The sequence below is a fragment of the Chelon labrosus genome, assembly GCF_963514085.1.
Source record: "Chelon labrosus genome assembly, chromosome: 4".
Taxonomy (NCBI): Eukaryota; Metazoa; Chordata; class Actinopteri; order Mugiliformes; family Mugilidae; genus Chelon; species Chelon labrosus.
Window position 1 is genome coordinate 14,817,825 of NC_140340.1, and position 134,748 is coordinate 14,952,572.

General features: G+C 40.5%; 3 protein-coding genes across 6 annotated transcripts; 2 read left to right on the plus strand and 1 right to left on the minus strand.

Annotated features, from left to right (window-relative positions):
- Nucleotides 1-18,546: 18,546 nt before the first annotated feature.
- Nucleotides 18,547-24,330, minus strand: LOC311486644 (inhibin beta B chain). The gene is made up of 2 exons (XM_084542569.1): nucleotides 23,762-24,330; nucleotides 18,547-22,828 (listed from the first exon to the last, which is right to left on the minus strand). Exons 1-2 carry the CDS (start codon nucleotides 24,129-24,131, stop codon nucleotides 22,047-22,049), a joined length of 1,152 nt encoding a protein of 383 aa, XP_084398695.1. The 5' UTR covers nucleotides 24,132-24,330; the 3' UTR covers nucleotides 18,547-22,046.
- Nucleotides 24,331-26,243: 1,913 nt separating this feature from the next.
- On the plus strand, nucleotides 26,244-77,040 carry r3hdm2 (R3H domain containing 2). Of its 4 annotated transcripts, none has more exons than XM_084543357.1 (27): nucleotides 26,244-26,606; nucleotides 26,974-27,026; nucleotides 48,617-48,779; nucleotides 49,180-49,345; nucleotides 49,473-49,693; nucleotides 51,208-51,249; nucleotides 52,049-52,135; nucleotides 52,281-52,404; nucleotides 53,031-53,109; nucleotides 53,805-53,864; nucleotides 54,444-54,584; nucleotides 55,458-55,566; nucleotides 56,632-56,727; nucleotides 57,173-57,222; nucleotides 60,975-61,210; nucleotides 62,111-62,292; nucleotides 62,672-62,770; nucleotides 64,499-64,792; nucleotides 67,289-67,424; nucleotides 68,775-68,932; nucleotides 69,697-69,836; nucleotides 70,112-70,212; nucleotides 72,400-72,569; nucleotides 72,685-72,829; nucleotides 73,802-73,896; nucleotides 74,561-74,645; nucleotides 75,186-77,040. In XM_084543357.1, the coding sequence occupies exons 5-27, from the start codon at nucleotides 49,535-49,537 to the stop codon at nucleotides 75,587-75,589; spliced, it is 3,192 nt and encodes a 1,063-aa protein (XP_084399483.1). In that variant the 5' UTR covers nucleotides 26,244-26,606; nucleotides 26,974-27,026; nucleotides 48,617-48,779; nucleotides 49,180-49,345; nucleotides 49,473-49,534; the 3' UTR covers nucleotides 75,590-77,040. The 4 variants fall into 4 exon arrangements, with proteins under 4 accessions (XP_084399483.1, XP_084399485.1, XP_084399484.1 ...); XM_084543359.1 differs by having other exon boundaries at nucleotides 62,153-62,292; XM_084543358.1 differs by having other exon boundaries at nucleotides 26,245-26,606; nucleotides 57,191-57,222.
- An 8,619-nt stretch (nucleotides 77,041-85,659) lies between these two features.
- Nucleotides 85,660-93,988, plus strand: LOC311487327 (SH3 and cysteine-rich domain-containing protein 3-like; the record flags this gene model as incomplete). Its single annotated transcript, XM_084543569.1, has 12 exons — nucleotides 85,660-85,676; nucleotides 86,082-86,160; nucleotides 88,462-88,618; nucleotides 88,706-88,803; nucleotides 88,899-88,980; nucleotides 90,352-90,449; nucleotides 91,325-91,391; nucleotides 91,567-91,616; nucleotides 91,719-91,822; nucleotides 91,930-91,981; nucleotides 92,474-92,611; nucleotides 93,736-93,988. 12 exons carry the CDS (start codon nucleotides 85,660-85,662, stop codon nucleotides 93,832-93,834), a joined length of 1,041 nt encoding a protein of 346 aa, XP_084399695.1. The 3' UTR covers nucleotides 93,835-93,988.
- Nucleotides 93,989-134,748: the final 40,760 nt, after the last annotated feature.

The following is a 134,748-nucleotide window of genomic DNA, read 5'->3' on the forward strand; positions in this document are numbered from 1 at the left end:
GTTTGTGTTTACTTTATTAGTGTAACTTCATAGCAGCTCCTCGGACAGCGTGTGTGGCTGGCTACGTGTGGGGATGCTGCAGATTGCTGCGTCTTGCCAGGAAAACCCACCACAAAACCCGGACTGGACTTCAGTCAACAGCCTGGGAACAACGATTTTACTTAAGAGTTGAGGCTTCCCACAGCATTTTTCTTTCTAATTTGACAAAGTGATCAACTTAATTCACCTAAACCCTTCGGCCTTGTCAGATCCTGGATTCATTTAGAATCAGCTGGTATCTGGTCATCTCATTTTTGTTTGGATACTTTCATCAGTAAAGTACAATATCAGTCAAGCAGGTGGTACTTTGTCTAATGTAAAGAGGCCTGTGCCAAAGTCTTTGACATATACACCGATCAGTCATAACATTATGACCACCTTCCTAATGTTGTGTAGGTCTCCCTTGTGCCTCCAAGACAGTTGTGACTCATCAGAGAATGGACATGGGCCTTCTGAGGGTGTCCTGTGGTGTCTGGATACAGAATGTTGTTAGTGGGGGCCTTTGGGTCCTATGAGTTGAGGGTAGGGGCCTCTGTGGATCATCCCACAGATACTTGATCAGTTTAAGATCTAGTGAATTTGGAGGCCAGGTCAACACCTTGTTCTTGTTTTGTTTTTTTAGTTGTTCCTAAACTGTTTTCGTGTGTGTGTCTGTGTCGGGCTGCATCCTGCTGGGGATGGCTGCTGCCATCAAGGATTGTCATTTCTATGGGGTGGGGGTGCCTGGTCTGGTCTAGGTGGGTGGTACATGTCTAAGTAACATCCACATGAATGCCAGGTCCAAAAGTTTCCCAGCAGAACATTGAATTGTCACAAGATGTCATGCCCTTCTCCTGTCAGTGACATAATACACACAGGTAGATGTCCACAGTATTTTATTTCTAAAATGAAATGGTATACATAAAAAAATGATCAAGTCAGCGATACACACAAAAATAAAAAACTTCACGTAAAATACATTTTACTAAAAATCTGAAACATTTCACATTTTCCTTTTATTTCTACTTCTATTTCAAGGAAGGACAATTCTGTACCACTGACAATTCTTGGATTGATTTTACATCAGTCATATCAGATGCACAAATGTTCCTTTATCTGATCTGGTGGTGATTTATTGTAAAGGAGGCCTAGACTATAGTTATTTCTCCGTCATCATCTAATGGTGGATAAAAGGTTTTTCTTAATGAGAATCTTAAGAAGGCACCTGGCATTTAACTGTGGAAGATGGAGTGTGGGAGGTCAATAGGTTCCCCCACTGTCAATATCTTGTCTCCAAACTGCTGTAATGAGTAAATCCAGTCATACTTCATTATTCTTCCAGCATACAATTTGATATACACCCTGCTAAGATTCATATTTTGCCATGTTGGTGCTTTCACGTACCCAAGACTGGAGTTCTTGTCCTTCCTGACCTCTTGACCTCCTGACCATTCTCTGAAGCTGATGATGAGTTTTTGAACATCAGCGATCAATAACAGCCAGTCACTGTGAAATGGTTTCCTTTATGCCGTTTGCTGTTATACCTGCAGCCATGACGGAAGCTCAAAGCCAAATGCCAGACACTTAATCGGCTAACATATCTATGATCATTAAGTCTCTGATGAAAATGATGTGACATTTAAGCTCATGCCAAATTAAGGCAGCACTCTTTGAGCTGGTATTTCATAGTGTTGTCTGGTGGTGTGAGAAGCAGTAGCTGTTTCAGGTGGTTTTAAAGAAACTAGAAGGCTTCAGTTTTATGACGTCTGTGTTATTCATCAACTTCCTTTTATAGAGATGCATGTGAAAATCTCAACAATGTGTCTTTAGAGGTTATTATTATTATTTAGAGGTTAGTGTCATCACACTAGATTAGGAAATGTTTTATTTGGGTGAGCGGCTAAAGGCTTATATTTCCTATTCATACTTATGTGGATCAAGATATGGAGCAACACCTTACACATTGCAGCATTTTATGTTTCCTTTTCTAAAGGCTATTATTATTGTTTTTCATATACAGTGAAACAAACTGATATATATATATATATATATATATATATATATATATATGAAACAGTCAAGTATGCCTAGAGTTTAGCTTTTGTTTTTACGTTAAAATAAATTACATTCACACATTCAATGGTTATTATTAATATTGCTGTGTGCAATGCTCACATTTTCTGTTCTTCAATGTATTGCTCAAACTTCTTGAGATGATACTACTAGCACTAACACCTACAACCTGACCAGGGAGACCGGGCCTTGATGCCACGGATTTTAAATATCATTTGTGCAGTTTATCATCAGATTATCATTTAACAGAGCTACGTTGTTATATTAGATCTATTTGATTATATAAATACCTTTATTCTCTCTTTCTGTCTGCACTGGCTATGAGGTGCAGTTGGAGATAGATAGATAGATAGATAGATAGATAGATAGATAGATAGATAGATTGTGTAATACCTACGCTTTGGCATTTACCATTTTTCCGTGCAGTGCTCATTTAATTACTTAACTTTAATCACTGAGATCTCTTACTGAGGCCCAACCACCGTCTACCATGAGGTACACATTCATATATCCAACACTCTTGACTCTTTTAGATTTGCTCTTTGCATTAACACACCTTTTCTGGACCTTTTCCTGTCTCTCTTTTTTCACATCATTCAGGCACAGTTATTCAGTTACTTTACTATTTAAAACCAGACTTTATATAAACAGTAAATTTTCAGTGTATTCTGTATAATTAACACTGTTTCTCATATATTTATGTCTCTTCTTTTCATAGTATGGCTTTTGCACCAAACAACAATACAAATGCCTTGTATGTGTAAGCATGCATGGCAATAAATCTCACTCTGATGCTGATTCTGACAATTACTCTGTTTATTGTATTCTTATTTAATTAAATCTCCTACTTTTCTGGCCTATTGGTATGTCACTGTTTATGTGCATGGACAGGACAAATTTCTCCAATGTGTGACATGCTTATATAATGTCATACTGATTTTGACATTCACCACCACCAGCTGGGTAAACATGATGAAAAAGTGAGTTTTAGTCATCATGTTTCAGATGAAGCGATCGTGATTCATCGCGTCATGGCTGGAGGGATTTGTTTCTGCGTACATTGGAAAACAGCTACATTCACGAAGCAGTGCAAAGCAGCAATGAAAGCTGAGTCAAAGTGTGAACAGTTGGTGACCTGAGCCGGGTCCAGTGCCCATTGAGAGCATACGGCCAGTGGTTAAATGAGATTTTGTCAATGAGAGTCGTGGGCTTTAGTCTCAATATATCTCCTGCTGTAGCTGCCAAGCAGGGAATTCTTGGCTGTAAAATCTGCCCGCAGATGCCGGAGCCATATGCTTCATCTGAGCGCGGGGAGAATACAGCACCAGCTTCACTTGAGATTATCAATGAGCGGGATTAAAGGTGAAACATTCAGTCAGCACAAGTGCATGGTCTTACTGGTCTCATTGCATCATGCTGTGAAATCTGATGCTGGAGTATTTCCAGCTCATATCATAATAGCCTGTATATGAGTGCTCAGATTAAATTAAAAAGGGATCATTTTCACTTAATACTTCTTAAATAGTATTGCACTGACAGTTATTTTGACCAGATGGTTAAAGCTGTTCTCTGACAGATGGATGACTCCACTTTTTAAAGCTACATTCATTATTTTTTGGCCACTTGAGGGCAGCAGAACAACTAAAAATAGATATTTGACACACGGTTTAACCAGGTCATTAAATTGGTACTTGTTGCTGCACACTTTACATTTATTACTAATAATGACATCTCCGCTATATTTGGATAGTCACAAAGTTTGTATAACAGTGGCATAGTCCAAAGAGCACTAATACTTTAATGACCCTTTAATCTTTAACAGGTAGTTAATCTTTGTAGCAATGAGCATTTATGATATGACTCAATTATTTATCAGAATTTGGAGTTCATCATGGGTGGTGTTTCAACCACTACAGAGAAAACAGTAGCTCTGCAAACAATTAGAGCAAGACATTATGTGACGTCAATATCTGGTGGAGGCTTGATGGGGGTATCGGCAGATATTTTGTGGTAAACAAAAAAACTGATGTGTACAACTGTGTCACTGTTGCTCTTTTGTCTATCGTCACATGAAGCTTAAACAATCTGATGGGCCTGGCAGATCCTCAACAGACATAATGATTGAATATGAATTAATTACTTCAGACTGGAATTCCCCTACTAAAATGGTATGGCCTGGCTTCCATCAGTGACACATCATGCTATAAAAAGAGTGATGCGGTAAAGCGTGATGAAATGTGATTACAGGAGCAGAGAAGCTCAGATTACCAATCGCAACAAAGAATGCATGAAAAAATTTAATGAATGGTGCAAATTACACCATGGGTCTCCACGGAGTTGAACTGCGTGGCAGAGGTTAAAAAACAACTTTCACATATATATAATAAAGTGATCCATTGTTATCTATAATATTAGCAAACTGTGCTTGCAAAATCATAGTACTAGGTTTGAAATAAGTACAAATCCGGCTCACCTTTACTCTCACTGAAGCATTAAGAGGAAAGGTGAATGGGACAGAAATAAAAGTTACAGATGTCTACCTCCAAAGCTCATCGAGGGCTTACAGCACTAGATGGATTAGAGGCGAGGTAATGTTGTGGTTAAGTCAAAGCAAAAGCTTCCAGCCATTCAGTACAAGTGACCACGAGGACTCAAAGCTGCAAATAAGAGGCTGCTTCACTCCTCATTGCTCTGTCTTTAGTCAGTGGAAAACATTTGGTGCAGATTTACACTGTTGAAATGCACTTTTATACATTAATATGACACAGCAAGATAGCTCCACAGTTATGAAGCAAGGATATGCACATGTCACGACGTGTAAACAAACGAGCAAACACTAATAAAAACATTATTTACTGATGGTTAAAGAAAGTGCTTTATGGGTGTAGGAGCATCCACACTTCCAGTGTTTGAGGCCACTGCGGGATACAGAGGAACGTGCAGGTTGGTCAAGTGAGGGGGAGAGAAAGCATCTGCCACTAAGATTCAGGGCAGCTGGACACCGTTCCCGCGTGCAGCAAAATCCACCAAATCTTTTACAGGATTTGTTTTTCCATTACAGATGGTCCTTTGCACATGTTTTCTTTCCATTGGCCCAGGGTCCCTGGCTGATAGTGCTGCAGCTCTGCAGGCACTGCATATAAGGGTGCGCACTGCCTGCGACAGCTCTCTGCACACTGGAGAGAAGATGTTGAAGATGAAAGCCTGCAGGACAATAAATGGAGGGGCAGCTCTTCATGAGGGCTCTGTACCTTTAGTCACTGCAGGGTTCAAGAGGTAAGCGCTCTACAGAGGTCTTATTTTAGTCTATCGATAGATAGGTTTTATTTGTCACATGCACAGTTATACATAGTACAATGCACAGTGAAATGTACTGTTGTACCTGCAGCCAGTAGTAAAAAAATATATAAGTACTACAGTAAACAGTAGTTACTACAGTAAACAGTAGTTACTACAGTAAACAGTAGTTGCACACAACTACTACATCGAAGGATGTAATACTGCATTTACAAGTTTTGCAATGCATGCATGCAAATAAAAGTAAATCTGCGAGTTTTGCAGCACGTATGTGTCCTGCATATACCACTGTATGCTATCACATTCACTTGTGTAGTATTTCTGCCATGCATTTGTTCACATGAATTGCGAATTTTGTAACGATGTCCGCAATTTCTTCAACTGAAAATTATTTGTAGATATTAATAGAACACGTGCAGATGTGTGTGCAGATATTTTCCACGTCAGATACATTTAATACATTTTTTAGAGATGATTTAATATGCATTAAAGACATTTAATAAAATAATCCTGGAAATACGTTACCTGTAGTGTTACAGACACGTTTATTATTTCAGTTTTGATTTAATGTCAACCCATGTGCTGAATACCTCCAAATTAGAAAACATAATCACTACAGTAGCATAGTAGAAATTGACAAATTATGAATTTGTCTGACAAGCAATTAATGTTTGAGAAAGAATGTTTATGCATGCATCTGATGTGCAGAATGGACTGAAATACTACAACTTCAAGTTAGCACTGTTACTTCATGTTGAGTAGTTAGATACTGTTGTTAAATTATCGTGTAGATTAGACGCAAAGTTAGAGAAAAGTATTGTTTCCCGTAAATTTACCCAAATTACAGATTATTACAGTTATTATTATCAATGGCCATGAAGATGTTTCATTATTAATTAGAAAATGACTTTACACTGCAATGAAATAGATCTCTTCTATCATTGTTTAACAGTGCAATATTTTATTTACTACACGTGGAGCTGCACCCGTAATGAGTGGCAAACATAACTCAGTTTGACAGTGAGTAGTGTGGGAGGCAGGTGTACTATCTGCTGGCCGGTCACTGTAATCCACAGCACTGTTTTGAATGGATTATTCACACCGGCCTGTAAGACAATTTAAACAGGAGATGGGCTGAGTAAGGACATTTTACTATGTGTTTTTTATTTATTTATTTACAATTCTTTAATTCTTATTATTATTTTAATTTGGTATTTGCATTGCAAATGTAATTAGTGTTGCAAATAAGACAAAAAAAATAGGAAATTGAGTATATACATGCTATAACATCACGGTGTGAATTTGAATGCATTGTGTAATTGACTGCCTTTTCTCTGTGTGTGATGTGTGTTTCCTTGTTGAGGGAATTGTGTGAACAGTGTGTTTAAAAAAAATGCATTTGTCAATAAAACATGACTACATGCAGTTATAAGTGACAGCATTTTGCATTGCACGTCAACTGACAAAAATCTGAGGCTTGTGATGCGGACTAGAGAACAGGTAGTTGTAAATCTTTGAGTGCAGTAAGTATATGTAATAACACTTAATCTGACTGTCAAGTTATTATGAAAGTCAGAAAAGTAAAATGCATCTTTGCTTCTTTAAGTATACAATAAGCACTTAAAAAAAGAGAGAAAGAAACCTGAGTCACAGTCACCAGAGGGCAGCATTATACAGGCTGAAAACAACACCAACTGAAACACCATGGAAACAGTGCAGCTCTGTACACAGTATTCAATGTTAGAAAGCCATAAACTGGCAGAAGGTTATGTTATTAGTTAGAGTAAGATACACAGTTTTTATAATCTCGTTTCCAGTAGTTTTTCTGTGTCTTAAGTGGCACATTTAAATATTAAATGTCTTATTCGCCTACAGCTGGACGACTCCGGTGACAAGAAGAACTTTGAAGTTACAACATACAATTTTTGTGTAATGATTTAAAAATAAAACATCCATTAACCACACATAGCCCCTTTTTCTAACACAGAGCAGTCAAATCTCATGTGTACATATGTTATTTTTCTGGTTTCATAAGTGTCGTGTGTCTGTTACAGACCTGCAGCTCTAATCAGGCGGACAGATCTTCATCTTTGTTTTATAAGACAGGAGAAGAGAGAAGTTGGCTCTTATTGTTGTGTGCTGGGTATGTATGCAATCACACACGTACAGCGTCTACAGTCAGAACTCTTAATATGAGGAGCTGCATTATGCATTTCCAAAAAGTTTAATTCATAAAAAAAGAAAATGTTTTAAATCAAAGTTTAAAATGGTTGACCTGATTTATTGTTTGTTATTAATACAATAAAGAGAGTCGTTTTTTTTTTTTTTATCTTATCCAGAATACTCTCTAAACTAAATCTGTAAGCTGTCACAATAAAAACATTACAAGCTGGCATCCAAAAACCCGGCTGGATGGCTTCTGTTTAGTCGTCTTTGACAGAATTAGGTCCACACAGGAAAGTGTGCGGTAAGACCTGTGTGAGGGTTAAGGTGGAACAACGAGGACTGTGACATTAATTCCCTGAGCTGTGCTGATGAAAGCTCCTGTTGGATCATGGACTATTTAAATCCAGCAGCCCCTGTCCTCATTGAAACACTTCCTTACAGCCCACCTGTTTTTGAAGACACCAGGATTCAAAGTCACTCATCCAGGTTTCTTAATCCTAGCTAAAGATCTCAAGGTCATAGAATATTTGAATGTCATCTTATAATATTCAGTATTTTTATTTTTTCTTCTGATTATGGTTTCACAGATTATTTTAGGCAACTGTGTAAATAACCTTAATTTGGCTCCCTCAGTTGGATGTATAAAAAAATTGTAACAGACACCTTCCACAGCCTCTCCCAAGCACAGATTGAGTCTAGAGACATATGACATAAAGATAAAGGGCCCGAACAGAGTTTGCACTAATTTCCTGGATTGTCCCATTTTTCAAATTTTCAGTTCTGGTAAATTACCAGTGTGGTTTATTGCCCTTCCAGCAAATACAGTATGTCCTTCAGATTCAGTGTGTAGGATTTAGGGGGATATTATGATATTAAGTCACACTCATTCTGTCAACATCTATAGCAATCAGTTCATAACATTATTATTCAATGAAATATTCATTTAGGGCAGATCAGTGGTGGTTAGCACTGATACCTCACAGCAAGAAGGTTCCGGGTTCGAATCCATGGGCCGACTGGGCCTTTCTGTTCATGTTCTCCCTGTGTCTGCGTGGGTTCTCTCTGGATACTCCAGCTTCCTCCCACCGTCCAAAGACATGCTGGTTAGGTTAATTGGTGATTCTAAATTTGCTGTAGGTGTGCATGTGAGTGTTAGCCCTGTGATAGACTGGCGACCTGTCCAGGGTGCACCCAGCCTCTTGCCCGATGACAGCTGGGATAGACTCCAGCCTCCCCGCGACCCCTCACAGGACAAGCGGTTACAGGAAATGAATGAATGAATGAATGAATATTCCTTCAGATATTAGCATGAACTTTTTTGAGCAGTGGAGGGGCATTCGGTTGGTTGCAATCTGCAGCTTCACCACTAGATGTCACTACATCTGACAGAGTTGTCCTCTAAAGCAACAAAAGCATGCCTTTTCCAACTAGCTCATCTGCTTGTTGTTGTTTTTTTGCCTGTCTTTATCCTATCTTTATCATATTAGAGGCACAGAGGATTCACTGAAATACTTAAAGAAGAAAGAAGAAAATACTTTGCAGTAACAGATTTGCTGTGTTTACAAGTTGAAAACAACAAAATAAGTCAAAGAACTGCATTTGTTTGCTCTTAGTATGCTCATGGCACAGTGTTTTCTAATTGGTACATCATATGAAGATATCAGGTGTACCCTGTTGCTCGCACACCTTATTTGTGCAGTGTCGTCATTAAGTTGTCGCTCCAGTTGGTTCCCATATATTGATCAGATAGAATAAATCTTTTCATTTTGCGCTAACAATTGAACACATGGGCACTTGCATGTAAAAGGTATTGCTAGTTGTGCTAAACCCTTTCTGGCATACAACTTGTGCTTCTTTTTTGTTACTGAAAAATCTCTAAGAAAATTTACCCTCAATCTACCTTTTACCAAACAACAAACAATGCAGAATCTCGCTGGTGAACAAAGTAGAGAATCAGGCAGCTAAACAGCCACAACCATCCGTCAGCAGTTGGTGGAGACAAACGCAGAGTAAGAGTGAATGCTGGACCTACATTTGCCCACAAACCAGAGAGGTGAAAATGCGACAATGTCGTATTAACTTCTGGTATTTGCTGCCACCAAGTGGCCCCAAAAGAGAAGGTTTAAGTAACACATATATAGGCTACAGTGACTTCTGTGTTGTAAAACTAAAGCATAAATGTGGTTATTTTGGCTTACAGTTTGTAGATGCCACCCAGCATCATGTTGCGGGATGTCCTGGATATCCCAGAAGGACCTTACAAGAGTTTAATCATGCGCAGCAGTACCCTTAGCTAACCCAACTGGGTGGAAAGCTAGAAAGAAATCGTGGAGGCCACAAACTGTTTGCTCAAGCTATCTGAAATTGGAAGGGGTTGGAGAGGTGTGGGATCTGGGATGAATTTCTATGGACATGAATGTTGTGGTGATCCTTGTTTCTGTCATGCAAGTTGAAGCAGCTGCAACCAACTTAATCAAGTACAAGCACTGGCTGGTTGATTCCCAGTACACTTATCTGAGTTCTGCAGAGACAGCTCATTCCAACCAACTTTGACACATCATAAAGAGCATATTGGCATGAGATTGGCAACGTTCAGCAGCAATCAGACTAGATTTGGACTTGGTCCTGGGAACCAGAAGAAGACCTGTATACCCGGTATGCTCCAGGCAGACTCTTCAGCCACCGCTGGACCAAGCCAATTTGATATCAGGGCTGTTGCGCAAATCCAGTAGGCTATGGGTTTTTAAAACAAGTCTTTATGTGTCTCTTGTTTTGGCTGCTGCAATACCCTCAAACCAAATCAGGAAACTGCTGATGGATGAAGTCTCTGGAGCCATGGTCCAAGGATTCATCTACTTCTATCTTCAGTCCAGTTTACATCAACAAGACAAGTTGGTGCTTCAGAGAATCTTCAAGCAAGGTATGTACGTCAGTCAACAATTTGGAGTTGACCGTGTCACCAAAATTAACTTCTGATGCATGCACTTTACATGCACGTAGTGTACGTAAATACTCTGTGGTCAGTATACCCAAGATTCATAGCTACTTTGACTAGAGAAACACAGGACGCAAAAAAGGACAATGTCTTTTTTGCTCTAGATTACATTATTGCTTACTGTATTGTGTTGTTTCTCGTTTACAAGTTGGAAACAACGATAAGTCAAAGCACTGCACAAGTTGTGCACTTCGTATTCTCACAGCAGTGTTTTCTCCTTGGTACATCAAATGAACCATCAGGCACACCCTGTTGCTCGGACACTTTCTTCATGCAGTGTCCATGTAAAATTGTGTCTCCAGTTGTCTCCCATAGATAGATCTGCGAACTGAGCTGTAAATCGATTGAGACGTTAACACATATCTGATGTTGTTTCAAATTTAGATGATGCCAAAGACGGTGAAGGACTGCCGCTTGAATCTGGGTGTTCTTTTGGAATCAGAAGTGGAAGCTGCCAAGTGAGTACTGTAAGCTACAAGTGGCACAGACTTGTGTCAGGTTTACAGGTATAAATATTGCATTGATATCCTTGTTAGGCTTTTAAATGTGGATGTTATGATGTGTTTAGACAAGAGATACAGGCGCCAACTCTGACTTGCCTCAGGCTAAGGGGTTAGAAGGGATTCCCATATGTTTTTCAGACAGGGAGAGAACTTTGAAAGCTTGACTGGGAGCTTTCTGACAAGGACAAAGTTATGTTTTAGTGAGTTACTGTATAGTTATAAGTTTGTAACCTTTTCAAGCTCCAAGAATTGATCACTTTGAGCAGATCCCATGTCACACCAGCTTATTTGACACTGAAGCTGCTTCAAACATTTAAAAATGTGTCTCTATAGGCTCCGGACAGTAAGCGTCCCTGCAACATTTTTAAAGTGCCACTCAGAGCTTTCAAAACCGCCCTTTCCGCCTTTGATCCACCAAATGTTTCTTCTCTCATAGTGCAACTGTGATTTTAGCTACAAGCAGAGGCTTGGAAGTCAGATGCTACAAACTAATCACTAGTGATACAAAGTCAACATGTTTGAATAGAGCGTCCCATTTTGGCATGCCCAGACGCATTACTCTTACAAAGACATGCCCATTTCATTCTCAAATGCCAAGCTAAATGTACATGCAACCTAATCATCTTGAAGTAAGCTTGCACATGTTCTACTGTAGTATAACCAACACAAAAGATGCACCACAAACACATGGTTGGAGTAGTTCAAGGATATGTCTGCTAGTGCATTGACTGTAAATCAGTTGTTGGCATAAGAGTCTTTCCTCATTCCTCATTCCTCTCATTTTGATGCCTCGTGGCAAGTATTATAATCCAGCCTCAGTGCTTATTCTGATCAGTAAACATCAGCAACAAATTCTTGCTCAACAATGAGCTGGAATGCCTATATTTCATAGGTACGTTTCATGGGTACTGATTGACAACACTGTTTGACACATGCCTAAAGTCCTCAGATCTCATGAGGCCCACACCTCATCACTAATCATACACACTTCCAGAGCTGTATCTTTAATCTTCACCTTCATTTTCAGAGACCCATAGACACAAACAATAAATCTAGTGCCACCTGCTGACCAAACTGCAAATATAATTATAACAGCCGATGGTATTCATTATTTCCAGCCGTGTTTTTGGTGACAATCTCAGAACTGCAAGAAGTGGCACTGATTGGGTATTCATGATACCTCAGACAAATGTTCGTCTAGACATGATGTACTGATTACCCCCACCATTTAAAAGATGATGACGCAGACACATAAGCCTTTTACATCTGATTCTTGTGCAAGGTGGACACTCCATGACTGTGTTTATGGCCCCTGATCTCAAATATTGGTTTTGATCTGGAGTCAAGTTGGCAACCTTGGAATTTGAAGTTCTTGGGGGTAAAAGTGACAGAGTAAACAGCATGAACGCGCTAAAGTAGGAGTGGTTTTAATTGGATTTTTTCTCTGTAGCAAATCTGAATTAGTGAACCTCAAGCTTATTACCTGAACAACGCCACCATGTGGCAAAACTGAACAGACTGATGCACAATTTGGTAAACAGTGGCAGCGCACCAACAGATGCACTGCCAACGGCTTGGCAGGCCCTATATAGCTGATTTGCACGTTTCTAGAGATAAAGATGATGATGAAAAATATTATTAATAATAATAATAATAATAATAATAGTTCTGATATTTTACGATAATTTCAAAATTCAACACCAGTTTATCTTAAATATTTTGCAGAAAGATATATTAATAAAGGGTCTCTGAGAAAAAATATCTTAGATTTAAGATATTGATATAATAATTTAGCAGTTTAATCATATGCATGATCATAACCTGAGCCATTTTGGAGCACATTTACATGGCTTTTAGTCAAGAGGAGCAAATAATTATTTGCCAGCAGTCAGTGTTATTGATGACGGCTGAAATCAAATGACCTCTTTTACAGTGGTCACCAAGTCCAGAACAAATCTTCTACTGAGTTCACATTAAGGATGCAGGACATTGTTCCGTAACAGGGCACTTCTGATGTAACACAGAGATATAACAGGTAACTGGGTCCCTCCTAATGGGATCATCCTGTGGATTTAAAAGTTATTTGAAGTGCTGCTTTCATCAGTGCAAGTATACAGACAACATCTCAGATCTAGGCCATTCGGAATGGCCACAGATTATCACTAAGGTTGAACTTAGTGTTCATAATCTTACATTTTTGCATGACATAACACATGACACTTATTAGTTGTTGCATGTTTTCTATCATAACAATACTTCATACCAAAAGAACATCTTTGTAACCACTGGCCGATTTAAGTAAAGTTTAAATATTGTCCTCGAATCAGTATATAGTGAATATTGATGCATGAAATATGCGAAATGAAACTGACACAGAAATATCTCAATGAAATGTGTTTGGGTGAAGTGCATGATTGTGCGAGTTCACACAGCTGATAAGCCTACATTTTAGATTGTTAAATTAAATAATAGTTCTGTCCCCTGTTTAGGGATTTGACATACAGTCAAACAGACATACAGTTTGTCACAGATTCATTTCATTTTGGAGTTCTTACTGTGCATAGCTGTTTGTGCACTAATCTATACACTCAACATAACACTGTTGTTCACTGTTTACCTGAAGCCTGCCGGGGGAAAGGAGAGAGTGTGAGAACGATCCCTTCCCGTGTTGTCCTGTCATGACACTGCGGGGGACGAGCCTGACTGACGTCTTAACTCTACCCCAGGGGATTTGCAGGATTGCGAACGGAGTGAAGGATTAGGGTTTTAGTGGCACACAGCAAACAGTGGGTCAGTGTGTCAGTGTATCAGTGAGTCAGTAGGCTTTTATTTTTCCCAGAGCAGGTCGTCTATCTGCTTTCCATGAGCGCGTCCAGCGCTGTCACTTCCTGGTGACCAAGAGTTCTCACCTTCTCTCATGAACAGTCCCCATGCCCTAAAACCATTACACGTGCATCCAGACACTCAGCCTTTAGCCATGTTCTTCACCCAGCATCATCAGCAGGGCTCTTTACTCATATGTTTATCTGTCACGCCACTATATGATTAGTTATTGACCTTTTGCCGAGCAGATTCTATGAAATTCCCCACATCTCAGTCACTACTGGGATGCTGAATAAATTTAAAGATCACAAACTTTCTAAATTTATATATCCAGGGTGTGCTGCAACAAGGCACAGACTGAGCTACAAGAAATACAACATGTAAAACACCTGTATTGGGCCAGACCGATTGTTTTGGCTTTGTTTGACCAAGTTCTCAGGCATCCACTGATGAAACATCCGTAGTCACACAAAAAGCAATGGAGGTAAATGGAAATTTGTTCATTTTTTGTTTAAAACATCAATGTCCATCAATGTTGTAACTCTCCGGATACAATGTCCTGATTACCCTAGCATTCTAGGCATCACAACGGAGAGTTTATTGCTGCATTTTGCTTCAACTAGAAGATATTTCAAAATGAGAGCAGTTGCTACATCTTTAGAAGAAAGCAGCTACTATCAAAGCTGTCCATTATACATTAGAAAGTCTACAAGTTGTAGTGCCTCAATCCAAATCCTTTACACATCTTCTTGTATGGAAACAGTGACAGAAAACTCAGGGAAATACAACCCAAACTATCTGGAGCGCCATATGTCTCAATATTATTCGTATATGCAAACACCGCAATGTACGCGTATGATAGAATTTGCAAACGCAAAGTCAAAATTCGTGACTTGTAAATTTAATTTGCAAGTGCAAAATCAAAATTCGTGACTTGTAAATTGGTATTTGCACAAAGGTGTAATGATTTATTCAAATGTTTGGAAACTTGCAAATTAATTCATACCAATTTGTACAAATATATCACTTCTCACATTTGCGTCTGTCTTGAAATTTCATTTGCGACTCTTACTTTCCGTGTGTGAAGTGTTGAATCTGCGTTTGCAGATCATCCAACGCGCACATTCATCCCCGCTTCTGCTTGCGTAATTTTGAGACATTCCTTTCGCATTTTTCCAATCCGATCCGTACGCGAAGGTCTTAACCCATGCAAGAGTCCACCCCCCACCCACCCAAAAAAAGTAGGTGGCGGTGTTGATCCTGCTTTACCGATGTACATTCGTTCCCCACTCTATGGAGTGCTGATGGCTGCTCATGCACTCCGGTGAGACAGACAACATAGACGTGGTGAGTGAAATGCATCAGTTTTATGTTTACGATAACGTTTGTTTTTTGAGACAATGCGTTGGTATGGCATACAAATACAATTTCTGTCTAGAGTCTAGCCTGAATGTTCACAAGGGGCGCTAACGTTTAGCTATGTAGCTAACGATTAGCGTTAGCCTAAAATGCAGCTCAGGAAAGGATGGACTGCACTGTTTTGCTGTTAAACTTGCTTATTCATTTTGACTAAATGATATAGACGAACCTAATAAGCAGAGGTGGAAAGAGTACTAAAAATTTGTACTCAAGTACAAGTACCATTACATTGCTTAAATTATACTCAATTCCAAGTAAAAGTACTGGTCTTAAAAAAATACTTAAGTAAAAGTAAAAAGTACTCTTCTCAAAAACTACTCAGAGTATTAATTACTTTTCAACCAGATGTTTTATTACATCGATAGCAGGCAGAATTTTTTTTTGTAAACAAAATCAAATATTTCTTTTGTTAAAAGATAGATAAAACAAAATCAAACCTTTTGTTATTCCTCACACATGTCACACGTGGTCACATGTAACCAATCAAAGTCAAAATAAAGTCAGTCCAGAGAGTGACTTCAAAAGCATCTTGTACTCAAATCACATCTGTAAACACAACAAAGTCAGCATCTGTCCCTCCACTCTGGCTCTTACTTTCTCCCTTTTCGCTCAGATGTCAATGCACAGAACAGTTTAAACTCTCTTTTTCTCCATTTTGGCTTTTTTCCCTCCAAATCTTCATTCAATTAAGCGCTCTCTGGCTGTGTACTGCCGCAGCTGCGGAGTTGTCCTTTCCTTACGTCATCACGTTAATCAATTGGCGCGGTCGCGGATTGGGGGCGTAGGTAGCGACTTTTAATTCTAAAAGTAGCAGAGTAGATTACATGCTGCACATTGTACTCAAGTATGAGTAAAATTACACACTTTAAAAAAATACTCAGAAAAGTATAAGTACCCAAAAAATCTACTTAATTACAGTAACGTGAGTATTTGTAATTCGTTACTTCCACCCCTGCTAATAAGTAGATGTAGGGGAAACACTTGAGATCTGACACCAGAATATTGTCATAAGGATCAGTTTTAATAGAATTACAGTAGCCATATTACCTAACGATACAAAAATGTTAATTTCCAATCATCATCATGCTTTGTGCGTGTATGTTTCAGCTGCTGTAAGGTGTAACTGCCTAACATCTGGGGCCACAGACCAGGAAATCGACTCGGTCATCAAAAGATGGTTACGTCTCTCTCCAGGTAGAGATGGTGGCAGACTGAAGAGGATGAAGAGAAAGTATGGACAGCACCATATCTTAAACTCATGCTGACAGTGGGGAGAATCCAATTTATCCAGTTTATGGACATGTGTAGAATCATAAATGTACAGTTTTTAAATTTGTTAAATGTGCAGGTGTGTGTACTGTGTTGACATGACTAAAAAAATAAATAAACATTTGCTTATTCAAGATTCAAGATTTCTTTATTGTCAATTTCTCAATACGTTCACAACATACAGAAAAATCTAAAAAACGTTTCTCTCTCTTTCTCACATAATAATAAAAGAAAACCTAAATAGACGAAAGTGAATTAAGTTGGCAGTGAAACAGTTACTAAGTAAACAGTTATAATACAGTTATAATTCTGTACTTGTTGATTTTTTTAATATATATTTATATAAATAATCTGGATCAAATATGGCACATAAATTAGGTGGCTGAGTTAAGGTTGAATTAAGGCTGACATCAGGAACCACTTCTGAAAATAGTTTGGCCCACCATAGGGCCAGATTAGGGCCAGCTCTGGTTGCAGTTTGGCTGAGTTGTGGGCCTTATGTGGCACACATGTTGGATGCCAGATGTGGGCCACATAGGGGCCGAAATTCATTCATGCATGTGGGCCAAGTGCAAGTGGGCTCTGTGGCCCATCACTGTGCCAGACCAGTTTTGCTATGGGGGAATGACCGATAGCATAGGTCTTGCATGAGAATCAGTGGAAATTGGTGAAAACAAATCAGATCATTGTAATATTGAAATAAATGAAGTTTTCTGTCCCTGCTAGCTTAAAACAGAGTCTCATGCCAAATCCAGAGATACATAGCTTTCAGAAAAATATTGTTAGTGACACGCCCCTTTTTAGTTAGTTAGTTAGTGCATACTGTAAGCTAAGTCGACTAGCCTGCTAGCAAGCTGCAAATGATAATTTTGGTGAAGCCAAATGCAACATAACGACACAAATATTGCCTGCAGGCCAAGGTAATTCACCATCCATAAAATAGTGATTTGTCCCAATTCAAAACACATTGTCAAATCTGGGATCTAGGTCCGAATGGCCTGCAGGGAGAAGCTCCTCCTCATTCCTTCTGTGTTTGTCTTCAATCTCGCACCGCCTTCTGGACTTAAATTCATGGTTGTTAAGACTCATAATACACTGCATGTAGTAAAGACTATTAAGAATTTAATTTAACATTATGATCCCGCAGTGAAGTTGACCTTTAATCTTTTGGATATAAAACATTGCGTTTTATCCAATCAGACATTGGTGTAATTTGTTTTGTCATAATTATCATATGAATTCTTGGCCAAAAACATATTTGCTGTGGTCGCAAGGACCTTGGCCTTTGACCCTTGAACACCTAGTGTTTCTGAGATATCGTGGTCATAAGAATGGAGCCGACTGATGTAGAACCAAACTAACTTTTTGTCGATTTCCTGGTCTGTGGCCCAAGATGTTAGGCGGTTACGCCTTACAGCAGCTGAAACATACACGCACAAAGCACAAATGATTGGAAATTAACATTTTTGTATCATTAGGTAATATGGCTACTGTAATTCTATTAAAACTGATCCTTATTCTGGTGTCAGATCTCAAGCGTTTCCCCTACATCTACTTCTTAGGTTCCTCTATATCATTTAGTCAAAACGAATAAGCAAGTTTAACAGCAAAACAGTGCAGTCCATCCTTTCCTGAGCCGCATTTTAGGCTAACGCTAAATGTTAGCACCTCTTGTTAACATTCAGGCTAGACTCTAGACAGAAATTGTCTTTGTATGCCAACTGCCAAAAACAGTGAATGAGCAATCAGCATTTCATAGAGTGGGGAACAAATGTACAATTTACAAGTCACGAATTTTGATTTTGCGCTTACAAATTAAATTTACAAGTCACGAATTTTGACTTTGCGTTTGCAAATTCTATCATACGCGTAGATTGAGATTGCATATACGAATAATATTGACACATATCGCGCTCCATAGAGGATTAGCTACATACTGTAGATTCTTGAGTGAATCTACAGTATGTGCCAGCTGCAGGGCTACAAAACACCTCTTCTCATCTTTAGCGTTTAACGATGAGAGTAAGTCTTTCTTTCCCTAAGGGAAATTCCACTGCGACACTGGTTATAGTCCATTTCAGATGGTGTAACATTGCCACAATGTTTGGTTTTTAAAGAAAGTTTGGCAAGAGAACACAAGCCGAGGATTTTTGGCAAATGATCTGTTTTTTTTTGACATTTTTGAAACAGACATTTTTGTATAAATACATTCAAATATCTCTAGAATTCTCTTAAAACACACAACTGAAAATACCATAAGTCTTTACAGCTCAGTTTATAACCATGGTGCACCATAAATAATCTGAGGTGGTTACCTACGTTTTCCTTTTGGTTCTGTGCTCTTTTACGGCCTGTAATCCTTCTAAAATGGGTCGCAGCATAGGTATTGTATTGTTTCTTGGTATAATTGGAGATCTTCCTCTACATTATTGTCTCAGCAGTAGCCTGCAATTCTGTCTCATATGCAAACGCATAATGTGAAAATGATAACATGCCAAGGGAATGTGACAACTGTTTACATATCAAACACAGACAGTCCATAAAGCCACTTCCAGTGTTTGTACGAGCAAACATACCCTTTGCCTTACAGACAGTATCAATGTGATTACTGGGCAGATCAGTCTCGATGAATTCAGGACCTGATGATTGTGGGGTTTTTTAAGTTCTGTTAAAGTAGTGGCGGCCAATTACAGTCTTCCAGACACATGTCTTCAGACAGAAAGTTCAAGTTGAATATGTTGACCAATGTTGTTTCTGTTCTACGGTGCTCTGTGTTGTCAGTGTGGCTTAAGACAGAGGAGAGAGACAATGATTTAAACATTAAAATAAAAAGCAATGTAACAACGTGGTTATTTTTTAAAATGTTTATTTATTTATTAAAAATATACTTTAACTGTAATCATGTCATTGCAGCACATTATGACACGTACATGCTACTACAAGTGATTCATTTTTCATAAAATATAGAATGATACAAAAATAATAATAATAATAATCATTTTTGAATTGAAACATAATTTCATATCCTGGTTCCATTTCCACCAGTAATAATAATGTACAAAGATTCCTGCATCATCCGTTTGCTCTGCAGTTTCATACATATTTAAACACAACTAGAGCTTAAGAAAATAAGCTGATTGACATTTGCTTTTGGTATGCCTACTTACATTTTAGGTAGTGCCCACCTGAGTTATAAGTACAGTAATAGACCCGTCAAGCAAAATTTGCTCTAAAAAATACAGTAGGGTGATAAAGTGCTTAGTAAGTTATGTTAAAATGGCACCTCAATGTCACATTGAGTCCTGAGACAGGAAGTGCTTACGAGAGAGATAAAAACGCTCAATAAACTCCACCATTAAAAACTGTGTCACTCTAATGAATTAGTGCAGATTTCAGAGGCAGCAGAGAGAGGTGAAAACAATTTGCGGGCAATTGGAAGGTGACGTCTTGCTTATTTGGGCAAAATGCCTTATTGTACTGCATGGAAATGCTTCCTGTATATCCTGGCAGTACAATCTAAGTCCTTAAGAGATGCAGCTTACCAACACAGCGAGGACAAACACTGACCTTTACACTGCTTAGGGTAAATATAGGCAAGTTGTAGACAAGGCCTGGGTTTCTAATCTATACTAAAGATTTTGGTGCTAGCAGTGCAATATGTCATAATAATTATACAATAAATTCCTGTACTGTATAGTATTTAGTAACGTAAAATGACAAAGGCGAGTGCTGACAGATGTCAGTCTTTGGCCACAGTTTTCACGTTTCCCAGCCATGAGTCGATGCTCAGTTTCTGTTTTGCATTGTGGAAACTGTTCCACCAACATCACACTTTAAATTAGGTGACATTAATATGACTGCTGGACTTTATAAATATACTTCATTTGGTATTTTTTTCCAGTATGGACATCTTGCTTTACAATCATATACAAACCAAATATAAATCATATAATAATAAACCAGAGCTAGTTGGAGCAAAGGAACATGAACAGATAACAGGTACAGCTGTGGCTGGAAAGCGTCTAATTTTAAATCACCTCTGAAAACTTTAGACTTTGAGAGCTATAAATGCCAACGTGCAACCGCACATGCTCATTGACCCAACATCCTGACAGACCTTCACATTACCTGACACTGAAGCAATAGCTAAATGTTTGCTCACACTGCTGCGAAATGACCTTGGGTTCATATTCTGTCAGAGCCACAGTTACCCAACAGATTAGTCGACTTGTGTAAATAGTACAGTGCGGATGCTGATTGAACATATTTCAACTGCACGCACCATTGGCTGGTCTTGGGGCAGATTATACCAGCTCAAACCCTTTCATTCAGCATGTACTTTCACTGTATTAAAAAAGATACGCACAATATGACAAATGTTTGTTAAATGTAAGGAAAACGTTAAATCACAGGTCCACATAAAAAACCATTAATGTAAAAAAAAGTAGTAAACTATAACTAAAGGGCAAGTATAAACACTTTATTTAGACACCTCTTTGTGAGAACCACTTGAAACTCACTCTTCAAGTTGCACTTGTTTTCACAAGTTCAAGAAGAAGGCACACTCTGAATCAAAAGCTCTTTCATTGTTTTAAAATGGCAGCATCGACCAAGAAAAATATAAAAGTTCTGTAAAGTTAAGTGGTTAGATTCTGTACATTGTATGTGGACACTGTGACCATAACGTGACACATACTGGAAACGTAGCTCTGCTCACAATCTCCTGAGCTCCCTAAGACATTTTACTGCGTCTTTGAACTGAATCTCAGCAGCAGCAGCAGCAGCAGCAGCAGCAGCAGCGTTGTGTGTGTGTGGGGAGGGGCCCTTCCTATTACAAAAGTGAAAATTAATTTACGGTACAATGAAAAGGTTTAAGCGTTTCTTAATATATATATATATATTAAACCCTGGCCTGTTCTACATGTCACCCTTGTAAAAATTTTGAATTAGAAATTGCAACTTTCTCATCTGGGTTGAGTCTTAAGGTTGCTTTCCATCCTCTCTTCCAGGTATGCCTCTGATACATGGATGAAGAAATGCGTCTGCATTCAGACTAAGTATATACACTCAAATCTAGGCACTGAAATGTATTACAGTCTTTGAAACTGAAAGGTGGACTTTTATCAACAACACATTACTTACTAGAAGATTTTATAATTAAATATATATATTTTTAATTCTCTATTCTCTCTGTGCCTGTAGTAATTTTCCTGAATCTGTTCATAATTTTGAAACAACAAGTGTTTCACTTCGTATTTTTCTGTAAAATACAAAACAAACCAACATTTGGTATCTGTATTGCCAAAGATGTATCTCTTTACGATGGACATTTCTCATTTTGTAGCTTGTAGTCTTGTGTAGAAGTGCTGCTTATCCAAAACTAGACATGCCTCCACTGTGCATGTTTGTGTTTCTTTAAGTCTGTCTGTCTACAAGACGCATAAAACTAAACAGATAACTACACCCTGTCCATACTCTGTCCTTTATGTACATCCGCAGGATTCTACAATCATGTCGGGGACGTCTGTTTTGACAATGCTGTGCTGAGAGTTGAAGTAGACCATGGAGAGCGGTCGGCGCTCAGTGGGAACGCAGCATGAAGCCGTTGCCGTGTTAATGCCGTTGACTTTGAGCTGGCTGAAGACGGTGGCATGGAACGAGGATGCTATGCCTGGGGAGCCAGCCAGATGTGGGGAGCACTGACCCATGCAGTAATTCATGTGGTAGCCTTCAGGTGCAATGATCCACTCATCCCACTGGATATCCTTGAACTTGATGTAGAAGTCTCTCTTGCAGCACACGGTAACTTCTTCCCCACAACGCAGCGAGCGCTTCCTGCGTAATTGTTTGGACTGGTCATCGCGGAGACGCACCTGGGCTACAAGGAAGGGCTGGTGGGAGGCGTCGGCAGAACTGTCCAAGGAGCAGAGGTTCTTCCCGTCTTCTTCACAGCTGACCTCCAGCCGTAGCCGACGCTGGCCCCCGTCTAAAAAGGACTGCAGGGTGTGAGTGATGGGGAAAGTGTGCCAGTTACTCTCCTGAACCTCCAGCATCTTTTCCATCACCAGGGTGCGATTAGAACCTGAGAAACCATCATCTGCAGACAGGAAGACCCGGGCGAGGAGACGGGAGTCCCGGTGAGGGTCCTCAGTGGACCGGGCATAGATCCACAGAGAGGACTGGAGAACGTGGATACTTTGGTCATGTTCCTTTAGAAACTGGAAGGTGAGGCTAAGGCTTGCCTTGTCACTGCTTTCTGTCTCATCTATGAAACAATAATAGTTTAAAGACAAAAGAATGGTTATTAGTTTGAGCATTTAAAAGATCACATTTATTACTCAGCGAAGGTGTGATCAGTTTAAACCAAGTCAATGTCCTAATACCTGTTTTAAACATTCCACCTTATCACTGTGATTGACTTTTACTAGAAACTTACAACACCCCCTGGAGACAGTATAGTACATAGACAAAAGTTTTGGCAAACTAAATATTTTGTTAGAAAATAAGTAAATACAAGCACTGTTACGTTTTATTGTGTGAACTTAAACGAGCAGAATTGAGGCATGTGTAAGAGGTTTGGGAACCCTACAAAGTCAGAACTTAAAATCCCCACTTTCAGACATCATAGGCTGCAAATACTTTTTGTAGCCGTGAAAGTAGTCTTTCATGCATAGCACATGTGACAACTACTTACAAATGTTCAGAGAGGCTCAGCTCAGAGACTCTGAGAGCTACTCCAAAAGATGCAGCCTCTTTTCAGTTTAGTTTGCTGACATTTACAGAGATAATTTGCTGATGTTTAGTGAAACCTATTCTTACAGTATCTGTGCAGCCTGCTGCTGGCTGCCACACAACCCTAAATCAAAATATTTTACCCCCACACTTTAAAAGGGATGGTTGGCCAACATATACAAATGGTCCAGGGGTGTACCTACTTCTTCTCACTTTAAAAATCAATGAATTATGTTAGCTGTCCAGAGTAATCCAAACTTTTGTACATGACCGATGTTGATATGTAATGCTACTTTTTGTTGCCACATCGTATGTATCGTTACAATAACACTGTTAATAAGTCGCAGGTAAACCCTGACTTAACGTGCCCATTTTACGCACAAGCGCACACAGATGCGCTCATGTAGCGTAGTGTTCGCGTCACTGAAATCAGCTGTACAATGTAAAATATAAATACCAAACTTACTTATATCTGCAAAGCTCACTATTTCATAGCCTTGATCTTTAGTTGGTATTTTGTTTTCTAGTTCAAGGGTGCCATCCTGCCTGACGCGCCCCGAGTGCAGTTTGCGCAGCGCAGTGAGAAGCGCTGCCCGGGGCACCGTTTGCGTGATGTTTGGTCTTTCTTTCAGGTGGAGTTTTTCCAAAAGTTGTTGCTTGGCGTACTCTATCATCAGCCTTTCCTCTGCGCCTTTCTCCATCGCCGGCAAGCCACAAGACGCGCAGGTCGGGGAGCCGTTGACCCAGAGACCCTTGAGCAGCAAGGGTGCCAAAAAGAGAAACGCTGAGAATGATAAAGACGACGTCATCTTTGACTCTGAAGAAAATTGGTGCATTTGTGCACTTGGGGTGCGTAAAGAACCAATAAAAATCTTCAAATCCTTTCGCTTGTGAGTTGTTGTGCGGAAAGCACAAGTTTCCAAAATGTTGTCAAAGGTCCTCGCTGGCAGCTGGGCACCGTGAAGGCAGGAGGTGAGAAAGCGGACTGGTGTTTCAGTCTCCTGATGGTGAAGATATCTGGGGTAATCCACCAAAACTGGTGACACGTTGGAGGGATGCACCAATGAGCGCATCGGTGCACCGGGGAAATTACTGGCAAAGCATCTGTCTGTCCTCTCTCACAACGCAGACACTCACACAACACACACATAACACGCACTCACACGCAGGCTATTGACTCACGGTCACTGTGGAATCCATAAAACTTTTGAACGCGAAACACCCGGTGCATGATCTCATCGCTGCTTTATATCAATAAATGTAAAGTGATTGCTTTTGATGGTAGGCAAAGTTGACACAGTCCGATAACGTTAATCACAACAGGTGATTTCTGGTGCCACGTTGCTGGGGCAGCTGAGCGGGATGGCTACGCAACCTGCCATCACTCTTGCAGATCAAAGTTGAAACTCCTTGCCTTTTAACCCAGATACGGAATACGACTAACTGCCACCAAACAATGGAGCTGCGGCTCAAAATGTGCGAGTGCGCTCGGGGCTGTGAGACTGGGAACTCAACGTGGTATTTGAAACACGTTCTGTCATGTCTTTTTCTGCAAAGTGGCATTATCATGCTGTAAAACGATCCCTGCTGTGACTGTGTGTGTGCGAGAGGGAGAGAGAGGGAGAGAATGATATCAGTTCAGTCTTTGCCTGCTCACGTGTTATCTGTTTGGATTATCACGGCATTTTATTCCTAAAATAAAATCCATAATGGATCAAGTCGCAGCAAATAACGAGCTAGACAACATACTGTCATAGTGTAAAAAGGCAAACCACTGTAATAAATCTCTTCTGCAGAGTGGATTTGCAAACTAAGCCGATATTCTAGCCTGAACTATTGGATGGGGAGTCAAACAGGAAACAGGGATGACTGTTTGACACCCCAACTAATATTTTAGGCTAGAATATTGGCTTAGTTTGCAAAAGTCATTCATGGAAGCAGGATTTCCAGACTAAAGAACTCTTTATTTCCCACTGCCAGACTCCTAAACAGCTGACAGGAGTTTAAAATCATGGGCTACTGCATGACTTCACACTCACAGCTGACTGTTGCACATACAGCCCATGCTGTTTCTATTTCTATTGTATTTTCACATGCTGCTTTTTGAAATTTCCTTTGTTTATATTGATTTATATATGGCATGCTTTATATTGTATCTGTGGCATTCATTGTGGACGGCAAGGGGACATTTTCATTGTACAAGGACACAGGTTTCCTTACTGTGCATATGACAATAAACACTTTGAATCTTGAAATGATTTCAATCTGTACACAATTCATCATTATGCAATGCCCTAAAGTAGGACAGGGAATGAATGTGTGCTCCTCAACGCTGACATTAAAAAAAGCTATGTGGATACTCAAATCGAGTTTTTTTTTCATCTACCTGCCTCCTGTTCCTTTCTTTTGTTTGTTTTATTGCCTTATGGGTTTATGGATTGGAGATTGATCGTCCTCGCCATGGCATGGGAGTACTTGCCTGCCGACATGTGGGAAGTTTGGGGAACTACAACTACCTACTTACCTTCACCTGATAACCTGCCACCTGTGAAAAATGTGTTCAAATAAAAAGTGAATGAATTCATTTATTTCACTCCGCAGCTTTTTCTGAATGTGGATTGTTTCCTAAGGAAAATGAAGAAGCCAGAACTCATTCAGTGAGAGACGATGTCAAAATAATAATGTATATTTTGATATTTTTATTTTTATTAGATTGGTTAGGGGCTTATTTGCGGGAGATACTGTGTAGATAAACGAGATGGCGGAGTGGTTCAACAGCGCAACAACAAACAATAATTTGATCAACTTTGATTTTCAACCAAATTAGACAGCTGTCAAAATTGGCAGCAAAATAATGGCATCTTGGTGACACGTGTTCACAGACAAAACTGATTTTTTATTTTTTTTATTTTCGCGTCGCTTTTTCGTTTTGTGGCCGATGACAAAAATTAGATAAAGCATAAACAAGTTTACTGGATCCTGAACGTCTCTCCCTGCGACTGTGAAGTACGCCGCTGACGTAAACTGTCGGTGAGGGGAAAAAAAAAAAAGTGACGCTGACACACACACACACACACACAGCCGAGAAGGGGGAATAGCGTTTTGTTTCTTTTCTTTAATTTGTGTCCTTTTATTCTTTGGCGTTTTGTTGTTGTTTAGCTCTGCTCCTCTCGCGGATCCGACTGCCTCGCTCTTCAGCGCTCGCTGCCTACCGTTAACGTCCATGCCGCTCTCCCCTCACGCGGCGCTATTTTGACAGTCGGGGTCGTAGTGAACCAACTCAAGCTAGCAGCTCCATTATATTAGCACTGGTAAGTCATTCGGAAAGCTAGCAACCCTTACCAGCTAGCACCTCGTATTTTGAGACCCGACAGCTCTGGCACGGGTCAATAACAATGTTTGTCTTACTGTAAACACGCGATACTCTGTTTTCCAACTGGTTTTAGTATAAACACTAGGTTTTGTGAACGCTGGCTTGCTAGCGTACATTGAAAAGAAAAGGCTAGCTAGTAGGCTAACATTAGCTCGGTGGCTAGGTGCTTGTAGGTGGCTAATTATACTCACCGGAGGAAGCAAGCTAATACCGCGAGCTAGCTATTGTTAGCGTTTGGGCAAGCTAATATTTTCAGTCAACTGCACAGCAACGACTCTCACCACACTGCCATATGTTCTCTACAGACACAACTTGAAGGATTCTGCACACGGACCCAGAACACACAACCAGCAAAACGGTAAGCTGAGCCGCAAAGATGACTTGAGGTAACTTAGAATCGATGATCCCCATATCTTTAGTCCGATCGTAGCGTTAAGCACCATCTTTAAAAGTCCGCCTTCTCTATACCAGACACGAGATGGCCATGTTTAACATTTTATCGTCTAATCTAATCGTAGCTAAGATGTGTTACTGAAACTCTGTGTGCTCGTGACTGTAGTGTTTGCGAATTAAGTGATTAATTATTTGGATCCTTTGTAGTTGTTCAGTGCAGCCATGCTTAAAGCATACATTGAATGGTGACGACAAGGTGTTATTTATGGCATTACACTGCGATGTGTGTTTATTCAGTGGCTATGGCAAGATATGTGTCTATGCCTTTGCGTGTGGCATATAGCAAACAAGGTTCTCTGTGTATATCCAAGGATTATGAGTCTCATTCTTGAGTTGGCTGATTTTAAATTTGTTCTACAAACAGGTATATTGTATTGCTTACCTGTAGTCATCACACTATAGCATGCATGCTTATATTGTGCTAAATGCATCCCTAAACTTGCTTTGCCACATTCCTGAGTTAATATCCATCTTGTAGGGCCATGGCTCATTGACATACTTCTTGAGTCAGAAACGAGTTTGACACTGATGTGTGTTCCAGTCCATAGCTGGTAAAAACTCATTGTTGTGGAGGCTTAAATTAAGCTATGGGGTTTGTCAAATAATCATTGCTCTCTGTCTCTCCACTTCAGCTCTGCTTTTTGACACTCGAGCGAAAAATAGACTGTTGTGACGAGCAAGTTGAGATCGCAGCACAGTCTTGTCAAATCTGTGATTCAAACATCTGCTCTGGGAAAACGGCATGTGTGACAGAAAACAAAAACTTTCATGTCAGTTGGCGTCGGCCAGTCACGTGATGTTGAGAATTGACAAGCGCCAGGCGGTAACTGGCAGCATATTCATATTTGATGCTGAGATTTTCACGAAAGCATCACAGTCTCTCTCTCTGTTAGCCGAGTGAGATCACCTACAGCTTAAGGAGGTACACTTGCAGAGTAATTTTACTTCTATCTTCATTGAATTGCGGCTCTACTGCCACTTGCTTTTTTTTTGCATTGGGCAGTGTCTTTCCTAAAAAGTCGCCGAGTCCATTAAGCTGGCCTAAGGGGAGTATCATTGAGAAAAGACTTATCCATAGTAAGATCTGGTGGAGATGAGTCATTGAATCAACAGTCTACTGTTGCTAAGGCCACCAGTAAGAAAGATGGCGTATCCTTCCTCCCTGTCAACGTATTCCCTCCTTATATTCTGAAGCTTGTGGATCATTATGCATCTTAACTCATCCTGCATAAAGCATAAATAAAATGTTGTGGAGATTTATTACAGTGAGAATCTCTCATTTTTGATACACAAGACAAGAAGTGCTGAAGATATTTTGTAAGCACGTTTATTTTGGTCTGTAGGATGCATGTCTGTTAATAATCTTTTTTCATACAGCGGTAGAATAATGTATTTTGTGTGTTGTGGGGATCCCCTCCTTGCTTCTTGTATTCACATACTGTAATCAAATATTTATACAAGCCAAGATAACTAGTGTAAAACTGTTTTCACTATTGTATTTTTTTGGGCGGGTGTAATCAAAACAGGCAACGGTTAGTCCCTATGATGTGATCTCTGTTTGTTTGTCAGCCAGTTATCCATATCTGCTTCTGTCTCTGAATCTCTGTTTGCAGCAGCATAAGTAGAAGAGTGGCTTTTTCTAGAGAGATTTGAAGAGCTATTTATAGATCTCTGCCAGAGCACCAAGCGTGGTGCTGTTGCTGCTGCTTCTGCTCCTATCTGTCTCTTCTCTTAACTGCTCTGGCTTCTCTCGCTCCATCTTTATATTTCCCTCCTTCTTTCCGGTTCTTTTTGTTTTCACAGCTCCTTTTTCTCACGCCGTCTTCCCCCCTTCAGTGTTTGGCAATCTTATTTTTCCATATCCACCCTTCATTGCTTGCTTTGATGTAAATTATTGATCAGTACAGAGGGGAGGTGACTGGTTGCATGGCCTCAGCTTGGGTATATCGGTCTGACTCATATCACTGTCGTTGCTGCAAAGCTGGACGGTTTATGCATGATAGGGAATGAAAATGAAAAGTTCATCACATGTTGAAATGCACAATTCAAACAGATTGAAAAAGTGCCTTACAAACACTTTTAGGATGAGTATCTAATGGATGCACTAAGTCAGTGAGAACCAGTTGATGTCCGTATTAAGTTACTTTTAGAAAAGACCTGTTTCAGCCTGTTTGTGTGTTTGCAGCATTGGTATAGTATTCAGTGTTTCCCTAATGGGGGTCATTTAGCTACACTGACTAGCCAGTTCCCTAGGTAAATTAGTGAAAACGAATGCATCCCAATATAACAGCCCTGTGCTAAATTTTAGCATCACAAAGGTTTTGGTATACTGCAGAGTTGCTATATGTTCTGGCCACAAGCAGATGGTAGAGCAGGACCCAGGAAGAAATGTGTGTTCCTGGGAGAATTTGTGTTGTTACTGACGCTATATAAATAAGATTGAATTGAATTATATTGGAGCATTTTGAGTGTATATGCTGCATGTAGAAACTGCAGTAGGTTGTTAGGTGATTGTGTGCACAAATGGTCTATCTGCGTAATCTTTGGCTTCTGCTTGGTGCTCGGCTCCTGCCCTCTCTCCTTCCCTCGTTCTAAGCGCTTCTCTTACTGTGCTGTGAAAGAAGCTACCTGGCGTCTCAAGTGCGGAGGAAGCAGGTCGACTGTTTTGAGGCATTAGGTGGCATTAGTGCATGCCATCCCCTTTATCCCAGTCATGTGGTCAACCTGAGACGAACCTTATTCCAAGGCCATGCTTAGATTGCAGAGTCTTTGTTGGTTTCTAGTCTTAACGAATGTCATGAAGGTGATAACCAGTGAGCTGCCTGGGTGCTCCAAACACAACTCTGTTCCAAAGCAAAAGGAGGGCATTGCCTTGCTTATTCGCAAGAGTCAAATCTACACCATTAAACTTAAGAGGCAAACTCCACTGTGGGTTTTTGTTCACTGTTTTCTGCCTGAGATTGTAGTCCTTTAGATCAGTGGGGTCCCATTAGAAATAAACACTTGAAGATTGGCATGCTGGACTGTCTAGTATTTGTATTAAGGCTTCAGCACGTGAAAATTACAGTGGTACTTCTGTTTAACAGTAAACGTAAAAACTATTTTCTGATGTGCATTTTTATGCATCTACTAGCACTCATATCGTAGATATAATGGATTTAATGCAATAAGTAAACACAAGACAATAAAAGTGAATGAAACTGAGTTGTTAGAGTGGGAATGGGATAAATCCAACATCCTCAAGAACTGATTCTGCAACCAGCATGTTCCACTGCTGTTGTTTGATGTTAACTTCCAAAACCATGAGAATAGGCTCAACTTTAGATCTACTGTTCCACCTGCTACAAGATTGCAGACATGCAATTACCTTGAAATGGCCTACCTGTTTTGATGCAGGTTGCACAAAGTAGACTTAACACATGTGCATAGATGTAACCCTAATCATCGCCACTGATCTGGTTACCGAGAGTTTTGGTTTGTTGGTTATCTGGGTTACAGTTACAACAATATTCACAATTAATGATAGTCTAGCCTGGCTGCTGCTGCTTGAATGTAATTCAGAACTGGAACATCGCCTAATTTGACCACACATTTATCTGTTTTCCCAAGGAAGCTTGCAAGAACTTTACTATCTACGAGACGTCTGTTTTGCTGATGTGTGCACTGATGCTGAACTTTTGACTGCCTCTTCTCCACTGCATCTTTCAGCTGCCGTTTACAGTTAGGAGGCTGCAGGGAGAGGATGCAAATGTGTTTTCTTGTGGGATTAAGGTTTTTCCTTGCTAATGAGGCGGTTTCATTATTTTCCCTCCGCTATCTTCCCCCTGTAATCTATCTTATTTTGGCCGTTGCAGCAGTGCTCTGTTTCACCAGCAGTGTCAGTACTTTTATGTTTATTATGAGATATGTCAGATTGTGACTTATATTAGATATTTCCATTAAATGGAGAGTGAAGAGTGGTGACTAGTGTCTGCCTGTACTGCACATCCTTCTTATCTGAATGCTCTGACCTTTTTGGAGAACACTGCTAAAACGGAAACTGTAGCTTTTGAAAAATACATCACATCTACTGCAAACTCTCATTGTAGAGTCCTGCTCTTGTATAAGGTGACATACTAGCTGCAGCAAGCAGCCTTTTAAACAGCTGGGCATCTTGCGCGCCCTAGTTTGGCTGTCATTGCAATTATATTGTTTCACAGAGGCAGAGAGCAAACAAGATATGTAAGAGAGAGAGGGGGAGAGAATCTACACGAAAGGGAGGGTTGGAGGAGAAGGGAGCGGTGCAAACTGTGCGCATGATAGCATAAGAGTGGTAGAGAGAGAGAGGGAGAGGGAGCCAGCTAGCAAGCAAGGTTTTCTTTTTCACTGATGTGCTTGTGCTTCATTCAGAAAAAGAAAGTGGGCAGTCAAAAGTATGACAGTACTTGCAGACAGGAGGGAAACAGAGCAAGCGTGAAGACTAAGAAAGTAGAATGAACTGAGGAGAGTTACAGACCTAACTACTCCTGAAACTAAAATGGAATTCATTCATTTGTACTATTTAGCGAGGTAAAACTAATGTCCGCGTTGTTTAAATTGAGAGCTGCTTCTGCTGCTGATTCTCCTGCGATAATGTGCTTTTATCTGTGAGACACCTGATCCGATTTGGCTGGAGATCCAGAGTGCTGAATTCTAAATACAGTAAGGATGGACTGTTTGTATCTGTGTGTCTGTGTGTGTCTTTGTGGGCGGGTGTTAATAATTCATAGATGAAATGTAGCTTCTTTAACTGTATCTGCACTTTAACATAACACCGCTGCTGTCGTTATAATTGCCTCTCATCACGGGACATTTAATTATTGCTCTTTGTAAAGTTCCTGAAGTAATTTCCTATATTATGCCTCGGTAACAGTGCAAATTCATACTTATTTAAGCATAACTCTTTTTGTCAGGATGCCATAACTGGAAAGACAATCCTGATTGGATTTGCATAGACGGATTTTAAACATTACAGGTTGTAAGATGTTATCATACGTGCGGTCTTTCATGTTGTTTGTACCGAGTGGTCATATTATGTTAATATATGTATAGGCACACACAAAAGGTGTTTCGTGAGGTAGATGCTGAGGTAATGAGGAATTCCCTAGCACTGTCTCCGTGTGGCATGAGGGAGGGAGGGAGGAGGGTGGAGGTGGCCTTGTGAGGTGGAGAGTCACTGAGAAGTAGGCGTTGCTCTGCAATACTGAGGAGGGAGGGAGATTTTGCAAGGAAAAAAGGACAACATGCATAAGGCATGGTGAGCGTCCTGTATTCAGAGATCCTGAAGTGTACCAACATGGACACTCTTGATAGCTGAATGTGCATTAATGAGTTTTTTTTTTTAAATTTCAAAAAATATTTGTTGGTTCTTTTGATCTCAAAATGCAATTTATATTTGTACCTGCATATGTCAGTGTTTTCCCCCTTTGTTTGTGGAACACCGTGTGCGTGAACAGAGAGAATGGGGAGGAGGTGTGAGAGAGAGAGAGAGGCAGCACAAGCGTGAGAGAAAGCACAACAGCAGAGCCCTCTTGAATAAAAAATCTGTCGCTATAAATAGCTAGCCATCCTCACGGCCTGAGCGCTGTTTCAGGTTTAGAAGACCTGGCTTTTGCCTCTCGTCACTGTTCTGATGGTTATAGCCTTGCAACAATTTAGGCTCACAATCCTCCTCATCACTTCCTCTTTTTTTTTTTTGTTCACTTGGCCCTGATCTGTCTTGTGCTGGATATGGCCTGTTTATATAATGTCTGCCTCTTTGTGTACGTGTGTGCATCTCTTTCAGCATTGTAATAAATCGGCATGCATCGGTGTCCCATGTGACACACCCTAATTCAACTTGCTTGATGTTCATAAAATGGCAATGATGCCACGATGCTACCGTCTTGTCAGTTAGAATTTAAAGACGGACGACCACCACAACAACCCCAAATTAGATAGAAGCTGGCCATTTGGTGTCATGTTGCCAGAGCTAATGCTGTTTTCATTCAGTGGTGTGTTTGTCAACATGTTAACTCCTTTCTTGAGCAAGGCAACATGGGGACAACGAGAGTGACTTAGGCCAGGTGCTTTACTTTGACTGACATGATTAAGTTCATCCCCTCGCATTAGGAAAGTGCCCGTGCATCCTGCAAGACCAGTGCTTTTTTCTTAGTGACTTAGGAGTTCTGCTCCCCAGGTAGTTGATGCTCCTATAGCCTCACTCCTGAATACTAATTGCCAATGCGTGGGAAAAAGACTGAGTATGGACTAGAGGAAAGGAGAAAAGAAATCAATAGCAAAACCCCAGAGAAACTGCTGCTGTAAATGCCTTTAAGTCAGTAAGTTCACATTCTTATATGGAGCTTTTTCAAAATAAAAATAAAAATCCTGGACACATATAAATGCCTAATAAGAAAAAAACTCATTAACACCCCATTGTAGATACATTTTGTTTGTTTTGGTTGCATAGTCTTATAGCTCCGAATCTCTCTTTCTAAACTTTTTTTCTGCCTTGTTTATTGTCCAGTTTTTGTGGTGTTAATACAGGTTTTGTAATATTAGTATGATGGCAAAAGTGGCTGGATAATCGTAGGGTGCAACTATCTATTAAACTCTTCCATTTTCTTAACGATAAATGGGATAAAAGCAACATACCCCATTGTAAAGTGTCTACAGAGACGGTCTGAGGTGTAACTGAGAGAAATTTAAAGGAAAAAATGTCAGTAATAGGCCTCCAAAGCAAATAGATTTCCTTTTCAGACATGCTGTGTTTAAACAAAACACATTTAGAAGTGGTTGTTTCTGACATAATTAGATGGTTATGATGATAGCGAATTAAGGGGCAGAGAGGCAAGAAAAACTGGAAGTAGGTGGGAACAGATTAACTGCTATCCTTAGACAGGCAAACATATTGGGAGTGGTTGGCTTTTACAGGTAAACAGATGGCATTGCACAGTGCTACACTGACTTACCACCGCTGTCAGGTCAGCTACGTGATCTGGCGACTGACTGTACTGTGCAGTTCTCTAGTTAACACTACCTTCTAATCTGTGTTGGGCCGGTTGTGTGCCATACTCTCTCTCCCTTTCTCTCTCTCTAGTAGAGAGCACAGTATCTATGAATTTGACAAAGCCAAAACATTACAAATAGAAGAGTCAAGACCTCATCAATTTAAAATGCACAGTGTAAGCGTTTTTATGAAAGACACGTGGAATTTGTTTAGCATCCTCAAGAAGAGGTTGTTGTATGGGCAGTGTTATTCCAAACATGTCAAGTAGAAGGATGCTGATTAAATTTGGATCAGTACAACTGTATTCAGATATAATAAATTAGCCCTGTTTAGCTGAACTTGCATGTCTGTTGAAGGTGCTACGCAGGACGCATGTCATTTTGTGTCTACAGCTCGTCCAGCCAACAGCAGGCCTGTCATCATCCCCCTATTTTTCTATTTTAGCGCAGTGTTGTCATTGTTGGAACTGTGCAGTTGTCCAATGTCTGTTGTAATGGTAATGCATGAAGAACAGAGGCCATGTTTTAGGCTTCTGTGCTGACTTGCTAGCATGCTAGCTGTTGTTTTTGTTTTTAGTGGTCTCATATTGGTGTGTGATGGAGAGTTCGGAGTAGGTGTCTTGTTTTTCAAACCCAGACTTGTGTGGTTGTGGCCTCTAAGATTTGATATTCAGCTGGCCAAATAGGGGAATGAAGTAAGGGATAGAAACACTAAAGAGGATGCTTCGGGGGTACACAGCTGAATGTTGGTTGGCTGGATGGATGTCTGAATAACTGGAAATGTTGGCTTTCTGCTGGCTATTCTGGAGTGCATAAGCCACTTTGAAAGAGACCACATTTTGCGCTGGCTCCACATAGACAGGCTGGCAGGTTGACTGGCTGGTTGCCTGACTTCTTGGTTAGACTGGCTGTCTGGCAGCGCCCAAGCTACCATCAGTGTTGTGGAATGGCAGCCCAGAAAGCCAGCTGTCGTTATGTATGGTTGTGGCAACTGGAGGTGTTTGTGTAGGCCATAGAGGACATTGGTCACCATCTGGAAACATCCCGTTGTTGGTTACTGCATTACTTAACATGTGCAGACTATAGTTTGGTGTTCTGACCCCGAAATAGCACTGTGTTAAAAAATAACATGAGGGGCTCCTTGGTATGGATGTGTTGCTACAGACACCACTGAAAAGATGACATACAATCTAGGTCCAGTCTGGATTGTTGAGCTCACACGGTGGTTTTTAACGCTGCGGTCTGTTGTTGGTCAATGACATGCGCCCTAGATGGATCACAGCATTATAAACCACAATAAAGATAATAGTTTTTGGATGACATTGGCTTGTTTTTCTCCAAATGTTAAGCCAAATGCATCTTCTTTCTATAACCTTTGGTATTCTATCCAGACATCTCGGGCACACTGCTATTCTTAAGTTTATAGAGCTAGAGTAGGGAGTTGTAGTTTTACTTGAATTTAAGTTTTCTATATTTAACTTTTACCAGTAAGGCACACATGAAAGCCGTGGTGCTCTGGTTGCTTTACATAATTGAAAGCACTTCTTGTTTCACAGAACAAATTTTAGTTATTTGATTTCTAAGGCTTATTTTTATTGCAACTTACAAGCAGAGCTCTGACTGTGTAAAGTTCACACTTTGAGCAGCTAATGATTAGAGGAGTGCTAGATTTGATAACATTTAACATCTACAGAGAAGCCGTTGTTAAAAAGTCATGTTATGCCACCCCCATTTTTCTTGATGGTAGGCTTTCATTTAAGTGGTGAAAAGTGTAAAAAGAGTGTTCAGTGAAACCCTTTGTTGTGTATAACCACCTATGTGTCCACTGATCTAGTGCTCTAAATGTGTTGCTTAAGTGCTTATCAGTTGTCATTAATGTCTTTTTTGTTGTCCTATGTAGTGTTTTCCCAATAGGTGATCTATCAAATCATCTGTATTCAGTTGTGGTTACTGATTGGGTAACTATACCCTGGTGTGGCTAATCATTTTGCCAACAGAGCTTTGAAATGTACTTTCTACTATAACAGCGCTTTTATGAGTTTCGCATATCAGACTTTGTGTATTTATCTAGTTTGATCAGGCCAGGAAATTATGATAGGCTTAAACTATTCAAATATTTTCAATGTGTTATTTATTGTTTTGTAAACATTGTTTTGTTTTGTTGCAACTGTAGAAAGACAAGACCAACATATTTGAAATGATCTGTGATGACAGAAGATTCTTGTTTGTGTGAACAGGAAGCGTACAGGAGACAAGCTGGATTTATAGTCTGTCCAAACTGTGAGTTAGATCGTTGTTGAGGAGAAATACGCACACCTTTCCAAAATCCACTCTCCAAGTTTATACTAACATGATTATGACTAACTGTGATTGGTCAGAGTTGGGGAGTTGCAAGGCAACTGTAGTCTTCATTCTAGATCATTTATATTTGTTTCATAACTGTTAGTTGCACATCTCATGTGGATAATCCAGTGAACAGTATCAGTGTCATTCAGTGTGTCAAGACTGTAATAACTATTAACACATTTCATTCTGCATGATCAGGCAGCACGTTTAAGAACTAGCTCTGAAAGTTCATAATCTTGCCCTGAATGTAGAAGGGTTACAATAGAAAATGCTGCTGGTACACTCGGTGCTCAAATCGGATAGAACATAAAAAGACAAGACCAACATATTTGAAATAGTCAGAGGAAAAAATACATCCAGAAAGAGGCAATGACATTTGGTGGGAATCCTTAAAAGCTAAAATGCAGTGGGCTGAGAAAGTGAGTTGTATTTCCTATCTTACCTGCATCCAAATCATTGGCATACAAAGTGTGACTTGTGGGAAGCCTCACAACAGGGTGATAAAATATCCAGAACTAGAGGCTATTAACTGAAGACTACCAGCTAAATTGAGAGGGTGGAAACGTTGTACATCTAGAGACTGAGGGCTGAGGAGGGATAGTGACAGTAAATCTGTATATTAGCTGAAGCTCGATTTCTACTAGAGCAGTCTCTGGTGATCCAACCCTCAGGGGTGGACTCCCTCCCAACCTATCTGGGTAAGGCATTTCAGGAAAGACCACTGACCCAGCTGACTACACCTGTTCTGCTTTTAAGCCAGCTCTTTCCAGCTTAATATATCAAACTTTGACACTGGTCACTGGACTGGACGTTCCTTATTTGGATTCATACATAACAACCCCTGTGAAATGTGTGTTATTGGGCTGCCATGTTACTGTGCTGTTCATACAGACACAAAAGTCACAATTTTAGCTCTCCAAATACGGCATGTGTCTCTTTGGTACAGTGAATTGAAATGGAGCTGAAACAACAAGTAACAAGCTGTAATTGGTTCTGTGCACGTCATGTTTTGGAGTATACCCACAAGTCACACTTAAAAGTGCAGATCAGGCACTACAAAGTGTCTGTCTCTGTGTGTGGATCAGAAACGGTGCTCTTGATTTATTGCTTCTCTTCATAGATATGCATTATCTGTGCCTTTGTGGCTTGACATTAACCTTTTGAGGGACTTGTTCTTTGGATGAGTAAATTTACCTTTCACTTGTGTCTGTCAAAAGGACAGAATGCGTTCACATTTTTCCATTGATGTTTAAAAAGTGCAGTCGTTGATTAAAACAAATAAATCGGTTAATGTGACTTCTTTCTGAGCAATACTCATACTTTTTATTTATTTAACTGGATAGCAGAGTTATTAGTGGCAAATATCATGAAGACACATTTTCTTTCTGTTCATGGCTTGTCTGGTACAGTGCAGTCATTTCTCTATGACTTGCCTTGGGAAAGTAGACGAGCCTTAATGTCGAGCACTTGGCATAACTAACTTCTTTCTGAACATTATCTCTGTTACGTGAACCATGCTTAATTCATAATGCTTATGTTTATTCCACTCCATACAGACCTTCTTGCAGAGGCTGTGTGTCAGTATGTGTGTGTCATGTGATGGCAAACAAAATATGGTTGAGGACGTCTCAGTGTTTCTGGGAGTATTTTCTGTTGGCATGCCATTTTCAGTTGTGTGGCAGTGGTGAAGTAGGAGTCTATCATTATTAACTTTCAATTAAGCTTTAAGGTTAACCTCAAATATTAAGATGAGCATCATGTGGTTCCCCACCCCACATTTGTTAGCTTTGGCCTGAAAATTATTTGCGTTAAGTAAAGGTGAGCCAGTACTTAATGAGGATAGTTTAAAAAAATAAATAAATAAATAAATATCTAAATAAATATTCTAAATATCTTTTAGATTCAAATTGATCTTCATTTGAAGGATCAGATATGTGTTCATAAAATATTTCCTCTCTCTACAAATCTCGCCGAGGTCTCGTGAGACTGGTTGCGCATGATTTGTCTTGTGAGCCCGTGTAACAAGATTAGTCCACATCTGAGAGAGATCCAAAATACGACTGAAGCTACAACTCTGAGAGCACCGTCAGACTTGTTAGCTGATGTGTGGCAGCATTTTGGATTTGAAAAGTATGATGACAGAAGATGAGGTAAAACAATACTAGAGGTAAATATCATCGAAATACCACAAATCTCCGAAAACGATGACATTAGTTTTGTAAAAATCTCTTTTATAACTAAAATCTATCTAAATGAAGCAATATTGAATTGAACTACATTAATATCTTGTGAATTGAAATTGAATCCATTCAGAAAATCGGTAGTGATGGTGAGTCCTACTCTTATGCATGATGACTTCACACTGTGCATATGTACATCTGTGACAAAAAGACAGCTTATGTCTGGGTCCTGGGTCCAACTTAGTTATTCTTGAGGTCTGTTCTTTTGTCTGTGAGCTAAATCTGTTAAGTTGAGGGTTCACCTCCACCAGACCTGATAGTTAGTCACTGTTCTCTCATCAGGACAGAGTGGAACAGAAACTGTCTGCAGTCAGACAGTGTGTGAGGGAAGTCATCGCCAATCTGCACATTGAAATAACTGTGTGTGTGTGTGTGTGTGTGTGTGTGTGCGCGCATGTGAGAATGATTCACATTCGGATCACTTTGTAAGCCCCATTAAGTCTATGTGTTTCTGTGTACATCTGCAAGCCTTGTTTGGTCATGCGTGTTTGTTGTGTCTGTGTAATTGAGCAGTGTTGTTCGGGCTATAAGTAAGCCATGATGCTCCTGTGTGTCTGTATGTTGTTTTTATCTGCCTTTATGCAGAACCCAGTGATAAATACACTGTGCCTTGTAATTGGGGAAAGGAGGGGGGTCGTGAAAGAGAAAAGGAGAGAAAAATATGGGGGTGTTGAGGGATATGGCTGCTTTTCTCTTGGTGACAGAGCCTGTTGCCATGGAGCTGGTCCTCCCATTGGTGGAAGTCTGGTCCAATCGCTTAACAGTGCAGATTGTTTCATCATTGAGAAGTTTTTCCTCTCTTCCTGTCTCACTAGCTACCCCTTGCTTCTCCATCTTTCTCTCCTCTTTTTTCCTCCCCTTTCTCTCTTCTACCGTCTCCTGCTGCTTCCTGCTTCTCACACTAAAAGGAGCTGATAAATTACGTAAGGTTTATAATGAGTGCGGGAGCTGCCACCCAGTTTCATTTTGACACAGTTATTCATTTTACATCAGCTTAAGTGTGGCTTGCCGAATCTTTCACAAATCTCCTTATGGTACTCGAAGAGACAAGCTAACCTCACAGTCTAATTTATGCAATATTTATTTTTTGCAGAGTTGAACAATGGCCTTATGTTTTTTTTTCTTGTGCTCCAGAAGGCTTAAAAATGTGAGATGCATACCCTTTGGACAGGCAGATGCTTATTATCAGCTTAAAATTAATTATTGCTTTGGTAAAATATTAGTTTTTGTCTGAATCTCCTGCAGTGTAGACCTTTTCTTTGATGCTCTCGGCTAGGCCATTCACAAAGTTTTGGAACTGCCTTAGCTATTTTGTCATACTCAATAAAACATAATACTTGCGTGTTACCGAGTATTTTATTTGAACATTGTCTCATCTCAGCAGCTGCCTTCCAATATTTACAAAGCGGTATCCTTTGTGCAACCGTGTTTCCAAAATAGTTGAGCCACTTTGAAATATAAATAAAAACAGAATGCTTGAATTTGCAAATCATTTACAATTACTGAAAATAATGCAACACATCAAATCTTGACAACTTGGCTGTTTAATTTTTAATTTTTTAAATATGCTCATTTTGACAACACAGGGAGCAAAAGGCTGGATAAGTTGTTTAATACTAAAAAAAGTCTTGGAACATCTCCACTAGTTTGGTTAATTGGCAACTTGTCAATAATGTGATTGGGTTTAAAAAGAGAATCTCAGAGAGTCTTTCAGAAGTCAAAACGACTGGGCACATTGCTCAACAGTTTAAGAATAACATTTCTCAACATAAGATTGCACCAAATTTCGGGGTTTCATCATCTGCAGCACATAATATCATTAAAAGTTTCATAGAATCTCTGTATTTAAGAGTCACAGCTAAAAAGAGTTCTCAAATCTTTGGGCCCACAGTTTTGCAATCAGCCTATGGAACGACTCTCAAAAAAGTTTAAAACAACAAACAACATAAACAAGATACAGAAATGCCACTGCCTTCTCTGCTTAGCCGACATTTCAACAGTCATCATCTGTGATGTGGTGTTGGTGAAACCATGGCTAACCATACAGGCCACATCTTTTTAGGAAAGGCTTTACTTTTTTCAGACAATGCCAAACCACATTCTGCACTTATTACAGGAGCATGGCTCCATAGTAGAACTCACTTTCCCGTAATGCAGCCCCATCACCCCTTTAAATAGAATGGAAATGGAAAGGAAGCCGTGAACAGCTAATATCTATATCAAGCAAGTATGGGCAAGTGTTTTCAAAACAAAAAAGGTGAAATGTTTGTAAGACTGTGCCAAAAATAATACTGTTATTTTCAGTTAATGGCCTGTTGTTGTTGTTGTTGTTGTTTTTTAAATCATGCCATTTGTTTGTGGCATACTGCCACTGAAATTTAAACTTGTTCTCACCATTGGGTGTGTTGTTAACATGATTATATATGTTGAATGTCACTTGCTAGTCTAAGTATTCTGCCACGGTGCAGTTTAAAAGGTGATATTACTGAATGTGCTTTATTGGCGGTACAAACTATCGTCATCTCAACAGCCCCATCCTAAACCTAACATTGCCCTCTGATGTTTTGCCGTTAGCTACAGCAAAATACTCTTGAGTTAAAGTTCTCTATTAAATCTGTATAATTGCTGACAACAACACATAATCCATATTTTGGTGCAGACCCAGTATTTATTTCCACAGAGAAGTTTTTTTTTTCCTTGTCTTGAACATCATCAACAGTTTTTTTTTTGGGTTTTTTTGGGCTGTGACTCATTTTCCGTTTCAGTTGTTGCTTAGAAGCATTTTCTTTTACTGTGGTTGTTCGCACATCAGATTTGTTTCTCCCTCTACTTGTCTGTACACAGTTTGTCACATGTTTAAATGTGATCATTGGTTGATGCAGCTTAAATATAAAAGAGGAGTCATTGCTTGGATGCCCTGGCTCTTCCTGATGCAAATAGGATACCCTGTGCCGAGCAAACTCCAAATGGTTAATAGCTTTCTTAATTTTATTAGTGTATTGCTGACCCCTACCATTCATCTCCTATTTCTTTATAATGGAGAATGAGAATGCACATGTTTGTTCTCCCCCAACCCCATTTAAAATAGAAAATGCATAGTTTTAAAGTTAAGATATTAGTCGCAAAAATATCTCTGGACCTGATCTATAAAATCTTATTAAATATTAATGAACAAGATTTTCTGATACACTGTAAAAATAATTTATAATTTCTTTTTGCTAATAATCTTAATTATTTAGCATTTTTCTCATAAATAAAACTCTAGTTTACTTGCTCAAACTTTTTTCTCCGTCACCCACATTCCTGCACCTTTATCAATAATGCTTCCGAGATCAGGATCCCTCATCTCTCCACTGCCATTTACTCATTATGCAAACGAGAGACTGTCGTCTATTTATCCAACATATTCTTGTTCCACTCACATCACCCACTTTCTCCATGTATTTACATTTTTTTCTGATTTATTCTTTCCATATACTTTCCGCATGTTCCTCCAAACACAGCATAGAACTATACAGAGGTTATAACTAGTGAGAGCAGCAGAGATGGAGAGAGAAAGCCATAGAAAGGTAGGTAGGTAGGTAACCAGGGAGGGGGGGGGAGGGGAGGGAAGCAGGGAGAGAATGAGTCATAGCTCGTCCCACAGGACTGAGTGGGCTGGCTGAGTGGAGGAGGATGGCGTCAGCAGTAGGCCTGACAATTTAAGAAGACACATTAAAAGAGGAAGAAAAAAGAGAGCTAACATTTTAGTAGTGGGTGGATGAAGGGAGAGAGAGGGAGAGAGAGATATTGATGGGAGGTGTTGACGTGGAGGGGGTGGAAGGCAGGAAGGGGTATCCTCATAACGCAGAGACAAACCAGAGAGGGGGTGGTTGGAGAAGGACAGAAAGAGGCATACATGGAAGAAGAGGAACCCTGTCTTCCGCTGCATTTGACCATTTATGTTCCCGTCATCAGTGTTATGTGCTTCAAGGATGTTTTTTTCCCCTCTTTGTTGCTGTTGTTACTTTTCACGTCTCTCTCTTTGTAAGCCATATAATCACCTTAATCACCTTAATCACTTGTACATACCTCATGCCAGAGAACGGTATAACGCAGAGTTGGTCAGCGGTGGTTATATGCATACCTTAAGCGAAGCACAGGCTCCGTTTTAGATTAAAAGAGCCTGGACTGTTCCTCTACAGTCCCTTGTGCTCTGTGAGCCCCCTCGTCCCCTCCCTGTGTGAAATTGTGCAACCAACGCAAAGGGGAATCCTCTCTGACACAGACGAGCACTGGTACGCACACACTGCAAGTGCCGCTGATATATAATATGTGCAGGCAGGCACTGAGCTTGCACAAACTCTGCCATTACTACACACACATCAGACTCCACTCCGTGAAGACATAACCTTGCTTCCTTTTGTGAAATGGGTTCTCTCTGACGTCAAATGGGCGAGGTGCGCAGTTGAATACAGAGGAGCTGAATTGGGTCGAGCTGCCTCTGTGTGTCTCTCCCAGTGTTGTCTGTGGGTTTGTACGTGCTTGCTCACTCCTGTTTGCAGCGCTCTGCGCTTCCATTCACCTTCATCTTTCATTCAACCTCTGCAGAGGAAATAGAGAGGAATGTTTGCGACATATGCTTCTTCATTGTGAAATCTGAAAGAATGGCAGTGAATTAAATAATTCATAGGAACTCTTAACCCTTCCCTCACACAATTTTATGACTATAAAGTGCTTTTTCTCTGTTCACTTGAACTCAGGCATTAATGAATATTAAACTGGCTAAGACAACCAGATGGTCACTATAGATTCATCCGTCTATTTCTACCGTGTCTATATATTTTTTTTAACCTGTTGAAACAGATCAATTACCGTCTATTTAAAATGTTAAGAGGCCATGGGAAATTAGATTCACTAATTAATTGATTTTGTGGAAAGGATGACGTTTTGATGTTTGAGAATTTTAGAGTTAAATTCTTTAACCTTTAAATTCTAGCTCCCTGTCTGATGATATCCGTTAATCAGTCAGACATTAGATGACTGATAAGTTAATCAGCCAGTATGATTTCTCTTATAAGACAATATCTTCTTACCAGCTGTAAAATTCCTCTCATTTCTCTGGCTTGCCCCGCTGCTAACTATTGCTGAGACCCTGACCCAGCTTGGCCCAGGGCAGCTAAATTTGACAGTGAGCTCATACCTGCACGAAATATTTAGTCTCGCTGCTTCACTGTCTGAAGTGTCTGCCTTAACACAAACACACACTCACACACACTGTGTTGACCAGGCAGATAGCTCTTTCTCTGTGTCTTTCACTCACTGGCCCCTCTCACTCACTCACGCAGGGCTCCCTTCCATTCGCAGTTTTTGATGTGGTAACCTGACCCAGTGGGCAGGACAGTGTATGACTTGAGTGTCTCAGCTGGTCGCCTGTCATCAGGAGGAGTCCATTTAAGTACGCAAGGCTGGAAATGTGGACAATGTGGGTCGGAGCGCCCTGCACTGGATTAAGACAGAGACGATTTATGATCTGAGATGTGTGTTGGGTGGTCAATAGCAGTGTTGGGAACGTTACTTTAAAAAAGTAATTAGTTATAGTTACTCACTACTTGTTCCAAAAAGTAACTGAGTTAGTAACTGAATTACTCTATAATAAAAGTAACTCATTACCAGGGAAAGTAACTATTTGACTTACTGTTAAAAAAAAAAAAAAAGTTGCTATATGTCAAAGAGTTTGGATTTTTTTTGAGCAGTTTTCACAAGTCAGTTGAAATGAGTAGAACAGACAGGTGTTTGTACATAACTTTCGATATTTATATATTTATATATATATTTTGTAATATTTATATTTCGATAGGGTTTAGACGGCGAGCTATCATCTGTGGTGGAGGTATCGGTGTTTTTGGCCACTAGCTTTGTAGATGCGTGTGTCATTGTGAGATGCTTCATTAAATTAGAGTTGCTTACGACGGATGTCGACAAAATCTTCGCTCCTGGACATAATGTACACATTACATGCACGTTCTTGCCTTTGACCACAATGAATTTTTTTATTTATTGAAGTAGTGCTTATATCTCCACCTTGAAAATGCCAACTTTTCATCGGATTGCTCCTGACTCGCCATCTCTCTTGCTTCATCGAATCTCTGTTTAGCTGTTGTGTGTGTGTGGCGCGTGTGCTGGCATGTGTGTAAAAACACTGGCTCTGATTGGCTACCATGAAACATGACTCTGCCTTAGCCAATCATAATCGCTAACCTCGTTATTAACCCACCTCCTCACTAGCGGTGAGCCAGGGGTGCGTTTGGATTACACAGTTTATTCAATCAATGCATAGTAACGCACCGCATTTAACGTCCAGTAACGTTAACGGCGTTGTAACGACGGGAAAAGTAATTAGTGAGATTACCCCGTTACTGAAAAAATAACGTCGTTACCTAACGCCGTTCTTTTAAACGGCGTTATTCCAAACACTGGTCGATAGCAATAAATTCATAAGAACATGTGCATCATTAATGTCTTAATGTTAAGATTCACTAAATGGAACTTAAAAATGGAAATTGTTCAGCTAGTTGGAATACTTCAGATAATTGAGACTGACATGGACAGGATGGAGGACTGTGCAGTATTTTGAAAGTTAATAATGATGTTAGTGAATTTTTTTGAGAATGTAGTATTATATAACAAGATGTAATTAATTTTTGCTGCAACAAAAATAAACATTACTTCTGAAATGCAGCTATTACTATATAGGACTGAATTAATGTCTCATAGTGAGACCAGACTGAATAATTACACAGACACAACACAAGAGGTTGAATTTAGACCTTCATCAGTAACGCGGTTTTGCTAGAAGTTAAGAGAAACGTCAGTAAATCTGTCTTAACATCTGAATTGGTCAATACTCGCGACTTAAATGCGTCTTTATTATTATCTTTTAAACACTAGTTTTGAGGACAACTTGATGTGGATAAATCTTTATCTATGATGTAACTGGCCCAAGTCCTGTGTGAATCAGCTACCCTGCTGCATATACGCAGCCACATGTGATGATGCAAACAGTTGCCAGAGAAATGTCAGCTTCTGGCCCACCAACACACTGACTGAACTGGGACACAACAAGCAGGGAGTGGTGCTGCATCTGGTATTGTAGTTGTTGAGTCTGCAGTTTACAACCCATATTGTGACTCTCTGTATTTGCATTCTCAAGCCTGTAATACCGCTATCTAAGGATAAGCATGTTTATTTAATAGTATTAGTTACAATTGTTGACCTTCTGAAAGAGGCACTAACAGTTTAGTTATCAGTTATCAACGGCATTTTTCCAACAACATAAATAAGCTTTGCAAGGGGTTGTTGCAGTGGGTACACCTTGTGATTCAAATACATACTCTCCGAAGTCTATTTAAGTCTAAGTACTTGAACAGACAGAACTGAAATTCAAGAGCATGAGCTCCTTATCATTTTGTTAGAGCGTCAGTCTGCCAGCCTGGGTACAAGACAGTAGTGTTAACCTTGAAGGAGCAGGCAGTTCTACAGGTGAACTGACTGACCATTGTTTGGAGCTCACAATGAACACAGTTGAACAGAGACCTGGGTAGTTCCGCTGTGTGACGGTGACAATAAGGTTTATTGCACGAGAATCTATTAGCATCTGCTTCAGTCGGGTCGTGTTTGAAACGCAACAGAGAAGGGTGCAAATTCATTACGTTGATGCAGACATAATTATTATGTTCGGGATAATGTATTGGTAAATAAATGTAGTTTTTGTGACAGACCTGGAGAGGACTGTTGCATTCTACTTTTATTTGTCCCTCTCTTGTTCATGTGGTATTTGTTTGAGAGACTTTTAATGTGTTTAACTCAAAACATCTCCCTGGAGAGAGTGTCAAAATATATGTACAGTTATCCCCATTTTTAAAACGATTTCATGTACCCCTCTCCCAACCCTTCCTTATGATACCTTCAGATCTGCCATTCTGAATGACTGTGAACACATTTAATCATCCGACATGATCAAAGATGGCTTCCAAAAACCTTTTTATTATAGTTTTAATGTGTCGTTGGTATAGTAACCGATCCAAGGCAGTAAGAATCAGTTTTTGAACAAGTACTACTTGATACCGCATGATCACCTGGGTAATCAAGAACCCGCATTGTTGTAGCTGTCGCAGTCCAAGATTGCCTGAATTTAGAAGAAACTGGAACACCAACAAAAGCATATCCCGGTCTCTCATCTTTTTCTTTTCGCGCTGCCTTGTCCTCTCTGCTTCTGTCCCTCTATCTCCCAGTCTGTGCACACTGCAAGCCATGTATTTATTTTTAATATCATTCTTCTCCCTTCCCTCCTCGCTGGTACTCGCTCAACACGAATGGCAGCAGTTGAGAATGACGTTACCATCTCCTTGGCAACCCCGTGGGCTGGTGTGTGTTGAGGGAAGCTGGGGTGGGGGGTGTTGCTGAGAGAGCTCAGGGAACATACGAGAGCGATGGGTGGAGGAGGAGAGAATATGTGAAGCTGGTTTAATCAGAAGTACCGTTTTACTTGCTCTGATTCACAATTTTCCTTGAAGCACCTTCCTACCATTAAGCCAGGACACAAGATCTGAGACTGACGCTGAAAATGAATGAGTATCTGTCTTTCTAATCCGAACCCATTCACTCTTTTGTGCAAGAATACACCATATGTGTCTGAGCAAGCAAATGGAGGAGATTAAACGAGTGAAGTCTAGATTACAGTGTTGTATTCTTTTTTTTTTTTTTTTTTACTCCACCGTAGAGTTGTGTAAGCAGGATGCGGCTGGGGCATGTGGGTGTCCTGGTCAATGATGCAGTCTGATGCTGCTGCCGATGACGCCTTTGCTGTTGGATTGCCTGGGTCTTTCCCACACTGGGAATCCCTGCCTCGTTTGTTCACTCATCTCATCTATTCTACAGCACAGCACAGTGGTGCAGGCAGGGACATGCATGAATGGCACTCATCCACCCTGCATGCATACATGCTGGCAATCAACCCTCTGATGTCTGAATGCATGCAACCAAGATTTGATACGGTTTTATCTTTAATTCTGCAAATTGACTTATGACGATGTGATGGAGAAAATATAGGCTGGTAGGACAGATGGATTGTTATTCACTGGTGACTATGTGCCTGTGTACTTGTAAGACACCAGAATTCACCCCAAAGCAGTTTGTTGTCACGTTACAAAAATAGGTTTATTGATGTAAATGAAGGGGAAGTAAATAGTGGTGAAATCATAGTAGTTGCTGTTGTTATTTATTTTTAGTGATTATGACCGGCACAAATATCAGCTTCTACGTGTATTGATCCGAAGTTAATGAGTTGACACAGAGCCGGTGTAATGATGACTATGATCCCATTCTTGTCCTGCACTGCAATCTTAAATGTACAGTGAGCTGCTATTTTGATGCTTTGCTTCATTAGTTTAAAGATTCTAAGAAGGAGTGAGATAAAAAAAAAAAAGTAGGCGTATCTGTCAATACCAAAAATCTTCAGTTACACATCAGTGCAGTGCTCCTAGCCGTAAGAGGTAATTTACAATAGTTGGCACTACACAGGACTTTCAGTTGCAAAGGCAATACATTTCGGTGCATTTGTGCACCCTTTTAACATTTCCCATTCATAAAGAGGGGATCCCACGCAATCAAAACTTGAATTTTAATCACCAACATGTCAAGTAATGAGCATTTCAGCAATTTAGGGAAGATTAAACCAGATTTTAGGGGCTCATTTCTAAGTCTATGTGCCAGGAGGCTCTGAGCTTTCAGCTGCTTGGTCCCTCTCCCTGCTAGAAGTAGCAGCAGTGGCAGCTGCAGCAGCAGCAGCAGCAGTGATGAGTCACTCAGTGTGTGAAACATGACGTCATTCGTGTCTTCCTCTTCTGCTCTGGGTATCCAGGACTCCTGACTGTAGGACAGACAATGCTGCTGCACTAAGTCGGAGGGAGAGAAGAGAGAGAGCGAGGCCCCAGAGGACCGCTGAGGTGGTGGTTGGCCTGTTGGTGTGCCCCTCCCCCTTGTCTGGCTGGCTAACCGCTGCCTCTTCAGTTCACCTGATTGCTGTAAATATTATATTTATATTTATATTATATATATATATATATATATATATATATTTTTTTTTATTTATTTATTTTTTTTAACAAGTGTGCATGTCATTTTAGTAAAAAATTGTCTTTTGGAGTTTTCTATGATATATAATACAAGCGATATGACTACCTCTTTTGTTCTGACAATTAAATAACTATCATAACTGGTTTTAAATTGATGTTAATAATCTGAATGTGTACTTGATCTGTTAACCTGGGTGTTTTGTTTTCTTCTAAGAGTGAGGTAACCCATACATATAGTAGACAGATGATGAGTTTACTATATATGTTGCAAAGAACAATAGTTTAAACTTGATAATGTTTTCTGTTTTCATACAGTTTTGTCACTTTTTCCTTTTTTGTTTCTTCACAGCCCCCTCCCTCCCAAACCCCAAGGCTTGCTATGGACTGCGCTTCGCCCCCTGCCGCAGCCCAGCCCAGTACACTACCTGCTTAGTGGGTTCTCCTAATTTTTCTGTGCGTGGTTCCTATCCAGAATCACTGTACAGAGTCCAGCACAGATCTGGTATCACCTACAGGTAGGTGGTGTGGAAGTGCAATCTCACACATAAACTATTTGTATATTTAACTATTTTTGTCCTGAGTATTTATTCATGTTTGCCTAAAGTTTCCCTCTCTCATTTCTTGCCTCTTTTTTTTCTTCAGCCGCTCCTGGGCCTCCACCCAACCCCCTCCCCACTCCCACCCTCTCCCCCTCCCCTAAGAAGATGTCAGTAAGCCTGACAACAGACATCCAGCAGGAGGGAGAGAGTGGGCCACTTATCGAGCCCTGCAGTCGAGGCAAGGCCTCCCCTCAACCACAGGGCACCAAGGAAGGGACAGGAGAGGCCCTGGAGCCTGATGATAGCTCCCCGCAGGATGCACAGGTAGGTGGAAGCAACAATATCACTAGTAATTACAACGTCAGATACAATGGATTTGTTGAATAATTGAGGCCGAAACTTAGCATGTATTATTATACTTTGCAATAAACTGGTTGCTGCAATAATTCACATTGTATTGTCGATGCATAATAATGTCTGCCAGGTTTAGATTTTTATGGCAGATATCAATAACCAGTAATTATGCATTTCTGTGACCAATATGGTAATTGATACTGAAAGATAGGGAGGGTTCACGAGTAAGAAACTTTATATCTTGCTTGTTCGACAGGTGTTTCAGGAATTGTTCTGTACCGTCTCCCTAACTGGAAAATATTTCATAGTATTTAAAGAAGACGAGCGTTGTTGTCTTAAAGTCAAGTAAGATATTACCATATCTCTGTGTGATGAACCACACCCTTATACAAACAGGCAACATCACAGAGATCAGAGACAAGGAGAGGACAATCACCTCTTTCAACCAGGTTTTGAGTGGCCTTATCAATAACATGCTACGTATCATCATATTTATCAGAACAACAACTTACCGATAATCTTTCAGCGACAGACATATGTTTGCCTCCTGCTTTTTTCCACCATATTTTTTTTAGAGGATACTTTATATATTTATAAGAGAATCTTTATACCAGTGGATGCACACTTATCTTTTTTTTTTCACTATGCAAACTTTTCATTTTTAAACAAAATGACACCATTTTATACAGAGATTTTACTGACAATGTGGCTTATTTAGATTTATTTATTTTGTTTAATAGACATCATTAAACGGTGATAGAGTCATGCACACTGCTGAATCAGTGATGCTGAAGCACTGATACTGTCACGGTTTAAAAACTGCAAATGTGTCTTTTAAAAACGCTGTTACAAACCATCGGGGAACACAGAAGATCAAGAAATGAGATTTCTGCCACTGACAAATTTTAACTACATATAATGGAGCAGCAGGAACTTCCATTCAGTCCTTTACCGTTTCTGTCAATAATTCCTGCTGTACTCTGAGCCATTGCACCGAAATTTCATTTTGATGAAAATCTAAATGACAAATAAAGTCTGTCTCTAACTATATGGATACTTTTGTAATGTAGTGGTTAGAAAGGGACTGTAAGATCACTAGCTAGAATCCTTTTTAAGTCCACGTCTGAGGTGCCTTGTGCAAGCACCTGAACCCCCAAAACTAATCCCAGAGCACCGCATGTGTGGCTGCCGACTGATCAGTGTTCAAAATTTGATGTGTATGAATAAATGGGTTAAATACAGAGAAGGAATAAAGGATAACAAACAAAATTCCTTCTGGAAGTTGTATAACAAAAAAATTGAATATAACCACAGTATGAGAAATGGGGTAATATTTCTGTTGATATCTGTTAATAACAATCTCTTTTCAGATGTGTTAATCTGCACCTAATCTGTTTTATTTAGTTACTTTGGTTGTGGATTGTAAGGCATAGGTAATGTGCACCTTTTACTAAAATTAGTAAAATAACAAATTTTTCTTGCAGAAACGGGCTCCTAACCATAGCCATGGCAGGAAAAGGGCCAAGGTAAGTGAATTGCAGTCCGTCCTTACCAGTTTGTTGTATAAGAGGACCTTCCATTATTAACGTTCGTTAATCCTCTCAGCTACAGTGGACCACCTTGTCTCTGTTATTGACTTAAAATCTTAAATCCAGCGAGAGCGTTACAAGTAGGTCTGTTGGAGTGACCTCAGTGAGAGATGACACTAATAACACTATAACCAGTTAATGGGTGATTGGAGGATAACAGCAAAGCTCAGATCTTATCTTTTGATTTGCTAAACGAACCACTTACTTGACTGGTACATAATCCTCAAAGGGATAGCGTCCTTATCACCTTTTGTTGTATTTCAGCTCAGTGTGTTCTCCATGTCTCACTTCAGCTCCTCCCCATTCCTCTGGGAACTCTTTTATCAGTTGTTGTCCTTGGTTTTATGCAGCTTTACAGTCTTACAAGGGTGCGAGACATATTTAAGATCTTGTTTTATGTTATGAAAATACAAAGACGCAAATTACTTTATGAACTTTTATGAGGTGCAGCAGACAACAGTAAACTAAGTGGTGTTCTTCTCAAAACACTGAGTGAAAGAAACACTTGATATTAGAAGGATTGCTGCACACTGTGGCTAGGAGTCTTTCTTTTTTCTTTTTTTTGTTTTAAATCATTAATTCAGATTTGGGAAATCTAGGAAATGTGTTTGCATCAATAACGGTTTAAAACATTTTAAAATCATTTGATTCATTTAAAATGGTTCGATTTTATGTCAGAAACGTAAATAACTATTAGTCTCACAGTTGATTTATCCTGTGTGTGATTCTGTTTCAGTCTAATGCCAAGCTGAAGCTGGTACGGAGTCTGGCAGTGTGTGAGGAGTCCTCTGGTCCGTTTTCCAATGATGGACCTCCAGAATCGGTACCTTTCCTCTTTTATTAACCATAACGTCACTCCATAATACGCTCCAATGTTTTTTATTTTTTGACAATAACTGTCCTGGTAGGCTTAACAATATTAGAAAACAATCAATTTATTCTTATAGTAATGGAATATGGTTTTCTAGGACATCATCCAGCTTCACATCAGCTGTCCATCAGACAAAGAGGAGGAAAAGTCCTCAAAGGACGAGTATGAAAATGAAGAGAAGGAGAAGAAGGACAAGACTCCCCGAAAGATGCTGTCACGTGGTAAGATGCTGACTTTGGTGTTAAATGCATTTTGTAGCCCGCTGTTCTCGTCTGTTTTCACAAGATGATAACGGCTCTAGACAAATACAGCAAGTGCTAAATAACACTGTCAGTGGTCGGTGCCTGGCGTTAGTTTTTGTCTAGTCAATACCCAAACTAATATGATATCAAACTAATTTCCCAGAAAGATAATGGGATCCCTCCCCCTTCTTTTTTTAATTACCTACCTCCTTCCCTCTCTGCTTAGGCCCTCAGGTGTCATTAGACTGTGAGCAGCAGAGATGAAATGGCTAGCCCAACTGTCTAGTGTGGTGGAAAATAGTGGAAAATGATGCCCTGAAGAGTGTGTGTATGTGTGTGTGTGTGTGTGTGTGTATGTGGAACCATAGAAGAACAGCTAGCTGGCGTCTCATGCCATTTACTTCTGATGTTTATCCTCCCTGAACAACCTGGAATGTCGTAGCTCGTATCTTTGGTGCCGTTTTAGGAGCTGAGCTTAGCAGCAGTCTGACTTGGCTCTTTCTGGCTCACTTGTACTTTCTAAAAGTGTCATACTCTCTACCCATCCATTCTTTAAAACTTTTCTCTCCATCTCACCTGCCTTACATTTTTATTCTTTCTCTTAGACTCCAGTCAGGAATACACTGACTCCACGGGCATCGATGTTCACGAGTTTTTGGTCAACACACTGAAAAACAATCCCAGGTATGAGACTGTGGCCCATTAACTATAGAAAGTTATCAATAACCTTTATGAAAAAGATTGTATTTCAGTTGTTCATTTTAGACAAATACATCCAATTTCTTGATGAAATAGAAATAAAATAAAACACCCGCCTCATGTCTTAGTCTGGTAACATTTTAGTTGTGCTGATGGCAACATGCAACTTGAATTCACGTAACTCAGGTGGTGGAGCAGGCTGTCCTGTAATCACAGGATAAATACCAAGTTTGCTTGACACTGAACCCCATGTTACTCCTGATAACATGACAGCTCCACTGCCTTTGTGTGTGAAAATGAGAAACATTTTAAAAGTGCTTTGTAATAAACCATGCACTTAATGTGATGTGCGATCACTTGATTTGCTGTAAGATCCCCTATGTAGTACACAATGTCAAAGACGAGGACTGCCCAATTCCTGACATTCATCCTGTGCAGGTTTTTGAACATGAAGTCTTTATGCAAGTTGTCCCCCACCCCAGAAAATACTAAAATGATTGTATCCAGATCTTTTATGAGCAAAAAATAAGGATGCAGAGTCAGAATCATCTGAAAACTGTGCAAGAATCTCATCATAATGGCACAGTTGTGGTTATGTTTATCACACTCTTCTTTAGTCACTGACTCACTCCCTCCTCTGATCTCTCTCCCTCGCTCCCCTTCCCCTTTTGACCCGCCAGGGATCGAATGATGCTGCTCAAACTAGAACAAGATATCCTGGAGTTCATTAATGACGACAAGTAAGCCACGTTCTTCATAACACTCACTTGTATTTAAATTTAGCCCTCCTACATTCATCCTGTATTATTTATAGATTGCTGAGGTAATAAGATAAATTTGCCAAGTTGTAGTTGACATATTTATCCTTTAAGGGGCAACTTTAGACTGACAGTATTTTTGACCGTGATTGTGTTTCTCTGTCGCCCTAAATTGCGTTATTAGACTTAAGCACAATGATTTGAAGTCATTCAAATTCAAGTCATTCTCAAAGTGGTAAATCACCTTGTCAACAGCAGAGCCCACAGAATTGCCCCCTAAGTGAGCTGTCAAACACCTCCTTAAATTAAATGAGCGAAATAAAAACAGCCTTTTAAGCAAGACGACACCAGTTCCACTTGGCTCTTCTCTTGATATCAAAGAAGAAATGGAAGAAATCATTCCCTTTTTCATTTATTCACTATTTATTAACTATTTCTCAGTGTATTATATGTACTAACGTTGCAGCTTTCAATAGGCCTATTTATCAAATAGCAATTCTTTGCAGCGCCGTGTTGAAATAACATGCTTCTCACAACTTTTTTTTTTTTTTTTTTTTGCAGTAACCAGTATAAGAAGTTTCCTCAGATGACTTCTTATCACCGTATGCTGCTTCACCGCGTGGCTGCCTACTTTGGCATGGACCACAATGTGGATCAGACTGGCAAGGCTGTCATCATCAATAAGACGGGCAACACGCGCATGTGAGCATTGTTTATGACTTTGGTTCAGTCATCTATTTGCCAGAATTATATTGGTGTTAACAGGGTTATAGTAAAGACTGATTAAATGCAAATGATGTAACATAATAATGTAAACGGGCTCAAAGGAACATAACAGACTCACATGGCTGAGGCTACAACATCGTGAACGTGACATAAACAGTATAGACACTTGTTAATTCATCAACTAGCTGTTTATAAGTTGGGTTATATTCCACAGCTGCAGGTAGTAAATGTAATGTTAGTAATTCAGTTATTTTACAAAATAAACCCATCTCTCAGCAGTTAATTAAAGCCTGGCACACAGACACATTATCTTTCTTCCTTCCTCGGAATACATCACTGGGACTTTTTATGGTTAAAAATAATCTCAAATAGACAAATCGCTAATTATTATTTATTTTCCTTGCTCACAGCAAAAACAGTGTCTAGTGTACTCCATTAAATAGCATATAGGTACTAGCATATAGCATATAAGTCCCTTTCTGTATGTTGCATGATCCCACTGTAGCTACTCAATATCATTAGTTCAACCAGTAAAAAATACGGGATTACAATTATAACCAGTTAAGATATAAGAGACAGTCATTGATGATACAATTTGGGGCTGATGAAAACAAATTTGTGATTTTTAGTTTCTCATGAAAATAGAACTTTACCAAAAGTGCTAAAAGTTGTCAGTGAGTTTGTTAGAAGTTAAAATATGCTTGTGTTGTTGGTGCAACGGCAGCCTGGTGCACCGTAACAGTTAAACATTCCCAAATTCTGGGAGATTCAGTTTTTTTCTCTGTTGTGTAGTCAAATGTAGTCATTTTTATGGTATTAAAAGCCTTGCATCCTCTACCTTTTCAACAGCCCCGAACAGAGGTTCTCTGAACACATCAAGGATGAACGTAACATGGATTTCCAGAAGAAATTCATCCTTAAGAGAGATGACGCTAGCATGGACAAAGATGATAATCAGGTAGGCTGGGTTGGCTACCACAAAATATTTAATATTAAAATGTGTATTTAATAGTGCGAACATTCACTACTTCTTCTCATACTTTCATGTCCCATAATGCTGTCATTGCACTATCCCATTATTTTTGGAGTTGAATTGCATGAATATTATTTCAACAGACTGTCTGCATTAGGGCGCTGTACAGCAGAAGAGTGGCTTCAACAAGCAATACGGCATCATCTTGGCTCTATTAATTAAATTTATCAGTGTTGTGTGTAGGGTTTGATTAGGGTTTTTACAGGGTTTGACTGTACATCGTTATAGTTGCGGAGTTGGTAGGTGGGAGTGATACTGCATTCATGTAGTTATTTGTCGACCAGGCATCTCACGCTTGGAGAAATGTTTTCCTTTTTTAATCCACTACTAATGAAGTTGGGACGAGAAATAAAGATGACATGACTCTAAATTTATACACAGTGTATACCTTATACTTAATTATTATTAGACTGTTCAAGGAGGGCAACTTCCTCCTTCTCCTAACTGTTTTAAATACAGTGCCGAGTCTCCTAGAACCAAAGCGAATAACTTTTAATAACTTGTCAATAATTATCCTGTAACAACAGCTTATTTTTCAGTGTTCAGAATATATATATATTAGGTGTTGTTTAGCCACTATTTATTTATTAAGGATTTAGCCACTGTGCTGTTAAATTGTTAATGGATTGGTGCGTCCACAACAAGTTTTGTATATTAGCTATAACAAAGCTTTGTTGACTTCTGAAGCAAGTTTTAACACCTCTTTGTTTCAGCAGGGTTTGTTTGGAAGCTATCACACTTTCTTTGGCACCTAATGCTTGTACAGATTTGTTATAGTCTTTTGTTCTGTCGCGTTCATGGTGTTAAACCTTCCCACTCTGATTCCATCATGCTGTCTTGTTTTGACAACATACATCTGCCCTTCTTCACGTGCTGCTGTTGCTATAATGTGTTGTTTCTTTACAGCAGGTGACACAAATTGTGTGTATCTATTTATATTACATACATTTACTGTCAGTTTTTCACTATGATTGTCTTCCCAAATGTCAGATCCGTGTGCCGCTGCAGGACGGGCGGCGTAGCAAGTCAATTGAAGAGCGAGAGGAAGAATATCAGCGGGTACGAGACCGGATCTTTGCCCGAGAAGTAAGTATTGAACCTAGACGAGGTGTCATTTCATATAGGTTAGCTGTTACCTGCAGCTCCTTTTGAATTTGTAAGAAGTCAGTACTTCTTGAGTTGACAAGAACAAGAACTGTTTATTTGTTTAATAGCTAAAATATCGCAATAGTGAAAGAAGTTAATGTACTCAAAAGTCAGTTGCCAACACTCAGCACACCATAAATGTTGCGTGAGATGTTCATTCAAAAGGATTTTTATCTTCTTAAACAGTGCCAGTATAACCATTACCCCTGAAGAAGCAAAGCTGTAATAAAATAGCAAAGAATATGAATTTTGCTGGACTCGTCTTGTGACCATGAGCTAATTACACTCTCCCTTGAGGGGATTCTCAAAAAACATCTGAAAGGTTTATATGCATAAAACCAGTCTAAAGTGCTCCTGTAAGAATTATGCATTTCATAATGTGCAGGTGTCCTTTTTTTTGCAGTCCTCTCAGAACGGATACATCAATGACAACAGGTAAGATGATACATCCTTGTGGAAACCTAAGTGTGTGTAATTCATTAGAGCCCATCCATGCTACCTCTCCTGTTAAAGGTACCATTTGCTTCTTAGGTTTCAGTTATAAAAGGTAGTCGGCTTTAGACCCATAAATACCTAATTTAACTTGGCTGATTCTCTGTTCAAATCAAAGACCTCTGGTGAAGAATTAACTAAATTAGCCGTTTTATTGCATCTGCTAAGTTTGCTTATCTGTGCCAGATTTTACATCTCTACAACATTTTAGTGAGAACAATTTGTGGATATTGGATAAAAAATTTTCTTAAAGCTAGCTCACGCAGCAGTTAGTCAGCCACCATCCCTAGGCAACCTGGACACTGAGGTTGAAAGATTAGGACTTAATATGCTGAGAGAGAGAGAAAGAGGGAGTGTGGGCTTTTCAACAGTCAACTTTCTGCCTCGTATGCGTTTTTGTTTTCTTTTTTTTTTTCTTCTCGGGGTCTAAAAAGTTTTACATTGTGCCTACCTCTGCCTTGCAGCCATCTTTATCTCACCCTTCTCTATACACTCACCTGTTCTCCACTTCAGTCCTGTAACCCTAGCATTTTCTCCTAATGTTAACCCCAACAGACTTTCCACTGAGGGCTACTGCTCTAGCTCTCAAAAGAGGAGGCAGATCTTTAGGTATTGGGGTGCTGCTGACTGACTTTTGTGTTGCCATGCCCATTTTTGAAAGTGGTTTGATGATGGTAGTGGTGACTTGTGGTGGTTATTATCTTTGCTTGGCGTAGTCGGCTGATTAATGGCTATTCCACCGTTGCACCGTGGGGCTTCCCATGGCCCATGCATGGCTGCTTTGTGGTTTCACTGAGGACTGATTGACCTACTTACCTCTCCACCCATCTACCATTTTGATATAAAGTACCTGCATTACCTTCACGGTAACCTGTTTGTTTTGTGGTTGACTTAGTCGTGTAGTTTTTGTTAACATGTCACCTGTTGCCCAGTAGTACTAGTAGTACATTAAATAAGATGAGCAGTACATACTTTACATGTGGCTGTGTACCTGAAATGAGCTGAGAACAAGAAACTCACAGCTGTGGATTAAACTGTGTTATCATGTTTTAACTGTTGCATTACATTATAGGTTAATGTTTTGGTCTAAATAGTGGAAAAAAATGTTCAACACAATTTCTAGGAAGCCACAATTGTTCAGTCATCTAAACCCATACAATAGAAAATATTATGACCTTCTCACTTATTTGCTAGTTGGTACTTTGCAACCAAAACCTCCATCACGCACTCTACAAGACTTTTACAAATGCCCTGTGGCACTGAGACTTTACCAACAGTTCCTTTCGGTCATGTAAAGTGCAAGATGCAGACACACACATTTGAACATCTTTATTGTCATTGTAACACGTACAACTAAATTACGTTCAGTCATTCAGTGCAGAATTAAATGTAATGAAATATATTAAATGATAATAAAATATGCATTTATGCGAAGACATGAAGACAAACACACACAGACATCATTAACGAATATGAATTAATTATGCTTCAGCAGCATTTAATACATTAATAGAGTGTGACATTGGGGCTGCACATTTTAACAAACACCCTGTCTCTGGTTTGTAATTTCCTGTAATCAATTAATCAACAAATGACCGTGACTATAGTTTCTGCTCTGAAGTGCATCAGTATAGAGTTTTTTGTTGTGATTTTGTAAAAGTGTGCAGTACGCATTCTGCTGTTTCTAAACTGCCTTTTGTGTGCAGAGTGTAATGACTTTAATATTAGCTTTTAGACACAGCCTTCCTTTCTTTTATTCCTGTAATCTTGTGTAGTTTACACTAAAGTTTTCATCTTAAGCCTTTTTAACGATCCAATTATTTGGTGCATATTTGCTGATTTCATTCTGACCACTTTTTTTTAAAATAAAATTTTTTTATTTGTGCTGCTTTCAGAAATTTGACGAGGAACCTAAAATGAGATTAATAATATATGTTTGAAGTTTTTCATTTCCATCTACAAATGAGCTTAATAGCCCAAGCACAATATGCATACCAAGCAGGTGCTGTTGTTGTGCTGTTAAATTAATAATGCCATTTAAAAAAACAAACCAAAAAAAAACCACACAGACTGCAGTTGAATTAACAAGAAGCCTTAACATCTACCGAGCGATCGAAGCACATGGCATCGGTCTTCCCTGGTTTCCCTGTCTGCGCATGTGATGGTGAATGCTATTGCGAGGAGAGAGTGGAGAAGAAACATCACATGATCAACAGCCTCCTCCTCCTCCTCCTCGTCCTCCTCATTTTTATCCCGCTCATCCTGCTCTCATCTTTGTCTGCAGAGCGAAGCAAACAAGTGTGCGCCTGCCTGTATGGAGAATGTCAGTGCACCCACCCTCCCTTAAAATAGGCCGTGCAGAGAGGGGCTCAAAATAGATCCTCCATTAATTACAGTCTCTCTGAAATATTTATGAGCCACGTCCACCTTTTAAACACTACTCGCTCTTGCAAGGATTTTACAACCCTTACCACATCCCTGTTTTCGTCACGGAGATTCCCACAATCTGTCTTACATATATTCAATACGTTTCACTCTTGTTCTCTCTACCCAGACATAATCTGTTTATTACCGTTTTCGAGCGCTAAGGTTGGAAAAGAAATTAGTGTTTACAGCTGACTTGGCTGTGCCTTTTTTCCACCCCGTCCTCATTGCAGAGCTGTATTCACCTGCAAAGATTCCTATTCAGGTTCAGCAGTTGTCATATAATTCTTTTTTTTTTCCCCTGAGAGAATTTACTGTTTTTTCAAATAGACCCAGAAATAATATTCCTAATGCTCACAGGTCAATAACAGATTCAACCATTCACTTGTGATGCTGGGGTTTGTTGAGAGTTGTGGTTACACTTACAGTATGATCACTGGTTTTCTTGGCAGCTGCCCTTATCCAGGGTGACAGCATCACACCAGCACAATGAGTGTGTATACAGCAATGTAGTTCACAGAACCATAGTGGTGAACCAGTGGTAGCACGTTATTCTTTTGTCGATAGAGTGTGCGAGTCTGAGTGTTTATGTACATCTGGTATTAATTGAAAGGCGTGTCTTGTTTCTGTGTCATTCCTTATTCCTTGTCTCTAATACAACATATTTTACACGCATGTTTTAGTGTTTTATCTGTATTTAAATGTTTATGTTTGCGATTGCCCATTATGTAAGTCTGTTATGTGTATGGTGTCTAGAGTCTGTGCTGGTTTGCGTGTTGAATCCACAGAGGTTTGTCTCATCTAGTGTCACTGTATTTTCCTCTTTCTTCACCCTGTTGTTGTTTGGAGCATCTTCCCTCCCTGCATGTGTGTTTTCCTATGTGGACGGGTTTGCGTGTGTGAATGTGTGTCTGGTCCTACTGTATGTTTAAAATTGGACAGTATGGTTTGGTGGTTTGTTGCCTGAGTTTGTATTGTGGTTACACTAAATCAGCCAGTATGCATCAGTGTCGAATGCACCATTCAAAAAAGCCTGTCAACCTGCGTGTCCTCTCTGGAAGTTGATGACCTTACTCTGCTCTTGTCCTTCTGCTCTTCCCTCTTCTGTCTTTTTCCACCTACATTATACTTTCTGTAATATACACACATCTCTTACTTTCTATCTCATTACTCCCGCTTCAACTCTTTTATTTTGACAATTTTTCCCATTCAAACTTTTTCATTTCATCTCTCTGCTCTGTCTTCTTCCTCCCCGTTATGTCTTCCCTCAGAGGGAACCGTGAAAGCTCCAGCCGGGCGTCTAGCAGTCGTCAAAGCAGCACAGACAGTGACATGAAGTGCCTGGAGCCACGGCCCTGGAGCAGCACAGACTCGGACAGCTCTAACCGCACCCTACGGCCACCCGTCACGAAGGCCAGCAGCTTCTCTGGCATCTCCATCCTCACCAGGGGGGATAGCCTTGGCAGCAACAAAGGCTCACAAGGAAGCTGCAAAGGCTCTCGCTCTGGTAAGAACTTGCCTTGTCTCAAGTCATGTAAGCTGCTTATAGATACAATGACTTATTGCAACTGAAGCTCATTAAAGAGATGTGTAGTACCACACAGGACCAAATTTATGTTTTCAGTTTAGACCATAAACACAAACTTTTATTTGTTAGAGTTGATGGCTTTGCTATCTCTCAAATTTAAGAATTGTGTGTATTAGCGAGTTATTGCTCAACCCAGGGGACAATAAAGGTTTAAAAATATTGTTTTGGAGATACTTTAGTTTGAAGTCGTGACTAGTCCTTTTGAAAAGTAATCCAAGAAGGCTGTGCTTATCTTTATTTTTTTCTCTTCAGTAAGGAGAACTTAAATGTCAGACACAGTCTCACACATTAGAAGGAAGTGGAAGTGGTCAGAATAATAGCTTTTTTTCATCATTATGAAATTATGTGTTAGCAGTTACTCTTGACAGATGATTCAATCCCTGCAGTTTCTGCATTGACGTTGAGACGTATTATTTCAAATCATTACAGAAGCAGTTATTTTCCTACATTACCTGCTGTTGAAACACTTTTAGGGCTGACTGTACCCTCGATTTTACTCATAATCTTCAAAGGTTATTTCTCGAGAAATCTTCCACCTGCTTTTTAATATTTAAAAATGCACAAGCATTAGATGACAATATGTTGATTTAGGACTTCTGTGTTGTCATATTAATCAATGGAGTTGATGCATATTCTGAAGGGAAATACTGTAGTGGCTCATTCACTGTGTTTCCCTGTTTCTGTGCCTAATATCTGAAGATTCACAGAACACACGTATCGGTGATCTTAGGAGGCGGTACAAGATGTGCATTTTCTTTTTTTTTTTTTGTAGAGACTACAAAAAAAAGTCCCTTATCATGTATTCTTTTGTATCACTAGGCCTGCCCCTAGTCAGTCCTGATGTGTGTCCCCTGCCTGCAGCCTCCCAGTCCAGCCGTAGCCTGCTTCCCTGCCCGTCTCAGCAGCCGCAGCAGCCGCAGCCTCAGCCTCAGGCTCCGCCTCAGACTGCGCTGCTGCCTACCCCACAGCAGCACCCAATGGGCAACCACATGATTGCTCAGGTAAGTACACCCAACCATGGCTGAATATGAAGGGACACTTTGAAGTTTCAGAGAAGCTAAATAAACTTTTAGTGACTTTAACATCTTCAATAATAATGTTTCCACACTTAAATTAAGTGCTGTAGTCTGGTTACATGTAAAAAGTCAGACATTATACACCCACAGTTTATTACGCTTGTGCAATATTTAGACTATACTTTGCTATCCTTTCTGCTCATTAACAACTTTTCCTTTGTGTTCTAACCCTCATTTTTCCAATGTCTTTATTTCTCCTTCTTCCCTTCTTTCCATCTGCTTCTGACACGCTTTTTCTCACTGCCTTGCTCCACTCTGTCTGGACTCTACCTCTTTATTTCCTCCCTCTTTCTGTTGCGTATAGCCGGTGGCATCTCTGCAGCCCTCTCAGCCTGTCTCCTACTCCAGCCCTTCCTGCCCCCAGGTTCTCCTGCCAGTTTCTCCTCCCCAGCAGTACACAATGGTACTGACACCTCTTATAGCTTCATCTCTTTGGCCTCATTCATACTTTGCATCAAAATTTGTCACGGAAAATCCAAAATTGCAACTGGCCATCTTAAACCACAGGTGTGAACACACCCAGGATGCATTTGAGTGATCCAGTCTCAGACCACATTTGGATTTGGACTGGGAAGCATTTGATTGCAAGCCTCTGCTAGTGTGAACACACGATGCGTCTTTGGTCACATTAAAGACCGACTACTGAACAGGGGTGCTCTCACGTAAATGGAGTTTTGCCTCATTCGTTAAGAAAAAAAAGAAGCAACCTCTATTTTCAGTGTCTGCCAGAAAAGGAAAAAATGCCGTAAGTGACGTCTGCTCTTTAGTAATGAGAGTCTTTTAAACAATTTTGCCCTTGTAGTTATTAACTAATTAGATTAATAAATAAATCTTTAAAATTAGGCATTATGACCACTGACAGGAGGAGTAAATAACATTGACCATCTTGTGACACTACAATGTTCTGCTGGGAAATTTTTGGACCTGGCATTCATGTGGATGTTACTTAGACATGTAGCACCCACCTAGACCAGACCAGGCACCCCCACCCCATAGCAATGACACTCCTTGATGGCAGCAGCCATCCCCAGCAGGATGCAGCCTTATACAGACACACGTGCACACACACATTTAGGAACAACTAAAAAAAAAAACGTGAAAAACACCACAAGGTGTTGACCTGGCCTCAAAATTCCCTAGATCCCAAACTGATCAAGTATCTGTGGGATGCACTGGAACCAGCCTGATCCACAGAGATGTTTATGGTTCTGGTCCAGCAGTAAATGAAGATCTATTAGAGACAGCAGATGCTATAATATTCCCGCACCCCAAATGATGATGGTGTTTATTTGCATACAGAGCATGTAACTGAGATGGGCTCTCAAGTGCTGGTTAAGGAACCATTCTAATGCCACGTGTGAACTCGGGTACTTAAATCTGGCCATTTGCAATAGGATTGCCCAGGACGGATGTTGATGCACGGCCTGAATGGGGCTTCATCTCAATTCATTTGAGACTAAATCAGGATTTACACCCTCATACTTGGCAAATGTTGACTTATACTAAGAACTTACTCTCTTCTCATTAACATTTATTAGGTATTTAACCATGATGACAACAACAAATTATGCCGTTGCTGCTCTAACCAATCAAGTATTACATACATATATCTGGCATCGTTTGAACGACCGTAGTCATCTGGTTGCACGTACCATAATGAAGTACTTGTACATTTCTATACTTGGAAAAATAGTTGAGGGTACAGTTATGCTCTTGGCTTTTAATTTAAATTTTACATTTAGCATTTATTTGTGAAAATATTTGTTTCATCAAGGTCTTCACGTTACAGCACTTCTTTTGGGAAGCAAATTGGCATTAGTTGTTGCTGTTATAAATTTTTTTAAATTTGTTTATTATTGAGTTTTTCCCCTTTGTACTGGATGCAAAGAGATGATATTGGTGTCATCTAAGTTATTGTAAGACAGGGGTATTTTCTATAGTGACACATTATTCCTGAAATGCTCCTATCTCCAGGGCTTGTACACTTTTGCATATTTAGCGTTACTGTTTTGATAATTACTCTCCATCACCTAGTTATACCTTACATTGCAGCTCCAAAATTCACAGTAGATGCTGTGACAAAGATGCACCATGAACAATCAAAACCCTCATGTGACGTCATTCCCCACAGGGAGAAGAGCTGGCGTCCCAGTTCACCCAGATGACGCTGAGTCGGCAGGGCTCCAGTGAGAACCCTGAGCCTCCTCCCATGTATCAGCCTCCTCCCACGGTGCTGTCACAGCATCCCCCACCTCAGACAGGTTACATCATGGCTACTACGGGCCAGCCTATGGCACCTCCGTCTGGCTACCAGCCTGCGACTGGACACCCCCATCCTCCACCTCCACCACCACCTCCATCCCAGCCTGTCATGCAGGCCCCACCGCCTCCACAAGGCTACATGCAACCCCCTCCACCTCAACAGGTATGCCTCAGCAGGTTGTCAAAATAAAACACTTTGGACGAATCCATACCATCCACAGCTATTATGAACTTGTGCTTGGGTTTTTCTTTGTTGCGCACACGTTAACATTACGAACATAAGAGCATCAGAGTAATAATACTGTGATAATTACAATTATTTGGTTCAATTCAGATTTATTGATAGGAAATGTATTGATTTCTCAGTGGATTGGAAACAAGTAGACAATTTTAATAGTCTCTATGTTTACGGACCCAATTTGAGAAATTTGATTTTGAAAGTCTTTGGTTTGTGGAAGTTTTCTCAAGAGGGCACATATGTTGGACATTAATACATTAATGTTGGAATGCCAAGTATCTCCGGCCTCTAGCTGGCCAGTAGATAAGTATGAAGACAAATGCAATATATACCAATATTTATTTATAACAACACCACTTAGTCCTATGCTAAATAAAACATGGACTTCACAGTTGGTTTTGTTCTCATTTTTGAGCCTAACATTAACAGCTGTTGTTTTCACAGATAAAGCTTTTACCACATTTTTAAGGACCAGTCGGCATACACAGCATTAACATACCAACTACAAAAAAATAACTGTGGTCCGAAAATGTTATTGTTGAAAACTTGATTGTCCATACATTGAACTTGGTTTAAAATCACATGGTAACAATCATGCATTAAATGTCTTCTTTAAACTTATAGACTGAGGTGATTATGTGAATTCATTCCTCGCACCATTTCTCACCTTCACAAGCTCGGCCCCTCAGTCAGTCAGTCAGCTAGCCTGTCACGTCCTTTTGATTGCAGAGGCGGTGGCAATAATGAGTTCCCTCACTCTCTGTCATTCACAGTCTTCCTCCCCTCCCTCAGGCCTTTGCTTGAATCCATAAAATAGTTATTATAACTCACTTGAGGAGGGAGAACTAAATTGACCTGGCCATTAAACACCCTGTGGGAGACATTAAGCCCTGTAATGTTGCTCTGGGGCTAAGCTATAAAATAAGAGAGTCTGTTTAGTAGTTTTTAATAGCTGAAGTCACTTTTTTTACTAACTGGCAATAGTTTTGTGATTGTGGGGAGACAATTAGTGGTCAGTAGTGTTTCATCAAAACGGACCGGCTGTTGCATCACCCATGCACTAGTGGCTTTGTGTTATCAATATTGTAAAACCGTTCTGTTTCTCCAAACTGGTCTATATCGTCTCCTGTTTTCTTACTTTTTATAGCTTCTTTTTCCTCTGTGCTTTTTCTGTGTAGTTCCAGGCTTATATCGATAGTGTCTTTTCATGCCTTTTATCAACCTACACACCTTCCTGTATTGTCCTCACACTTAGATCTCCATGCTTGTGTAAACAGCTTAGGTTGAGGAAAGGATGCCCTTTGTTGTTCAGTGTGTGGGTGGTCGACAGGAGTGCAGATACTGACACCTCTGCAGCCTCTAGACGGCCTGATTGTTGTCATGTATGTAGATGAGGGTTGAGGCAGGAACTATCGATCCTCCTTACGTTCAACTTGCTCTCTGTTTGTCCATTTTACTTTGCTCGTTTGGACTCTTCTGTGCTACATTTAGCCCAGTTGTATAAGATGCAATATGTTCAAGCTTCAGCACTCAACAGTCACTGCCTTGCCTACTTTGTTAGATGCTTGATATTGAACAGTCTAACTTGTGTCATCACTGTTGGATGCAAAGAAGTAAGACACAGCGATATAAAGAAGTAACTATGGCTCGCATTAAAATTATGTTAACGGAATTACTCTTAGTGACTGCAGTTTATTACCTTTCTGCTCATTGTTTTGATTTAGTCTGACCCCTGTCACATGGTGTCAATGTTAACTTTGTAATCTTTAAAGAGCTACATCGTACAGAGCTAGCCTCTCCTGAATCATGCAGATAGGTTGATCTATAGTTTATTCAATCCAGTTGACTGGAATATATGTGCATTTTAACGTTTAGATGAGATTAAGACAAAAATGAGACAAGTCTGTGTGCACTATTGAATTAGTCATTGGGTTTCTTGGTAAAACACACATGACTCCAAGTAATCTGTCTGATCAATGGCGAGTCAGCATGCTGGAGCGGCTAGTGCCAATGGTGCACGACCAAAACTAGGCTCACAGATGCTTATTGACTGCCTGGCAAACAGCCGACCATCAGCTCTGACTGTCACGGCCTTAAGCTGCCAAATATTTACTTTAGGAGTTGGTGGAGACCGAAAACTTAAGGGGAGAGTGAATATTGGATTTCTATTCCATCAGAGGATCGGTAACACAACACCAAATAAATGATGATGTCAGTGCACGTCTGGGGGCCTTGTAAATAAGTGTTACCTAAATCTAAGGTCTGATTTATTTTTAAATACAGGTGGCTAAACAACAATGTGAAAATATTACAAAATAATTAATAAAGCAGAAACAATTGTACATGCATTATGCAGCGGTTATTTTTCTTTCGTTTCGTATGTATTACTCTCTAAATTGTGCTCATATTTGTTCTCTACAGATACAAGTGTCATACTACCCTCCTGGTCAGTATCCCAGCTCAGGCCAGCAGTACCGTGTGTCCCAGCCTATCTCCCACCAGGTGTCTTATCCTGCCCAGCGCACACAACCCATGCCTCAGCCCACACAGCAGTCAGGTCAGTCCATTTTAGTTACACTGTGCTGTACCGTCATCATCTCAAAATCACTCAGATTTAGCAGACAAATCTGTACAAATATTTTATTTTACTGATGCTGGATGTGAACAGAAATAAAAACCTCTGCAGCAGACATTAAGAATGAGCTATTATTCGAATGCTGCTTTTTTATTTCATAAAACTGAGAAGAAGAAAATTAGAATGTAATTTCATGTGTATGTGTCATCATGTGGACTTCAGTCAGATTTCCAAACTACTACTGCTATGGTACTGATTTGGCTGGACCTTGACACGTGCCCCATTTTATTTATTTATTTTAATTTTTTTTAAACTTGATGAAATAAAAAGTAAACACTTTACTAATAATTAATAATAATAAGCCTTCACACTGTAATTGTGACACGCTCCACTTCAGAAATCATCAACATAGGTAGCTTGTCTATCTCTTGTCTGTGTCATATTTACAATCGGACATACACTTATAAATTATATGAGTTTAGACATAATAATTCACCTATTCAGACCACAATCCATAATGTATCCAGAGCAAGTCAACACACAAAGTCCACTTGATTTTATAACTGTATTATGAAAAAACAAACACAAAACTGCGAACTCATACTGAGGCTACCAGGTGAACAGTCCAATTCAAACAACCATGTCTCTGTATTGTCCTGCCAAGTCAAATGTACTCAGACTAATTTAGAGCAGTATTATTTACACTAGAAAGCAGCAGCTTCATCCTTCAGCCTCTTTAACATGTGGTTTGTGAAGCTTGGCTGCGTGCTTATACAGTAAGTGACAGATAGACATCGCTGACAACCTAAATGGACTTTGGGTCATAATGGAAAGCTGCCAAATCCACATAGCTCATGAATTGTAAGGTCCGTAAGACCTTGCATCAGTCCACAGCTGCTGTCTGGTTTGAAATATGAGTTTTGCAATGGAGGATTATACGTAAAGCAAGCGCGGGTTAACACCTTTCCACATAGTTTATTCAAACTGGGATTGGTGACTCTTAGGTGGTAAAAAACCTCTTAATCTGTAATAAAAAGACAGTATACTTTATATAAACATAAAAAATAATGGTACAGGTGATAGCACAAAAACCTCAGCCAAGTTGCTTAATTTTTAACCAGAGGTCAAGTTATCCATTACATGTGGTATTCTATAAAATCACTGACCTTTGTTTGTAGATATTAACTGATTTGTTCTGTTCTAATGTTTTTATTTTTTTTATTTTATTTTAGCTACCTGTTTTCTGTAATCCATTTAATTTCTTCTTCCTCACTTGAACTACACTCCATCTTTACCCCCTAGTCAATTTTCTTCTCCGACTGTGTTCATCAGGTCTTCAGACCATGATGCCCAGCCAGCAGCCGAGCTACCAGGGCATGATGGGTGTGCAGCAGCCCCAAAACCCTGGCCTGCTCAATTCCCAAAGGGCAGGCATGGGAGGACAAATGCAAAGCATAATGGTCCAGTATCCGCAGATGCCATCATATCAGGTATGGACTGATTCTGCTCATGTTCATTAATATAGTGTACAGGTCCTCAGTAGTTTTAAACTACCAAAATGATCCCAAAAGTACAAATTTCAAACTGATGACAGGAAAATGGTCTGTGTACCCTTAATGTTAACTGAATGAATTGTATCTCGTACATGTGTCTCCTTTGACCAGGTAAACAGCTCCATCTGGTGCACAGTTACAACATTTCATTGATTCTTTTGATCATCACTCTTGATTAATGTGAATCATAGATAATTCTGTAGTCCTTAATGTCCTAAAACAACAATAAGCTTTTAAAAAAGCAGCACACTAAGGAAAAGTTGTGAAAGTGCACCAGTTTGCATAGTTCTATGATATATTTGATGCCAGTTTGAGCAGCTGATTGGGTCTGAAGTGTCCACGATCTGAGTTTGATCCAGTGCTGTGGTTGTGTTTACAATTGGGCGAGGAGTGAAGTAAGGAAAGCTGCTGCTCTTCGCTTGTGTAATTCAGTGTATGTTGTGTTTATGGCTAAGAAGAACAATAAAAGGACCTTAATTCACAATCCTCTTAATATCATGATCATGTTAAGAGAGAAAATAGGTCTTCCAAAAGATGTTGCTGCTTGAATGAACGATTGCTTGGGAAGATTGAACGTAAAAGTGGCAGCCCCTCAGTGCTTCCCTCTCTACTAATCTTTTTTTTAGGTCTGGCAACAGAACCACCATTAACTGTTTTTTTATTTATTTATTTTTTTTAATCGACCCTTGACTCATCTGCAGGTACCGGTGGGAAATGAAAATCAGCAGGTGGTGCAGCAGCAGTACCAGCAGCAGGTCATGGTACCAGTCAGCCAGTCAGTCCAGGGCCCCATGCCTGTCTACTACAGTGTTATCACACCCACACAGCAGAATAGCACAAGGTATGTATGAACACATCCTGTTCATGTGAGGATTTGGCAACGCTACCAAAACCTTCATCATGTGCATGAAATATAGATGTTAGTGGCTCAGGTTACTGTATTTTTGATTCCTCTGATTGAATCATTTTCTCAAAGATATGTGGCAAAAATGTAAATAGATGAAACCTGCCTCCTTAATATTCATACATCAAGATGTAACAGTTCTTCCTACATTGCTATTAAAGTACCCTCCAATGTATGCATGTCAATTCTCTTCTCATCTGTTCGTCCTGCAGCCCGTCAGTAGGTTACCTGCAGCCCCCCAGCTCTGAGCAGTATCAGATTACACAGTCGCCGTCCCCCTGCAACCCTCAACAGTTGCAGCAGCAATATTCAGGTGAGACACGATGTCAGGAGATTGTAACGTTAAAATTGCCACCTGGTGACCATTACTTTAGGTTTGAACGTTTGTTTTAGTTTTACTCCAGATCCTTATATGTGTTGGAACGACTTTTGTTATTTTAACTAATATAATCAGGTTGCCATTATAAGCAAAGTGAGACTTTCAGCTTTAATTTGAGGGTATTTACATTCAAATTGTTGGAATGATGTAGGAATTACAACCAATTTAACGCAAAGACCTTTAAAAAAAAAAAAAAAGTGGGTTTCCTCCTCTGGGATGCTTTGACGTATTCACTTTTAGTTTGTTTTTTGTGACTTTTAGTTTTATCTTTAACAAGTCAAATGCAACTCGACTTAGCTATTGCGCAATATTTCACTTTTTTACCTTCAAAGTCTCCTTTTGTTGCTCTCACAGTATGTCCATATGTGCTGTAAACATAATTAAAATATGTGCCTGAGTGCAAACGTGTATGGACCTAACTGTATTTGTCATTTGCCGTCATAATTAAATAACAGATTTTCAGAAAGTCTGGTCAGTGCCAAATTATGTACGACTGAGAGAAAAGTTGCGTCATCTTTCTTCGTTTATTTGTCTATAACTGCTGCTGAACACCACGATCAGACTCATGAGACTCATGTTTGAATTTACATCAGTAATGACCTTGCAAAGTCGTAGTGTGCTCGTGTGATAAACCCTGCGTTGACTAATTGTAGAGTTTGGAGCTGTACTTTTCTAAACAAGGTGAAAGGTATTTAGGGGAAGGTTCAGGCAGAGGTACATGGGTTCACACGTTGAACATGCAGATCAATGGCCTTTCAAGAAATCAGGAAAAATACAGACTGATCGTGTTCCCGTTTAAGCCTGATGATGATCACGCCGTCCTTTTAATATCTGTTTGTACCATTTACCCACTTAGTGTGTAGATTTGTTTTTGAAGTGTAATTTGATCAGCCAGTCGATCAGACCCATCTGTGTTTGCTGATCTGAGAGTTCAGTCTCTCTTTTCAAACCTTCCACCTGCTCCACCCAGACAGAAGACCTAAGCATTGATCTAGATTTTACTTGATTTACTTGTTAGGGACTATGAATGCCGTTTATGTTCAGCTATTTGATAGCTTAAGCTCTTCTACTGGCAGACACACCAGATGGTTATCTTGACCCAATAAAATATAATGATAGTGTGTATTACAGGTTGTCTGCAGGTCAGTTTTAGTTTCTCAGACATTAAAGGCTAGATTATGCTTCCGCGTAGTGATCACGCAATGGCCACGCAGTTGCTCGGACGCAGTCGTGAGACCGTGATGGTTCTGCGTGGGGTTTACGTGTCGAAATGCATGCCACACCGGTAGAGGGCGCTATGATTTTTTGTGACCGACCGACCGAGACTCTTGTGACGTATTCCGCCTCGTTATTTACCTTCCGGCTTTTGTCGTAGTCACAGTGTACGATGGACACCGAGACAGAGAGACTGGCGTTGGAGCTCCAAATTATTCAAGCAGAGGAAGAAATACTTCTATTGCAAATTAGGGCACGACAAAGGAGACAATGATGTTTATGAGTGGAAACCGGAAAAGCGGTCTCCAGCGGATGTAGTTAGCGGACCAATCGCAGCCAATGCCGCTGCGTTGCTGCTGCGTTGCTGCTGCGTTGCTGTTGTGTCGCCTCGACGCGCGTCGAGGATTTTTGGGAGGTGCACGTCTGGCCCTTGCGTAGGACGCACGGGGGTCCGCAATAGGTCCGTACGCACGGACGCGCTGTGTCAACGCGGAAGCATAATTTGGGCTTAACAGTTGATGTACAGCTTTTTGCAAATGAAGACATATTTTGTTTTTTGTCGTTTATATTTTGTTGATGCTATAATAATCATCCAGTATCTTTTACACTACAGCCTCTACTAGATAAGATTTGCTTTTGAAGGTTTCGTTTGTCACATGCAGCTATACACAGTACAATGCACAGTGAAATGCATTTTTGTGCCTGCAGCCAGTAGTAAAAAACTGTAATAATTACACATGCACACAAGGTGAAAAATACGAGTAATGTAGAAAATGTAGAACTGAGAGGAATTAAGTAAAAAAAGACTTGAAATGTAAACTTAAAGACACCAGAGTCATGTCAGTGCTGTTCTCAGTGCATTAAAATCATAAATCATCATGTGCCTGACTGTCTGTGACCCTTCAGGAGTACCTCCTCCTGGGCCTGGGGTGATGGTCATGCAGCTCAGCGTCCCCAATGGACCGCAGCCTTCCCAGAATCCTCCTCTGGTCCAGTGGAACCCATGCAAATACTACAGCATAGAGCAGAGGCCCAGCAAGCCAGGAGAGCTCTACAAACCTGACAACACTCCGCAGGTACCCAGACCTCCTCAGTCAGCGATGAACTTATCTGTTAATGTGAATGAGCTTGTTAACTGTTTAACAATAAATCACCTGATTCCCCCTTTTTTTTTTCTTTTCCTGTGTCCAGGCCAGTACTCAGCTGACGAGTCCACTGGCCTCCCCCACTCAGTCTCCCACCCCATCTCCCTCTGGCAGTGTCAGCAGTGTCTGTCCAGGCCTGGGACCATTACCCCTCTTATCCCAGTTTCCCCGGGCAGGAGGACCGGCGCAAGGTAGGAAAAGTAATGATTCAAACACGTACACAGACACTTTACACACCTGATGATGCAGCACATCAGGAACTAAATTTTCCAAAAGAAAATGTTCAGTATCCAGGAGCAGGGCAAGGGTGAGGCAAACTAATTTGTATGCATATTTAAAATTTAAATGGCACACATTCTTCTGCATTCATTAGAATTAAACCTCCCAATATATTATAAATAAATAGTCTGCCTCATGTGATTATCAATTAGATTATTAGACTATTTCCGTTACTACATAAAGGCTCTTTGTTTCGTATATTTTTCTGATGTGCTTAAATGAAACTTTACCTCCAGGATTTTTCCTGCGTTCTAGCCAACAAACATGTCCTGCTAGTCCAGCTGTGTGCTTTGACCCCTCGTCAAGCTCCTGCCCTTTCACCCATTTCCAGGTGGCTTTTGGCCCCACACTGCAAGTCATATCACCTCACCTCAGCGGAGTCACATGACTGGCACCGGGCCAGCTGGTCAAACCACCTGCGTCCACACACGGCTCCACCTCATCCCTGTCCTCTGGCCTATATTTACTATCAGAGCCGCGATGCTTTCACTGACAAATAGACCCACTGTTTGAAATGCAGTGTTACACATACAAACAAAGTCTTGCATCAGTCACTCATCTCACAACAAGACATGCATTGTCTTCAAAACACCAAAGTGAATAAATACTGTAGTACTGTAGTAGTCGGCTACTTTAGGACCCACTTCTAATGGTTCGGTTAACGGTTATCAAACTCACTTTCATCAAATTGTTGTCTTTTAAGTTATGTATTTTTATGCAGCCTTCACGGTCAGGGCTCTGTTGAAGGAGACTGGTTTGGTAAAAATGAAAAGGGGCGAAGCGTGTTCATAAAGTACAGCTGATGTCTTCTGGAGAAATAAAAGTCTTAACTGAAATGTCAGTGTTGATGATTTTGATTTTAACTTGTGATTTGTGTTATTCAGGTGATGGTCGCTACTCTCTGTTGGGTCAGCCCCTCCAGTACAGTCTGTGTCCTCCACCCCTCATGCATGGCCAGTCCTCCTACAGCTCCCATCAGGTCAGTAGTAATAGACCTTTGTACTGAATCCAAATGTCACAGTTTACATACAGGTTTTTTTTTTTTTTTTTTGTTTTTGTTTTAGTTTTAGTGTGACCCTTCCAGGTAGTCCGATTGTTGACAGTGACTCGGCTCCCCTTTACTCGGAATTTTAAGCTGCTATGGCTCGTGTTTGTTCGTTTCTGTGCTAAAATTAGCTTTTTGAATCTTAGCCTTTAAAATCTAAATAAAAAAAACACCACCAGGTATGTACGGTTATGCAGGAGTGAAAAACGTTCACACTGCTTCTTTAAGATCATTTAAGTGCTCATCGAAACACACTTATGAAAGAAGAAAGACATTTCACTGTAAGAAGAAAAGAAGACGAACTTTGTGCCTTGTTTTTATTTATTGTTAAAGAGAACGGGTATTGATATCCTTTTAATTTCTTACTCACTAAATAGACACCACAAATATCTTGAGGGTTATTGGAAGTTGTGAATCACGTGTAACTAAAAGTTAACACGGCTGCAGACATTTCAAATGAAACTCCTGTGTCCACTAAAGTCCAGTTTCTTGTAACATTTCTGTTGAGAAAGTCAAAGGCTCTCACTGACGGCTCAACAGCCCCACCTAGTGTCCTGTTGTGTTGCTGCGTCGCCTTAACATGTGCTGTTGTGTTCAGGGCCAAGGAGTAATGAAACACGGGGCGCGGGGGAAGAAACAAACACTCAAATCTGCCTCGACAGACCTCGGCACCACAGATGTAGGTAAGTGAGAAATGTGTCGTCACAGAGCAGCATGACATCTGTAAGTGTTAGCCTTTCATTTTCTGCAGGTATGTGAAACGGTAGAACCAGAGTTTTGTTTGTGGGTTAAAGATTTGAGGTGCTCTCTGTTCTCATCCAAACAGCTCAACGTGTCGTTCAGGTAAAGCATGTGCAGAGGATACAGGATATTCTACAGATGTTCGATATTGGCCGACGTCACTGTTAACAAATAGAAATCATTTCATGTAAAACCAGCTTTAAATTGTAGCCTTGTACAGATGAGGTGAATAAAGGCTGTGGTCGCTAGCTGAGGAAATATGGTGTTCTGGTTAGTTTTCTTCCCCCCGGTGTAGTTCTTCAGCTCTGAGTAGATTTCCTTTAGAGTATCCCTCTGATTTCAGGGTGATCTGTCCAAACGGTGCACTTTTCAAAAAGACTTAAGCTGAAACAGACCAGTAAACACAGATGCCTCTAGTGTGTAAAGATGCAGCTTGGGAACTCGAGCCTGGCTAACATGTTCCTTGTTCCTTCTTAATCCAGTGGTGAGTCGAGTACTCGAGGTAACAGACCTGCCAGAGGGGATTTCACGTCCAGAGGCTGAAAAGCTCTTCAACCAGCTGTCTATGTGTGGTGCCAAGATCCAGTGGCTGAAGGAGCCCCAGGGAGGCCGAGGGGGAGCAGGAGGCTGTGGCCCCTGTCCCGCGGCAGGGCCCTCTGGGCCCGGAGCCACCGCTGGGCCCGTGGCCAGCATGGGAGCAGTGGGAGTGAAGGGCGACGGCAACGACCCAGCTCACCTCTACACAGTAGTGGCTGTGTTCCCCAGCACCATGGCTGCCCAGAGTGCTTCCTTCAAACTTAACAACAGCGGGGCCAGCCTCTTCAAACTGAGGGCCGCCAAAAAGAACTATGACCTGCGCGTGCTGGAGAGAGCCAGTTCTCAGTGAAAGGAAAAGAGAGGGGGAGGAAAGAAAGGAAGTGAAAGAGAGACTCTTGGTGGAATGGTGGAAAAGGAAGGAGGACTGAGGGGGACTGCTCTTAGTGTACAATTTAAAATCAAAAGGAAAAAAAACTTGAGTTAAATGATGTGTCAAATGTATAAAAGGGAAGAAGGTGTGAATCATGAGGTGGCTGGTGTTTGGCTGCAAATATGATTTTTGTTGTTTGTTTTTATTCATTGTTTTTGTTTTGTATTTATATAGCAGAAGAGCACACGAGACACGCAAGCATGTGTTTCGCTGTTGCCGTGGAATGTGTGCTGCCATCGTACAAAACCACACGGCAATGCCACACACACACACACACATACACACACACACACACACACACACACAAACACACAGCAGGAGACACAAACACACACACAAGGCGCAGGCAACAGGGTCACGTAGCACATAACAAAAACACACTGGACAGTCGACCTCAGTCAAACCTTTTCCTCCTCCTCTTCCTCCCCCCCCCCTCCGCTCTACAACCTCCTTTTTCTGCCAGCGCTTTCTCCTCTCCCTCAGCTCTCCGTCACCCAGTCGTCTCTTAATCTCACATATTTATAAATTTTCATACGCACAGTTGCGCACTCTCTCTGCTTTCCCCTGCTGCTCCCCTCTTCTCTTGCCATGTCTCATACTGCCTCCTATCTCCCTCTGCTCCTCTGTCACTGCTCTCTCCTCTCTTGCTTTCTGTTTGCCTTACTGCTGTTGTGGGTTTCTGTATTGCGCTGTTTTTTTTGTTTTGTTTCTTTTTTTGTTTTCTCAGAAGAATTTTTCTTTAGTTTTTTTGGGGTTCAATATATTTATATAAGTGATGTAAGGAATAAAAGAAATCTATATATTCAGTGATTTTTCTTTCTTTCCCCTGAGTGACAAAGTTTAGGCCTTCCTTTTAATCCTTTCCTCCTTCCCTCTTCATCCCCGCTCCTCTTCCTCCTCCTCCCCTCCTCATTGGTTTCCTCCTTACCGCCCTCTACCTCACTTCTTCTGTCCTCTCCTCTCTCCCACAACTGTTCCACATCCCCGAGCCCCCCCCCCCCCGACGCCTCATTGTGTTTGCGTTTTTTTGTTGACAGCTGTGCAGAACGTATCAGAGAAGTAGTTAAAGTGCACAATGATTGCATATGTCTACTGTAAATTTTATTTAATCTGTTATTTTTTGTTTGTTTTTAAAAATATAAAAGTCGACAAAAAATATATGAAAACAGGTTTGGCGTCATGTGGTTTATTTGAATTTACTGGAGCGGACTTCGGTGAGTCGCAACACCCATTTAAATCTAAGTAGGTACGAGCCTCCTACTGGATAATTACTGCATGGGTGATTATCTTTTTCTTAAACAACCATGTTGAAAGACACATCCTGTGGTCGTGGAAAAGATGTTAGTCTGTTTGAGAAGGGTCAAATCATTGACATGCATCAAGCAGAGAAAACACCTAAGGAGATTGAAGAAACTACTAAAATTGGGTTAAGAACTGTCCAACGCATTATTAAAAACTGGAAGGATAGTGGGGAACCATCGTCTTTGAGGAAGAAATGTGGTCGGAAAAAAATCCTGATTGATCGTGATCGGAAATCACTTAAACGTTTGGTCAAATCAAATCGAAGAAAAACAACACTCAGCAACCCTTAATAGCAAAGTGGAAACATGATTCAGAAAGCTAAAATCAAAAGCCTTGTCGAGTTCTCTTGAACACGGTTCATCACTCACTGACTAGTGCGGGGTTGAAGTTTTATTTGGGAGCATTTGTGGGTGGTGTCCATCTGAAACTCACGTTAATAAGTCCTGACAACAAACCAGTACTCACCTGAATCAGATAATGCTCTGATTCAGGTGAGTACTGCTTTGTTGTCACATCACTTTGGGTGGTATCTTCTTATCACCGTTAATTGTTCTCTTAATGACCCGTGTTTTAGAAATATAACCATATTTATTTATTAATTAATTAATTAAACAACTAAAACTAAAAAAAAAATTCAGACTCATAATTCTGTACTTTTGGCAGCAACAGCTTTGAATCTTCTTGGGTGAGTCTCTACTGTCTTTGCACATCTGGATCTAGGAACTTTATCCCACTTTATCCTCTGAAGCTCCATCAGGTTGGACAGAAAGTGACAATGAGCTGCTGCCTCTTTTGTTTGTTTTTTATCCCTCAAGACATTACAGGAGTTAAATTTTAAATCAGGCGTATAAGAAAAAAAGAAACTAAACTACAGGTCCACGCACATAACAAGCAACTAGAACCATCACTGTTCTACTATGTTTGTTGGGAAATGACACAAACATTTTTTTTTTTTTTGGCAAGTATTTTAACATAGATGAACAACAGAAGTGAAGTGAGGAAGCGTGGTGGGCTGTGCTGGTTTGTAGGTCATCCCCTTTTAGAAAATATGGAGCTGAAGAACACCTGGACTCTCTTTCGCAGTGAAGGCCCGTTATTCGGGACGTCCTCATGACTCCAAGCAATCCTAGGCTTCTTGTTGTCCTTGGATAGAAAACAAGAAGAGGAGATTAAACGTTTGTATAATTCAGAATAAAGATGAAATAGGATGTCCACAAGTAGGAAGGGCTCGCGACCTTTACTGAATCAAAAGGGACCACAATGTGACAATCCTCTTTTCCACATGTGCTACAGTATTAATTCCTTGTAAATTAAACTTCATACCTCGTGGCAGGTTCTGTTGCTCTTCCCAGCGTGGTCGTCGTCGGCAGGTTCAGGTATGGTTGGAGTCTCTCGACTCTCTTGACCTCTCAGCGGGGTAGCTTTCAACTCACTGGAGTGTTGGTTCTCTGATGTCCTTTGGACAGCCTTGTCCCATTGTTGCTGTGAAACAGGCTGGACCTTATTTTTCCGCCTCTTGATGAACCGGCTCCACCGCTTTGAGTTTTCTTTTCCTTTGCTGGTACTGTTTGTCGTTAGTCGGGATCTCAGTGCTTGAACCACATGCCCCAACGTCTCCTTACATGCTTTCCCTCTTGAGATGTGTCTGTCAGCGGCACTGAGGGGCTCGTGGTCCGGTGAGTCTTGTGTAGCTTCCATCAGAACAGAGCAGACCTTGTTGGTGACTGTGTCCACGATGAGCTCTGTGAACTTGCTCACAGTCCGGTCTTCACTGGCGAGCTCGCAGAAAGCCTCGTCAATGGACCTGCTCAAATGTTGCCTGGCCTCTGTGATGTCAAAGGTCCACCCGAGAAGCTCCAAGGGCGACTTTTGGACACCAGACTCTGTCCCAGAGTCAATGGGAGAAGGTTGCTTGCTGACCAGTGATAGATTACAAGCGTTTGTCTCTATCGCCGTCACAAGCATGTCAGTCAGCTTCATCTGTACATCCGTGCTCATTTCCCACCGCTGCCTGAAAGTGGAAACAAAAACACCATTATATGAAGGTTAGCCACAAAAAACAATGTAAAAATGACTCTGACAAACTAGATAACTTACTCTTCAGATAAACTGTCAAAGAACGCCTGTATTATGGCGTGGATGGCATGTTTCTGGTCAGTGACCTTCTGGGAACCTTCAGGATGTATGTCCCGTCTTGAAGGTCCTGGAGCTGACAATCTGTCTTCCTCCTGGACTGAAGACCACTCTTTGTGTATTTCTACAGTCGGTGATGAGCTGGCAGTGGACTGGTGGACAGAACTCAGGTTTTCTTTTTCAGCAGCCTGGATGTCCGCTATGCAACTGGCAGTGGAAGATGTCTCTTTGGTGGACGTGCAGATTGTGTCACTCTCGGTCTCTGTGATTTTATCCTCAGCTCCTGGGTGGGCCTTGATGAGTCCATCTTGTTCTGAGAGTTCAGCACGCTCCATTTCATGGAGCTCTTGTTGTCGACCTGAGCCAGTGGGGGACAAACTGACAGAGACACAATTGGTCTCCTCTGCGGTTATGTCCTTAGTCTCCTCACTGTCAAACAAGTCTAGACGATGAAAGCCCCGGCAGAAGTCTTCACTGGACCAATCTGAGTCTTCACCATAGAGACAGAGGTCTTCAATGGAAGACATTTCGGTACTTGGAGAAATCTCTTCAGGACGTAGACACATGTCTCCACTGGCCCATACTGAAGTACTTGGAGACATCTCTTCAGGACGTAGACAGATGTCTTCAGGACATTCGGGAAGGCCTTCACTCGAACATGCAGAGGAATTGAGGGACATATTTTCAAAACGTAAAGACATCTCATCAGGACTTGGAGAGAAGTCTTCAGTGGACCATGTTGAGGTATTGAGAGACATCATATCGGGACGTGGAGAGAAGTCCTCGCTGGACCATGTCGAGGTATCACAAGACATCTCATCAGGACGAGGAGAGATGTCTGCCCTGGACAATATTGATTTAGTGGGCGATGTGTCTTTAAGGTGCGGCACACAGCTGGACGCCGGGTCACTGCTGGCTGCGATGTCAGCCGCGCGTTCCTTGGGTCCCAGCTGGGCCTGTGTCAGTTCAAGGTGTCCATCTTGGGTCGATGGATCTGGAGTCGAAATCAGGTGTGATATAGTCGGATGCAGCGTCTCTGAGATGATGGCAGCATTAGAGATGAATGAAGCGGCGGATGAAGCAGAAGAGACGGTTGTCCTGCTGTCCCTGCTGGAGGGTCTGGAGGTTGAATGAGTCTCTCCGTCTTTCTGAAGTTCTGCCTCATTGTCCATTTTATCTGGATCAAGAGGGCTCTAGTTTCTGTTCTGTTGGAAGAAAACATTCAACTGTGAGACACAGCTACTGTCAGAGCTACTGTGGAGCAATGCAAACGTCATCTACGTGGCAGAGAAATCTGGATCAGCTCATAGTTTAGTCATTTTAGACAACTTCTCAAAAAAAACCACAAGATGTTAAAACGTCTCGTGTATTGTTCAAGCAGCTGTTTTGTTTCTTGCTCATGAGTAACTGCAGTTTAACCAACCAGCTTTCATTCATGTGACCTTTTAGTGAGACTTTACCAAATCACCAAACACCTTTGTGTCAGCTACAATAACATGGTGAGCCATGCTTTGCACAAATATCACACACTTTTCATTTTTCACGTAAAGAAACTAGAAACCCTGAGGAATTTATAAATGTATGAAAAGAATGCATTCACTGATACACTGAAGACAAAAAGATGCAGCTTAAAACTTCAAGCTCGATGTAAATCTTTGAGTTAAGGTCATTTTGCCACACTGAGTGCATTAATATTCACACAGAAATGTCTTTTGCTTGAGTACAAGTGATTTTGCTCAACAGTTAACGAGAGCAGAGTCCATTTCGTGCACAGTTTCAAATCTTACTGATTCCCATGATCTCAAATAATGTATGAAACTATTTCCCACACAGTTGTCAAGAGTATTTAAACAGCTGAGTTCAAAGTTACAAGGCCGTACACTGGTGAGTATCACCGACGGATAAACACGAAAGCTGTAAATGTTCAGTGTTTCATGAGGTTTAACTACACTTGCTGTCGATGAGGGTGGTTTAATCTGAATCACTGGTGTCATATTTTACCAACAGTTCACTTGTTTCGTCGGTGAAATCCAAAAAAATAACTTTTCAAAGCACAGCAATTGATTCACAGTTAAGTTAGTTTCTTCCATCGCTCTCTCACGCTCTCTGTGTTTCTGATTTACCGCTGCAATGCATTTATTATTTACCTCTGTCTGTGGAGACATCTTTGGTTTTCTTTTCGCTTTTCGAAGTTGAAGTGATACGCTTTTGGTTTGAAATGTTGAAAAAGGTGCAGTGAATACTCCAAAGCTACCAGGAAGGTTCTTTGTTTTGTTCTGGAACACACACACAGTGTTTAGTTTTGAATGTTTGTTCACGTGACAACATGTTTATATTTAAATAAATGTTGCTATGTTGGACCTTCAGTCACTGTCTCTTTGGACACCAGCATCCAGTTAAAGTTGCTGATATCAATCTATGACTGAGCCTTTTTATTATTTTTATTATTATTTTTTATCTTACTTACTCATTTACTTTCTGCATTTAAACACATTTTAAGGCAATTTAGAAACAATAATATTTTGCAATAATTATTTTATTTCATTTTTATTTTCTGCTTTCTCTCTTTAGACAGATGCTTTGTGACATATATTATTGTTATTGACATTGATATGGATTTATTATTGATGATGGTGATGATAATAACACTAATATTAACACTGGTGTAGTATTAATTATATTAAAGGGGAAAATGCTACTAGCTATTAAAAATATCATTGATGTTATTATAATAATTCAGCAAGAATGACCAATAGTTTTGTCCCAATAGTTTTGTCCCTGTCCTGTAAGGGTTTTGGTTAAATAAAATAAATAAATAAATAAAGTTGCTGACGTCAGTAAACTGTCTTATAGTGTTATAAACCATCAAATATTTATGTGTGCAACTTATAGTTACTAATTAGCTTTTACATAAAACATTTTCTTTCCTGGATGTTTGCTGTCTGAGGGGAAACTTAAGTTACTGTGCTGTGTGACTCAGTAGTAATCACTCTATGCAGGGGTGTCAAACATACGGCCCGCGGGCCAAAACCGACCCGCTAGAGGATCTAATCTGGCCCGCGGCATGAAAGTGCAAAATGCGGAAATTGCATAGAAGATTACTGGTATTTGGGACGGTTCATGAAGTATGTGTAATGTCCTGTGTTCAACGTGGTTCCTGAACGCACCACTTTCTCGCGGCATTAATAGTATGGACAGGTGCCATGAGATTAGCCAATTAGTATTGTTCAAGTTAACCTACCGGGATGTGAGAGGCCTTAGTTCAGGCTGACCTGGCTGCTGCCCGCCGTGGTACTGCTAGCATTGTCCGCTACGGTGTCCGTAGGAGGCAGCGCCGCTCCTCCACCACTACCAAACGTCTCCGGTGAACTTGAGCTAGCAGCGTTAGCATCCTGCAGGTCGACCCGCTGAGTTGTCGTACTGCCGCCGCTGCTATGAGTACCATCATCTTGAATCACTTTTCTGGTGAAAAATATTGAGATGGATGGAATTTGCTCAACGAAATTCGGATCTTTGGCTTATTTTTCTTTCCTTTGTTTCCGTTTAGCTGATCCACTGAGTGGACGCTTCTCCATTTTGAATACACACCACGTTGGTTTGACCCCAGCATGCGTACGTACGTCATTGTGTTAATCTTACAATTTCTAAAACATTCAAATGATTTTATTACCATACTACGTTTTCAAAACCACATTCATTTCAATAAAAAAAAAGCAAAGAAAAAAAACAAACAAGGGCCCTTATTGGCTCTAGGGTCCTGGGTACACGCCCACATTGCCTATGTGGTAATCCATCTATGAGTCCAGTAAGATATATTTATTTAAATTAGTGTGATTTAGTTACGTGTCTGCCTGCAGGACTTGGTGTATTTGTTTGCTGTTGAGACTGGTCAGAGCCCTTTCCGTCGGTAATTCTACTGAACTGATGCTAAACCGTGACACACTGCGGACTGTTGCTAGTTAGCTCCTCATGCTGGCAGTATGAGAGTGATGTGTTTAGGAAACACTTGTTGCACCAATCTGCTGAGAACCTATGAACGTGGACGGAGCCTGAGGACGTGTTTCTTCACCACAGTGACGGGACACTGCTATCTAACGGCATTCTGCATCCCAGGAACTGTGAGTACTGTGAAGACACTGTGAACTGGATTCAAATGGGCTCCAATATGCGCCCCAATGGTTTGGTACCATACACTAATTAACTAAGAATATTCAAAATACTTTTTTTTAATATATTAAATTGAACACCTGGACAAAAATAAATGTAATGTGTGCTTCTAGAAGTACTTTTGTGATAATGTATTTCCTGGTAAGGAGTAGGGACCTATGGGGCTTCAATGGTTTTGTTAATGTATGGGAGGCTGGACAGCATAGCTTATATGAAGCTAATCAGGACACCTTAGAAAGAGTCATGCATTCTAACTGCTGCTATACACACATCCCATATTTGATACTCTAGTAAATCTGTCATCCGTTCACCTACCATGCAAAGAGTGGTTACTCAGAATAGTTTTGAGCGTCCTGTAAAATAAGAGAACAGAGCACTACAAAACTAACTGCTAATCCTAATTTATCCACAGTTTTAGTGAGAGTAGCTGACAGTAAACAACATCCAGAACTAAACGGCGGACAGCAATAATATTGCACTTTTTAAAAAAAAAAGAAATTCCAGGTTGTTCATAAAATGCTCATTAATTATGAATATTTTCATAATGTGCTTGTTCTTATTTGCACTAAAACAAAGGGAAACATTTGGAGTTGTCGTTATTTATAGGTTATTATACTATTAAGTTACTGGTCCGGCCCGCTTGAGATCAAACTGGGCTGTATGTGGCCCCCTGAACTAAAATGAGTTTGACAGCCCTGCTCTATTGTTGTTAGGTATGGGCCTTTTCTCCATTGCGGCGATAGGGCGACGCCGAAGGGATAAAGAGAGGGGACCTCCCCCGAGACATTCAACCACTGTGTTTGACTGCCAGTGACAGTCTGTGAAAACAGTCCAATCAGCATCAAGCCATGGTCCATGTGTTACTGATGGCCCAGGTGTCATGGAAGACAGTGTGTCTCACATTACTACACTTTGATGTCACCTCATGAGGGTTAGCAAAATACCACATAGATCATCTATCAAGATAAATCCCTCTATTCTATTGCACGTCTCATTGAACTGTCTTCATAGCCATCAACGTTGTCCAACATGAACAGCAATCCCCTCCCCGAGAGATTTGTCAGGATCCGCCACTGGGGTTTATATGAGAGAGACAGGAAATGATGAAAGACACTCGACAAGCGTCCTCAGCAGGAGTCAAAGCAGATGGAGTCACATCGTTTTCTTATGCACACGAGAAGGACAGATGTATTGATTCAAGAACTGCAAATCATTTGCTGTCTTTCTAATTTACCACACAAACACTTATAAATTATACATTATACATACATTCAAACTCAAATAAAGACTCAAACATTAACATATTTTATTTTAGTTCTCTCATAAAAAGAGTCAGACAGCTTTATGTTACAAATAGATTCTTTCTGAAAACACTCTTCATTTTTTGGTGACTTTTTAATTGTCCATCCTTGTGGGGGATTTGGTAAAAACACAAAAAAAGATCAGCTGACTCAAATACTTGATGAGCGTGACGATATTTATAACATGACGCCTCTTCTGTGGCGACCGAGGGACCAAGAAGAAGGGACACTCCAGGTTTTCCTGCTACTCAACTGGGAGAGCTTCTCTGCTTTTAAAGTGCTCAGCTGTCCCAAACAGTCACATGTGTGCTCACCCTGGCATACATGCACACAAACACACACACATACAGAGCCGGGGCTGGGCCGGCTTGGCCTGCTGCCATTAGTCATCCCAATCTCCCACCTGTTGGAGGCTCATTTGGAAAGTTCAACATGTAAACGCCTGAACAACAGGGCTGGCAGAAAAAAAGTTAGGAAGACTCACATGAGGTTTCGGAGCTGCGAGGGAAACCTCTGACTGCAGTGAGTGACAGAGAAGAAGAGGACTTCCAAGTTTAACGGTCGGTTGACTTTTTTTATTCTTGTTTTTAATGAACTTCCAGAGTTATCATCTAGCCTCCCTCAGTTGTTTTAAACCCTGCACTAATACCCATTAAGCTCTTGTAAATTGTTGGATTGCTGGTAGTTTTCTTGTTCATATATGTAGAGCAACCTGAGACGGGGGGGGGGGGGGGGGGGGTAACCCTTTAGACCGAGGATATACACTGGTCGTATATCTCGTACCAGCTCGTATCTACTGAGTCCTGTTTTTACTTTGCTAAGATCAAATTCCCTCCCTAGTACAGACCTCAGAGCAAACTGCAACTCCAGTTTTTGTTTTTTAAAGGTGCCGCACACATGCTTAAGGGAGCATTATAACAAGCTTGTTGGATGTGAACCAAGAAGAGTAGACTAGTTTCATTATTACATCAACGTTATTGCACTTCGTGGCTCTTCACTTGTGATGCTTGAGTGTTTTCCGCCCACAGTTTCCATCTACCGGGCCCGTTTCTTGATATCAGGAAAGCTCAACCAGCAAACACCGCCATGGCTCATTATGACTCGTAAGTTCAGCCCGTAAATGAGATCAGTAGTGGAATAAACACCTCGACAAGTTTTCTCATTCACTTAGAATAAAGTTTGTACAGGACGTCTGTGTAGATGCTTCATAATAGTCTTGAAGGATAAACGAATGAAAAAAAAAAAACACCTCTTCATATATAGACTAATTTGTAATTATTTTCATATGTAAAATAACATTTGGGTTGTTAATTTACTGATAATGTCTTTAACAGGGTTTCGCATTCAGTTAGAAAAATGTGTCAAAAGTTATTTACCCCAAAAGTAGGACTTTTTCTGTGTACGTTGAAACTTCTCTGTCTCTGCTGTACCTTTAAGACAGGCCACAGTTTTTCTCCTGCAGTCACGCATTTGCTTCACAGTATGACATTTGCCACCGATGATGACAGGTCAGATGACAAGGACTCTGTGGATATTCATGACAACCCACCGCTCCCTGATAATGTGGTGAAAGAGGACGACAACACGGTGAGACATCCAATATCACGGCACACGTTCGTTCAAGGGCCGTTTGCAAACCAGATAGCAGGAAAAGTGATTTATTAACGTCTGGTGGCCCTGAAGGAAAAGCTCAGTCTGACTGGAACATGTGGATGTGTAGATGTTTTCATATGAATCGTTGTTTCAGACTGTCTCACTCCAAAGTCACGTCAGCGATTTAAAACTACACCGATCAGTCATAACATTATGACCACCTTCCTAATATCGTGTAGGCCTCCAAAACAGTTGTGACTCATCAGAGAATGGACATGGGCCTTCTGAGGGTGTCCTGTGGTGTCTGGCAACAGACTGTTTTTAGTGGGGGGGGCTTTGGGTCCTATGGCTGGAGGGGAGGGGCCTCTGTGAATCAGGCTTGTTCCAGTGCATCCCACAGATACATGATCAGTTTGGGATCTAGTGAATTTGGAGGCCGGGTCAACACCTTGTGCTGTTTTTCATGTTTTTTTGAGTTGTTTCTGAACTGTTTTTGTGTGTGTGTACCTGTGTCAGGCTGCATCCTGCTGCAGATGGCTGCATTGTCATGGGGTGGGCGTGCCTGTCCAAGTAACATCCAAATGAATGCCAGGTCCAAAAGTTTCCCTGCAGAACATTGTATTGTCACAAGATGGTCAATGTTATTTACTCCTCCTGTCAGTGGTCATAATGTTGTGGCTGATTTGTGTGTGTGAACCGGCCAATACCGATGTCCTTCATTAAATCATTCATTCATCGAATTCATCATTAAATGGGTTTTTGAGTTGATTCTTAGTTGCGCTGAGGCGCTGTGGTAGATTTGTGTAGGATTCCTGACAGCTAAATAGAGTTGCGGAGTGATGGCGCTATAATGTGTGAACTAACTCCGGTATTACCAGTTATTGTAGTGTAAATCCACCACCTGACGGCTGCCGGGTTCCTCTAATCCTGCTAGTGACTGAGAGCTGGAGCCAGTTCAGTCTGTGAGGCGTCGTCCTGACGATACGTGTGTGTGTGTGTGTGACATCCTTACCTCTGTTTAACAAGGATGTATATTTAGTAGTAGCGCTGTCAAGTTTTGTTACTGTGAGTTGGGAATATTGCTGGTCTCCTTTGAGGGCTATTTTGAGAGCTTGCCCTTTCTAAGTGTCCCACCTGTGGTTTGTATATGTATGTGTATCTCCATGCAAAAAAAAATCCAAAATACCCTCAGAGACATGTGGGGCTACTTCTCCATGAATTGAAGCAAAACAGAAAGACATGCTGCAGTCTTGTCTGTCTTGTGTGACTGAAATTTATGTATCTGGCTCTTGCAGATATAATACAGTTAGTGTGATTCAGACCGCAGTATTAATAGAATCACTCCCGTATAAATCTGTCAGTCTGTGGTTGACTCAGGATACTGAGCCTGCTTGGGATGAATAAAGGCACCGACAGTTTAATGGAATCCCCATTAAATTAAATCAAAATCTATTTAAAATGATCAAATGGTTTCATGATATACAGCATTACTGCCACTTTCTATTTTCTTTTTGTCTATAATCCAAAACCTAAGTGATACCCGTTAACCGGGCGCCTACTACAAGCCCGGACTTAGGTTGCATATTCTGCTTCTTACACGCCCAGTGGCAATCCTTCACCAATCAGGCATAACATTATGACCACTGACAGGAGAAGTAGATAACATTGACCATCTTGTGAAAATTCAATGTTCTGCTGGGAAACTTTTGGACCTGGCATTCATGTGGATGTTACTTAGACGTGTAGCACCCATCTAGACCAGACCAGGCACCCCCACCTCATGGCAATGACACTCCTTGATGGCAGCAGCCATCCCCAGCAGGATGCAGCCTGACACAGGCACACACAAAAAAACGGTTTAGGAACAACTCAGAAAACATGAAAAACAGCACAAGGTGTTGACCTGGCCTCCAAATTCACTAGATCCCAAACCCACTGAGGCCCCTCCCCTCAACCCGTATGACTCAAAGCCCCCACTAACAACATTCTGTTGCCACAAACCACAGGACACCCTCAGAAGACCCATGTCCATGTTCTGATGAGTCACAACTGTTCTGGAGGCACAAGGAAGATCTACAATATTAGGAAGGTGGTCATAATGTTATGTCTAATCGATGAATGCAAAATGTTGACATGAGGGCGGTGCCCTTTTTTTTTTTCTTTCACGAGACTCCAGACAATTGCTTGGTTTGCTGCCCTGACAGTGTACACACTATTTACTCGGATATCTCATCTCTTCTGTGCATTGCGCTGCTATTTTATTCTTCTCTCCAGTGATATTCAACCTTTCTTCAGGTATATTTCATCTATGACGAGGAGGTGGAAGAAGAAGAGAAGGATGAGCCTCCTCCACCGGAACCAGTCAAACCAGTCAACGACAGGCCGCACAAGTTCAAGGACCACTACTGCAAGAAACCGAAGTTCTGTGACGTCTGTGCGCGCATGATTGTTTGTAGGCACAGCTTATCTTCTTCGGTTTTGTGACATGACAAAACCGGTGAATTCAAAATTCTAGCATAATTCTCATTTCTCTCTTCAGTAAACAATAAGTTTGCGTTGCGGTGTAAGAACTGCAAAACCAGCATCCACCACCAGTGCCAGTCGTACGTGGAGTTCCAGAGGTGTTTTGGCAAAATCGTAAGATCACGGTCACTGGCTTCAGTTCAAGATTTGTCTTATCAGATATTCAGTCCTTTCTTGACCTCTCCTCCTCTTCTCACCTGCTCCTTTAGCCACCAGGTTTCAGAAGAGCCTACAGTTCTCCTCTTTACAGCAGTCAGCAGAATGCCACAGTCTCACAGCTGCTGCCCTTTTGTGAGTCCCACTAAAGCACATATCCACATTAAGATAAAATCCTCCTTATAAACCCAAATGTGCCATAGCTTCAGCCTGGACAATGTAGTTTGGATAATAAAGTTTGTTGTCATGCAGCAGTAGAATGTTTTTAGTCATCAGGCAGAAAACAGTAGAATTAGAAGTATCTGCAATTCTCATTTTCCCTCTTTTTTTTTAATGAATAACAAGTTGCTCATAGGTTTTGGTTTTGTCAGCTTAGATTTTGAACCTTTGCTCAAATATTTGCAAAACTCTATTAAAACAGATAGAGTTACAGTCACAGCTTTAAGCCATCATGATCTCACTCATTACCAATCAGTCAGCACCGTAAATTCAATTCAATTTTATTTATATAGCGTCAATAACAATGCAAATCGTCTCAAGACGCTTTACAAAAACCCGGCCTGAAACCCCCAGAGCAAGCCTGAAGGCAACGGTGGCAAGGAAAAACTCCCTTTTAACAGGAAGAAACCTCAAGCAGAACCCAGCTCATATGGAGGGACCCATCTGCCTAAGGCCAGCCGGGTACAGACAGAAGAAAGAGAGAAGAGAACAGCAAAGAGAGAAGAGAAGAGAACAGCAAGATAAACATACATCTGTCATAGATACACATATCTGACTAAAGTGTACATGTGGAATCTTATGATACAAACTGATGATGTTACATGACAGTTTGAAAATGTAAGAGGAATCATAGGCAGGTTGGAGAATTGTTCATTCAGGTAGGAGTGGATAACTGCAGGATTCCATGAAGACTAGGCAGGCTGATGAGACCATGACAACAGATGTAGTATGGAGCTCCACAGGAAACACACCACTCCAGGCCAGAGATACTCACAAGAAGAGGGGGGAAGGGGGGGAAGGGGGGGGAAGGGGGGTGGGACACACACAGCAGTAAACATTCTACATAGTAATAGCACAGAATTGTATGACTAGTAGTATATAGGAAATTAGAGGGCAAGAGCTCTGTGCCAGAGAAAAGAAAGTGGAGGATGCGAGAGAGGAGAGAGAAGAAAGAAGGAGGACATGTGTTTGGTGCATCGTCCCCCAGCAGCCTAGACCTATAGCAGCATAACTAAGGGATGGTTTAGTCCAGCCCTAACTATAAGCCTGATCAAAAAGGAAAGTCTTAAGCCTGACCTTAAAAATAGAGAGAGTGTCTGCCTCCCGAACCCAAACTGGGAGCTGGTTCCATAGGAGAGGAGCCTGATAGCTGTAAACCATCCGAGAATATTAAAACAGACATCAGTCTTGTGTGCACTCGCAGTAAATGAGACCAGTCCATCGGTTCTCACTCATCTGCATTTGTGTGGTTTCTGTGTTCAACAAATGATAACGTTTGTTTGGCAGCACAGTCAAACCGCACCGACCCTGTGTTTGAGACGCTGCGAATCGGCGTGATCATGGCCAACAAGGAGCGTAAGAAAGGCTCGGAGGACAAGAAGAACGTGAGTGTGGATGCATCATAAGACGTTTAACACAGTAACACTAAGCTCAGTGAGGTTTCAGGAAATGGCCAGCTGAACATGTCGAGCGATACTGTATTTTAGGTAGACCTTTTTTCTGTTGTTTGTTTTCAGTTATTTTTATTCTTGAAGGGGAATTACTGTTTTTTACAACCTGGACCTTATTTCTGGCATAAAATATGATCGTATACTCACCCATATAACTTTTGTGTAATTTGTAGTCGTTCAGCAGATATTTAGATCAGCGTATATCCGTATATCCATATAGTGGGAGTGACTGGGGCACCGAAACGCAGTCTCTAAATAACGCATTATCTGCCGCAAAACTTGTTAATTTCACCAATATTTTGTTATGATATGCTAGTGCTATTCCCCGTTGAGTCCGGTTCTGAGGTTGTGTACGAACCATAGCAGTAGCAAATTACAGGTAAACAAGCCGACCGTCGCGGGTGCGCTCGGTGCTCAGAGATGACATCATCCAGTTCAGAAGACATCATCCAGGGTCTCTAGGTCAATCTACAGACCCTACGGATAATGATAATAGGTAACTCCGGACTCAACGGGGAAATAGCACTAGCGTATCATAACAAAATATTGGTGAAATTAACAAGTTTTGCGGCAGATAATGCGTTATTTAAAGGCTGCGTTTCGGTGCCCCAGTCACTCCCACTATATGGATATACACAGATCTAAATATCTCCCGAATGACTACAAATGACACAAAAGTTATATGGGTGAGTAAACGACCGTATTTTATGCCAGAAATAAGGTCCAGGTTGTAAAAAACAGTAGTTCCCCTTTAACTTAAATTCTTCCAGTAAGTTCGGTAAATGCATTTTTATCCCTTAATTGTACAGATGATGATGATGATGATGGAGGAAGACGAGTCGCAGCCCAAGCCGGAAGATGAAGGAAGTGAAGGAGGTGAGAGTGTCTTACCCCAGAGCTGTTGGCATTAGTAGAATTAGAAACACAACGATGTTTGGCTTTTAAATCCTTCAGGCTTATAATGAAAAAGCATTAACTGAGTTTTCTGTTTTCATGTCAAACTAATAATTTCTCATTTGTTCTGTCTCCTTTTTTCCTGTTTTGTGTTTAGCAAACACAGATGGAGACAAAAAGGGGGACAAAGCTCCAGCCGATGAAAAGGTCTGAAAACGTGGAGACGAAGACAGTGATGAAGTCGATGAAAACTAGTGGCGGTGACAAACAGGAGCTGTTATGAAGGATAATGACACGCTGTCTTTTCAGAGTAAAAAGCTTCTGCCGGGGAAGATTGGTGTGTTCAGTCAGTCCCACTACTACCTGGCTCTGTATCGCTTCAAGGCCATAGAGAAAGACGATCTGGACGTTCAGTAAGCTTCTCCTCTCTGTCTCAGGTTTCCCCTTAATCTCTTTCCTCCCGTTATCTCACACACTCCAAACAACCTTCAAAAACATTTATCCCTTGTTTGTTTCCAAGTGCTGGTGACCGCATCACAGTGATCGATGACTCCAATGAGGAATGGTGGAGGGTGAGTCCCACGTTATTTTCTTTTTTTTTTTATCATACTGCTAAACATCATATTTTTGTCTATTCATGATCAAGCTGATGTTTTTTCACCCCTGTGCTTTCCAACACATTAGAAACTGTTACTGCGAGACAGCCAGGTGGCCCGAGGATCAATTAGTTAGATTTCGGTCATTATCAAGATCTGGGATTTTTGCCATTAGATGATGATCTTTGTGTAGCCAGAACAATTATACTGACTGAGAGGTGTGGGAAAGTTGCTGTGATTCTGCCAATAAGCCAAAACTCAGACTATAGTAAAAACAGAGCTGTAACACTTCTTTCCATAGTGTTGGTGAGACCTCCTCTTTTCCATCCTTCCAGCTATTTTTGTCAGTCTCAGGTTTCAAAGCCACTCTGGACAATATGTCCCACGTTTAACCTGAGCCATCTGAGCGATCTATATTAGACCCTGGAGCTGCAGCAGCTCACTGTTAAAGCTTTTTTGTTCCACCAGGGGAAGATCGGAGAGAGGACAGGGTTCATCCCCGCCAACTACATCATCCGAGTGCGTGCGGGAGAGAGCGTCTATAAGGTGACTCGCTCCTTTGTTGGTAACAGAGAGATGGGACAAATCACTCTGAAGAAAGACCAGGTTAACACACACACACACCAACAGACACACAGATGCACAATCTACAACACACACACACACACGTCATTATATAACCAAATCATAAATGTCTCCAATATATTTTTTCCTAATCCCAAATTGATCTCCGAGCTGAGGCCAACACTGAGACACTGGGAAGTTAAAATATGTGCGAATCGTTATATAGATGTCGGAACAGTTGAGCCTCAGAGGCACACACACACACAAACACATAATTCATACCTCTCTGGTTAGTTTTCAAAAGATGTTTTCTATAAATGTGCTTGTTTAAAGTCTTAAATTTTGCTTTACACATACCAAATCGATTAATAGACAGTTTAGACTTCTCCGTCAATTTGACGCCGCAGCTACGGCAAGAGAGCAGAGCATACGAAGACCCTAGCGCCGTAGCTGACGTGCACCTTCAATGGACATAAACAGGAGTAGTTATTCAGGTAAATATGCTCATCATGTGTGGCGACATGACAGCTGTGAACAGTGTGATTAGACACAACAACATGAAGAGACAAACTCTCACAAGCCTGTCGACATGAGGAGACAAACGTTGTCCTAACGTCTAGCCATGCTGTTAAGCCACGCAACGGTTTAAATTTAACTCTCACTATAAATTAACCTGAACTCTGACTTTACATTCTTCCCCCTCATGTAAAGACATGAAAACAATTCAGCAGCATTCATTGCTGTCACGTAGTGGCCTTAACAGCAGCCCATGCAAATCAAGATTTAATCGTTTTTAAATTGCTGAATCTTAACGTTGTACACAGGTTTTAGAAGTTTTTACATCTGTTTACTTTTTCTTTCTTGGCAGATTCAGGGTGGCTGAGGCTGAAATAAGTTCTCATAAAATCTCACCACAAACATCGGTTCATGAGCGTCCAGTTCTTTTCATGATCTGGTTTTAAGAGACCTAGCATTGCACAGATATGTTTTTTAACTGACACTGTACAACTCACTCTGCTTTTTGCTCAAATGTGACACAACTCCTCTCTCACCAGCTCCAAATGTGTTGCAGGCACATTTCTGTTCTTGTTACTTTTGAGTCTTGTTTGCCGAATCTGTCACACTCTCAAATACTGAGTGTTTTCTGTGTGTGTGTGTGTCGTCAGATCGTGGTGAAGAAGGGCGAGGAGGTGAACGGCTACCTGAAGGTCAGTACAGGACGGAAGCTCGGCTTCTTCCCCGCCAACCTGCTGCAGGAGATTTGAAGAGGAGCAACAGACATCTATGTTTCATCACCTGCTGTAGTTGAAGTGCTTGTTCTTGACCGACTTTAGTTGAACACATGTTGACATTTTCCTTTGTCGCTTTCTTCATACATCACTTTGCCACACCCGGATCAATGTGCCTGAGCTGCATAAATGACTTCAACTAAAAAGTCATGTGTGTCACCTTATTTAATAAAAAGTTGCATATATATATATTTATTTATTTTTTTATTTTTTTTCTGTAGTTTTTTACTGAACTACATTGTGCACAGGTTTCCTTCTCTGACTGTGTTACTAACACGCATTTCATTTTGTATCTCTAATCCCGCCAGATCACTGTGACTTAGTTTTACTGTCTTTTTAATATCACAGATCATTCTTCACAGATTGTTCTAACTGCTGTATTGAGCTTCAGCATACTCTATATGAGCGTGTACTTGTGAGTCAAATTAAATAAAATGAAAAGAAGTGTCACATCTCTCTGAAAAGGATTTTACTGTCAAACTCTCTCATATCTCATCTCATGTGTTTTGCTGTTTTCTTCTGGGTGTCAGTGATGGTTTCCATGAGAAATATAACCATTCATTAGCAGACGTGATCTACTGTAAATGAAGATTAGCGTTAATCACTCTTCTGAACAATTGCCGTAAACCGACACAACATTTGTGTTTGTGTCTTCACTATGGTTGCGTTGCCATGTCTCTAATTTATTATGATTATTCTAAAAGACGGCATCAAAGATTTTAATAGCGCTGTAGCTTCCACATGGGTATGCTCTCACTTGCCAAAACATTAGGTACACTAGTGAATTTGTATGCAGTAACTGAGAGAGCTGTTGATTCAACTGTGTTTTCATCTTGGAGGCTTTGTAGCACTATTGAATTGTGTTGTGTTCTACTGACACATGTTAATATTATTTTGACATGCCCATTTTAGTCGGTGGGCTAGGCTAAATAACAGAAACACTTTTGTATTTGATTCAATCCAGTTTAACAGCAACACAAATTACATCCTCTAAGACGATCATGTAGTGGAACTAGTAGCTTTCTTTCTGCTTTAACATAAACTCAACATTATAACAGTCATTAAGCTAAGATTTAGTGCAGGACTGTTATATTAAAATGCATTTGTTTTCACTAGTGTGCCTAATGTTTTGGCAGGAGTGAACGTCTAAGGTCAGAAATCTGATTTACTTGATCAAACCCGCTGACACACGTGTGCTTATTTATTATAACACTACTGGAAGATTCCTGTCCTACATGAACACTGTTTGAGTGTGTTTCATTAAATTATGCAGACTTACTGCGTGTGAAAGAAGAAACAGGAAAAGGGTGTGAATCTGTGAGGAGGTGCAGAATTTGTTCACACTTGGTTATCAGTGTCATTCTTAAGGTAAGAATGCATTCGTTTGCTTACACGTCGGGGAATGCACGATTCAAAGGAGGCCGAGGCATTTCCACATCTTCAAAAGGGGTGTAGAGCTATTTTCCGTAGATGCTCCGAGTGCTGTGTTAATTAGCCAGGGTGAGCGCTTGGAAGGTTTGGCATGTAGAGGGACGACTCAAGAATCAGGAATGCAGGGAATGGCACCCGTTACGTCCGAGGAGACTCTCCAGCTGTGAATAAAGACCAGAATAGCCTAGACAGACACAATTTCAGTCTCTGCTGGATATTGTGTCTTCTGATCATTCTCAAGAAAGCCTCCCTCCTTTTAATCCCTCGTCTTTTAGTCTCCCACTCTCTGTATTTTACTGTTTGTCTGCTTTCCCTCACATACTCTCTGCGACCTCGTTCAGATGCAGATGAGGAGTTGGCTGCTCACGCCTCCTTCCCCCTCTGTTGTCTGTCAGAGGAAAGGAGCAGCATGGCCCGAGCAGGTAGCCCTGCCAGGCTTCAGCAGTCCTCTGATTGGACTAACAGAGCACCCCTTCAGACACGGGTCACTTCCTCCTGGGCAACGGGCTGCGCTTCATGACTGACCGAGTCACACTATGTGGGAGATACCACAGCTGCCATGTTGTCATCCCCGACCCTGTGACCCTGCCACTCCAGACAGGCAGGACGGAGGAGGGCTGCCAAAATGTTTGCAGATTTGTGTGGGTGAATGATTTTATATCTGTATGTGTGTGCATGTGTGTGTGTGTGTGTATACTCTGTACATATGCAACTGGTGAAAGGCCAAGGGCGTGACGCTGAAGCAATAAATCTATTCAGTTACATCCCAGCTGTATAAGATTTTAGTTTTATTATCAATAAATGTCATAAAATAACAGTAGGAAGTAAGAAATGGGCTCATATATAACCTCTAAATAAACACAAAACAAGCGCGGTCCCAGAAGACTGAGTGCACTGCCAGGCAGTGAAGAATAGCATAAAAGTTACAGTTAATTGGAATTTAGAAATGCACATTTCCACTGCAAATTCAGCTGACAAAGACCATGTGATTCTGCCAAAAGCTGGAGAACAAGCAAGTAGCTGGAGCTTGAGTTGAGGCTGTTTTGACAGCTCACTTCTCACATTGTCAGAGGTTTATCTAGATTATTTTAGAATAGAAATGGCATTTTAAAAACATTTTACCTTTAAGCATATATGAGGAAAAGGAGCTCCAGGTTGATTTATTGTTTTGAGGGTGACATTTAGGCAGATATCTTGTAGTACTAAATACGTGTTTAGAGTAAAGTCTGTTGCAAATTAAAATGATATGAGCAGGAACTCTGGGTTGAAGTCATCGTAAGGCATTATATATGTTTAAGAGAACGTGACTCTCTCTCTCTCAGACTGGAAACTGATGCAATGATTTTGGAAAAACTGGATCAAACCCATTTTGTTTATGAGGGTAAATGTTATATTTTTAATCAGGGATTGCATTTAGAAATTTAGTGACTTGTTTTTTTTGAAAAATGTGTAATTGAATTGTTCTTTCACTTGGAGTTAATGGTGATCAGGTTCAAATAGACGTTAAAGAAATTAAAATGCAAGGTGTCTGTGAAGATCCTCACTAATCCAGGTCATGTTACATCTAAAACCAAGCTAAAACAAAAGGCAAGTGGAATTGTTTGAGCTTTCACCCCTCATCCAAGAGGTTTCTGTAGTTCTACCTGACTAGTGGGGAGTTTATTTCATCTGCTGTTGGTGCCCACCTGAAACTCCCATGATTAATCCCAAAACACCTGCAGCTAGATTGGCAGTGAGACAGTGAGTGGTACATTATGCCATCCAAACCTTAAACAAGTCCAGTTGCCTTTATTTAAAAAAAATTACAAAGTCTATAGGAGGTGGGAAAAAGATGCAAAGGAATGGACATATACGTAATACTTAAATAAAAGGTGGCTAGAAGAAAAGCTCTCAATATTAAGAACTAAAATAGACTTTTACAACAATCTGTGACATAATTTTAAACAATTTTTTACTTTACTAAACAAAACCGGTGATCAGTGTGCCATGCAGTGATGATTTAACCCAACAGAGGTCCCTGCTGCACCAGCTATGAAACAAATCATGCAGCTCTTCTCACTGAAACAACTTCCCTCACCACAGGGAGCCAGTGTGTGTTTATTGTTAATAACAGATGTGAAGCTGGTGTGCGGTACAGCTCTGCACACACAACCAGGTATCACCCTTTTTGGAGGAAAGAACAGTGTTGTTTTTTATTTGTTAATATAAAAATAAAAGTGCAGAGCTGCTATAAGCGGTCGTGCGGTCTCAGATCCACCACAAGAATCCATTGTATTCTTGTGGTGTTGCATTTTTTCCATCTGCATAGTCAAGGCAGACGTTTAATTGACTGTTATCAGTATAAATAGTTTGAATTAAATGCAATGATCGAATTAAAGTCCAATAAACCTCCACTACTTAATTTGTAACTCCAGCGTGTTAAGTATCACACCCAAGGGTGCAGTTGGAGGCACATGCAGCTTGTTACTTTCCACTAATAGCGGAACCCTTCCAGAGTGTGTGATTTTTTTGTTTTTTGCAGCACATGTTGGAGCGGCATTATACAGCGTTAAAAAGTAATATAACTTTGTGCGGTGTCAAACTGCACTTATGGATGTGCAGAAAGTGACGCATCCCTTTTTAAGAGTGCAGGCTCTGCATCATCTCATTGAACCGCCGCGCTCAGAATCACATTTACCATCCAGTCGAAGAGAAAATCTATCTTCCCTCTGCCAGTTGCTGAGAAATGTAGCAACGTGTGAGGAAAAATAATAACATAAAACTATATTAGAGATCCTCTTTGCCTAGCAGAGAAGGTATTGATTTTCAGAGGAATTTTTCTGAAAGTCTCTTCCACGGCCCAATGCTAATGTTGCTTCTTTTCCCAGACAACAAAACCACATTGTAGGCCTTTCACAAAAAGGCCGGATTTATTTTTAGAAAGTTTGTTTCGCTCCCCTGCTCCCTGTCGGCCTCTGTTTTTTGAGACACAAAGATTTGCGTGAATGTGCGTGCAGTAGCATGTTTCAGATCTCATATTTCCTGACGGGATCTCTGAAGCGTTAGATTAAAACCCTGACATGATTCTTTTAATAACTGCTGCGGAATAACACCTTTTATTTCCTTCCATTTCTCACTGAGGCGCCAAAATTCAATTATCTAATCGGATTTGTTTGATTATTAATCTCTGTTACTCATACATTCAAAACGACTTTGCAATCTTGTGAGGTACAAAACGTTGACTTTTTTTTTTTTTTAAAGCGGAAACGTAATGAGGTAGATTATGGTTTATAGATAGGATAAGAACAGGGCAGGGGTCGGAGCTATGGACTATACAGACGAATATAGAGATAAAAACAGTTTCCTGTCTGGCACCATTGAACAATTCAAGGTGTTTATATGGACTGGCTGCCAAACAGACTCTGTATAGGAAGACGGTGGCAGCCTGTTAACACAGTACAGTAAACAGACGTCTCTGTGAGTGCTTATTTTCACTTCTGCCCGTCCATCTATGTGAGAAGAGGGACAAAAAGACAGAAAGTGCTGGTTTATACATGTGATTTCATGCTTGCGCGAGAATAGATTAAAGACGGTGATGACACACACAGACACACAGAGAGAAAGACAAGTTTACAGAGTGGGTCCCGAGGCCCATAGAGACGGAGAGAGAGGGAGAGAGGGAGAAAAGGCTCGAGAGAAGGCTGCAGGGTTGGAACCAATTAAGCCAAGAGAGGCTCCCTCCACCTGCACTGCGAGGCCCCCAGGGGAGCGCCCCGGTGACAAGATGAGGGATCATCATCATTACCATTATTTATTTGCTAAGCAGAGGCCGACTCTGGGGCCAATCCTAATAGGATTCACGAATTACAATGAGCGTCTTGCTTTTGGGGCAGGTAGGTTGCTGGAGGAGGAGGGGAGGGTTAATGCGTGGATAAAAGCGAGCATACGTCTGGAAACAATAGCAAATACAACTGACTTATGCTAAAACAAGTGCCTTTTAATCAATTATGCAGACCTATTATAGGCTCCCATACTATCATCAATGATATATGTGGTGTCCCTGGAAGTTTGGTGCATTATGTGAATAAGTCAGGTCAAACTGACCCCTGAAATCAATCCTGCTAATTCAGGTGCACACTAATGTTCACAGAAGCAAGGCCAGGAAGGGATTTGATATTACTACTTACATCCTTAGTTTTAGAAAAAAATGCAACCATTCCTGTTGTACAAACTATTGTGATTCTTCATATTATTTTGCAAAATTTAAAAATAGCAAAACGGCAAAGATAAAAATACAGTACGTGATGCCAAAATCCAAATGGGCAACATTTAAATAAACAACAATATAACTACACAAGATTCATAGCAGACTAAATAAATCATCACAAAAACTACTTCTGCAGTTATTTTTTCAAATTTTCAGCACAGTTCAGTTGTTTGGTGAAATATCTTTTTCAGTTTCCTGTTTCTGGAAGTGTTTGTGCTCTTTAGATTGTTTGTTTTTGAGCTTTAAATGGTTTGAATCAGTGCATGTTGTTCCATACAAATAATCTGACCAGAAACTAGGCCATTTGAGAAGAACATAATTACAGTGTCTGTGATTCTACTTGGATTTTTGACAAAGCTGTCAAAAAATAAAAATCACTCCAATTTTCTTGTATAATTTTTCAACAGCAGTTGCGATATTCATGAAAACATGTATAGAAATGATATCGGTCCATTTGTGCTGTTGAATGGGATTGGTTTGCAGTGCTAGAAATACTGAAATGTTTAACCAGTAGTTACAGGCTGAGTCTGATTTGTGGTTTCAAGTTTTTGTTAGAAACAAAAAATTAACATTTACACACAAACAAACAAAAACAGTATAAATAAAAAAAAAAAAAAAAAAACAAAAAAAACATTAAAAATATAAGAGAAAATCAAAGAAAAGAGTTTAGCACATTTTAAATAAAATAATCACATCCATAAAAGAAAATCATTAGGACGTCGGAGAATCGGAATTTATGCAACATGTGATGTTGATATAACCGGAAGTGTCTGGTTAGTTAAAGGGCGTTAACCAGAAGACTGCTAACAATTACAATGTATGTGTATTCTAATATATATATTTTCACACATTTTATACACCGGCAGTAAGAAGAAGGAGAATCAAAGGAGACAACTTGTTTGGAGGCGAGTGCAACAGGTGCTAAAAGCCTGTCAAAGTACTTCAACGGCAAAGAGCCACGCGCACGTTAGTGACCTGTGTTGCCTCGGTGATGACCGGACGAACCCGGAAGTACCACGTCAACACCAACGCGGTCCTTTCATTTAAGGTACGCACATGGTGTTTGAAACACAGCTTTACCAACTTTTACAATAGTAATGCGACAATGAAAGTGCTCTGGCAGTCACGCGATGTTTTGCTGTGTAATTTTCTCTGGTTAATCTAACGATTTTGTGGCATTTTGCTGTCGTACTAATTAAGGGACTGATTGTTTTAGATAGATTTCTTCAACATAGGAGAACATGGGTTCTTGATACTATAAAGCAGGTTGAACAGTGTTGTTCTGCAGGTAGCACGGCACTGATATCATCTGCCTGAGGTACTGAGAGTATTTGATTAATCGTTTTCCACACGATTGTACCTCAGACTCTGTGATGCTTTACCAAAGTTTCCGATCCATTTATTTCTGTGGTACTAGTAACCCAGATCCTGGACTGTCTGCCTTAACCAATTTGATATTAGGGACCTTCTCTTGTAGCCACATAGTGGATGAAGTGTTCACATTCTTACACTCACACACTTGTGAGTAGTGGTTAGAGGTGCAGCTTGGGACCTGGGGATCCCAGGTTCGACTCCCGCCATGTCCATGGCTGAGGTGCCCTGAGCAAGCATCTAACCCCCAAATTGCTCCCCGGGCGCGGTCCTGAGAGGCTGCAGCCCACTGCTCCGACTGTTCACTACTGTGAACGACTGGATGGGTCAAAATGCAGAGAGATAATTTCCCCTTGTGGGATCAATACAGTATCACAAAAAAAATAAAAATACTGCAGGTACTTAATGTACATATCATATTATAGAGTATTATAGAGTAACCAATACTGATGTCTTTGGTCAAATAAGACCTAAGAGACCCGTGTACAGATTGTAATGCCCTTTGTGCCTAGAGACCATCAGTTTAGATCTGGAGGACAGATTTACATTAGATGATATGTTTGGCAAAGAGAAATGTAGCACATTAACAGTAAAGACACTTGAGGTGACAAAATGATCTGTGTTGGTGCTTAAGAATCATGCCTTACGTGTAACATATTTGTTTGACTAATAACTAAAGCTGTCAGATAACTGTAGTGCATTAAAAAGTAAATTAGCTCCATGTGACATGTAATGAAGTCTAAAATGGAATTACTTAAATAAGTAAGTTCCTCAAATTTGTATTTAAATGCAATTATTGAGTAAATGTAATTGGATACATTCCACCAGTGTTACTTTCTTTTTCTGAAAGAAGAAGAATGTAGGTTGATTTTTCCCTGACAAATACACACTATAGATTGCGCTTCCCTTGCAGAAAAAAACTTGCATCCTAAAACCAAAGACACGGTATTACTACGAGGGCTGCGAACAATGGCTATTTTCCTTGAATGACAAATTTAAATTGCCCACTTCCTTGTCAGACCAAAGATTTGGTCACCCAAAGATGTTCAGACTAATATAGAAGCCATCACCTTTCAGAAACTTAAGCCAGAGAAATGTGAACATTTATGTATCTATTTCCTAAGGAGATTAAGATCCTTTGGATCTAGCACCCAAATAATCTCTTTGTTCTTCACATCAGTGATCCAGAGTGTAATGCTTTATTGTAGCACAGTTTGGCTGAGTAACCTTTTAGTCAAAGATAAGGCAAAACTATACCATCATATTAAAATTTGCTCAAAGATCATTGGGCTACCTGTAGCACACCTCTTCCAGGAAGCCCACAACAAGAACATGCTCAGGCTGGCCAGATATATTTCCACTGACATCTCACATGTTCTACACAGAGAATATCAGCTACTGCCCTCAAACAGGCGCTTTAGAGTTCCTTCTTTCAACCGTAACAGACTTAGATACTCCTTCATACATAAATCAATCCTTTTGTTAAACCAGCAACATTAAGACCTAGTGCAATATCTATCCATGGATGTAATGTCTTCAAGTGTTGAAAGCTTTGGATGTATTGATGTAACCCCTTTGTAATAAGCTTATATGTATGCTTTGTCTTCTGGCATGCTTGTTACTGTCATTTGTGGCTATGTCTCATGTTTGTCTGCTGATACTGTCATGTGTGGCTAAGTCTCATGTTTGTCCGTTGATGCTTTATGTCCTACATGTATGTCCACGTGTCGGTCTAGTGATGCTATATGTCCTACATGTATGTATTGTTTATGCCCTCTTATCCTTAAATGAGCTGCCCAGGGATGCAAAAAGAATTTCAGCACAAACTGACAAATAAAGTTGTATCGTATCGTATCGTATGTGTATAAGCTGGCATTAAAAATCATTCATGAAATAGTATCATATCAAATGTATGTGATTTAATGAATAGATCATGTCAGCACTCTAAAATACGTAAAATGTGCTCATATTATGATATAATATTTCTATTTCTGATGTTTTACTGTGTTTTTTAATTTTTATGGTTTAGCTGAAACTGCTTTGATGTAAAATGTAAGTTGAAAGAAAACTTGTATAGTTGAGTAAACGGTACAGAATCACCCTCTGAAGTGTTTAAATGGACAGCACCAAAGTGCTTCAAAATTGTACTTCAATACAGTTCTCGGGCAAGTGACTTGTACTAACTCACTCGCCACCTCTGTTTCACAATATAGATCATTGTCAGTGAGCACAGATGAGCGGATTCTTCACGCGTGAAAGGTGCGTTCGCTGGTGCCAGGCTTCGAAAGACACCACAACAAAGTACCACGAGGACTGAAAGGATATCATTCTCAGAGGGTTCACCCGTTGCCGTCTGCTTTAACAGTGAGTAAAACTTGCATTTTCAACCTTTCTTTTTTAATCATTGTTGTAAGTCTGTTGTTAATACTTCACAAACATCTGTGGCAGTTCATGCCGTTTGAGTCATGGATGTATTATTAGACGAGGGGGGCAGAGGTCAGTGCTGGATGTGATTTTGAATGCAAATGAGCAGAAATGAAAACACAAGAGGAGACACCTTTCAACTATACATTGGTTAAAATTAAGATACATCTACAATGAGCATTAGATCTTCTGTGTGTGTGTCACCGACTATATGATCAATGCGTATGTCCTTGTTTTTGTACTCGGGGGTTGGTTTGCATTGGAGGAAGCGGCTTGTGTGTGTGTGTGTGTGTGTGTGTGTGTGTGTGGATAATACCGTGTCTGCCTGTGATTCAGGTGTTGTGGAAGAGTGACTATAGTTAGTCCATAACTCATGATGCTCTCCATTCAGAAGACACCTTAGGGCCCGCATTACACCCAGTGAGACTCAATCACAGCCTACGCTAAATCGATAATCCTGGAGATAGTTGGTGGGAGGGAGGGAGAAAAAGATGGAGAGAAAGTGGCTGGTGGAGGGAGAGAGAGAGAGACAGAGGGAGGAGGAGGAGGAGGAGGAGGAGGAGGAGGAGGAGGAGGAGACTGGAGAGAGGGAGAACAGACCCAGGATGGGAAGATGAAAGATGAGGACTGGTTTTCCCACAAACTCCCAAAGGCCACTTTGCTGACTGTGTTTTTATCTGAGGATGTGAGGACGTTGTTGAGGTGAATGAAGGAAGAAAAGAAAGAAGGGAGAGACCTTTGGAAATTTTGCTTAACTTTATTTCATAGACTTTACTCAGCGTACTTATAAAATGCAGAATCATTTTACAGGTGGTCTTGTGATTTTGTATCTAGAGAACGAGGTGCAATTATTATTATTATTATTATTTTTTCAACATGTTGCTGTCATTATTTTATATTTGTCTCTTATCTTCCGCAATTATCCTGTAAACATCAATGTGCTAGTCATCTACAAAAACCTCTTAAGGTACCGACACGGACACGCTAAACCGACAAGTACCTGCAACGAAGGCTGACTGTGACGTCATTTAATGAAACCTGTATCTGGGCAAAAAAACAAAAAAAACAAAAACACTTGAACACACCACAGAGACAATGGCCAACAGTTTGCTGGTACATTTAGTATGTTCTGCTCCTGCTTAAACGATAATAACTTTTCCTGGAAATCAAAAGAGCTACTATTAACTGGGAGGCTAGGAAGAGATGCAACTCGTCATATAGAGCCGGCCTCTTCTGAATCATGCTGATTTCTCTAAGCTGGTCAGCCAATCAGATTGATCTCTCTGACCAGCTCTTTCTTTCTGCCGCCAAGTCAACATGCTGAATCAGCTAAAAAGTCAGCTTGGTGTGTCATAGCCATTTGTTCCAGGTCAATTTATTGTTAATAAATATAGCAAAAATAAAAAATATAATCATGAATATATGCACTGTAGATGTCAGCAAATGTTACTCAAGCCGAAGTCAGTCGTCTATTTGTTGTTGGCTGCTTCACACCCAAGTCTATGCTGTTGACTCAAAATAAACTACAGTGCCCATGTTCAGAGTAATAAACCAGTGTGAGCAGACTACTTGTGTTCAGTATTTTTGTAGAAACACAGTGGGGAAGAGGAGAAGATGATAAGTAGGGGAAATGGAGCTCTGGTGAGATTCGATCGTAGGCTGGTGGGAGCTGGCAGGACTCTCTTCTCTGTGCCATCTGTGGGCACAACAGGGCAACATCAACAGGTCGGCTCAGAGTGAGCAACAGAAAACAGCAGATCTGTCTCTATTTTTTTCTTCGCCTATTCGCCCCTATCACCGCTTCGGTCTGTCTTCACACCCTCTTTCCCTCATTTACTTTCACTCACACCCTCCGACTCTCATTCTCGAACCTCCCGGATTTTCCAGCTCTCCCCCCCTCACCTCCCTCTCCCTCTCTTTCTCCGAGGCACTGTGGCGTATGCCCCCCCTCTATTTTCTTTCTCTCTCTCTCTCCATGACTTGCCGTTGTTTTTGAGTGATGTGCGGCTGATGGCGAACGCTGGGCGATGACAGATGGATGTGACAAGCAGATGGTTTTGCTTGTCGTCTCTTTAATCACACAAATTCAGTCGGCCATGAAGTCGGAGCTCCGTCTTGTCAAAGCAACACAAAGTGGAGACAAATTTATCCAGCGCGCCATAGATTTCGATACAGAAAACGTGTAGGCATTTGTGAAGAAGAGGGGCTTAACATTAACGAGGGTTCTCGTGCTGAGGTCGGCCCTGATATTATTTTGATGAGTGCTGACTGCCGTTTGCTTGCATGGGAAGAAGTTGAACTTTTAAGATGACAGTTATGATGATGTAAAGCGGGGCGAAGCAGGATAAACACTGTGCCACTGTGGTCGTGGACTTTTATGTGCATCAAAGTTGCAGCAGCTACATGTGTGATTTCATGCAATTTTGCAATCCCTTTACCTAGTAAATCTTCAAAGCCTACAGGAATACTATACATATCTAGATAGCAGTAACTAGATTTTCCTCCCTGCTTTCTAAATAGTGGCATTGGCATTGAAAAGCCGAAGTAAGTCAACTAGAAATAACTGATGATTGACAAGGACAGTTGAAAAACATGGGTTAGCTTTGTTGTGTCTTTTCCTCATTGGAGATCACTGAAATAATCAAAAGGCACTGTAGATTATAGGCCGTATGCACGGATCAGCAATATTTATGTTATTGCCCCCACGGCCAGAAGGGGGAGAAAAAGTTTCCTTCTGTACCTTTAAGGCTGTCCAGTTTATTAATTCGCTGATTTGCGAGACGTTAGAATAAATAAGTGATCCTTCAAAATCCCTGACATTAGATATATTGTCTCATGCAGTGACGTGCGGTGAGGTTCGTGGCTGGTGAGGCACAGATTTACAATTATGAACCCAATGGAATAGCTTACATTCGCCATTTAATTGGCTGCTTTCATGCTAGCAGGTTGCGTTTCCTATGGGAAATGAGGATTCTTTACAAACATATAGGTATAAGGCATATTTGGCCAAAGGAACATTGTCTAATCCAGGGGTAATGAGCACCCCTGGTTTAATAAGAGAGAGGATAAGAGAGAGGGCGTGTTTGTCTTCGCTATTCCACAGTTCATACTGATTCAACATGAGCCCACCCAGTGAGAAAAACAAGCACAAATGGAAATATTTGAATTTAAAACCAAATCGTCACCTTAATGAAATATATATTATATATAGTGATATTGAGTTGTTAAATCTTTATATTCTGATCATTTGATCCATTTTTAATACAGACTGTTAAACAAAAAAGAAATCTGTAGAGGTAGACTGTACCAAATATGACCAGAATTCCATTCAAATAAGTCTAATGTTGTCAAAATTATGATTAAATCAGAACTTATGCAAGCATACTTAGCTCCAGGGAAACATTTCATTCAGTTTCAACAGGCTGATGAGTTTTGATACAGACCCCCAGATTATTAACATTATCTCAAACACTGGTGTTGTGAGTATGGCTTCAGACTCCATTGAAGTGAAGTGTCATTAGAAGTGTTATAGTTAATTTTCTAGTTGAATTTAGTAGTTGTCCAAAACAAAAGCCTTCAATATTTGGATAGCATTATATTGAGAGAAGTTTCAAATATTCATTCCACCAATGTAGGAACATATAGGTAGAGAGAATTTATTATTATTATTCAGAGTAGTGTGACAGTACTGCCAACTGTGTAGATCAGAGGTGTCCAAACTTTTTTTCCTGAGGGCCACATACAGAAAAATATAGGAAGGACTGGGCCACTCACTAGGTGACTTATACTGCCTCACTTCTAATGTAATAATGCTAGTAAGAAATCAAATGCAGTTAAATTACATTTGATAACTGAACATGTTTGAAGAAAAATAAACACCATCACAGCTCTCCATTAATGGATTTTCATTTTATTTTTTGACAAAACTGTTCATTGGTCAGTTCATTGAACTGGTCATTCTCTCAGTGACAGCGCCAGATTGCTTCTTAGAATGGTGTTTCCCCTTCATAGTCCTGTATGAAGGGAGAGACAAGAAGAGAAATAGAGGATGTGGATGTTAAGCAAATAAATTATTGGGTTTGTTAACACATGAACTGTTAAAAAGTGTCATCAACTTTAATTTACTGAATTTAAGTATTATAAGTATTTAAGTAATTGGGCCTATTAACACTTGAAAACTGTGTGTATATTTTAACTCACCTGTAATGGGAATTGTTGTGCTCAGTGGGAGCAGTGATGCTGCGCTTTTGTCTGAAGAATGGCTGGCAGGTCAGGAGTAAGTTTGGTGGTTGAGATGTGAAGGACATCACAGAGATGGCTGTCGGTCATTCTGGTTCTCAATCTGCTTTTGTTCAGAGTTAACAGAGAATGTCTGTTCACATATGTTTGTTGATCCGAACAGACTCATCATTCTTTTTGTCTGACGTCTCATCAGAGGAAACTTGGGCCTGTCCAAGCGCTGGTAGAAATCAGGTAGCTGATGTTGATTCTTCAGGGAATCATAAGACTGCATTTTGATCAGTTCTAATTGCTGACTATCTTCCACTTCTTCTGCATTTGTCAAAAACGGAGCCGCAAACAGTGTGATTTCCTTCTCAATGGCAAAAAAAATCTTGAAAGCACTTACTGAATTCTGCAATGAGAGATTTGATCACTGTTGATCACATGAAGTCGCCATCTGAGAAAGGTTTCCCATGTAGGGCGAAGAGTAGCTACTTCATAGCTGGCTATTGCGCATTTTCTTGACTTTTGTTAGTACGGAAAAAATGCTCACTTGCCTCATCTTCTCTTCCTGCTCTGCGCTAGTGTAGGAAATATTATGCGCAAATATTATGTGCGGGCCATAATCCATTATATTTTTAGACTTTGATACGGGCCAATAAAAAAATGGATGGCGGGCCGCAGTTGGCCCGTGGTCCATAGTTTGGACACCCCTGGTGTAGATGAATAAAAAAAGAAGACATGGGGTTTATTGCATGGCTTCTGGATTATATTTGCATAACGTTCCTGATAAACAGGTAAAACGTTGTGTATCTGATATAAATCTTCCAGTGTATTCTATTGTATTTCATATTATACAGCATTATAATCAGAGCGTCAGCATTTGTCTTCACATGCCCACACTTAATTGTTGGAAAGCTTTACTGAGACAACAAACCTACTAATGAAGTTAATTATTCTTTAAATCTTTAAATGCTAAAAAAGAAAAAGGGAAAATTAAATAAGAATTGAACTTTCGAGTGCAAAGGCCGCACACGCACAAACACAAACCGTAGCAAAGATGCCTTTGCAGACTTTTCAGATGAGAGGCGTAATTAGCACCTAAACGATCAACTCAGCAGAATAAGCTGGTAATTGTCTGATAAGGTGTAATGTTGAGCCCGCCAACAAGCCACAGCGCCTCCACACAAGCAACCTATCTCACACAAGTCTGTCTTCACTCTGACAAGAAGATAGAGCAAGTGATTTCTGCTGGTGTAGAGATATAGTCGATCATTTCATTCCTTCCCTGCTCCTTTTTCTTTTTCTTCTTCTTCTTCTTCTTCCTCTCCCTCCATCCCACCGTCAGCCCTTCGCTTTAGTGTCATGACTTCCACAGCTCTCAATCTCAAGGTTGGGCTGGCAAGGTCAAATTGACTTTAGATTAATTAACTGTCAATTAAGGGAGTAATTGTTTCATAATGTGGTATGCCCCCGAGACAAGGTGTGTGTGAGCGGGGCCAGCACTGTCAGAGCTGGTTTGAGCCGATAAGCAGGTGAGTGAAGCCTCCTGGAGAGGGAGGGAAGGGGAAGGATACAGGTGTATATGTGTGTGTCCGTGCAAGAGGACAGAGATCTGTAAGATGTGTGTTTAGGAGAGAGAGAGAGAGAGAGAGAGAGACAATGTTGGAGGCCTCTAATGAGAGAAACGAGTGATACATCCTCCATTATCCCATAACGATGGCGCTGCTAGACCCCTTGCTCTCCTCCGCTGCCATCAGGGTGCAGCAGGTCACCCTGAAGCAACTCCGTATGCATCGCACAAACATCAACACACACATGCAGACAAGAACTTGCGCTCTGGGGTTGTAGTCCTCGCTCAAATTAACATTCATGCACGTACAGGGGCTGATGAATGGATGTATCCACACAGCCACAGTCAACCAAGGCAAGAGCTCAGAGACGGAGAACAGTGATGAAAACTGAATGAAAATGAGAGATGGAGGAGGAAAAACAACGAAAAAGAAAGAAGACATGAATAAAAGAGAGAGGGGGAGAGGCCGTGCAGTGAACGTTGATGAAATGGTGATTGCCTCTTGCTTGCTAATGGTTGGCCTGGAGGGGTGTCAGAGAATGACATGTGCAGCTAAGCTCTTCCCTCCGCGCTCGTCTCTCCTCTTCCTATTATTATCAGTGAGGCTCGCCAATGCAGACAATCACAGAGAGGTCCATTGAGAGAGCAGAGGACGAATCAATAAGAGATCAATGATTTGTTAATTGTCTGAAATGGCAAACCTTGCAAATATCAGATATTCTGTTTTTACTCGCTTGAGGGTGATGCAACCCAGAGACACAGCTTACTTTGGTGTTTACAGAACAGGTAAAGGTCTTTTCAGGATCAGTTTTCATGACACGTGGTCAACGTGGGTTGAAGGATACACCAACTCTAAATTCATTGTGCAAGTATTTTAAAATCCATCATCAAGAAAACATGTTGCAGACTCTGATATGTTTATTTAATACGGTAACAAAATGATCTTTTGCTCACCTGTAAAAATATGTATGACTTTTCCAACCTAATAGCCACATAAAGATCCACTTCATAAGTCGAGTTTGTCACACAACGGAAAATTACAAAGAGTACAAATTGATAAGAACCAGACTAATTACTGTGATTCAGTTGATGTGAACAGCAGCTGGCAGTGTGTAGACACCCAGATGAATCGTTGCATGTCACCTCGGGGGAACGTCATCTTAAGAAAAAATATATTTAAAAAAAAATTCCCTTCTCCTAAAATTAAAGATTATTCATTCAAACAACCAAGGCAGTCGAAATAAATCAGCGTCAACTTTTTATTTCTGTGGCACGTATAATGGTTATCAGGATTCAACCTAGACCCTGTGAAATAAAGCTCGCGCACTGGCCACATCAAATAAGGGAATTGAGAATACAAGCTAAGAAGTTATAACAAGGTCAGTGAATCATCTGCTTGTATAAAAGCAAATACAGTTTCTTGAAAGGAGTTTCAGTTCTTCTACATACTAAAGTCCGGGAGTGATTACGCTCATGCCGAATGAACTTTGACATTTTCAAATCGTCAGACTGTTTCTTTAATCTGGATAAAAAGTCTTGATCTAGACAGTTTCACACTATCTCTGGCTTGCTGTAAATGACACGAGGATAATCTTTAAACACTAATCCATTTCAATTACAGGATGTATCAGTGAGCTTGTAATTGATTCCAGTGACAAGAGACTCCCTTGATTCAAACGCCTGTTCATTGGTTTCTACAAGTGTCCTTTTTTTTGCATTTTTCCCACAACGATCCAGTCACATGAACATTTTCGGTTTTCCCATACTATTGATCAAAAAGCTGGTCTGTTTCGCGTTTGTCTGTTTGGCTGTCGAACACTGCGGCCTGCTTTATTCATGTGGGGCACTATAAACAACTTGCAGTCTTGATGACGCCGCTGGAAACTGATGGAAGGAAGCGTGTGTGTGAAGGTGGATGGATGGATGGATGGATGATAGACAAATGGATGAATGATGGGAAGATAAATGATGGGTAGATGAATTGCTGGATGGGTGCACAGATGGAAGTGTTGATGGACTGATTATCTGAAAGATGGAGGAGAGGCAGAAGAGTAGTGGAACAGACTGGGAGGATTGTCATCACATGAGCTGATGAATAAATGGGCAGACAGATAGGTAGATGGCCAGGGATAGATTGATAGGTCCTTTCCTCGGTGGGCCACCTGCACCCTCAGCATTTAGAAGAGGGTGGAGAGTAGATACTCATGTGTAATAGGGGTAATGGACCTCAAAATAAACTCACAAACAACTCTATTTCTGTCTTTTTCTCCCCCCTTTTCACCCTCTCGGCACATCCTCACTCCCTCTCACACTCTCAGTAAGAACATTGCCCATGTACCAGTCTCTCCATTTGGTATTTTTCGAGGGGCTACACATGCTCTAAAGTGGAAACAAGCTCAAACACTGGGGGGGGGGGGGGGATGGAGCATGCTTCGTAAAAATAACAGCCCATACGATAAAGTGCCAGTTCCTTCCCATGCCATCATACTCTCATGATTTTACTTAAGTATAAACAAACCAAGTGCTTACTGACAATTATTATTTCCATTATTGATTCATCTAGCAAATCTCATAACACAGTGAACACAATTTGTTCTCTTGACTGATATAGTCTTCAGTTTATGTTGAAACAGTGTAAGAAAGGTGGTAATTCAACTATATGATCATTTTGGAGGATTAAACAAATTAAACACAAAAGCGTTTCTGTTATTTAGTCTAGCCCACTGACTCAAATGGGGTTGTCAACATAATAGAAATATATGTCGGTACAACACAATAAAATGCAGTAGTACTACGAACCACAGCCTGTAACTTGAAAACATAGTTCAGTCAACATCTGTGTCTGTTATTTTAAATGCAGACTTGACTTTCATGAGGCCAAAATTTAGTGTAGGAATGTTTTGTTCTATTATATTAGAAATCATTTGTTTTCACTAGTGAACCTAATGAACTGTCTAGTGAGTGTATATCCTGTTTATGATAATACAGGATGGTGAAAAGCAGTGCTGAAACCACTGAAACTATAAACTATCAAAATGCTTTCCAGCTATTAACCATTGCAACTTTTTTTTATTATTATTATGCAGCATACAATTGAGGCTTCTTCAAAAATTTGACTATTGTTTTCTGAGTAGCTGATTAACTCTTTGGTTAACTAACTACTAAATAAACATAACTTCCCCCATTAAACATTTATTGGACAATTTTCCCATAATAACATATTTTAACATGAGTTCTATGACTGAAAAAGAAAACATTTTTAACTAATAATACTGTTCACCTCAAACATTTAGTGTAGACTAAATTAGAAAAGGTGTTCTTTACTTAATAATGTTGAGCATGATTCAACTTCATTGGATTTTTCTGATTGTAATTGGAAATGCACAAAAACGGATTAGGAACAACTAAAAAAAAACATGAAGAACAGCACAAGTTGACCTGGCCTATAAATTCACAAGATCCCAAACTGATCAAGTATCTGTGGGATGCACTGGAACAACCCTGGTCCACAGAGGCCCCTTCCTTCAACCCATGGGACCCAAAGACCCCCCACTAACAACATTCTGTTGCCAGACACCACAGGACACCCTCAGAAGGTCCATGTCCATTCTCTGATAAGTCACAACTGTTTTGGAGGCACAAGGGAGACCTACACAATATTTGAAAGGTGGTCATAATGTTATGCCTAATCGATGTATGTCGTAAAAATCACTGTAATATTCCAAATACTGACGCTGAAGTTTTGTTTTAGAGTCAGAAAGTTGGTGGATCTTTTTTGAGGTGCTTGAACATAGCATGCTGCTGAGGTCGGTGGTTTACAAAACGCACATCTCATGCGGCCTCTGTTTGAAGATTGATCACACTCTTGATGTTGGGGTTCTTCTATATTTTCATCCTGTTCGGGGATAAACTGCAACGTGTCAACACATTCCACGCAAAACAGCATATTTAACTAATGGCCATCGATTACCTTGAAGCGTTGTTACAGCTCTACATGCAATGGTTGAATATATTTGTCCTCAGACTTTCCATCTTATCCTTCTGTCACGCGTGGTCGTTCATGATATTCGTCTTCACACACACACAGCTATGTTTGGTGGGTTTGTGCCCATGAATCTGTTGTACACGACTGTCTTCACATTCTTCATACGTGATGAATGTGCATATTTATTTAATATGCATGGTTGAGTACCACTATTATGTTCTGCAAGCATAAGTCTGTGTGTCGAACACAAAAGTGTGTTTATGTTCTGTATAATGTTTCTCAGCTCTCTGTTTTATTCAATTAGAGTGCTTTATGCTCTTCAAGAGCAATGGTACCACTGTAACACATTACAGTCATTCTTTTATATCCTCACCTCTCCTCTCCTGCATTTCTGAACTCAATTTGCTGTCCTCTCGCAACAGATGGGCTGGACACACATTGGTGGCTGAGTTTGTAAAGAAAATGGTGTTGAGGCAGTATGATTGGTCTTGTATGTGTGTGTGTGTATGCGTTCTTAGTTTTCACTCGCTCTGTCACGTGACTGTGTTTATGTTAGTGTGTGAGCATGAGCGTGAGCATTGAGTGTTGACAGGTGGCAGTGGAGGTGGTAACGCCACCAGCCACACACTCAGAATACATTTCCATGTCTCTCACCCCCCATCTCATCTAATAGTCATCCTGGTGGCTTCTGCATTCAAAGCCACTTATGTTAATGTGTTTTTGGGTTTCAGCCAGCCTGATCTTAAACCATTTTATATCAGCTCTATTGATCACTGCTTCGCTACAAATAATTGTTCAGATAACTGTTATCTGCTGGTGGGAAATGCGGGACATACAGATGGGCAGAAAAAAGTGAAGAGTTTGCAGAGAGAGAGAGAGGAATCAATAGAATGTAAGCAGTTTTCACTCTCTTGAGAAAAGTTCAGGGAAAACTGCCATGATGCCTATTTGCAAAGCAGAGAGTCATTCAAATCAAGTTGGGACAGCTGAAAAGCTGTTATCATCACTGGTCCAGGTGCAAAATGTGCCATGTATTTTAGCTGCAGCAATTTGAAATGGAAAATGATCACTAGTGCATTTTTTTCCCAGTTGTGGCAAAATAACAAATATGTATTTTTTTTAGCAATTTTACAGTGTAGGTAGACATGTTTCTAGATTTATTGTTGATTCAGATAGCAGACAGAAGCACCAAAAAACATTTGCTTCTTGCTATTGGTGCCCATGTTACAGCATCTGGTCTATTTTCTCCATGCACTGTGAGCAGATTTGGCAAGAAAACCCACAGATAATTTATTAGAAATTGTTATATTATAGATAATAATATAAATGATCACATTTAGACAAATGATAAAATATACATTGCATTGATTTTCCATGCCCTTTCCCTGCTGTTCTCCTGGCACCAGCTGGACGTAAACCCGGCCGTACTTGCAGTCTAAAAAGCATTTAAAAACCTATGTAGAATTAATACCTGTTGCACCACATAGGTGTAACGCTACGTTAGATGTTACCTCTAGTTGGGGGTAGGTGTAAAGTGAAAAGTCTTTTCATGATGAAAATAAAATGTTGATCCAATGTTCAGACTTCACTATCAGCGGGCATTCAGGTGTGAAAGAGTAATGAGAGACCACACAATATTCTGGACGTGTAAAGTGTTTGGAGATAGAAATGATTACAGGTAGCCATCTACTACACTCAACTTAGCTGTGCCTAGGCAAAGTTTGACATTATACAACCGATATAGATATATTACAAGGCTGGATGTAACCCGACGTATGACTTAACATCCAACTTTTATACGTCTGACTCATAGACTGTAAATAAAGATGGAAAGTGAAGCCAAATCAAGTAGAGCTCCCCCTGGTGACTGGCTGCAGTATAGGTCATAATCCATGTTAGTGGGCGGGACTTGGGCCAACCTAAAACACTAAAATACACGTCAAATAATTATTTCAAAGATGGTTTCTCTCATTTTAGGTAGTTAATATAATGCTGACTACTAGTTGCCATGTCAACCATTCTGTAAAGCGGACCCATAGGACTGTGAAAGTAGGAAAAAAGAAATAAGTACAGTGTATAATCCAACATTTCCTTGTAACAGCTGGAGGCAGAGCAGAGTGCAGTATTAATCAAATGAAAATGCGAGTGAGTGTGGGGGAAGTGCAGGCAGGTCATCGATAATGTGGCTTCACGTGGCTCCACTCTCGGACTGTACTTCACAGATTCTGCCGCAAAACTCACAAGATGGCGGCGCCCGTGTCACCGCAAAACTAGTGTCAGTTTGGCCAGTGCAAGGGAGTGGGGATGAATTGGCCATATTTATATACAGTCTATGGTCTGACTGGTGTAAAGATTCCACAAAGTGAAGTTTCAACAAGTGCTCCAGAGGTGGACATGCATGCACAGTTATTCGAAACTTCAAAAACAATAACATAAAATAAAAAATAACCAACATCAAACCGTATGTTAACAATTCATGATATTGTAATCAGGTCAACGCAGAACAGAGGAGCAGTATCTCTTGTTGACCAGCACAGAAGAATTGTATGAACAGCCAGGCTCCTACTTACACCAGAACTGACATATCATGGCACATCACATCACTTCTGCATCCTGTCTGAACCAACAGTCACATTGTTTTATTAGCATTTCATGTAACCTTTACTCAAATAGATCCATTCATATATGTTTGGGCCTTGTTTTTTTTGTTTGGATATCTGAATATTTTAAGTGTATGTCTTCAAAGAAAGACTGACAGACTGATGGACACGGACTGTGCCGTTTCAAGTCTTTGTCTTCAGGTAAATCACTTGTATTGCTGAATGACAGAATGGTGCCAGTGATCAACAAATACCCTCTGGAGAATATATCGGGTCTCTATAAACTGATTCCGAGAAATGAACTGTCAAATAAAAGCTGATGGATGTAGTCTTTTAGTAACTTTTAGTTCAGATTCTACAGATGAATGCTGCAACTTAGAGAGCAGGTGTTAACAGGGGTTAGTCTGTTTCCTTTTGATAAATATGCCGCTGGCTAATATATATTTAAATAGATTTAGGCAGCTGTTGCTCATGAATGATTTTGAACTGTGTGTTGTTACAGGCATTCATGGCCCACAGAAGGCACTATGGTTATCCACTGATTTCCAGTGTGTCTTCTTGCTTGTTACAGGATACAAATTTTTAGCCTTAGCACTCTATGCTGACAGACTGAAGTAGGCATGACAACATGATTTGCACATTAACGCAAAGCGCAGTTTTGACAGCTGGAAGTTGGAGCAAGTCTGAAAATGTAGATTTGAAAATGTATAGCTGAAAGACCATTTTTACAGCAACCTTTTCATTTTTCTTTTTTTTTTTTTTATTGTGGGATGAGTGATGTTTGGTTAATTAGGAGGTTGAAACCAGTCAGACAATGAAGATTGGAGCCTGACAAATTTAAAAGATGAGATAAGATAGGACTTTATTTATCCCTGTGAGGAAATTAAGTTGTTACAGCATCAAAATACAAAAAAAAAATGACGAGGATAAGACAAGAGAAACTACAGTATATATACAATAAATATGTCAAGGTACAAAAAATATTTACCGTAATTTCCGGACTTTAAGGCGCACCTGAATATAAGCCGCACCAGCTAAATTTTGGGGAAAATACAGATTGTTCCATATATAAGCTGCACCCGACTACAAGCCGCTGGTGTTGTAATGTTTAATTACCGTAAGGGTTTCTTCTACCACGGAGGGGATTGTCGGGACAGAAATGACTGTTTGGAAACGCAAAGCGTCCCATTTATTTACATTTGAGAAACACAATAAATCTTTCAATCAATCAATCAATCAATCGATCAAACTTCCACATCTTTGACATTACAGACAGCATTCGTGCAGTGCACAAATAATACAACGGTGCGCTCCTAGCGCACTTCCTGCAGTCATAGTACCGTAGTGCAGTATAACAAAAAACAAAGTTTACAACGCTTGACGAGGCAATAACGTTAAATGGCTAAATTTAATTCGTTTTTAAAAGTGCTTGCCTGTAACACGGCAGCAAAAGTGCAGTAACCCGGCTGCTCAACAAAATAACCAGCATCTTTTTCGAAAACAGCCAACACAGCAGTAAAGGTGCAGTAACACGGCCGTTTACTGTATCAAAATAACCAGCCTGCTATACCAGAAAAGTCAGCCAGATCGATCACCTTTAACTTAAAAGCAGCTCTCGTACTGCATTTGGGCTCACTTGGTTTGTCTTGCTCTCGTTACCTGGCGCGAACTGTCTGTCTGAAATTACGGTACATATTGCATTAGGTTTAAGGAGCTAACCAAAAAGCGACTAGTGTTAATCGAAGTTTGAAGTGGTAAGGAGACTGAATACATAATACATATTGACATTCATGAATATCATGAATAAAGCTGATGTATTATGTCCTGTGTCCTAGACTCTGCTAAAGGGACAAAGGACCTACGGAAGCGTTCCTTCTTGCACTGTGGGTACAGCAGTCTCTGGGTGAAGGAGCTACCTAAAGTCCCAACTGTCTCATACAGGGGGTCTAGTGAATACAGGGGGTTGTTCTTGATGTTTGACAGTTTGGCCAACATCCTCCTCTCCCCCACCTGCTCCACTGAGTCCAGAGGACTGCCCAGGATGGAGCTGGCCCTCTTCATCAGTTTGCCCACAATCTCTTTTTGTTCCTTTCTGTGACTCTGCCACACCAACTGACCACAGTGTAATAAAAGGTCCTGGGTAATGTCCTACACACCCCAAAGGACCTCAGTCGTCTCAGCAGGCGACTTTGGTCCTTCTTGTATGAACATTAATATTGTCCGACCAGTCCAGTTTATTATTCAGGTGGACATCCAGGTATTTATATCCATCCACGATGTCAGTGTCCAGTCCCTGGACACCATCTCCTTTGTCTTGGTGGCATTGATGTGAAGGTGATTGAGTTCATACCAGTCGACAAAGTCACTGACCACCCTCCTGTATTCCAGGTCGTTCCCACCATTTAGATTTCCTAAAATGCACAACAGATTACAACTTTTATTTACTTTTTTAAAACCAGTTAGTTGTAAGGATCAATTTATTCTTCATGAAGTTGTTTTTAATAATCATATTTCCAGATGCATGCAAGTGGAAGTGATAATCAGAAGTGTGAAATTCCCTGTATATAAAGAGGAACATTTTTTAATCTTAATAGATAAATTTGTACAACACTGACAATAGTTTTAAATGCATAGTTCACACTGTATATAGAAACACAACATTGTGGAGAATCAAGATAAGTCTAATCATTTAATCATTAGTCCTTCATGTCATCCTGTTGAGTGCCTCACATGTGGCCACCTCTTGAAAAGATAGTGACTCAAAAGGACAAAAAAAACAAACAACTACATTAATTACTTATACTGTACAAACTGAGGACACATCCTTCCTTTTGTTACACAATACTGAAACGGAGACAGTATATCTGCTACAGGAGTGACAAACTGAATTTTTATATCAGGTGTGTAACAAGGTCTGCACACAAGCATTCTCATATTGCGCCGTGAAGATTCATGTGGCACAGTTTTCGCTTTTCCCTCTCCTGCTTGATATTTCGATTTTTTTTTTTCTGTTATTCCATGAATGTGATTGTGGTGGAGTGGAAGGAGACTCACAGAAGGCTGTGTGTCAGTCATGGGCTAGCAGTGCCATGCAACTTTTATGACAGGGACCGCTCAGATCTGTGCTTAACACAGCCTGACTGCTCAGGTATAAGGCTTTATATATAGATGCTGTGTTTGTGTGACTCTAATACATAATGCCCACAAGAACTAATCCAGGTTCTTACAAACACCTTTGTCACGTTTCATTCCTTTCATACAAACCTTTGGCTGTAGACTTAATGATGTCATACAATATTTACCTGTCAGTGTGGTCCCAAATACAGATACTGCTGTACAATATAGATGTATAACTTCTGTACATGTAGGTGGAGTAGATTTCTACAGCTGCCCCTTGCCTGTACTCCTGCAGACCTCCTTTTCATCTCTTTTTCCTTAATATCACTGGCCAGAGGAAAATGGTACTACACTGTTCTGTCCCCATTTCAAGACACTATTAAGACAAACCTTATAATTTCCTCTAAAGAGAAGCTATGTTGGTTGATATTATAGCAGAACTGCTCCTCAAAAGTGAAGCCAAAGCAAGTAGAGCTCCCCCTGGTGTCTGGCTGCAGTATAGGTCATAAGCTCCACCTCCTCTGTGTCAGTGGATGGAACTTGGGCCAAACTAAAACAGTAAAATATAAATAATTAATTTTTTTATATGATGTTGATGCACGTTCAAGAGTCAATTCTTTGGATAAGTTTCGTTTTAGCTAGTTATTTGACGCCATAGAAACAGGATGTGGCATAATGGCGACTACCAGTTGCCATGCCAACCGCTCCTTAAAGCAGGGCTGTGAAAGTTGTGGGGGAAAAAAAACAGTAAGTACAGTGTATAATCTAACATTTCTTTGTAACCGGTGGAGGTAGAGCAGAGCGCACCAAACGCCCGTCAGTCTGGTGGAAGTGTGGTTAGGTCATGAATATTAGCGGCTCAGTGTGGCTCCACTCTCGTACTGTACTGCACAGACTCTGGCTCTAAACTCGCAAGATGGCTCTGCCCGTATGCCCGGGAAAATAGCATCAGTTTAGCCAATGCAAGGAAGTGGGGAGACGTTGTCCATATTTATACAGTCTATGGTTAATTTACTTTGTGTTTGGGGTTATTCAGAAACAGTGTCCCCATTAAATAGTGTGTCCACTAGAAATCACACATGTTTTTCAAAGGTAAGATATTCAGCTCAGTAACTATAAATTCCCACAAATATAGGCTTGTTATTAAATATCATTAAGCATTAGCGTTGTGGTTTTATATCTGGCATTTGATATTTCTATTAATATACTCATTCACCCAGTGCTCACCTTCAGTATACAAGAGATATATTACACACATGCATCAGCACCGACACGTACATGCGGGTAGGCATTAAATATGTGCACCGCACACCTGCAGTTCTATTGGTCTTTTGCCCCAAAGGTAGCACAATCAGTCAGGGTGGTAAGTGGGGAAAGACAGGCTGACCTTCACAGCCACAGGACTGCTAGGACACAGTGGGGAGGCAGGAAGGGAATAAAAGTGGAGACAAAAGTGAGAGTTTAGATGCCAAATGTCACAGGATATGAATGTTCATTAATAATGTTTGTTGTTAAAACAAAAAAAAAGAACTCGTTATCCACACTAGAAACAACTTAAAGCAGGTCATTTTCTTTAAACTGATAAATGGGGCCAAGTTATTGCATATTAGCACAGGTTTCCTATTTATGGTTGGCAAGAAAATGCTGGCAGCTCTTTGAGGAAAAAATGTTGGCCGTCTGCCTGCCTGTTACTAATTTTGGTAGATTTTCTGCCTACATACAATATGCAGAATTCATACGCATAACCCAATCAAACCACTCCCTCATTCCCTCTTTCCTGGCTTTTAGCGTTTTAGTTAACCCTGAGGAAAATGATCATGTAGTGAGCGCTGGTGTAATGAATAAATGAATGAAAACGCTCAGATTAAATCTGATATTCTAATGAAAGAAGACAGAAATGTGACATCCTCAGTAATTGCTTTACCCCCCTTCATGCAGTCATATGGGAACAAAATGCGTATAATACGGTACAATTGTGTGTTGGTGACATGTCATACGACACTGACCATGTTCATACTTTTCTCGGAGCTGACGACATGGAAGTTCAAGGTCTCAGGTCAGATCATAAGAGTCTGATCCCAACGATCTGGTGCTAGATTGCTTTGCAACAACCCATAAGTCACGGAAACCACATTAACAACGTCTTGGATTGAACTGACTAGTGGCAGTCTGTATAGAAAGCTCTTTGGTCATGATACATTAACCGTTACAATTAGTGGTTTATTGTCACATTGTACGTGGTATGGGTGTATACTGTCTAGAAAAAAAGTTGTAAGAGATCTGAGTCATTCCTGTATAACAAAGAACCATCTCCCACACACAATCCCAATGATATCTTCCATTTTGCACACACCAATCTTGTCCAGGAGTGCCGTGTCAGTATTTATACAGCTGTGACCTTCCCCTCTATAACCCTCTGATCCTGTTCGCCACATATAGTTTACTGGCTGTCTGTCCAGCACTAAATAAATCACATCTGTTTTCTGTCTCTCTTTGCCCCCAAATATTGCTCTTAAGAGAAGACATGTGAATGCCAACTACAAGCAAGGATACAATAGCCTGATGCTGACTTGACAAAATCAGTGGGTCCCAATAGCAGACTGGGCAAAACACAAAATGATCAAGAGCAAGATGATAATTTGTATCAGTTTCTATTTTTACCTGTGCACACTGTACAGACGAGTACAGAAGGTCCTCGTATGGAGAACAGCTTCAGTGTTCCTTGGCAAAGACGATTTTTAATTGGCTCAGAGTCCACAAGCCTCTATTTATGCATCAACCTGATTATAAGCTTCCTTGTAGCTGGTGTGTGGGCATTAGCACGGGCAAATAATTCTATATGATGTTTTAACAGCGAGAGAAAAAGGCCTCATACTTGAACTTACTGTAATTATTTGTGCTTTTTAAATTAACATGTTGCTAAAGAAAAATGGCCACTATAGTAAAATATCTGACACGCACACCCGAAGTCAAATGTGCCATCTTTTTCACTTCATTTGTTGAAAAACACCTGTTACCTGTTTAAAAGTTTCATCGTGAACACACTCAGAATTCAGACGTTTAGGAAGAGGAGATATATTTCCTTTTGCCAGTTCAAATGTGGGGCTCCAAGGCATGGGAGGCCTCAGGAGACGCGTGTTGACAGGAAATAATGAATTGGAAAGAACCCTCTGGAGTTTCAGGAGATAAGGGGAAAGATGGAGAGGAAGAAACGATGTTATGAGATGAGGGGAAAGAAGTCAGAAGGTTAGGAGGAAAGACAAGTCTAAAATGGCCACAAACAGTTGAGGTTTGGAAACCATTAACATGCACAATTTGTGTGTTTTTGCTCTGTGTGTACATAATCAGTGACAGACACCTGTCACATCAGCGTCGCACTGAATGGAAGAGATAAACATCTGCTCATCAATATTTTCAGTCTGAAACAGAAATGTTCAGAAGTGAGTATTTTTCCCCAGAAGTGGTTCGTTCAGTTATACTAGTGAAAACAAGAGGCAGCACTCCCTGGTAACCACATAATATTAAATCAGACAAGTGGACAGGAAAATTAATGCATCCGTCAGTGCCACATTATAAATTCCGACAGTTTACATTCTGAAGTACTGAAGTGATGATCAGGGACCTGCCATCAAAAAAAAAAAAGAAAGAAAGAAAGAAAGAAAGAAAACACAAAACATCCTCTGGCAACAAAAGCTTTTTTTTTTCTCATTTTCATGGGGTTGAAAATCTGATTGTGTTTCTGTATGTGCAGAGTAATGAAAGATAAATTCTGTTTCAGAAAAATGAATTAGTTACAAGAGAGTGTCTTGGTGAGAAATGGCTCTGTCATGGAGGGAAAGCATGAGCATAATAAAGCAGAAATAATCCCAGCAGCCTGGTTAGATGCAACAAAAGCAACAAATAATGTGGATACAAGGAGACCGTCTACTTCCAATGTGCGACCAAGGCCTCAATTACAGTCCTGTGTGGACATGCACACGGGCGGCCACATGTTGTCCGGAAGGATAGTTGTTCAGTATTACTATTATTACTTGGAGTCCACTTGCAGAACTTGTTGCATTCATGTGAAGTAGATCTGCGTCTACAGGAAAACAATCCATGCAGTCCACTGTCTGTCGCATTTAGTGCTAACACAGAAACTTCTTTACTCAAATTATTACACATTGTATTGTTTATAGTTTAATAAATCAATTATACAGATGCAGGTAGTGACAGACGCTCAGGTCTCTTCAAATTCGACATGTTTTGGTCTTACAGCCCATGTGCAGTCGGTGCCATCGTAGCACAGTGTCCACACTCAAAACAAACTGATTGGGCCATGCACAGAGTCTTGCGTACAGCCTCTAATGATGACATTCATATCACTTGAACCCTACCTATTGTACTTGTGTGGTGTAGGAACAGGCTAGTGAAACTACAAGCATTCCCATGGTATCTATTATCTGAACTAAACTTGACTTTGAGGAGCATATGACACAGTTGAGGTGTACGGCGCTCTCACTGGCATGGATCATTATTACAGTGTGTTCAGCTCCAAATTTTCAGATTCTCATGCTTCTCCATATTCAGAAGACAAACGCTCAGAGATAAATTCAGGTGACATACATAAAGTCTAAAATTATATCTGAATGTTGTTCTAAAGTCATGTCCACGGTCCGTTTTGGTCCGTAATGTTGTACATAAATAATAAGAAATATTTAATGTTGTGCATGACCAAAAGCTTGTATACATTCTGTGTTTTTGTCCAACAAAAGAACCAATTCCAAACTATTTCAGTTTTTGAAATATGCAGAATGTAAATGTATCTATTTTTGTCATAGGATGAGTATATAAATTGTGCGTGTTTGTCAGTAATGGTTTCATTTCCCTTGTTTGTTTGTTTTTTGCACCTCCCAGATGTGAAGTGCTGACGTCAGGTGGTCTACACTAATACATTCATGTCTGTGTGTGCGTTGGCGTTTGAGTTGCCAGACAAACATGCACATATGCACAGGCATGCTGATACTGGTTTACAAATGGAACACAGACTGAGTGCTGGCACTTTGGCCCCTGTCCTGTTCCAGCTGGGATCTTATCAGTGTGTGTGGAGGGTGGTAATCAGAAGATATAATACATCAGGCAGCTGGTCGGCCAACCACACTGAAGGCCGCATCGCAGCTATAGCCACAAAGCCATCACACTCTCAGCAGCCAATGTGTCCTTGAAATGGAGAGTGAGACTGTGGTGGAAAAAATTACAAGTCCAGCACCCAGTGATGATGAGTTGGCCAACCCTGGCCACACTCTCTTTTCGCACTCCGCTTTTTTTTCTAGATCAGATTGGATTTCACATGTGGTCCATGTCTACTGTAAGACTTGCATGACTTCCCTGCCAAACATATGAAATAACTGATATCTTGTGTACCCTACCTGACATTTATAATCCATTGGATTTTCATGATATCAAATCCCATCATGAATTTCTTTGACTGCTGCGTTTGCTTGGCTTTTTTAGCAAACAGAATTCAGTACATTCATTTTCTGTAATTTAGTATGTTTGTTGTTGTTGTTAAGGAAGCGTACGGAATTCAGTTGAAGAGAAGAAACAAAACCTTTCGTGTTTCTGTGTGGGCGGGTACCGTGTTTTCTTTTCAAATAGAGAGCGTGTTGGCAAAATGAGCGAGCTCTTGGTGGTCCATAATGTACAGCTTTGATCTAAAAACTGTGCTAGATCTGTCTGGGAATCTGAGGAAAACTGGATGAAGTATACCTGTTTAAGCACAGACCAGCTCTGTCCAATATTTTTAGGTTTTCCTGGGGTTACCTAGATAACCAGAGAGTAGAACATCCACAACCTGCCTCTTGTCAGCCACAAAGCGATGGGCAGCGAGTGAATCTCTTTATTTGGACGGGATTTCGACTGCGCAGTTCTCTATTCCTGTGGAGTTTCTCGAAATGCAAAAATGATATATTATGAAAAGGATTTGACTGAACAAGAAAACATTAGAAACTAAACAATCGGTCAATTAATAAATTAAATGAGAAACTGATCAATTATCGTATCGTTATGTTACGTTTGTTGCACTTTGAAAGGTTTTCCTCCTTCGGGTAATAACATCACCTTTAATAAGAGAGCAGCATCAACACGGTGACATTGTGCAGTGTGGGATTGTTTAATCTAAATTCTCTTATTCCATCTGCTACAGTGCCTCTCTCCAGGGGTCCTGCACTACTCTGGAGCTGGCTGTCACTGCTCTGCTCCCTGCCTGCCTAAATGAACAGCCCTGCCTGTATCTCAGGGTCACCTTCCCCAGCTCCAAGCCTCCGCTACCACTCTCTGATTCTCTCACTCGTTTTTTTTTTTTTGTTTTGTTTTTTTAAACTGCCTGCGTGCGCTTTTCATCATGTGTTCACTGTCATGCGCTTTATACTTTATAACGCTCCCTTCACTGTGAGCATTGGCGTTGGCGGCAGAAACACCATTACATTCCTGACTGTGTCATCAGCCGTGGATTGCCTGAGGTCTACCCATCTGTGGAACACGGCTATAGTAGCTTCCGGTTTCAGAACTTCTCTGTTCATTGCTAATTTGCACAGTAAAATATCCGTTAAAAACACCACAGCGCAACCAAGCATGAAGCAGATGTATTAAAAATGTACTTTTGAGAGTAATTCAACAAAGCTGTGGTGGCACGAACACAACAAATAGATTATAGCAGCGCATATTCATATGCATTAGCTAAAGGCTCGGATGGTATTTGTTTCTCTGACCTCTGCTTCATTCATTCATTCATTTTCTGAATGAATGAATGAAGCAGACACAGGGAAAATAATGCAAGCTCCACAGAGAAAGGCCCGAGGATCCAATGGATTGGAACCCACAACCTTCTTGCTGTGAGGCATCAGTTCAAACCACCACTCCACTGTGCCGCCCTTGACCTCTGCTTGTTGAGACCAAATATTATACTTGTCTTAGATTTTTAGGTTTTGTATGCAACTATATCAGCTATGTTTTCTTTATTCAGTGCACCTTATCCTCAACAATGAAATTAGATTACTCCAAATTGGAAAAGACGGATGCTCAGCAGAGGAATCCAGTGCTTCATTTGGCTATCCAATCAGTGTTGACTGACTGGATATCCATGAGAAAAGTAGTACATTTCCCCCTTTTTTTGGAACTGAGAGATTTGGAGAAATCTTTGTCGTTAATTTTGTAGTTGGGTAATTTTGAGACGAGATTGTGCCTGTTGAAGTTTATAGCCCGCTGTGACGTTATCCTGCTGTACAGTGGCGCATATAATAATAATAATTCAAAAAAGTACAGGTAGTCAACTGACAAAATGAGATTGGCCTCTTGGGATTTTTGATTGACGATTAGAATCAAGGACTATAAGAGGGCAGCCGTCAGCATGACAGGTTTCACAAAGCTTTATTGAAGTACAAGCGGGTTTGTGTGATTGAGTTTCTTTGTTGCCAAAGCCATATTTAAAAAAAAAAAAAATGCAGTTGAACCATTTTAAACAAAAAAAATACTATTATTGTTATTTCTGAATAATGAGGAAATACATTTTCACCAAAATTAACCCTAGGATTCAATTAAACCCTTAATATTCCCAGTAATTAAACTGGACCGAGGATTCGAATTGCTACCCGAGAACCTTTTGATTGACCAGTGGGTCAATGCAGCAATTAATCACCTCATTAATTACATCAAGCGCTGATTGTGATCAGGGTGAAGGTCAAGACACAGAGACGAAACTGTTGCTGTTAAAGTAACCAAAGATGTATAGGGTACAGTTTATTTTAATGATCGTCATTTCTTTTTTTTTTTTTTTTTTTTGTTGTTGTTTGTTTTTTTGCCATATAATACGTGAAGAGAGTTTAACATGCTATTGTCATTTAAAAGTTTGAAAAGACATGCTTTTTTATTAAATCACACAAATGCCATTGGAGAAGCACTGTGCAACATGCATCTCTATGTGAAGTATCATTTCGGATGATCCAAGCAACAAACTGCTTTGCATTGTTTTTTAAATATGAAATATGGTAAAACATTTTCTTTTTACGTTTTTTGGCATCTGGCTTTTATGTTCATTACAATTTTGCACGGATTGTTAATCTCAAAACCCGAGCACGCAACAATAAATTATCCATCCATCATTGAATGATCCATGAACCAAGAAAAAGGTTTAATTTTTCCTGAAACAGGAAGACCATCAGATTTCTAAGCCCTTTGTCTACCTTCTGCTTGTGTGGCAGGAAAAAATACACTTTTACTGGTAAAAGTGTATATATCTCTGGCCGTGTGAACCATTCATAACTGTGTAGTGTTCATCACAGTCCTGATAGCGAGGGCACCTGACAAAAATCTTTAGAGATAACACCCTATCCCTTGTTGATAAAAGTTTCACCTTTCTTTCACTCTCTTTCGCCTTAACATCACACTCATGACTCAATAACACAGAGGCTGCATCGTACCATTAATCCTTCCCCTCGCCTGTCTTGCGCCCCTTTTTTGTTAAGACCTCATTGTCTATGTGCAGAGCCTGACAGCGCGCTCTTTCCCTTCATTGCTTGTGTAAGTGACATGGTTTGTCGGATGCTAATTGCGTTAGCCCAGTGGGTCATTGAAGTTTTGCTCCACGACTTGTGGTCAGCACAGAAAAGATGACCTCAGTCGCCAACCCGATCAGCAGGCTGAGCATCAGCGAGTGTGGGCAGGCAGGGCGGTGAGTTGTGAGACGCAGCGTGGTTCCTATTAGTGTCAGCCACACAAGGAAATATGGAGGTTATTTAGCTCCAACAGAGGATCGCAGTGGAAGGATCTTAACATTGAACTGTCACGATTAAAAGGGCCCCCTGCTCTGTACACTCTGTAGATGCTTCCAGGAATGCAGCTTAGATGTTGACTCACGTAAAGTTTTTACAGTTTTTTTATTGTTGCATAATCATAAGAGATATTTCCCCTCTGCTCTTCACACCGGCACTGAGTGATACCTCCACACAAGATACGAAATATTTTACATTTTGCATTGACTCTTCACCAAAGCCAAATAAAGTGAATACTGAGATGTGATCAGAGTCTGTTAGGATGTCTGTGATTAATTTTAATAATAACATTGGTGAGCAGCTAATTAAATTGTATGACTGCGCAAGGAGGGGGCTGATTAAGAGGGCATGGAAATGACAGCAGATCATTATTTAAGCCTTGGGCAGTCTGTCTGGATATGTTCAAGTGTGTGAATTTTGAGACACAAGAGCAGATAGCTCACAAATACTTCACTGGAGAAAACGAATATACAGCAACTGCTCAATCATACATGTTGTTAAAGTGTTTTTCCTCTTCCATACCCCTCTAAATTTCTATTAAACATGGGTCAAGCTTCAGAAGTGCAAGTGGGACTGATGCCTAATGGGCTGAAACACTCCACTGGATTCAAGATTTTCAGGCGGCTTCAAGTTTATAGCAGCTACACTATGTACTCTGGGAGTGTCTGGTTATTTAAACAGAGCATTTGTTTTTATCCTTTAGTTCAAAGTGACTAGCTGTCGCTGGGTTTTTGGAGGCAGGGGGCCAGCCACAGTAAAGAAGAGAATATATTTAGTACCTGACATACGAGAAGATGAAATAGAGAAGCGGAGACAAAGTAGTAGTGAATGTCAGGTTAACAGTTTGGAACAGGATTAGAGGCGAAAGGAAAGAGGTCAGTTTACAACGCTGCTACAGACATTTATTTTAGATTGTAAAAAAAGTACAGCAGTAGCTTGATATTAATTTAAGAGGAAGATAAGAAAGATAATAATGTTGCATCAGTCAAACTAAATCAAGGGATTTTAATGAGACATGTCCTTTCCCCACACATCCCCATATGAGAGAACAGAGAGTCTGGCTATTTGGGCCGTGATGTCAGGTATGATTGTCAGAGAGAAGAGTAGATGGGAAGGGATATAATCTTTGCTTTCTCTGGACTTACTGCAGAAGAGCCTGAAGACAGAAGAATCAGGGTGCCGAAGCAATTCCAATTTGTCGCGAGGGTGTCGCTCGTTGGTCACAGAGAGTTAATGAGGCGAGGCCTTGAGCTCTAAGTCATCCTGCCACCGTCGCCGATCCCCAACCCTGATTACTGTAATGAAATGGTCAGGAGATTATTAACCAAACGCCACTATGTACCCACACACTCATACACACAAACAAGGCACGGATTGAATCTCGGACGGACACACAAACTTGACAAACGCAACGCAACAGAAAAAATAAATAAGTGACACAGAGGTGGCAATACATAATACAAAACTAACAAAGAGAGCACACAGTGTCATTGAATTGTTGTAGTAAATTGCTTTACAATGTTTTTATAGAGTGCAGGAAAATGTTTGAGTGCTGCTGTAAAACAGATTTGTTCAGCTGTCCATGGTGCCACGGGTTACTAAAATAAGTTTCACTGAACAACGCGTTAGCTGGATGTGATTCTTGTTCCCAAACTATGGCTTACAGTATTAAATTGTGTCGGTGTGGACCTAAAGACAAACTGACAAACAAATACAAGTGTATAAAACTGCATCTATTGGTTTTCCTGTTGTCTAAATGCCATGTTCAGGTTTACTCTGCAGTATTTGTCACAGGTGTGTACTAGGGGGTTACACAACTTCAATTTTTTTAAAGTTGACTGTTATGTGATGAATGCAAAGTCCACAGTTGCTGATGACGTCACAAATAAAAACACAGCAGAAAGTAATGCTTTGTAACAATGAAATCTATATTATTTACCTTAATACATATGCTGAGAACAGACCACGGTTACGTACTATGCTCTGCAGGAATGTATAGTCTGTATAAAAACAGGCTGCAACTCAGCACCATCAGTAGCATTTAATAGTTAAGACGGGATAGTGTAGCCGGGTTAAAAGAAAATGCTATATCTCTCTGAACCCTCTGTGTACTTAATCTAAAGTTGATTTAACCTTCTGGTGAATTTCAGTTGTCTTCTCTCTGTTACTGCAGGGAATTTGGTCGTTAATTCACTGCTGTCAAAAGGATTTGAACCGTTCCTCTGCTAGCGTTAGCGAATACTTTTTCAGATCCGTGTGCATTGCAGTCTTACTTTTGTTGTATTTAGGGGCTGACTTACATATTTCACATGTCACGGAAGTATAGGCCGTGGAGTATACGTCATGGAGGCGTCAGTGTTGTTATCGAGTGTTGTTATTGTCACATAAATGGTGACTAATCGACACGATGCTTAAAGTGTCATGGCACAGCAGTGAAATCGACAAACCTACTAGTCGACTTGTCTGCACAGCCTCTAGTGTGTACTGTGTGTTGTAGCCTCATTTTATTAAAAATAAATCTCACTCTGATAATACTCAATTTACTAAATACACAAAAATTATTGAGACAATCCTGATTTAGAACATATGTTTTCAGGATCTACAACATCAGTGTCTGCTGCTCATAGTTTCTGAGTATTATCAAAGTCATGGAGTATTTTCCTCAGTCCCGTTCTTGGTGGGTACACTTTTTGCTGTTGCTTGCTGAGAGGTAGAAGGTTAAAGCTGGTTTTAAAGGTAAAATCTGTGAAAAGTCTCCGTGCTGAACAATAATAATACGGGACAATAGAATTCTATTTTTGGCTGAATGTCTTCTGAAAGGCAAAAGCATGAAACCTAATTTTTAACCTGCGTAGTTAGGTCTCTGTGACATGCTCTGCGCGGTGGAGAGGAATTGGCCTGTGTACAGAGCAGACCGTTCGTCCGTCTGCCGCTCTGCTGCTCCCACAGAGAGCAGAGGTATTTTTCACTGAATTATCTCCCCTTAATGACCAAGGGATTCTAATTAAAGGCATGATTAGGGATCGCTCTTAAGCACCTTATTGGAAATTAAGTGCAATCCATTCTGCCTGACAGCAAGTTTCTAAGATACAATTTTGCTGATCACCAGGTGAGCAGCAGGGGGGAAAGATGCTAGGGCTTGCTTTTTTGTGTGTGTACTCTGGCACACAACAGGCCAGGCTTTTGGCCAGTTTCTATTAACAGGAATATTGTTGGGAGGCGTATCGTCAAGATAAATGAGACTCCCTCCACCCTTTTGCAAAAGGGTATAACATTATACCCTTTTTGCTCTCCGTTTTATTAATTTTCTTCATCCTGCTTGGAATAAGGTTAATGCTTAATTTTTAAGTTATTTCATAAGGAAGGCCCTCCAGTGTATCCAAGATATGTTGGGAACGGTACTTTTTTTCAAGGTGTAAGTTGGAGATATTCAGTTCAACTCTTCAGATCGGCCCAGACTACAGGAGTTGGAATCTGGTGGCATCACACACTTAAGGAGAAACTTAATACTTTACAGTGAGGAAAAGAAAAACCAAGTAGAAGTTGAATTTCAGACATTTGATATTAATCAGATTGGCCTTTAGGTTTAAAAGTGCACTGTAAACCCTGACGACCAGATAATCTGGGTAGAACCTCAGCAAAGAAATCCAGTCTTGACCTGGCTCAGTACCAATTGTCTAGAGGAGGGATGAATCTGTGGATAAATCTGCCTTAAACTCCTGTAGATGATTTACTAAAATATCTGCTTGGTGCGTTAATACAATTTCAACTGTTACATTGTGATTGACCAGTCAGTAATATAAAATCTGCTTCTCGTTGCCTATTATTTTGGGATTTATCTTAAGTACCTACAGTTACACACTGAGCAAATTTAATTACTGGTAAAAATTATAACGTAGAATTTGTTTCCTAAGTATTCTTGGATGGCATTTAAGACATAGCATACACAAAGCAGCCTCACAGTTTGTATCATCTGGCAACTGAAAAAGTAATGAAATTGCATTAATCCTACAGCCGCCTCCTATTGAACCCCTTCCATCTGCTGTAGATACTGTACACACACACACAAACCTCTAGCTCCACTATCATCTACACACACAACCAAAACAATTCTATTACAGTCTATTGATTTGCTCCATGCAGCAATAACAACTGTGGAATATTGATCCAACCTAATTATGCTATACATGATTTGAAATGCATTACTCGGGGTCTGGCAATGCTTAAAACCTTTAGTTTTATGACATTTACAACAATTTGAATATGTCATTAAATGTAAAAAAAAAGGTGAAATTACTAATATATATATATATTATTATTATTAATATTGCATTATAGCATTTACCACATTTTAAAGACTGGAAGCTGATTTGCATGTAAGTGTATAAGGCCCCTCTGCCAAGTTTAAGACCATTTATCATCTGAGAAAAGAGAAGGAATAATTACTTGATATTCAATTACAACAAAATGTACGCGGCCATCCCTGCTGTCAAAACAACAGAATCCATATTCTGGATTTTTAAAGGTGCATGCCCTGCGATTGCTGCATCCCTCACTATTCTGACAAAGTTTCTTGAAAAGGTCATTTCTATCCTGTTAGAAATGAAAATCCTTTAGGAGAAGATTCTCTACCCTTTTGTAACCTTTACACAAGAAATCCCATTGGGTTGACTCATTGTGCAGTGGAGGGGCTCATAAATCTATATCCTATGGAATGGATGTCTTTAATCAATGGCTTTTGGTGCTTGTCTTGTCTAATCACCTGGTCACACCGATTGATCGCGACAGCTGGGTCAGAACAAGGGAAGCAATTACCAATCACAATGCACAGTGCTAGTGAGCCGTGGGTGCGTATCTGTAATTATGTGTATACTTGAAAGCTTGTAGTAGCTGCACTACTGGCTGTATGTGTTAATTGAGCTGCTGTGGGACTAAACGGATCGTGAAACTTTGGCTTTACCGGCTGAAACGTGGGGAGTGTGTGCTCGCTTGCGGGCGCGTGACAGGAAGGGTCAACTGTTCCCCGAGGGCCGCAGTCACTCCTGACCTCGCTGCAGCACCAATTTAACCGTCGGTTAGTCCGTGTGTGGCATGGCGTGGGCTGTCAGCGGTGGGTTGTTGCCATGTCTGAGGGCTGTAGATGTGTCCAGGTGACATCTTAACTAACTCTGCTTCTATCAATTAGAGTGAAGAGGCGAGAGGCTGTGGCACCAAGGGAAGGGCAGAAGTGAGAGAGAGAGAGAAAGAAAAGAAACACTGTGAAGGAAGGAAGGGGCAAGGTGCAGCACTGCTATTGGTAGCTTTGACTGAGCTAAAGTTTTACTTAATTGACTTGGAGAAAGACATGATAAAAGATGCATCATTAAATCATACAAACGGTGATCATGAATTATTTTCCACTGGTGCCTTGCATGTTCCTCGCCCATGGCTGTGTAGTTTGGTCGCTAGTGGACATTCTAGGCTCTGGTCGCCTTGGTAACCCTCTTGTATATTTTTCCATGTCAAATGTTTGAGCGAAACAAGCAGAACACTACGTTTCTAGCGTATGGCTGGAGCTAGCTGTTCTTGCCGCCCTCTATTTGAAAAGAAAATACCGTCAACAGTGCCGCCACTACATCGGGGTTCGGCCGACGCTCCAAGCCCACTGCCAGCATGGTGAATTGGGTGGTATGAACCAAAGTCCAGGACAGTGTTTTGCTGTGATAAACTCTTGTGACTGTGTCATACACTAATCGGGCATAACATTAAGACCACCTTCCTAACATTGTGTAGGTCTCCCTTGTGCCTCCAAATCAGTTCTGACTCCTCAGAGAATGGACATGGGCCTTCTGAGGGTGTCATGTGGTGTCTGGCAACAGAATGTTGTTAGTGGGGGCCTTTGGGTCCTATGGGCCCTGTGTGCATCAGGCTTGTTCCAGTGCATCCCACAGATACTTGATCAGTTTGGGATCTAGTGAATTTATTGGCCAGGTCAACACCTTGTGCTGTCATCTTTTTTTAGTTGCTTCTAAACCGTTTTTGTGTGTGCATCCTGCTGGGGATGGCTGCTGCCATCAAGGAGTGTCATTGCTATGGGGTGGGGGTGCCTGGTCTGGTCTAGGTGGGTGGTACATGTCTAAGTAACATCCACACAAATGCCAGGTCCAAAAGTTTCCCAGCAGAACATTGTATTGTCACAAGATGGTCAATGTTATTAACGTCTCCTGTCAGTGGTTATAATGCTGTGGCTGATCGGTGTATGCCAATCGGCTGTACCACCACATCAGCCGTTCCCACTGGTCATCACCTCAGTGGTGTTCAACCGTCGCCAAAATTTTTTTCACCCATCATTGCTACAACTCGCTGAATTTTATTTACCTTCCGTGGACTCTTGTTGCCACAGTGCTGCCAGTCATTTCCTGTGTGAACGCTCCATTAAACGCATTCCACTCCATTTCATTGTTATGTTTCATGTGAGACCATCAGATCTGCCCATAGTCAAAGAGAAAATGGTACTTATTGAACTTTTCTGCTTCATGCTTTGTTGTGTTGCTGTGATTTCCCATCACACTTCTCTGTTTCCAGCACAGTTAGATTTTGCAATCTGGTCATTTTGAGACAGGTGTGAAAGTTTGTGAGATGAGATATTGTGCTTTTAAGTTTATGGTTTCCTATGCTATTTCTCGGTGTTTCAGACCGCCTCTGTTCCTTGTAGACATCACAACAGGAGGATAAAATATTTAATAGTATGCTGTAACTCATGTGAACTTGGCTCAAAAACCTACATTAAATTGTGTTATTGCAAGTGTGCAAAAATGCACGAACGTCCTGCAGAGATGTTCACAGTAAATGTTGGCCAAGCTACAAGGTTCAAAGGACAAAGACCATGTTTAATTTTGGGAGATGCTGACATTGCATCTGTATGTTTAAAAATCTCTTTAACTGATTTCCTCTTTCTCCTGACCCTCTCTTCTACGTTCCCCTCTCTTTTTGATTTTGCTTCAGCAACACTTACACTCTAACACTTCATGCAAAGCTAGCGTTAGCCTTGCTGCTACTCGGCAAATAAATATGCTTACATGCAAAAAGACAAAGAAAAAAAGATTAATAAATGAAATAAAATGTGAATAAACAAA

Coding starts and splice junctions, on each gene's coding strand:
- LOC311486644 (XM_084542569.1), bottom strand. CDS start 24,131: ATGCACCAATTTTCTTCAGAGTCAAAGATGACGTCGTCTTTATCATTC. Junction 22,829..23,761: donor AGTGAGCTTTGCAGATATAA/GTAAGTTTGGTA, acceptor ATTGTTTCATAG/ATGAGACAGAAAGCAGTGAC.
- r3hdm2 (XM_084543357.1), top strand. CDS start 49,535: ATGTCAGTAAGCCTGACAACAGACATCCAGCAGGAGGGAGAGAGTGGG. Junction 52,405..53,030: donor CCGAAAGATGCTGTCACGTG/GTAAGATGCTGA, acceptor TCTTTCTCTTAG/ACTCCAGTCAGGAATACACT. Junction 62,293..62,671: donor GCAACCACATGATTGCTCAG/GTAAGTACACCC, acceptor TGTTGCGTATAG/CCGGTGGCATCTCTGCAGCC.